General features: G+C 33.0%; 1 protein-coding gene, 3 long non-coding RNA genes, 1 other non-coding gene and 1 pseudogene across 8 annotated transcripts; 1 reads left to right on the top strand and 5 right to left on the bottom strand.

The window, feature by feature from the left end:
- Window positions 1–26488: 26488 nt before the first annotated feature.
- Window positions 26489–34418, bottom strand: LOC105327251 (uncharacterized; annotated as a pseudogene).
- Window positions 34419–35787: 1369 nt separating this feature from the next.
- Window positions 35788–55257, bottom strand: LOC105327250 (uncharacterized). The gene is made up of 5 exons (XR_010714807.1): window positions 55064–55257; window positions 47514–48913; window positions 47207–47393; window positions 41244–41392; window positions 35788–40713 (listed from the first exon to the last, which is right to left on the bottom strand). It is a non-coding gene; the product is annotated as an uncharacterized protein (transcript).
- A 10891-nt stretch (window positions 55258–66148) lies between these two features.
- LOC117689278 (uncharacterized) lies at window positions 66149–82472 on the bottom strand. The gene is made up of 5 exons (XR_010714759.1): window positions 82256–82472; window positions 80580–81982; window positions 80295–80481; window positions 71612–71760; window positions 66149–70382 (listed from the first exon to the last, which is right to left on the bottom strand). It is a non-coding gene; the product is annotated as an uncharacterized lncRNA (long non-coding RNA).
- Window positions 82473–100413: 17941 nt separating this feature from the next.
- On the bottom strand, window positions 100414–105437 carry LOC136276284 (uncharacterized). The gene is made up of 4 exons (XR_010714758.1): window positions 105121–105437; window positions 102733–103787; window positions 102090–102288; window positions 100414–101610 (listed from the first exon to the last, which is right to left on the bottom strand). It is a non-coding gene; the product is annotated as an uncharacterized lncRNA (long non-coding RNA).
- Window positions 105438–107816: 2379 nt separating this feature from the next.
- On the top strand, window positions 107817–128816 carry LOC105327246 (muscarinic acetylcholine receptor M1). Of its 4 annotated transcripts, none has more exons than XM_011427595.4 (3): window positions 107817–108522; window positions 121176–123365; window positions 128053–128816. In XM_011427595.4, the coding sequence occupies exons 2-3, from the start codon at window positions 121508–121510 to the stop codon at window positions 128223–128225; spliced, it is 2031 nt and encodes a 676-aa protein (XP_011425897.3). In that variant the 5' UTR covers window positions 107817–108522; window positions 121176–121507; the 3' UTR covers window positions 128226–128816. The 4 variants fall into 4 exon arrangements, with proteins under 4 accessions (XP_011425897.3, XP_065943609.1, XP_065943610.1 ...); XM_066087537.1 differs by lacking the exon at window positions 107817–108522 and adding an exon at window positions 114429–114581; XM_066087538.1 differs by lacking the exon at window positions 107817–108522 and adding an exon at window positions 117936–118004.
- Window positions 128817–139978: 11162 nt separating this feature from the next.
- LOC136276315 (uncharacterized) lies at window positions 139979–143690 on the bottom strand. Its single transcript, XR_010714809.1, has 3 exons — window positions 143580–143690; window positions 141484–141574; window positions 139979–140419 (listed from the first exon to the last, which is right to left on the bottom strand). It is a non-coding gene; the product is annotated as an uncharacterized lncRNA (long non-coding RNA).
- Between the last annotated feature and the right edge of the window lie 489 nt (window positions 143691–144179).

The following is a 144179-nucleotide window of genomic DNA, read 5'->3' as shown; positions in this document are numbered from 1 at the left end:
TGGCGTTTTGGTTTAGGTAAGGAGGATTTGCATAATATCTAGCCTTAAGAAGCCTAAGTTCCCAGCAATGAGAAAGTGCGTCTATGCTTGATAAAAAAGAAACACTGAGAAACAAAAAATAACTCGGACTAATTGCGACAAACTATTATAAAAATGGATATATGTCTTTGATGTTTTTAAATTCTGAACTATTTATCAATTTTGATTTCTATCGATTGCCTTCTTAATATGACAAAAGAATGGGGATAATTTATTTGCTGAAAAGATGGTACGTGTGTTTATGCAGCACATTTGGGCGATTTTTAATAAAAATACACATACCTCTGAAAGAAGTGCAATTGAAATAGCTGAAAGGTATATTTTCCAAGATAATTTCATTGACACATTATCATCTTTCACTCGGAAAAAATAACAGGAACGAAAACAGATTCCTTACGGAGATTTATGATGGGGAATGTTTACATCTTTTCTCCATTCGGAATACATCGCGCAATTTTTCAACGTTATCATCCGGGCTTGCTGCAATACAAAATCTCCGTAGACATCACATTTTGAAACCTGATAAGCTAACAGGGGCGTTTCGACTGAAAAATCTTGGAAATTTTTCATACTTTTGAATGAACATCGTTTGAACCCTGGGGTATTTATAATTATCAAGCAATTAAGCCAAATGTGAATCCAGGATATAGAGTATAGTACAGATGCGATCATATTTAGAAAAGTTTTGAAAAGTTGGGCTTTTTCATAATGGTTTACCCCTTACACGGTAATTTTGTAACAGAATTTCCGATTCTTGGAAACAAAACAGTACGAAATTCTTTATATAAGCAATTTTAAAAGCATTTATTTGAGATAATTACAGTATTTCTATTATAAGTGGGGGATAATTGCCTTTAAATAGGCATTAAACGTTTTAAAAAAAATCATATGTCCCGGAGAAAGGGGGGGTTCCGACCCCCGGAACCCCCCCTCTGGATCCGCCAATGACTGTGTCACATACTGTGTGATGTGTTTTAGATTTTTTAGGCTTGTGCAGCAATAAGTTTGATTTTTTTTTCTAGCTGGAAAAGAAAAAGTTTCATATAGTAGCCGGTGCATCGTATTCAGTTTATAGCCGGTGCGAACATATCAGTATTTCAAATAGCAACCGTAACTTTAAAAAATCATTTGTTGTCAAATTATTTCGATCAAAATATACTTTCTTGTTTATTTTGTATTACTTAATGAATCAGAATAGATAAATGCTTTTTTTCATAATATAGAACAAACAAACTATGATTTGTAGATGAAATTATCAGCTTAAAACTTGGTTGTAACAGCCTTTTAGCTCGTCACCGACCTAGAAAATTTCTCTATTTCTGGTTATTCATAGGACTATTTTCTAAACTACATTTATAAAATATTATAATAATACCTTACATGTTCCGTGCACACGGATTATTCAAACACTTACATGGTTTGGGTACATTTTTCGTCAATTTAGTGGCTTGATCCATGCGTTTCATGCATGCTTTTTTCAACTAGCAACCGTTCAATTTTCGAATAGAAACACCGAACGCTGTTTTTTACTGATAGCAGCCGTTTAGGTACTACACCGTGATACATGTACCTGTAGCTAATGATAAGTTACATTAACTTCAGTTTCTTTTAAGGTGGTATGAGATACCAGTTGGTATTAAAGAAATTAAGATATTGGAATCGAAATAATTTCACCGGTTTAGAATTTGCAAATATTACAAAAATTTGATCATTATTAACATTTAAAATTATTTTGAACGGTAAAATTTACAAAAACCTCAATGGGATTCGAACTTCTGTCTTACAGATGCGTATGTTCTCTAACTCAGTGCGCTACGCTGTTAGGTAACTAATTATGGAAAGATTAACTTTTTAATTGTTTTTTTTTTCTATAAAAAAAAGTAAGTCACAAAATGAAGGTTTACCATACCACCTTAAATCTATAAAGATACGTGTCCTTAAAAAGACCAGCAGGCATGTTCACGAAACTTTTCTAAGATATGACCTAAGTGTGTTCCTAAGATATGACTTAGGAACAAAGTTAAGAACATCCTAAGATCAACTTGGGACACGTCTTAAGATGTAGCTCGACGGTAACTTAGGAACATCTTAAATTAGGATATCCTAACCTTCGACAACCATTTTTATTTTTCACATTTACCCACACATATCGAATGTGAGAGACTTTTGTGGGGATAAATTATTAAATATTTTGCAAGAGAAAAATGTATGTGTCGGTAGATAACACAATATGCCTAAAACGAGTAAATTTAATGTATACATTTTTAAAAATTTACAAATACTAAATTTAAACAACAGCTGTGCATTCTTCGAGTGTAAATTATGTTTTCCCTAAAATTTAACGTTACATGTAAAAAACACACGTACAAACACAACCAATATTTTCCTTTAATCTGCAAAATATAGAATACACGAACATATTAAATAAGAAATAAGTTGTGATGTATCTTGAAAATACATTAATACAGTTTATTCAACATTACAAAATTTTTAACGATGATTATTTTTAGAATGAAGTGATAAAAATAAGGAATGATCTCGCATGGCTTATATAAACAAATGTAAATTTTCTTTTTAGCAAAGGACATTTGAAAAATTTCCAAAAGTAATCAGAACAAAGAATGTTACTTAATTAGTGTACATAGTAGATATTCAAAAGACGTGGCTAATTTTCATTCGCCAAACAAAGACTGTAATATGTTTCATGTAGCAACGGGGAAAAGGGGGGGGGGGGGGGGTTAGGGTCTCTTTACATATAGTTTTGTTAAAACTAACATACATGATACATACATGATAGAATTAATTACTCTGCCCCCCCCCCCCCTTCTTCTTCCGGAATTGGGAATTTGAGATTTGTCGGAAATGCTGGAACTGTAGAAAATATTGCTTTATTCGACCGGCCATAAGAAAAATCTTCATAACTGCCCCAATATTCCCAAAAGACGTGATTTTACAGCCTTAGGATGGTCTTAGGACAAGGTAAGTGATGTCCTAAATTTTGGGCAAAGTTATGGCGGTTCCTAAAGTTACATGTAGAAGAGCTTCGAGAAACATACGTAAGACTAAGACATGTCCTAAGACGTACTTAGTCTTAATATAGCTTCTAGAATATGCCTGCAGGACGTTTTCGGAAAATGCATTTTGGCCAACGATATGGTTTCAAATAAATGTTTTATTGTTTAAATCTTTAAAACGCAATTTAAAGCACATCTGTCCTTTAAATTTTAAAGTAGTAGAATTTGTTTCAGTTAGTGCATATACAAATATTTGTATGTAGTCGAGATAGGTCTATTTTTAATTATTCTCTATGTGTGATTGATTGAATAAAACAGCAAAACAAAAACGATTAATTCATGTACGTGATATAAGCAGAAACTGATAAGATGTACACTACAAATAGGAATTTTAAAACAATTTTATTTGTACACATTCACAAAAATGTTTAAAGTAATATGTTTATAATTTTGAATGTGCTTGATTTTGAAGTAAGTAATGTCATTTATCCTGCATGCATATCTTAGTTATATATCTAATCTTCTCTGATGAAAATATTAATAATTTTACTGTTCTTTATTGTTTAAGTGCAAATCATTGCACATACGAAGAGCTGATTTGTATATCCCCAATTTGTTAACGTTGTTATGAAAATGATATTCCTAAACATCAAAAGTATCAAAATAGAAATATAAATTTTGCCTGCCTTGATGTAAATGTAGAACACGTCGGAATGCCATGCAAACAAAAAAGAAAATGTTATTAAACTTTTTGAGTACACCATACACGTTTAGACAATAAATAACATCGTAATATGACTCAAAATTGATTTTTGGGAGTTGATTTTAATCAACTCTCCTATGCAGTTACACAGACAAACCGGAAGTGAAACAGTGTTTGGACCTCAGCACAAATCATTGCTGCTGACAAGACTTAGTTCTTATGAATAATTGATAAATTCGATGTAATGTATGCTAAAGCACTGTTTTCAAGGAAACTTATTTCTAAATACCTTGAAAATAGTCAGACTTTAAATGGTGCGAACAATTTAAATATTTTTTGTAGTCGTATGTATTCCTACGCCAGAGTTCAATATAGTCTCGTTCAACTCGACGCTCGGCTGTCTCCATAAATCCTTGTCGGAGATTAACGGTGTCAGCCGAGCGTTTGGTTGAACGAGACTAGAGTTGAATATTGCTTGGATCCATACAATTTTCGAGAAATATTTCTATCACTGATACATAGTTTGATTGAATAAATTTTATCTTTTAATATTATTCAACATGATTCATATGGGGGTTTCTCGACATTCTTGGCGAAAAAGTCCAAAAATTCATATTATAAAAATGTGCGTAATTCATTCAAATTAGAAAATACATGTACTTGTCATGCAAAATAACATATCATTGATTTTAAAATAAATAAACATCGACAATTTAAAATCAACTCCCGTCAGTTCTTCAGTACTTTGATTTTTATTATAATAACGTGTGGCATTCCCTAGTACATAAAACTTTAAAACCATTTAAACAAGAGCTTGGACATTGGATAGTTGTGTCAAACATTAATGTGACCTAGACCTGTCTATTTCATTGCTGGTCACTCAGACACGGCTCTTTGAAATCACCACAATTTGTCTGGCTTTTGAGCTAAGACTACGCAGTCTGCGTACATTTCACTTGAAACCAGCGTCATTTTTGACTTGATTTGACGCAAGAAAAAGATTGTTACATCCTTCCAATAGTCCAAGGTCTTGTTAAAATAGTTCTAAGGTTTGATTTTGATGAGATTTAAGAGTGACAAAAAATGTCTAAGAGGCGTACACCTTAGTAAACTATTGAATTATTATTTAATTGCCTTGTATAAGCCGACGGGGAAAGATTTATTGTGTCACATAATGATGTATACTATACAATTTATACATTATACAAAGAAGTTATCATTTTATTATGATTGTCGATTTTTTTTACAAGACCTCTGAGCTTTACAATGGGTGTACTACAAATAAGTAACACAAGGGAATAACTGATTTTTAAATTAAAATGTACGATTTTAGGATTGATCATGAACGCATATTTCTTTTAATGTAATAAAAATCCAGTGAACGACGAGGTAGAGAGGCATCCGCTTCCGTAGAGTGTGGGTGAGTGCACGGAGCCTATCCGGACAAACACCTTGTCTCTCTTCCATGATCACCGTCTTTATAACATAATGATACATTGCAAAAAAAATAGTCAATAAATCAAGATAACAGCGGAGGTTACGAAGATATCCGCTGAATAAAGGTCACGGTATACAATCTATGCAATGCTGACATATTAATATTAGATGATTTCTTTAGTGGTTCATATGTGATGTTTCGAAACATCTGTTTATTTTTATATAAGATATCTGAATTTAAAGATGCAAAGTATTTAAGTTTTTATCAAAATTGAAAACACTTAAACGTTACCAATTTGTCATGCACATTTTCTCCATTTCTGTTTTCTATATAAATATCATTCTGTGTTTTTATGCGTTTTCTGAAAACGTACTAATATCTACTTAAAGACATTATAAAATTTTGTAATTCTTTTTACTATAAATTTTTGATGAATTTTTAATTACCATTAATAAAATGTATTTAATTTAATTTTATGTGATAATCAACTTTTTTTAATTTCAGAGTTAGACTTCTTAGTTTTTAAGGGTTTATTTAGTGGATTTGCTTAGGATAAAATATATATATAGTGAGTATTAAAAATATTTTCAAGTGTTAAAAGTATTCGTCGATAACTTCATGCCCCAGGATTATGAAGCAATTTAAGAATTAAGTCCAAAATTGTACACTGTCATATTGTCTTGTACATAATTAAATGCATAAAAAATGAAGTGCTTTTAAAATGTCTTTATATTATGTTGGTGATTACAAATTTTAACTTAATGGCAAATTATAATGTAATCATGATTGAAATTTGGACTTAAGTCCAAAGATGCTTCAAAATCCCAATCAGAAATGAACAAATCTTAAATTATAAAGTTTTGGATAAAATTCAATTCTTACCGACAAAGTGTTCAGAGTATATTGTTTAATAACTTTTTTTGAATTCTAACGCTAGGACTGATACATTTATGTTCATTTAAGAAAAAATTTACAAATGTACCACACCTTTTGCATCCTCTGTTTCGAACCCGCTACATGTGCCAATGATCAACAATATTACGTCCCAATAGTCATATTGAATGATCTTTTGCAATTGCATGTAAAAATAATATGAATTTGATAATACTTTTTAAGAATACATTTTCAACTCATATTTTATTTTAATTGTGAAATGATATTAGTTGAATTTCTTCAGATTCCCGTTTCCAGCAGTAATAACCAGTTTGATCCAAACAAAGAAAGAATAAGGGTCCTATTTTCATTTGAAGATTGCAAACATCACTAAATTAAGGATCGAATCGTCAACAACTAACAAACTGGTACTAAAGTCATTTATTTCATTTTGAAACATTAACAAAATTTTGATCTCAATTTATCTTATTCTAGATGTATACATTATGCATTATCTAAAATGAAACCGGTATTTTAAGTGAAAATAAAGTTTTATAATAAGTTGGTACAATTATCTGCTATTCACTTTGCTGATTGTGATTCTACTAGGTTCAAGCTTAGATTTTAATCAGTTACAGTTAAATGGAAAAAAGAATTCTGTTCAAGATAATTTTCCAGTGCGATATTGGCTTGTGTTTCACATGACAGTTAAATAATTTACTTTTTAAACAATCATAGAAATAATAATAATTGCTATTAAAAGGTTTTTACTTATCTGTCAGAAGATCTAAGAGTACTATATAAACACCACATAAACATTATCTAGATCATATCGGTCAGAAGTATTTTCTGTCGAAATAGTATTTGGCGAGGTAAATTTCCTAAAGGATATTAAATTTGAAGACCAGATATTAAAATCCTTGAGTCAAAACTTAATTTTCTATAGCAAATGGATTTCCTTAAGGGATTCGCCTAAATTACATAAAATAAATGATTCTCCCTAGTAGACAACTTACCTGTCAATGGGTATTATGAACACTTTAAAAACAAAGTCGATTTATAATTGAATATGTATATCTATTGCGCACAAAAGATTGCGCAGGGGTTTATTAAGGGGCATATTAACCTTATTTATGAGAATAAATACCAAAACGTTTCTGAGACATTTTAATTTATATATCATTACTTTTCTTGACTGAATATTTTTAAAAATCCTCATCAATCATGTAAAGTGAAATGGAGTGGTTTGTTTACAAGTAAAAATGGCAATTCTTAATCTTTTTTTATATAAATCCCTGTCCGAGGTCGGTTAGGGTGTTAAGGAAATCTTTTGAGGCAAGTTAAGTTGTGAATCATAAGTAAAATCTTTTTAGGAATCTTTTAGGATGAAAATATTAACAGAATATATTCTTAAATTACATTATTATGTCCAAAACCCTGCTCAACATATATATGCAGGTTTGGTAAAGATATAATTGTAATTCTACAGTCTGACAAATTTCCCTTAAAGATAGAGTTCTGCAGCTATAAAATGAATATAGCTATAAATGATCTGTCAATTTTTTTTATCATCAATTAATCGAGATTATAATAATGATAAATACAGCAAAGATGATGACACAACATTGAGGTGGTATGATATATTTGGTATGATATATTAAGAAATGCCAAATGTTGGAATGCCTTAGTACAACATTAGCAAACACTGTTGCAGCATCATCTTTAAACCAATACACTATCCCAGACGTGTACATTCCCACTCTTTTGAAAAATGGAGACATTGGCAAAGCATTGTCTTTGCTAGAAAAAAATGTTGATTGCTATAATTCGAGCAAATATATTGATGTGTTTGAGACAACACTGCAAAATATATATGGGTGTGCTAAGGAAGCATATCTGAAAAGTAATGCACATGGTTTCTTGTTTTCCAAAGTCAAGGTTAACATTTGCAAGGTCTGTACAAATAAAGTGATTACAATGGAAAACAAATATTGTACCATACAACGTTTAAACCTATCGCTATCTGAAAATTCCCATTGCTTCACTGCATCTAGTAATATGTGTAGAAATTGCCAAGGGCTAGACCTAATCTCAAGTGACTATTTTTGTAGTCTACCAAAAACAATAATTCTGTGTCCCAAGGAATCGTTGGTAGAAAACACAATGCCCCCTTCAGAATTCAATCTTGAAATGTGCGTACAGACTGCTTTTCCCCTGGTAAGTAAAGAGTACCGACTTGAAGTCCTACTGGTTCAAGACAAAAAAGGGAATGTAAGAATGGTAAGAAATGAGGAGAAAGATGGCCCAGACGTTGGATGCACAACATCCACTTTAGGGAATTTCAGTAATGTTACGATCATGGCTGCAATTTACAACATCAAACGGAAATCCGCCTCAATTACAATAATGCAAAAAAACAAACTTAACGGTCATCACTTAACACCTTTACGCATTCCAAACAAGTCGTTCAAAGATTCTTTGGACAACAAAAAATTTGGTCATGAAGGATTGATACCTTTGGAGATGGCCATGTCCATTGCAAAAGAATCATATTGGTTGTCCAGTGACGATATCAACAATTACATGAGAATGGTATGTTTGTTGGCACCAGACGACGTCCATTATGTGGACGCCGGATGGTTCAGTCATAAAGTTCTTAGAGAAGAGGCATTACTTTCATCAGTCTTTAGTTTAGAAAACAGCAGGTATAGTTGGTTTACCAAATCAAAAGTAATCATACCTGTGAAATGTGCATTGGGTGTTAATTGTTATTGACATAAAAGGGAAAGTCTTATATTTCTGTGACTCAAAGGGAGGATCACCTGGAATGATATTATTGCAAATATCTCGATATCTTTCTTTTGAGTACCTTATGAGGTACGGTAGGAAACTAGATCTGTCAGTTTGGAAATATGTCGAATACTGCAAGGAACTTGATTTTCCTTTGCAGATTGACGATAGCAGTTGCGGAATTTACATATGCGGGATGGCAAAATCGATCATCTATAGGAAAAGGATATATCGTCATTACAAATTATCGACACACATGAGAGCCCAAGTGGTCAGGGAAATATTCTCCGGTTCTGTAGAATTTTAGGAATTTTCCATCGTTAAGTAAAAGAAAGAGAAAGAGCAAATAAAAAACGTATCTAATGATTCATAAGTGGGTGACTCACTTTTTGATGTGATTGGTTGAGTTTGAAGTTTACTGCTCTATTTAGAAAACTTTTAAAGCTCACTGGCTAGTTTATTACGGATTAGAAAAAATATTGATGTACTTTTAATAAAAAAAAAATCGTATGTGACTGGTCACCTCACTTCAGAAGCAGAACAATTTGAGTGAGTAAAATTAGTTTTTGTTGTCCATCCATCATATAGTTGGTGATACAAGATATCGTTATTTCCTTTCCTCGCACCATTAACATTAACAAGCAACGATACTACCAAAACTAAATGTAGAAATCTTCCCGTATATTTGGTAAAAATACACATAACAAAGCTACAAAAGAAGCTATCAGAGGAAGTATTCCTTACTTTTCCAAGAATTAAACAAATCGGAAGGGAAAAAGAGGAAAACCTATCTTTTTTAACAAACATTAAAAGATTGCTTAACCAAGGGTTAGTTTTGTTCCTGTTATATTCAGGTCTGATTTTTCATGATAGACTTTATAGTTAGTTTACAATTGTATTTTTGGGGGGTTTGCCCTTATTCTTTTCTTTTGATGTTGTCCAAGAGATGGAGATAAAATGATGAAAACACCAGGGTATTATTATCACTGTTTATACCAAAAAAAAACCAAACAAAGAAAAAACCCCCCCCAAAAAAAACCCAACAACAACAAACAAACCCACACACAAAGATCAAACAAACATACAAAAACCCCAACAATTACCAAGATGAATGCTTTCAACGATCCTCCATAACAATAGCTTTGTTTTAATGTAAAGGGCTTAAAATTAATGATTAGGTCTATTGAGTGATAGGTGACCTATTGCAGTTAGATTTCGTGCGTTATGTGGTAATAATTTAGTTTCTTAGGTATCTTTACAGTAAGGAAAGAATAATTTTTAAATTTTAGAGGCAGGACAAAAATGGTAAAAACTTGACAATTTTTTATTAAAAAAAAATAATCTCCTCTACTTCCACCCATTTGTATGGAAAAACTGAAGTCACATTTTTTTTTACTAGGAAGCCCTCTACCAAAATTGTACATTTAATATCTCCGGGGTAGGGGATGTTAATCAAGGGCGGCTCAAAGTGGTCATACAATGTCAATGCTTATAATGCTTTAAAAAATCCTCTCTACCACCATTTGTAAGAAAAACTGAATACATAATAGTAAAGACCAGCTAGTCCTCTACCAAGATTTTAAATTAAATTTCATATCCTTCAGGGGAAATATTTTGACTTTATAGCCAAGCTGATTATATAGTGTTATTGGATTTAATTGGGTGGGGTTGCTGTATATTATATCTAAGAATAGATTATGTTTTCCTACTCTTGAGTTTACATGAAATGAGTACATATTTAGAAAAGATCTATCAAAGTTACATATGATGAAAGCCTTTGTCCAGAGTTTGAGGTGGGGTCGTAACAGTTAATGAATTTATCTTCCCTTGCTTGTTCATATTCAATAATAAATCATTGTAAATAATCTAACGAAGAAGTTGAATGATTAAAAGAATTATAAAAGTCTTCTTGGTATGTAAAACTAAAAAACCAAAACAGTTGTTGAAGTTTCTAAAAGCAAAATGACGTGTCAATAGTAAGGTAAATATTGACTAGCCAAAGATACTGATGTGTGATATTTGTACAATATGTACAATGGCTTTTGGATAAAATGCCAGAAGCTTTCTTTGTGTAGAAGGAATAAAACTGTATAGGTAAAACTAGAGAAGTGAGGATAAAAAAAATAGGAAAGAAACTACAGAGAACAGGCTGCGGCGAATATATCTGAACACAAATACACACAATGTTCTTAGAGATATAGTATAAAATTGGTCATGAGTAAGAGAACTTGAAAAGAAAAATTGTACTTTTTAATAGTTTGTGTTCAGATGTTTTTCTTCCTGTTTCTTTAAGGGCCGAACATTCTAAAACATAATGAAATTCTTCACCAATGAGACCTTTGTTACACAATTAACGAAGTCTCTCATTTAAAGAGGTTATATCATCTGCCTGTCTCTACAGGGTGACGATGGTTTGATGTTCGAAATTTTATGAATTTAGTTTTTATTTTAAGGTGGCCCTATAGACCACTTTTTGATGACGCAGTACGCAAAAAAGTAAATCTGGAAGCATGCAATTCCGGTGTTGGCTGATTTAAACTGAGGCGAATTATATGGGGACTGCTCTATTAAAAAAAATGTGAAATGCATAGTCTTAGATTTAATTTGTCAATTGGAAAAATCACTACTTACAAGTAATGTGACACCTTCACGTTGTGTCGTATTATTTATCGTTAAAAAAAGGCAATAAAATAAAGTATAATTTTTTTAAATAGTTTCTTTCCGATTATAGATATGAGTTAGTGGGTTCACTTCAAACCTGTAGGTCTTGAGTTTGAATTCCGTTGAGGACAATGAAATTTTTAATACTTTCCAAAATTTTATAAAACATATTTTTTGGTTGAATACTGTGAAGGAAAATTCTAAACCGGTGAAAGTATTTTATAATTATAATAAACTTTAATCCACATTAATATTGACAGATGTTCCTAACCATCATAAGGGGATGGGAGAGTGGCTTTGAATTTCTCTCAGGTTGGGATATATAAATCCTATTAGTTAATTTTCCCCTTTATTTATTTGACTTAGTTTTGCATTAAAGCGAATAAATTCACTTATATAGGCCTATAATGAGATACGTATGTATATCTCATTCCATCGTGATATTTAGAAAATTTTCTTTTTAACTCAGAAATGAAAAGTCTCCAAGATGTTTGGGACTTAGGAACGATAACTCTTACCTGAGGAACTTTCATACCAAATAAACTGTAAAATATTTTTTGTGTTTATTTGCAATGATTTTTATTCAAATTGTTAATGTCACAGTTATTTCTTATAACTTCAAGCAGCTTTTTCAGACGATTTGTCAACAGAGTAAGAAAATATGAAAAATTATGTTTTGGGGAAATACTAAAAATAATTGCAATAATAAAATTTTTGAATGTTAAGAAGTATAATATTTATTTTTAGGTGTCCGAAAGAAATATCCATCATATTCTCTCAATTTCTTAATAGTTAACTTTTTAAAAATTATTTTACAAAAAAACACGAAAAATCATTTGAAAATTGAAAATTCTTTAAAAATACCTATAGTATCCCTATCATTATTCTAATATTTGGTAAGTATATGTTTTGTGGTCTTCTATTGAAAATTGGAATAAACTGGGGGTGTATAGAGCCACCTTAATTAACAGATAAAATATCGAGATACTTCTCAGAGCCAAAATTTGGTTTCATAATAAACAATTGGTCTTTAAATCTCTGATTTAAAGTAGCAGTTAACCATTTTATACTGACAAAATTATGGTTGGGCTAGACATATTGAAGCCCGCATATGTTCAAATTCTTTAAATACAATCTATCATTTGGCTTTCACAATTGTTATTAAAATGATATGAAAAAAAATATCTCTACACTGTATCTTGTCAAAAATGGGTATCAAAGGGAAAACTTCTACATGCTATAAAAGGGTTATATACGAAAGCCGAGAAGGATCATTCAAGATTCGAGATTCAAAATACGAGATTCGAAATACGAGATTCAAGATTCGAAATTCGAGATTCAGTATCTAAATTAACCAATCAAATCATGGATCTGAAACCTGTATCCTAGCAACATCAAACTGTTCTAGATCTAAATAAAGATCATTCGTACGTACATGCTCTTTCCTACAAATAAATGTCTTAATAGCTCTCATGTAATGGTTATAAAATGGTTAAATTAACATTGATGAATTAACCCCACACAATATAAACAATTAAATTAGTGATAACACTGTTGGCTTTGCGAATCTATGTGATTTTGTTTGTCCTGTATGTATTTTCCCCCCCGAACCATTTTAACCCGTAGTGTATTCGCCCCAACTGTGTAAAAATCGGCTCGCGAAAAAAAATCTGTTTTATCTAAAGAATTAAAACTGAGTGTGTGGTTTTAGCTATGAAACGAAATTCAATGAAATAATCGACATGTCAAATTATAGGTTATGATAAAGTTTTAAACAATAGAAGATATAATGATTTACAACCTCAACGACAACAATCCAGATAGGAATAGTGTATTGTAGGGTATCAATGTCATTGTTGACATGAGAGAGAGAGAGAGAGAGAGAGACACAGAGAGAGAGAGTTTTGTAGTGTAATATTCAATTTTGATTTAGAATTTGAAATTGTTTGATTTGATACAAGCATATACAGACAATTAAGCCTCTCAAAGGAGAAAAGAGAGGAGGTAGCTAGGGTAGGACAGACCAACTAGCAAGCTTTAATTTGAACGGTGTTAGCGAACGTGTGATTTACATCGACTCTCTTTCTCTCTCTCTCTCTCTCTCCTCTCTCTCTCTCTCATCACCTAGCATTTCCTTTTTCGTGGAGGGGTTTGGGGTAATTGTGATCTCTTACATTAGCTAGCAAAAATGATAAATAAAACCATGAAATTTTCTTTAAATTGTGTGCGGATGTTTTAATCAATAATCTGTTTTCAGTATATAAATTTCGGGGGGGGGGGGGGGGGGGGAGGGGCTATATAGTCCTAATTTAATTTGTCATTTATTCTGTCCCCACTTCGTTCTCTCTTCATTTTCCAGGCTTTTTTTTTTGATTTGGCTCGGCAAATTAATTTCAAACTTTCTGTGTAGCTCCATAACGATGCACTATAGAAAAATTATGAGTAGTTTTACTTTTGATAAACAGGTTTATATATATATATATATATATATATATATATATATATATATATATATATATATATATATATATATATATATATATATATATATATATATATATATCAGATCCATATTAGGACCTAATTTTTCCAATCTTGAATATCCTTCATGTGTTTGATACTTTGATATTAAACTAAAGCATTTTAGAGTTGAAAAAGGTTTACAGAGAGAAATTTTCATGAATATTAATAAATAAGCAGTAATTAATTAATGAAGGTTGCATTATGGTCGATGGGGACAAGCACATTTTTTAAAATAAAAAGTAAATACTAGGAATATCAATAAATGCTTTGGTGGAAAGGTGTATTTTATAATAAGAAATGCAAAAACTATTGAAAATAATTTTTATACTCTACAGATTTTTTTTAAATTAATTTTTATAGAATTAAAGCAAAGGGGCGCAACTCTTCAAGGCCATTAATATAATATGCACCCAAATTTATTTATTACGTCTAGGTGCAGTGAGGTACCTTAAAGCATGTGCGACTTTTGATGGAATTTTGAATAATATTTTCAACAACAATCTTGGTTAATTAAATGCAAGGAGACGTACTTTCACCCATTCAATTTGTATGTGAATGATTTTGAAACCAATTATTAATTCATGATGTGTACTATTTGAAGTTCAATCACTTAATCTTTTCCTTCTTATGTACTCTGATGACATTGGGATATTTTAAAGACAATAGCTGGTCTTCAATCTCTTTTGGATCAATTAATGTAATGTTGCACATGAAAATTACACATAATGTTGACAAGTCAAAGATTGTTGTTTTTGAACATGGCGAAGGATAAAAGAATGTAAAAAATGATATATTTATGAAACTTGAAATTATGAATCCGTTTGCATTAATTGTAACTACATTAAAAAATTCTATACAGATGAGAAACAACTTGTTGAGCAAGGTAGAGAGGTATTACATGTATTTATTTTGAAGAAAAAAAATTTAGGAACATGTTTTTTAATCATAATACTTTGCTATCATTGTTTGATTATTTTGTTAGCAGTGTCATTGACTATGCCTCAGTTATTAATAAACTGATTAGCAAGGAACAATCCGCGGATATAAATGAGTGTTTCATAGGCATAAATGCAGGCACGTAGCATCGTTTTTGAAAGTGGGGGGGGGGGGGCAGACTTATCCAAAAAATCTTGACAAACACAAAAAAAAGAAAGGAAAAATGTACTTTCCAAAATCCTGAAAATCCTAAACCGTGGGGGTGAGGGGGGGGGGGGGGGTTAATTTTAACTTCTGTGTACTTTTTTTCATGTCAAATTTTAACATGGTACAATAAAAGTAGGGGGGGGGGGGCAACTCCATCTTAATTTAATTTTTTGTATGTAAATTAAAAAAAAATCTTTCCTCCCCCAAAAAGAAGGGGGGGGGGCAGGCCCCCCTTGCCCCCTGATGTTACGTGCCTGAAATGCAAGATTGAGTTTACACATCTATGAATATTGCATGGCAAATAAATTTCACTGAATGAAATTGTTTAAACAAAATTGCATTTTCACAGAAACTAGAAAACGACTACATTTTGTGGCGGAAGGTTTTCAAGAAGGAAATGAACAATTTTATAACTTAGCACTATTACTCTAGCTTCCTAATTTGCACCGCAGACCAAACTTCTGTGTATTATATTCTATTCATGATATTCTACAAAACATTTAAAAAATATCTTGATATTTTATCGATATCTTTTCGGCATATTTAGCTTATATTTCATAAAAGTTAGGGAAAAAACCTTAATTTTTGGCCTAAAATTAGCATATCTTTTTTTTACTTTTAAATGTATGTCTATTGTATGCAGACCTTTGGGAAGATGACATTACTAATACTTTTGGGATTTGCGTTATAATTTGATTACTCCTAAATGTTGCTGCGTTCATTATGTACTGGCATTTGAAGCCACCAGTAAAGCAAGAATTTTTAAAACATGACTTAGAAATTACTTTTATAGTCAATACATATGTTCAACTTCATACTGCATTAAAATCAAAATCAAACAAGGGCACGGCTAAGCGTAGCATCCCCTTGCGAAATAAAAATATTATGCGGGGAAATGCATTATTTAGGAATAAACATGTAACTGAAGAGACCAAGAGTTTAACTTGTTATAAACCAATTTGAATTAAGATATTTCGTTTAATTCTATCCCTATGTACGCACGCAGGTGTATCCATGTAGGTTGGGTGCATTACGTGGTTGTACAATTCCTCTCATTACTAGCGAAAGCACACCACAAACGTTTGTAGAAAAACATATAAAATTTGAACATTTTTCATGGAATTCTCATCGGTCCACATGTACCCGAGTGAGTTTGAATTTCATTTTAATTAAACGCACACATCACACTTGTAGGTCTTACTAATTTAGCAAAGTTAAAAGGAGACTAGAAACCAGAATATATAAGATATCCACTAAATATGATTAAAGGCTTACTTTTTCACGAAAACAAGAAATCATATGTAGGGCGACATGTCTTTTTGTGAATAAAAAAGCTACTAATCATCCATTTACAAAAAAAGATCAATTTTTTTTTTTTTTTTTTTTTTCACACATTTATTCAATCATATATATGTAACAAAACAGAAGGTAGTGGGCCTGCGCAGAGGCTTAGTACAACATACATTTTGAAATGTTTTTGTATTACAATTTTGCACGAAAAAAAGGAGGAAAATATTCATTTACAAGTAAATTTCCGCACATGAAATGTTTCATGCTAAGTATGTCATTAATACAGCAAAGATAAAAGGAAAAAAAATAACCAAGTTGTTACATGAAAAATATATAGATATCAAACATATATTTAGATTTGTACATAAGTAATTAGCAGGTTTATGTAACAGTATATTTCTCTGTTAGATGCGTAGGGGGGGATAACAGTATTAGTGTCCAGAAAATCCCCCTACCAGTTTTATAATCTAAAGGTCTGGTCACCTTTAGAGTTATATTTTTCACAATGGCATTCATTTACAAGTAAATTTTCAACTATAAGCATAATATTTCGATTTGTACATAGATATAGCTAATACATGTAACAGCAAAGTATTTTTCTGGTAGATATGTGTAGGGGAAATCAGTATAAAAAAGATCAATTTTAAATATCAGTGATGGTTGTTTTCAAATATGTGTAAGAAATGACTCAAGGAAATCGCCACAAGTTTCATAATATTAGGTTAAAGTGTCCAATCAAAAGATAGGGGGAGCGTATACATGTAAAGGTATTTCTAAGTGATGTGATGCTTTTATCATGATAATATCAAGTATATGTATGTAGTATTGAATAAGGTTTCTTATTTAAGGAGGTTGAACAACAGTTGATCTCTAAAAGATTAGGTAAAGATTCTTTATTCATGGAATGCCCTATGAATCTGTGTTAAATAGAGGACAGTGGAAATGTTGGTTCACTTAATAAGCTTTTTAATTTTAAGACAAGATGATATGTTAGTGTATGTTAAATCTAGCAAGGAACAGTTTCGGATAAAGTACCCGTCAATATTTTTGTAAGTTCTAAATAATGACACTGTTTGCATGTCTTGATATGTATGCGCCTGTTTGAGTCAACATATTCCAAGTATTGACAATACTTATAGGTTACAAATCAATGATATGTTAAATATTAATATATTGTTTTAAATATGTTTTTTTTTAATATAAGATTTATTGATATTTTAATTTATCAGTAGCTTGTCCGACCGTGTATGGGCATTTTACAAGCCTTATCCACCCATCTTCTTTAGCAAAAATTTCAGGAAAATTATCATTTCTGTTTTGAGCCCTATATTTCCAAACCATGGTATATGACATGGGTCATAAATAAAATTAATAAACATTTTAGGTCTTTTGGATGATTGATGATTGGCATTTCTAGCATTTCTGGTGACAACCTCCTTAAATGTTGCAATAAAGACTGTTGAAGAGTTCTATCAACACGCTGGATCAAAAGTAAATATCAATATATATTTGGATATTTACATTGGATATAAAAAAATCAATTCTATGAACACAGTTCAAGTTTCAACGATCATAAAAAAAGAAACATTGCCATTACTAAATTGTCTGATATAAATTTTGCTAAACAACCAATTTGGAACGAAAATTTGTTTCAGTTTGATAATAAAACAATTTGTCATAAAAGTTGGATTCAAAGTGGCATATTGTATGTAAAATAATTTTTTATTGCTGATTGCCAATTCAAAACACCTCAAGAATTGTCATCTACTCAGAAACAAAAAGCTATTTGGATGTGTGATTATAGAATAGTTAGAAATGCAATATATGAAAATCACTAAAATTTAAAATGTACTGTTGTCAATATATACAAAATGTATCCACATGTGATTTTATCAATGGTTTACATTATATGGAAGACAAGAAATGTATACATTTTCTACGAAAAATTTTTGTTTTCAGTGGAAAAAGGATATTGGAATGACATATACAAAAACAAAGTAAAAGATATATATGACAAACGAATATGTGAATTTAATTACAAATTGCTGAACAATACAGTGTACTGTAACAGCTTTCTTTTTAAATACAAATATAGGTCTTCTGCTTCTTGTTATATGTGAGGCGAAATTGAAGATGTAAAACATTTGATTTTCTTAGTGTGAACATTTTAAGATGATATGGTCAACTTTAAGCTTAGTTATAGGATTTGATATACAGTGGAGACATGTTATTTTGGGTTTTTACTTTGAACGAAATGCAAACAATACGAATTTTACTACTATTGTGTCTTACACAGCCTACAAATATTTAAAAATAAAATGTGTTGTAAATCTCAAAACAGAAACATATAATGGATTGGTTTTACATTTGAAAAACAATATAAGATACAATATTGATGTACTTGTAAATATTTCAAAAATACATATGTGTAGAATTAATATTGTGTAATTAAATTACATATATGCTGTAATTGTTATAATACATGTCATATTACTCTATTACTAACTATCTTGACCCGAGATAGTTGGATTTTGTTAATGGATGTTTTGTAATGTGAAATAAATAAAAAAAATATGCCTCTGGTTATGGGGTTCACTCATAGCACCCTATATTGAGAAACTTCATTTTGAATTCTGTAAACATATCTTGGGGGTTAAAAAGTCAACCTGTAATGTAACAGTATACTCTGAATTATGACACTCTACCCTGCTGCGTCAAAGAATGTTTAACAGAGATAAGGGGGGGGGGGTATCGTACTTCAACATTGCTTTTATGTATTAATTTTTTATGAAACCACAAATATTGGACCAAGCTCACAGAACATTTTCTCAACTAGTGCCAAATCCTCCAAGGTACACCCGTCTTCCGAGGAATCCGGGCTCACCTAATGAGCACAAGTCCTAGTTTTGGCGCATGGCGCCCAGTTTAAATCCCTACATAACAGAAATAATTTGTTTATTTAGGGTCTACTAAGCGCACTGGCGCCAAGAAACGGTGTCACTAGTTCCTGATTTGAGGCTTAAATCTTCGAGGGAACACCCCACCCCCAGGAATCCGGGCTCAACTAATGAGCACAAGTCCTAGTTTGGGCGCAGGGCGCCTTGTTTACATCCCTACATAACAGTAATAATTTGTTCACGTAGGGTCTACTAAGCGTCTACACCCGTCTTCCGAGGAATCCGGGCTCACCTAATGAGCACAAGTCCTAGTTTTGGCGCATGACGCCTAGTTTAAATCCCTACATAACAGAAATAATTTGTTTATTTAGGGTCTACTAAGCGCACTGGCGCCAAGAAACGGTGTCACTAGTGCCTGATTTGAGGCTTAAATCTTCGAGGGAACACCCCATCCCGAAGGAATCAGGGCTCATCTAATGAGCACAAGTCCTAGTTTGGGCGCAGGGCGCCCAGTTTAGATCCCTACATAACAGAAACAATTTGTTTACTTAAGGTCTACTCAGCGCACTGGCGCCAAGAAACGGTGTCACTAGTGCCTGATTTGAGGCTTTAATCTTCGAGGGAACACCCCACCCCCAGGAATCCGGGCTCACCTTATGAGCACAAGTCCTAGTTTGGGCGCAGGGCGCCTTGTTTAGATCCCTACATAACAGAAATAATTTGTTCACTTAAGGTCTACTCAGCGCACTAGCGCCAAGAAACGGTGTCACTAGTGCCTGATTTGAGGCTTTAATCTTATAGGGAACACCCTGCCCTCCAGGAATCTGGGCTCACCTAATGAGCACAAGTCCTTGTTTGGGCGCAGGGCGCCTTGTTTAGATCCATACATAACAGTAATAATTTGTTCACTTAAGGTCTACTCAGCGCACTGGCGCCAAGAAACGGTGTCACTAGTGCCTGATTTGAGGCTTTAATCTTCGAGGGAACACCCCACCCCCGAAGGAATCCGGGCTCACCTAATGAGCACAAGTCCTAGTTTTGGCGCAGGGCGCCTAGTTTAAATCCTTACAGAAATAATTTGTTCACTTAAGGTCTACTCAGCGCACTGGCGCCAAGAAACGGTGTCACTAGTGCCTGATTTGAGGCTTTAATCTTCGAGGGAACATCCCACCCCCCAGGAATCCGGGCACACCTAATGAGCACAAGTCCTAGTTTGGGCGCAGGGCGCCCAGATTAAATTCCTACATAACAGTAATAATTTGTTTACTTAAGGTCTACTTAACGCACTGTCGCCAAGAAACGATGTCACTAGTGCCTGATTTGAGGCTTTAATCTTCGAGGGAACACCCCACCCCCAAGGAATCCGGGCTCACCTAATGAGCACAAGTCCTAGTTTGGGCGCAGGGCGCCTTGTTTAGATCCCTACATAACAGTAATAATTTGTTTAATTAAGGTCTACTCAGCGCACTGGCGCCAAAAAACAGTGTCACAAGTGCCTGATTTGAGGCTTTAATCTTATAGGGAACACCATGCCCTCCAGGAATCCGGGCTCACCTAATGAGCACAAGTCCTAGTTTTGGCGCAGGGCGCCCAGTTTAAATCCTTACATAACAGAAATAATTTGTTCACTTAAGGTCTACTCAGCGCACTGGCGCCAAGAAACAGTGTCACTTGTGCCTGATTTGAGGCTTTAATCTTCGAAGGAACAGCCCATCCCCCAGGAATCCGGACTCACCTAATGAGCACAAGTCCTTGTTTGGGCGCAGGGCGCCTTGTTTAAATCCCTACATAACAGTAATAATTTGTTTACTTAGGGTCTACTCAGCGCACTGGCGCTAAGAAACGGTGTCATTAGAACCTGATTTGAGGCTTAAATCTTCGAGGGAACACCCCACCCCAAGGAATCCGGGCTCACCTAATGAGCACAAGTCCTAGTTTGGGCACAGGGCGCCCAGTTTAAATCCCTACATAACAGAAATAATTTGTTTACTTAGGGTCTACTCAGCGCACTGGCGCCAAGAAACGGTGTCACTAGTGCCTGGTTTGAGGCTTAAATCTTCGAGGAAACACCCCATCCCCAAAGAATCCGGGCTAACCTAAGGAGCACAAGTCCTAGTTTTGGCGCAGGGTGATCTGTTAAGTTCAGTTTTTTTAATCGGAAAACGCTTTAGAAATAGCCGATAATTTTAATTAAATTTTTGTTAGTGCGTTGGAGTTAGTGTTTGCTAGCTTGACTCTGGTGCCAACAAGCCGGTGTTCAAAAGGGGGAAGTAATCAACGTGGTCACATACCACTATTTTTACCCCAGTAGTTCCATTCTAAAAATGTATGTATTATTTTAAAAATTCCTAGGTGTACTAAATGGTCGAATTTGGTTCCTTTTATGGCATGGATGGAAAGAAGAAGGTTTGAAAAAAAATACAGGCAGGAAAAAATTGAGAAAAATTATCTTTACAGGCGCAATAGAAAGGGTGTAAAGAGGCCAATGTTTACACAAATTCCAAAGTGAAAGTGAATTTTTCATGGTAGGGGTTATTTTAGGGGCCATATCTCAGTCCCCTCTCGATTGATTTTCCTGTAGTTTGGATATGTTGTTGGACTAGTGTCATTCTATAGGTATGCCGTATTTGAACTCATTTGAGCCGGTGGAATTTTTTATATGATTTATTTTTGTATAAAGGAATAAGAGGGAAAAATAATTGTGGTCTGTGTCCTATCAGGTCAAAGGTCAAAATCCACGTTTATCAACTTAAGTCTAATTTTTCGTTATTTTTCAAACAATTAGGATAAATAATGACATTTTGTGGGGTTCTTTTTCAATTTTGGCAGATAATATGAAAAAATAACGGTAAAAAGTGTGTGAAATGGATTTGAACGGGGTGTGAACAGCATGGTGTCATCAATGAGTCAAACAGGGGACGTAAGTACTTGCAAAATGTCTAAAAACACTTTCTAATGTTACCTTTACTTATCACCCAAATCATAAAAGAATTGGTCGATTTGTCATTAAGTTATAAGCCTTAAATATACTCCCCCCCCCTCTCTCTCTCTCTCTCTCTCTCTCTCTCTCTCTCTCTCTCTCTCTCTCTCTCTCTCTCTCTCTCTCTCTCTCTCTCTCTCTCTCTCTCTCTCTCTCTCTCTCATATAAATCATATTACATGTAAAAGTATATATATATTTCCTTTAATATTATTTTGATTAAATTATAAGGAGGAAAGTAGGGCTTATGTTAATTTATGATTCCTATGAATGATGACATATTTCACTGCCTAGCAGATTGCATGACAGGACATATAAGCTGGTAAAGGGGCACCTGCTGAGTATGAGTTTGGTTGCTGGCATTGAACAGTGGTTGCCCAAGATATATGAGGTCTGCTAGAAGCTTTACTATTTGTAATACTGTAGTAATATCTTTTTGGCACTCTCATCATTAATTTGAGTCTTGGTCATCATTGTTCATGGTAACATACCAGACATTTTCACCTCTAAATGCACAATGTATGTAGAAACCCATGACTTTGAATGGTGAATCCTCGCTACAAAAGGTATATGATCTCCTCAAGATTAATCACACCAGATAATGCTGAAAGAAGGTGATGGACTTGTAATTTCTAAAATAGTTTCTCGTTAATGTTTGTAAAAAATCCCTACTTTGGATTTTAATGTGTAGAGTTATCTCCCTTTGTTTTAAGAGTACAGTTTTCATGAACCTAGGCTCCTTATGAATTAGGGTACATTTAAATAATTTATTCAGTGTATATGTAATGAATGGACAAATAGAATTCATTCTAAGTTCTTCTAAATTGTTAGATTTGTTTCAAAAGGCATTTTATGCCTATCCATATCAGCCCTGTGTACTCTGAGTTAATCTACTTTGGTCAGCAAGTGCCATTTCCTGAAAATGTGTGAATGGTTCTATGTGATTATCTGCTTAATGTAAACGGATTAGCCACTGTATATTTATCAAAATACCTGATTTCTATAGCAAACTTGATGCAGAATTTTTTAAATATTTTTTCAAGCTCATAGCGTGTGATTAAATGTTTCATTTTTGGCATTATCTTAAAAATTTAGCCATATTTGGGGTATTTTTTTCAAAAATTTCCAAAAAATAGTTCCAGGTGTAAAAGAATTAAATCATCATTAGCATCATCATGTAGACATGTTAGGTTAATAAATGTAATAGATTAATGAAACTTTTGACAAGTAATTAATGTTAAATGTAGCTCTTGAAATTTGAATATTGTGTGTAACGTGCTAGATTTTGCATGTTATTTCAGCCTTCCTGGACCAGATTTCAAAGGCCTATAACTCTGATGCAGAATACACAATTCCCGCCAAATTTCACAGGAAGGTGTATTATGGGTAAAAGTGTCTACCTACCAAGTTTCATCAAAATCAAAGAAGAATTGTGTAATTATTTGGTCACATACCACTATTTTTACCCCGTGCTCATTGACCACGCAAGTAGTTCCATTCTAAAAATGTATGTATTATTTCAAAAATTCCTAGGGGTACTAAATGGTCGAATTTGGTTCCTTTTATGGCATGGATGGAAAGAAGAAGGTTTGAAAAAAAATACAGGCAGGAAAAAATTGAGAAAAATTATCTTTACAGGCGCAATAGAAAGGGTGTAAAGAGGCCAATGTTTACACAAATTCCAAAGTGAAAGTGAATTTTTCATGGTAGGGGTTATTTTAGGGGCCATATCTCAGTCCCCTCTCGATTGATTTTCCTGTAGTTTGGATATGTTGTTGGACTAGTGTCATTCTATAGGTATGCCGTATTTGAACTCATTTGAGCCGGTGGAATTTTTTATATGATTTATTTTTGTATAAAGGAATAAGAGGGAAAAATAATTGTGGTCTGTGTCCACGTGGCGATCAAAAAGAATTTTTGAGAACGCCGATCCCGACCCATCTAGCGGATCATCACCCTCCGTCAGAGCCGTAACTACGTGCAAGTTACATGTACATATAGGCAAACGAGGCAAATGCATCACACCGAATTTTAACCCCCCCCCACAAAAAAAAACAAAAAAAAAAACAAAAACAAACCCCACATATAATTACAAAGAAAATCTATATACTAAATATATTTGTATATTGTATGTCACGGAATGACTTGCGCAACATGTGGTTTTTGTCAATAATTAGTAAATTGAATTGAATTGAAAAATCTCTTTTTTCAAAGTTACCAATGTTATAAAATACAGTTAAAATTGATCGGATCTAGACTTGAAAATGGTTGGATCTGTGTAAAAAATTATTTGCAAGTTACAACAATTAGAATTGTGAACAGTTTTTAGTAAACTTATGAAGAGATTACTTAAAAAAGGACCTTAATGTTTTATGTATACACACATATTATATACATGTAACTCAATTTCTGTAATTTATTCCGATCAACATCTATCTCTAAGGTTCATATTTATTCCAAATGTCAGTCAAATGATAGATCTATCGGATAAAGTATTCGAGTGTCCTTCAGTTTTCTGGAATGCAATAGACACGTGTGTGAGAATAATACTATTGCTTGAAGACATTGCTGTTGGTTTCCATTCATGAGGTATGCTGACGCGATAATTTACAATCTTGATCGGAATATGTTTTAAACTATTTGTAAATTCAGGCTTTCAATTCTGTTCTTTTTCCGCTTTGAACTAAAAAGAGAAGCAATTTTCGATATTGGTTTAATGCCATTTCTTTTCACAATCTTACTACATGTATATTCATCCATAATATTAAAATTTTAGCAAATTGCAATGGAAAGATAAAGATGGAAAAATTTTGGCATTGTCTTTATAGAGTAACAAAACACGCAATTTTTATCCCTCACTTACTAACCGTCCCAGTCAAAGGCACTTCTCTTCGAATTTCAAAATCGTATAGTGCCAAATAGAATGTGACAAATCATGCCTTTTGGTAGAAAACATATATACATATGGGTATTTTTTAAATTCATTCAATGAGAGAGAGCGAGAGAGAGAGAGAGAGAGAGAGAGAGAGAGAGAGTAATACATATATTCTTAAAATATGCAGGATAATTATTGATTCAGCTGGCATTGGATTAAATAATTAAACACTTTAACACTTTATTTAATTATTTGCGAATATTTATATATACTAAGAGTTAGATCAATAAGTTCAACTATCAAATATTAAGTCATATTAACTGAAGGAAAAAACCAATTAATATTTACAAGTAAAAATTAATATTCCGAAATTTTACGATTATACTGTTCTACGTATAAATGTACGGAGGGGGGGGGGGTACATTTATATGTATAACAGAATTACCCCCTCCCACCCCCCCCCCCCCAAAAAAAAATAACAAAAAAAATTTTTTTAGAAAAAACAAAAACAAAACACCCCCTCAAAAAAAAAAAACAAAAAAAACCAAAGAAAATAAAATAAATAAATAACTAAATAAATAAAATAAAATAAAAATACAAAAACCCATCTTCGCTAGCCAAGGGTTTTTGGTCCACTTTGCTCTCCCAATAAACGGGAGCAAAGTGGATCGAAATCACTTGGCTAGCGAAGATGACAAAAACCCAACAACAACACAACAGCAAAACACCACAAAACCCCTCAATCTAATAATTCATAATTTGCATTGTTTATACAGTTACCTTTTAGTTTAGAAAAATTAATCAACAGGCCATGTTCATAATGCGTCTATAGTTTGATGGTAAAAAATCATCGTCTCATAAACTACACGTAATCTGATAAACGATATTCTCTCTTGAAACAATCTACACCCGAAAGAATAAAAAAAAATTATACAAAATTATACAGCAAAATTGATCGTACGAAAAATTTCAAAACGTGAATTATCCAAGGAGAAAAAATCCAATTTATACATCTAAGAAATTGAAAGTAAGTTATGTTTCGTTGTTAAGTAATACTATATACTATATTCGCCCGTTTTCTTTTTGCCCGTTTCGCCCTCGTTGTCAGTAGACGATTTTAAACTGGAAATTTGACTGTCTCAAACGGTCTCCTCTTTAATACAATTGTGTCTGGACGAATTTAAGACGGGGCAAAAAATTTTTCACGTGAAGAAAGACGAAAATGACCCTGCATACAGTCATGTAATAATCTTTTCACACAAATAAACCTGCTTGTCTTTATTTGCACACAATTGATATACTGATACATGATATTCCACATTATTGAATTAACTACCGGTATAACGTTTAATAAATTAAGTACAATGTATAATTTTATACGGAAGATTCATGACAAAATTCATCTGGTAAAGAATGCATAATCTAGCCTCTGAATCAGAAAACAAACATGCATCTTTACCATATAATAGTAATGGCATTTGAAGTTAGTAAATTGGGAAAATTCCTTCAGATTGATTAATTAATTGGTGTTAATTTATTTGAGCAGTTATCATTCTGAATAATTGTTGACATATAACTGAATGCATGTGCAATATTTTTCATCCATTTACGCCCTCCAACAACTTTGCATCAACCACGCTGCAGCGTAAATAAAGAAAATAGCATGTCAACGATGTGTGAAATTTTCCATCTTGAAAACGCTTCGAATATCGTTTAATGCTCAAGGACAGAGAGGCCTATAGTTCGTGATCAATGTATTTATTAAGTTTTTTAATGCTTCAATTTAAACAACGTGACATGAAATACACACAAATGCCCCGGAATTGGAGACGACCCGGAATTGGCGACTTCACTGTACATGTGTGTTAATTAAGAAACAATTTCAGTCAAATTGGCTACCAAGAAACAATGCAAGATTCCAGGTTCTTCTTGCGTATTTGATCAAATCTTTATCGCTAGAATTTAGATCAGGAAACTTTGGCATCATAGTGACTTCTGTCCGACAAACAATGTCTGAAAACCTGCCCGTGATGCGATTGTATTCAGAATGTTCTTTTACCGTTGCCACATCAATTTTCATATCGTGCCATACACTGCCTTCGTCGGAAGAATCTGTGCAGGGATATGAATACGAATTCACTTGTTTTTCACGCACAAGTGTAACCCTGTCTTTGAAATGGGGCGAAATGCAAAGAATATCGCCTCGTTTTTCCATCAGATGACAGCTGTCGTCAAGAATTCCTTTCAAGTCACTCATTTGCCGTATACTTTCGATGTCAAGGATTCTTCTGGACTGTAGTTTGCAACGGACATCCAAAGGTATCTTTTTTTCATTGGACTTCAGTCGTATAACGTCTCCGGCTAGCCATTTTAAATCTGCAAGACGGAACTCGATGAAATTCATGTCTTTATCTAGAACACATGAACCTGTGTGAGGTTTACCGAAGTCAGCTTCACCAGTATAGAGGCTGACGTAGTACTTATTTTCCATGCCGTCTTCCTGAAATCCAAATTTTTCCAAGAACTCCTTTACCCTTTCTGGGTTACATTCGGATGGTATGAATGAGCTACTGATTCTTCGCCCCCTCGAACCTACACTGAGATTATTACGAAGACTAGTGTAACTTCCACCTCTCTGACGTCTCACTCCGTTTCCTCGTGATGTTTTATTTAGTGAGTGGTATTCTTTTCTTTCAATAAACTGTTTGCGATGCAATTTTTCTTGCATATCTTTTATAGGCATACTGGGTTTATCGACGTCAACAATATACACATTGCCAAACGTCATCACAAAGCGGAGAATGCCGTGAAATGTATAATCATAGTTTTCTCTAACAACGTTAATCTGTTGTAGGAAAACGTTTTGAAATATCTGACAGTCGGGGTCATTGTCGTCCACATGTTCTATGGACGGCTCAAACTTTCGAACGACGCATTGCAAGTATGGAAGATGTACAGCTTCTCGGTGCTTATGCTGCTCTTGAATCAATCCAGTATAAGGTTTAAAATCCAGCATATCATCTGTCGATCTAGAACGTTCAAATATTGTCACAAAAGCTCTTTCAACGAACGCCTTGTCTCTGGAATAGGTTGTTACGAACTTGGATGATTTGTCTCCAAGGTCTTGTAACGATTTGTTGACCTTCCAGAGCTGCTCAGAATTACCCCAAGCTTCTAATATCACCCCCTTAGTTTCTCTAAAGTTGGCTCTCCGGATTCTAACTATTGCACCCGTTTCCTTAGAAAGTCTTCTTTCAGTGTATGCTTCTGCAAACAGAACAGAATCCCAAGTATCAAGTGGAAGGTTTAAAACGAGATGATTCTCAACAAGATCAACATCTCCAAAGAAGTTATCAATCGTATTTCTCTCAGCTATTTCTTGATAACCACAAAGCATCTCATTTAGTAGCGCCGTTGTATTACTTTGACTCAATGAGTTTTTGAGAATGTTAACATTTGGATCTTTATGAGATGGATCAGAAATAAATTTGATCATTCCTCCACTTGCTTCGTTAGCTAGAGTTGCTCTGTACTCTCTGAAAAAATACATCACTACTTTTGCCAAAATCTTTTGATTGCTTCTTGAAATATCATCAATTTCTACCATTTCCACGAGGTCTAATCCAGAAGAATTTGCTAGCAGTGTTTCAGGAAATGAACACTTTAAATCTTTCTTGAGATCCTCCATGCTCAGTATACATTCAATAATGACCATTGAAAAAGTTATTTCATCAAAAATTTGTCTTGATCCCAAAGTAATAGATGTTCGCCTTGCCCAGTCTAAAAGGAACATAATTACCGGAGCAATCGCTTTGTTTTCTCGCACAAAGTTTGAGAAAAAAAAATGAATGACGTAAAATGTTAACGTCCTTTAAAAATCTGACATAAAATTTGGTGTCATTGATAGAAATTCTATATTTGTGATTAAAGCCCCTCTCAACATGGAAACCACTTTTAAAAAACAACTTCTGAATGTTTTTTAAAGTAGTTGCATACTTGCTTTTGTGCGTACTAATATAAATATCTAAAGTGTTTTCATCGTCTCTCAACCCTGTCACAAATAGTCCAATTGGAAAAAAAGATGCTCCCTTGACAGGTTCAAGAATACGAAAAACAGTATTCCCAAAATTTTTCAGTCTTTGCAAAGTTTCATGCCTTTGATACTTAGTAGAGAAATATCGACGTACTATTGACGATCCTATTTCAAATAAATTGTCAAAGTCGGTTTCATCTTCGTCTGTTAGGTCCTGTGGCAGCAATTGTTCCCTCTTTTCACTTTTATCCTGTTTCAGCAAACCTATCACATCAGAGATAACCCAAGGAAAGCTTAACAATGGTTCAGGGTTATCGAAGTCTCGACGATAAGTCACAGCATACCATGCTGAAGCCTTCCTTAGTATTTCACTCTCACAACGGTGAAAATCAATGTTTGATTCACCTCCAAATTCGTAAAAAAAGCGTTCTCTTGTATGTTTACACACAACAGACATTTTCATTTTTATTATTTTTTCTATTTCATATTTTTCATCTTTCAGGCATCCTCGCTGAGGATTAAGTCTTCGAATTATTCCAGAAATAGCTTCAGTTTCATTTTCTATTCCATACAGAAGCAAAAGTTGTCGAACCTTTTCATTGTAAGTATTTCTCGCAACAACGGCATCGTCTTCATACTTTTGCCAGTCAATCAAAAGCAGATCTTTATCTGGAACAATACTTCTAATTATTTTGGTGTGGTCTTTCTGTCTAGTTTGTGCTTGTTCAAGGGCTCTGCACTGCCTGAACAATTTCCCAAGAACCTTTTTCGACAAATACTGTGGTTTATCTGTTTTCTGCATAAAATCTGGATATTTATCTACTTTTAGGTCTCTAAACATTTTTGCTGGTTGTCCAGTTTTAGGAAAATCAACTGCATCAGAATGCATTTTCGCTAGCTGCTTGCAGGCATCCGTAAAAATGCTTTTCATATCAGCATGCACAACATGTGCGTTGGCAATAATACCTAAGTTGTCATTTTTTATATATTCTCCAACAAAGTCAATTATGTCATTGACATTGACCCTACAATGCAAGTCTTTTTTATTTGCTTTTGGGAAATCCATAGGTTCTTGATTTTTAATAACATTGTAAAACTGGTCGTCCCAGCTTACAAAATACATGTCACCATCAAGATCCGATCCCGACATTTCATTGGGATGAGGTCGTTTCCCTTTTTGAGGAAATACAATGCAATCAAACATGTGATGTAAGGCAGAAACATCTACAGCGACATATTTGCGCAAATCCCCGGGATGAAAACAGGGGTTTTTCGTAGCTACAACCGGTCCCTCAAGAACAATTTTGTCTTCCTGTTCCTTCCCTGGTTTTTGTGAATACTGTACAAAGACCTGGCCGTATTCTAATGTTCCTGTATCATCTAATGTTCCCATCATAATGCGCCCTTTTTCCCATGATAATTGGATCCGTGCACGTCGCATCAAATCCCGAATTTTGCACTTATAGATTGTTATTAACATGGATCTAAAGAATGGCTCTTTAACAAACACAATTCCACTTTTTTGAAGTTGTTTAAACCGGATATGAATTGACAACTGTAAAGAAGTAATATTCATTATGATAAAACATGAATGAAAACATTTCAAAATGAATTTTCAAATAACCAACTGAATTAAGATTACATATAGATACGAATACACACCGCAGATAGAACTTTAATAGCCTCCTTGTCATAGAGCATCGTGTCTGCCAAACTAAACAACATCTTTTCTTGAAGGGATAAGAATACTTTATCGGCGACACCAAGTCCAGATAAAAGTGTGATTGCTTGTCGGTTTAAGTGAAGTCTCCCTAATGAATGGTACAATTCGTATTTACATTACACATTTTAAATTAGTATAATTTGTTTAGATAATACATAATGCTTCAGAACCTATTCTGAAATGTTCATACCTGGTTTTGTTACTTCAAGAATCTCGAGATTTTTCGACTCCGAATTGAATTTATTCATGCTCTTACGAATTACAAGGACGTCTTTCTCCTCACCAAGTTCTGGATCTTGTGAAATAACCCCTTTGCACCCTCCATATCGAATTTGAAATGCAGAGGGCTTCACTTTGTAACCAAGAGTTTTAGTAACCTATTTCAACGATTTACATTTATAATACCGTAACTTATCAAATCAAAACTGAAAATCTAAATTATTGACATTGATTACACGTAACAATGTATCTGCAATTAATGTTTGTCAAATATTAAAGCATTTGCAGTGACGTGTCTACTTTTAATTAATATCAATATCGATTTATTTCTATCAAAGATTAAATTATATCATTATTTCAACAATAAATATTTAAACAAATACCTTATTAGCCAGACAAGGGGATATTTTACCAATACCATCGGAAAAGCAGTAGTTATTTCTATCGATGTCTTCTTCATGTACTAATTCTCCGTCCTGCATACCAACATCGACCGTGTCACGTGATGCAGAAAAACAAAGACCAAAGCGTGAAACGTACGATGCAACACAAGTCTCCCGTGAAATGTCACCACAGTTATCACGAATCATCTGTGCGTTTGTATCATCGTTTGGACAAAAAAACCAAAAACCATGTTCTCGAAGTTGGCTGTTAGAACATCCTAAAAATTCATAATGACGCGTTAGGATTCGAAATCCAGCGCACAAAAATTGTTTCATTGCGTCTATAACTGAATCGAGGGAGTTAGGTGCAATTGCACTCACTTTTTCATAATCCTCATCGCGGAAAACTATTCTAATAAAATATTCTTCTGCATATTGTCGAATAATACGATTTTGAACAATTGGTTCTTTTGGATAAAATACATGCTTTGTTGGTGTCAAGACCATTCGACGAATATTTGAGTAGCCAGGAGGCATGTCATCTGCCTCTTTTATGATAATTTCGTTTTTTTCGATCTGTTTAGAAATGAGACTGGCAAAGTGAATAAAAGGACGGTCATTTGTCTTTAAGGTCATATGATGTAACATATCTGGAGTCAGCTTCCCCTTGATACTTCTTAGAAATGACACATTCTCCCCGTTTAAGTGATCGGTGACTTTGAACCCGCGAGAACAAAGGCAATTCCAGGCATATTCCGTGTCAAAATCTTCAAATGAAAATGTCATTGCCCTCTTTAAATAAGGTATCACGGTAACATCAGCATAGACGACGTTGAAACCCAGCCGTTTAAATCGGGAAATAACCTCCAATCCTACTGGATTTTTCGATTTATTTTTCAAATCATGGAATATATTACTTGGCCATGTGATATAAAAACTATTGGATCTACCGAACTCTTCTCGGGTTGTACCAGAAATGCTCACATTTCTCACCTCTTCTGTTTTATTTTCATTTATTTTCTTCCTATTGAAGATCTTTGGATTGGATTTTACATTGATAATTAAGATAGTGGATTGATTATCTGGATATACAACGATTGTTTCATGCATGGAGTTGTAGGAAATTTCCACGGCTTCTTGATTCTCCTTGCCATGGACCACGCTCTGAATCGTCAAAACTCCTTTATCATTTTCAAAAACGGCTTCGAATTCCATTTCGCTTGCTGTCATGGACCAATGCTCTGAAAATGTTACTGGTGATAACAGGGCACCGCCGTAGAATTTGACATCTTGTATTGTTGAAACAGGTTTTCTTGAGTCATTTCGACGCGTATCTTTATTCCTAATATCAATGTAGCAATAATTTTCGTTTTCCGGTCTTTTTGACAACCAAAGATTATACATAAAAGACTCAAATTGTCTGCTCTTCATTTGTTCCTCGGACACAATTTTCACTCTGTAAATTTTAGAGTACTCTGCATATGAATGTTCGCTGTCATTTTCTAAAAAAATAAGAAGAAATTAAGATTCCATTTATAACATTGCTGCATGAGGTATAAGGAGCACCATATAACAAGCTTTGAAATAAGTTATTTTACATGTCAGCGATTGATATAATATTACATATAATGAATTTGCCAGATCGTTCTGATAACTTAAAGTTAATGTTCGCCCAGTGTATTTGATACTTTATTCTTTTGAGGAAATATTACATTGTATTGTTTTCAGCTGTTATATATATTTTATAAGTCGAGCTCATTGCGTACTCAATGGCCAGGCTATCTCTACGGTGCACTAAAATGGATGTTGACTTAGAAACCGATGAAACAATTCGCACAAAAATGAAGTTCCACGTTAAAAGAGAACGTAGAATGTATAGCATGTCAGTTGGTCATCGTAAGTTTAAATCTGATACCGGTATATTAAAAGATTACATGGAAATCTTACTCTTTGTAACACTCCAAATACTGAGTACTTCGATTTCGGTGTAAGGTTACTGAGCGGTGGAATACAATGTTTACCCTAATAGCCTGGGTCATTCCCAGATTACTAAAGATCCCGTTAACAAATTGTTGCGGAAATTGATTTAAAAACGTATACTATTTACTAGATTATTATAAATATGCATCAATACGCTTATAAATACGGTTAAATTCAATATTAATGCCTCAGTGTATTTATTTAGTCTGTAATTATAACATTTTCTGAAAACGTGTTCATACACATTAAATATTAGGCCCGGATATCTGTACCTTGTCTTTACATGTACGTTGAGTAACTTTGATAATTTGTTTGAAATGTTACATTTACATTACCTATTCTCTCTTCATTTACTATCTTAATGCCAGCCGGGATGTTTGTCATCAATACATCACGGGCCGAATCCACATTCTGTAGGTAGAAGAAAGTGATGGTGTATTCTTCCTTTTTCTTTCGCGATTGTTTTTGTTTTGAATCCTTTCCACCTGCTTTTGATTCAGTGGTTCCTCTTCCGTCCATTGTACCAGCGTCATGATTTTGTTTGTCATTATCCACTGCCGCTGAATCAGCTGTTCGGTTTTCATCGTTTGTTTGATTTTCGTCTCTGCTTACTGAATTTGATGTACTGTTCTCCGACCTTGGTTTCCTTTCCTCATTTTCCGAAGGGCACGCATGCTCTTCTCTATGATACAGGATTTCACTATTATGTAAATCCGTACCTGTCGCCATTTTTTATTTCAATTAAGTCAAAACATATATTTGACAAACATTGTATGTATACCCGTTGTCAAAGTGCACGATTTTTAAAAAATGTATGCTATACTTAGAAAGTATAACAAAACCGAAAGTAGAACAGACGTAGATTGGGGTTTTCCGGTTTGCTTTGAGAGCAATGCATTGTGTTTGAACCGTCCGGTCATGTTTCAGGGTATATCAATAAATCGCAATCGTGTTTAATCAGGTTTATAATCTGAACAAACTAAGTTTCATTGAAAGTGTCACTCTGCCTTTATAGTTAGTAAATTGTAGCGGTTGCCCTACAATGTATATTTGTCCGTCATTTAAATATAGGTGTTTTCGTGTATCTGTATTAAATTCATAGAACAATCACTGTGTATTCAATTTTTAAAATCATTTTATATTCATCAGGTAGTGTTTAAATAAACAATTAATCAAAGCATTTAAAACATACATAAAAAATCACCGGATCATTTGACTATAGTGGGTGGTGACACATATACCATAGGTTCTTCTTTATATGGATTGCTATAAAAAATTAGATGTTATACACTTCAAGATATTATGAAATTAAGTTATTCTTTTTACGATGAAATTTAATGAATTTTTAAATATCGTTAATAACGATGTATTGAATTTGACTTTTTGTGATATTTAATCCTTTTTTTTAAATTGTAAAATTTGACTATACAAGAACTTTTCAGTGGATTTTCTTTGGATGAAATAAAAAATATAGTGAGTATAAACAAATTGGTTCAGGTGTTAAAAGTATTTGTAGATGACATCACGCCCAAGGATTATGAAGCACTCTTGGACTTAATTTAAACTTTGTACACTGTCCTATTGTCTGGTAATCATATGATTAAAAATGAAATGCTTTTAAATTGTCTCTACATTATGTTGATGATAACAAATTTTAAGCGTAACTTTATGGCAATTATAATTTAATAATCAATTGAAATTTTGACTTAAGTCTAAATTTGTTTCAAAATCCCAATGCCACATCTGAACAAATCTTAAATTATAAAGTTTTTCATAAAATTTCATTTTTACCGACAAAGTGCAGTAAACAGAGTGTTCAGAGTATTTTGTTCAATAACTTTTTTTGAATTCTAACTCTAGGACTGATACATTTATGTTCATTTAAGAGAAAATTACGAATGTATCACACCATTTGTATCCTTTGTTTCGAACCCGCGCGCCTACATGTGCCGATGATCAACAATATTACGTCCCAATAGTCATATAGAATAATCTTTTGCAATTGCATGTAAAGAATAATATGTACTTGATAATACTTTTTAAGAATAAATTTTCATCCTATATTTTATCTCAATTGTAAAATGATATTAGATGAAATTCTTCAGATTCCCGTTTCCAGTAGTAATAACCGGTTTGATCCAAACAAAGAAAGATTGAGGGTCCTATTTTCATTTGAAGATTGCAAACATCACTTAATTAAGGATCGAATCGTCAACAACTAACAAACTGGTACTAAAGTCATTTATTTCATTTTGAAACATTAACAAAATTTTGATCTCAATTTATCTTATTTCTACATGTATACATTATCTAAAATGAAAGCGGTATTTTAAGTGAAAATAAAGTTTTATAATCAGTTGAATCTTGTACAATTATCTGCTATTCACTTTGTTGATTGTGATTCTACTAGATTCAAGCTTAGATTTTAATCAGTTACAGTTAAATGGAAAAAAGAATACTGTTCCATATTATTTTCCATTGCGATATTGGCACATATTGGTCATATTTCACATGACAGTTAAATAATTTACTTTTTAAACAATCATATAAATAATAATAATTGCTATGGAAGTAAAAGGTTTTAACTTATCTGTTAGAAGATCTAAGAGTACTATATAAACACCACACAAACATTATCTAGATCCTATCGGTCAAAAGTATTTTCTGTCGAAATAGTATTTGGCGAGGTAAATTTCCTAAAGGATATTAAATTTGAAGACCATATATTAAAATCCTTGAGTTAAAACTTAATTTTCTATAGCAAATGGATTTTCTTAAGGGATTCGCCTAAATTACGTAAAATAAATGTTTCTCCCTAGTAGATAACTTACCTGTCAATGGGTATTATAAACACTTTAATATACATTAAAAACAAAGTCGATTTATAATTGAATCTGTATATCTATTGCGCACAAAAGATTTTGCAGGGGTTTATTAAGGGACTTATTAACCTTATTTAGGAATATATTGATTAAGAAAATAAATACCAAAACGTTTCTGAGACATTTGACTTTATATGTCATTACTTTTCTTGACTTAATATTTTTAATATCAATCATGTAAAGGTTAAATGGAATGGTTTGTATCCAGGTAAAAATGGCGATTCTTAATTCTGACATGAATTTGAGGCAAGTTAAGTTGTGAATCATTAGTAAAATCTTTTAGGAATCTTTTAGATGAAAATATTAACAGAATATATTCTTTAATTACTTTATCATGTCAAAACACCCTGCTCAACATAAATACACAGGTTTTGTATATAATTGTAATTCTACAGTCTGACAAATTTCCCGTAAAGATAGAGTTCTGCAGATATAAAATGAATATAGCTATAAATGATCTGTCATTTTTTTTTATCATCAATTAATCAAGATAATAATAATGATAAATACAGCAAAGATGATAACACAATATTGAGGTGGTATGATATATTTAGAAATGTCAAAGGTTGAGAGTATATCTTACTAAATAATCATATAGTAACCGTTTTGTATAATGGATAATTTTATCAATTTTGATTCAAGAATGTACTTTGAAAAATCATTATTTTGTAAACTATTTAACAGCACTATCTTCTTTGATAATGTTTTGAAATACGTTAATTGCAGATCAATAGCTAGGGCTTTAAAATGAATGAAAAATTATTTAATTTGTGTCAATTTTATTGTTTATTTTTGACTTAATATTAATATTATTACCTCCTCAATACCATAAACCAAATTAAGAATGTATTTCTAATAAACAATCTATTTCATGTCACTTAAATGTTCTTTAAACGAAAATTGCTCATTTCTTTACATGATAGGTAAACCTAACTATCCATAACATTTCCAAAGTACAAAGCAACATCCCAAAGACAGTCTACATAATTTCTGATCTCGTCTTCTGATGATTTGGTGTCAGGGGTTGGTGGTATGATCACTAATTCAGTTCTTTCAGAGATACATTTTGCAACCTGACGGTCAAGATAACCTACCTCATATTCACGAATTTTTGACACTTCTACCCTAACTGACCGCCATGCTTCGTTTTCAGTATGTAAATTTAAATTGGAATAAACTGTTGTTTCCTTTTCTCGAATGTATTTGACAATTTCATTTCTGATAATATACACATTGTCTTTTTTTTCACAGAGAGACCCATTAAATATGTGATCCACTAAGAGTTCATACTCTTTCATGCTTTGTAATGCCCTTTCTTTTAAATTTCTGAACGACTGCATTTTACATCTGACGCTCGTTCTGTTTTCACATTTGCAAATTATTTGACCAAGAAACCATTTTATTTCGGGTGCATTCCATCGTAAAAAACTTAGATTTTCATCCAGGTCACACATTCCCATATTTCCAAGTCGGACTTTTACTCTTTTCTCCGTTTGTATTTCCACGAAATGTTCAGAAAGGATTTTTTCAATGTTTTCTAAATTGCTGTTTATCGGTAAAAAGGAAAAGGAATACGGTACTTTAGATCTTGAGCGTTGATTTTCTAATCGTTCTTGATACGAACTCAAATATTGGTTTAAGTCAGAAATTGACAGGGTGGAATGCTGGATATCCATGACATAAAAATATCCTAAAGCAAGAACAATGCATAAATCACCATGAAAAATGGAATCATATTCACTCTGGACTATTCGCCACTGCGACATAAACATTTCATGAAAGGCATCTCTACCATATGAGGCATTGCATTTGGTATTCAAAAGTTGTGGAATATATTTTGCAACTTTTCTGTGTTTTCCTTGACACAGACCATCGTATTTTACTAACTTTAAAATGTCCACGTTATCTGAAGCTCCTTCAAATAAAACGGAAAATGTTCCATTCATTGATACATAACCATTTCTTGCCGATTGCAAGCTTTTTGATTTTTCTGATAATTCATACACAATGTTGCTGAGACAACTTAGTTGGGGCACTGTTCCGACTGCCTCCATTTGTAAACTCTCTTGTTTTCTAAACGATACGCTATGTAAATAAACATCAGCGCCAGAAATTTCCATCATTTTGAAACGGGCATAAGTTTGAGCATACTCAATTGTGCTCCAAGACTCGGTTGGGAGAAGTACAGATTCGGATGTTTCATGCTCAAAACCTCGTCCATGACTTCGAGAAACGATATTTAAAGACTCGGCGATTTCTATGTATTTTTGCAAACACATATGTACTATATTCTTTTTATTTCTTACTAACCATTGTTTAAAGGGAGTGGGTAGGCATGACGAATGTACACAATTTTCGACAAATCCTCTTGCATTTCTTAAACAACGTAACAACAGTTCTGAAAAAATACTCGAACTTAACTTGTTCCGGTCTACATACTGATTTGCTGATTCTTCTAATAGCATCAGTGGAAAGACACATTCATAAATATCTATTGGTCCTCCATCGTAATTACTTTCTCGTATGTTCTCGAGAAGGATTTGCGCAATATAACTTAATTCATGGGACTTTTGAATGAAGTTATTCAGTCTTCCACACAATTGTTTTATATTTTCATCTGTAACTAAAGTCACGAATCCCTTTTCATTTGAAGATATTTTGATAGGAAAGCATATAAACCCTTTTTGAAATATGTCATGTTCAGAATAAAATGAATGATCTTGATGACGTTCCATATATCTTAAAAATATCTTGAGATCTTTTTTTTCTATTCCGAGAAATTCATTGCAGCAATTGGCTGAAAACAGTTCATGTTCAAATAAAAATTTAGTATGTATTTTCCGAGGGATGTTAGTCTGAATCACAGGACGTAGTTTGTTAATACCGGTAGTTCTATTTTGATCTAATTCAAAAGACTTTATCTTCGTTTGAATACTTCGTTCTATTTTGTCAACAGCATTGTTTCGCAGTATTTTCAGTTTTATTTGACATATAACATCAGCTACTACCCAAGGAAAACTTGTTAATTGATTGGGTGTTCTGAAACGATCCTCATAAGTTACTGTATACCATGCCAACGCTTTTCTAGAAATTATCATACTCTTTAATTCAGATAACTTTTTTTCTCCGCCAAAGTCTCTGAAAAACTCTGTTCTAGTTCGTTCAAATAAAACGGATATTTGAGACCGAAGGGCCTTTTCAACGTTATATGTTTCGCCTTTTAAGCAACCTCTTCTGCTCTTTGGTGACTCGACTAATCCGGTACACGCTTCCGCCTCATTTTCAATGCCATAAGCATTCATTATTTGTAGGATACTCTCGTTGTAAACATTCCTTTGTAAAATAGCATTTTCAATATCTATTTGTGACAAAGGAAGATCAGTTATATCACTCACGCCAATACCATCGAAAAAGGCTTGAAAATGAGTTTTTGAAAGTAAAAATCGGCACTGTCGAAAAAGTTTTCCGATTATTTTTAAAGACGTGTATTGTAGCTTATCTCTTTTCATCATAAAATCTGGATACTCTTTTGGAGACTCAAAATTTTGTAATGACGGTGCATTGCCAGTCTTCGGGAAGTCCACAGCATCAGAATGCATTTTTGCTAATTGAAGACATGAACTTGAAAATATTCCGTCCCTTTCATAGTCCGCAAAGACCAGATGAGTATTTGCGATGATTCCTAAGTTGTCATTTTGTATGTAATTTGCAATAAACTCAACGATGTCTGGTACCGTTATATCTGATTCAAGACGTTTCTTTTTAGCTTTTGGAAAATCCATTGGAATTTGGTTTTTAATCGAGTGAAGTCGCTCATCCCAGCAAACAAAATATTCATCTCCATCAAGATCAGAACCGGACATTTCATTTGGATGTGGCCGAGAACCACGCTGAGGGAAAACAATACAGTCAACCATATGTCGAAGTCCGGGGATATCCACTGCTTCAAGTATACGAAGATCTCCTGGATGAAAACAAGGATTTTTTGTGACTACTACTTTACCCAGAACAGTTTTTACGTTTATCATAGGATGGTGCGGTTCTGTAGAATACTGTATAAACACTTGTCCGTATGCCAGTGTCTTAGTTTCATCTGAAGTGCCCATCATAAATCGACCTTTATTAAGAGGAATTTTAATTCTTGTTCTGTTTTTCAAATCTTTAAGCTTCCGATGAAAAATACACAAAAGAAGAGACCTGTAAAAAGGCTCGCAAACAAAACTAATTCCTTCTCGGTGCAGATTTTCAAAATCAATGCCGATTGAAAGCTGAAATTAAGCAAAATATATGGAAATATATAAAAGAGATAATCACTATTCATTGCAGATTTGCCAAATAATAAATGGCATTGTGTTCCAATCATATAACTATTTAATCTTATTAAACAAAACCTACAGAATTGTGAACCTTTTTGTTTCAACATGCATTATTAACCGTCGTAAAGAGACTATACTAAATATACAAAGAATACTTTTATCATCACTATTCCAGGTAATTTCTAAAATAGTTAGCAGACAGGCAAAATGTTTTCAGAATTGCAATTAGATAGTCTGATTTATTATATTCTATTTGATGAGAGAAGATAACAAAGATCGATATATCAAATTTTCCGTGAAAGGATCAAATCATCCTTTGGAATCCAGTTGTATGCCTTATACATGTATATACAATGTATGACAAACCAGGCAAAGACAAACTAGGTGACAAAAAGGCAAAAACGCTATGAACTTAATTGTTGGAGTATTTTGTTACCGAATGTATTATTTTTAGATAGACAGATAGATAGGATCAAACTAACCTCTCTAAGATTTACAAATGCCGCATCATTATCAAAAAGCATTTTTGACAATTCATATAACATTGTCTCTTGGAGATCTTGAAAATAATTGTTGCAAATTCCTAGTCCTGAGAGGAGCGTTATGACTTGTCGGTTAAGGTGAAGTGGAGCTGCAATAAAGAAAACATATATATATCTTTCAAACGACAGTGATATTTGAATTTAATATGTATACACTTGAAAAGTTTTAATTTAAAAAAATAATTGATTCCAAATTTGCCAGTTTTCATATTCTTTATATTAGTAAACTAAGATGCATTCCAAAAAGAATTTATCCATTCGCTTCTAAGTCTCTTTCTTTTTGTGATCCATGAGATATGTCAGTTTTTTTTTATTACTTTTTTGATTTATATTATCAACATTTTTTAAAAATCATCTGTACATATATATATATATATCGCTTAAAAATATAATAAAGCCCATTAAAAATAAATTATTTGCCATAATCTAGCCCTCTTTGATTTTTTTCATCTGATGTTTATGAAGAGGAATACCATTCCATAGGATCTCCGAAATGGTGCAAAACTTATTTATTAAACCGGCTGACTTTGGTCTAAACATGGAGACATGGAGATCTTTGTTACATGTTTGTATTTTACACTTCCATGATCTATTTATGGAGAAAAATGAAATAAAATACACCAGCATTTTAGCTAATTGTCTTTTTCAGCAGCCATGATAGTTCTCGCGTGATTGCATGTGGTATACGCTTCGGGTTTAGATGGGCTAGATAACGTGGATAACGCAATTATCAGTGTAAATAAGCGGTATTACATCGTTCTATCACTAAAATATCATTGGCTGTTCCAATATTAAACCGATCACGGTCAGTAAACACGGTGGACATATTCAAGTTGATATGTTGACTAACACTAAAAATAACCGATACATGGTCTATATCTAATATTTTGTGGTTAATTGATATCCTACACAACTACACTGTTTGAGTTCTGATAAAAAAAATGCAAATGGTATGTCATTAATTTATATTTTGAGCCAAAATCGTTGCGGGAGTAAATCACCCCCGCACTTGCACCATGGAATTGTATCTCTGCCCCCTCTGCAGAGAGTTGCAGTATGCAGCTTACAATAAATAATTTCCTTTCTAGATACTGAGTGGGACGTTACATGTAAATATGACCATAAAAATCTCAAATTAAAAAGTCAACTACAAGCTTTGTTCTAGCAATTTGTTACTTCATACAACCTCTTAAAACTAAATCAATAATTGTCACTAAATATTAATTTCAAAGTTCTCCCCTGTCTAAAAAACCCACTTGCAAGCCATCTTATTTTGTGGAGAGAAAAAAATCCTTTAAACATTATTTATACATAACTAAGAAGAAATTAAGTTTTCAATAAAAATGTTATATTATTGAAATTCATGTTCTTGTGAAAAGATGACTTTGATTATTTTCCTCGTACTAATATAGTGAACCAAGAATGATTTTAATATATTTTCACTAAATAATTTACACATAATTGATACTCATATATTTCTGTTGGTAGATTACCCCAAATATATTTCAGATAACGGATATCAATAATCCATATTCAGTATACCTAAAGGAGACTCTTTTTTTTAAAACCAATATGTCTATTAACATTATATGTATTGTAATTCATATACAGTCTTTAAGGATATGTGAACCTGACAAAAACAAGTTCATTGCGCAACGCGAACTGTCGTCTGGCGATGAGCTGTCGTATTTCCACATCTACGGTATATTTGCTTAATTTAAGCTTTAAAACAGTGATATAAAATGTGTAAGTTTATGAATTTGCATAAAATATCATTTATATCAACATTTACATCAAAAGGTTTTACTTTTTTAATCATTTACAAACTTAAAGTTTACGACATACTTGCGCCGATTTCCGGTAATTTCCCAAATCTCGATGTAAACAACAAGTCGGAATGACAAAAACTGATGGATATTATTAGTGTTTGACGAATATTGCGAACACAAACTGATGTCGGGTGTCATAAAAAGGGAATGGAAAAAAGGACGAGACCATACACTAGTTCCCTGTGATCTAAACCTGCCATTTGCAAGCAGTAAGCATGGTAGGTGTCTTATCATGACATGTGCTATTGTATTATGTTCACATTACAGATTATTATGCTCGTATATTATCCACGTGAAAACAATATCGCCTAGCCTATATGCAGAATAGCTACACAATAATCCTAATTTGTTCAAATATAAAAATTATTCATTGTTAATTCAGTCAGTGTTTGTAATTAAAATAATCACAATTTCAGTTCGAATTTTCTTAATTGAAATTAACCATCTGATGATAAATGGTAAGGTTAACCGCATAGATGATAGAGGGCCCTGAGTTTACTCTAGCATATGACAAGCTTATTTACCAGCATTTACTCACAAAATATTTTTAGTGTAACACTTTCATGCACATTAGCTTGAACAGTATATTTGTAAGGAATAGGTTATATGTTTGTATTGATGATTTTTTTTAGCACATATAGTTCATAACATGAAGAATTAATCTTTTATTCACTATCAATAACTGATAATGTTGATTCTCTGTACTGTTAAAATATTTGAACAGCTGACTGATATTCACCTTTATTGAACTGGAAAAATCAAAGTACAGTTGAAAGAAAAATTAGTATATCATGGTTTATCGGTTGATAGAATTGCTCACATCATATTTAGATTTCATGTGCTGGGTTCATTATTGTTACAAATTCTTATTTTTTTCCCATTATTTTCAAATCATTAAAACGCAAGATTTCTAAATACACACAGTTATATAAGATATGAAATTGTCAAGTTAAGTAACATTAATTTAAATTTTCAAGATTAGAATAAAATGTTGACAAGTTTCACCTGATATCAAATTGTTGTATAGAATAATCCATTTATATAAGGTTCTGTCTTTCTATGTTGCATACACTTTCATAATATGCCTATATGAATTTTATTTTTCTACATGTAGCTTCTTAAAATCATCCTTTCATATAAGTCCTTCTTATATGTTATAAGTAATAGTACCAGTAATATCAGTTGTTTTTTTTTTAATACAGACTTTTCAAACCTCCAAGAGATAAAGAACATCACTGGTATGTGTTAACGAGGTCATTCCTAATACAAGACACAATGCGGAAAAATATAAGACTAATGTAAAGAACTGAAACCATGAGTGATGAAGAGAAGAGCTGATAATCAGATTATTGTCTCTGTTATGTTCATCCTGATAAAGCCTTTCCCGATTGATGCCCTGGATCATTTATTTGGTAATTTAAGGATGACAATATTTATTTCAACATTTATGATATAATATTAAGACAATTAATAAGCAGCACAACATATCCTGAAATATGAAACTGGACCAAACCAGTGATAATCTACCATTTATGATTTATTACATTTACTTGGATTTGAAAACCATTTCTGAAACTCCAAAAGTCATGAATAATTTGGACATATAATGCATACAATTAAGAATTAGTATTGTAAAAGAATATATATTATGATAATGCATATGCTATAAGAAATACAATTGATAGATATCAAAAGGTGTTTATACTGACCAAGTGCAGTAATGAAGTTTGTAATGGCTATATACTGTTCATGTGGAGAAACTGGTTTTTAAAATATATGTCTTATGTTTATAATTATGTTTAATTTGATGATTGCATAGTATATCAAATCATCATTTCTGTCTATTAGTGTCTGTCTGTCCATCCATTTATCTGTCTGAAGTCTGTTTTATTTTATAACCCTGATAAGGTTACTGATGTAGATCAAGTTGAGATCATCATTAATTATGACACTTATATACAACAAGCCTCACAGAAAATATCAATCCTCTTAAATTACAGAGTTTTTGAATGAGTTATGAATGTATGGTTGAGTAAATTGTTTATTTTAAATATTTTTTGAAATGATTTTTGTGAATAAGAATATTTTTGTTATAACTTATCCTTATCTATATTTTTATCATTTTTGCCTGAAAAAAAATATACATATCCTAGTTAGGCCACACCAATATAATTTCTTGCTTGTCGGACATTAAGTGGAAAAGGGTACAAGCGGGCTAGCGATAAAATATTAAGATTATTGTTTTTTGTAGCCGAAATTTTTAGGCGGTCCATAATGATATGATTTGTAAAGTTTTATTTAAACACGAGCATGCAGGATCCGATGAAAAAGAAATTTAATTGGTGTGGCCTTCCACATTTTCTATATTTTAGTTCAAATTGAGGCTGAACCATTGTAATATATTACCCTGCAAAATCATTCTGATAAAGTCTAAATCATACATTATAAATAGCATCAAGACCAATATGGGGACCAAGGAAGGGTTCAAAGTTCAAAGGATTTATAGGATTGCATACAATCATGTATATACATAAGGACAAATCATTTCAGAATCTGCAGTGTTGTTTAGTTCAATCAGATAATATGATTTAAAGAATTATCATGATTAAGTATCAAATTTCATTTTATACCTGTAATCATTTGAAAGATTCTCCTATTTTCCGACACCCATTTTAATGCAATACCTTGCAAATCAGACAAAACTTTTAAAGATTGATAGAGGAAATTCAAATTAATTACAATCAGTATAGGATTTTTATGAAACCTGTGATTTATTTGGTTTGATTGTATTTTAAATCTTTCAACAAAGGCTTAATAAAGATTGTGTGTATTAAAGTTTTCATGCATGTTTTTCTTTTTTGTGTACAGAGACTAGAGTTTCTTGATTATATCAGATGCACAACTATGACACTCTGTTAATTACCATTAAAATAAACTCTTTAGGAAGTGAAAAAATTGTTAAATTAAAGAATCATTTTCTCTTTATATGATTGGTTTTTAGAAATACAACCATTTATGGCAGTGTTGACTTTCATGAAGCGCGCAGAGTGATTTTTTGTAAAAGTCAGATCAGAGGAAATTCGGATTTTCAGCCTTTTTAATTCAATTAGTTGTAGTATTTACAACACAACTCCATTAATTTTGTTCTACAAGAACTTATGCAGGTTCACAGTATAACTAGTTGAAAGAAATTGCCATTCAAAACTGAATTATACGTCTTTTTTTAACAGCATGTAGGGTTTGTAGCATCTATTTCAATAGAGGTCAGAGGAAATTCAGACGTTATTATCTTTTTTTCTAATTCACCAACATGCCAATTATTGATTACTAATTTTTTGCTATTTATCATTTCTTCAAAATTACATTAAAAAAATTATAGTGTAATTATAGGAAATAGTATTTTTTGCAATTTTTCTAGCTCTGGTCACGTCAAAAAATGTCACTTTTTTAGTGGTCAGAGGAAATTCAAACTAAAATAGCGGATTTAAGAAAAGGAATTCTTATAATCCATTTTCAAATAAATAGAGTATTTTATTAACCTTTTTAATATTTTGGTGAGAAAATTTTTCTAGTTAATTGTAAATATGTCTTTTATGACATTTTTAAATTGCATTTAAGTTTTTTTTTCTCGTTCTAATTTTTTGAACATGGGTAAGTTTGAAGGTCGTTGCCATGGAAACGAACTCACGAACATATGCTTAAAATGTCTTTTTTGACCAAAACAAATCGATTAGAGTCTGTTTAAACAATTTTTTCAATTATTCAATTAGTTTCATGTCAGGTTCACATGTCCTTAATATTTGCTACGTTTATAGTGATATAGTTACACATGTAGCTTCTTGTGCCAAACCAGAACAACTCGGAAATATTCTTTCAGTTTCCCTCACAGATTATTGTTTATTAAATTGAAAAAAAATAATTAGATGTATACAAGTTTAAAAAACAAAATTTCTGTATAATATTAATTTAAGAAATTGAGGTGGCCTTAAGGGAATGTAATTCTCATAGGAAATTTAGGTAAAAAAGCATCATTTACAAACCAAAATACAGCTGTAGGAAATACAAATTATTTACCTGGACGTGAAACCTGCAATACCTCCAGACTTTTTGAGTTTGATTCAAACTTTTTCATACTTTCCCGTATAACAACTATTTCTCTATTTTCTCCCAATGATGGATCTATAGCAATAACTCCTTTACATCCACCGTAACGTATTTGGAAAGCCGAGGGAACAATATTCAAATCCATACTTTTGGCAACCTAAAATAAGAATTAATAAAAACAACAAGGGCTTCCGTTGGAAACGGAAGACCTTAATTATTATACAATAATACGGATTTTGAATGTTATCTTTAAAAAAAAAACTTTAAAATATTCAACCTTTGCTGCAAGCCTTTTCGAAATTTTTCCAATACCGTCTGTGAAACAATATCCGTTTCTTGTTACGTCTTTTTCAAAACGAACTTCTTCATGTTCTTCAATAGTTAGTGTATTCCAAGACGACGAAAAGCAAAGACCAAATCGAGACACGTAAGATGCAACACACCGTTCCTTGGCTAGATCACCAGAGCTTTGTCTGATGAATTCGGCTGTGATTCCATCGTACGAGCTGAAAAACCAAAAGCTGTGTTCTCGAAGTTGGCTGTTGGAACATCCAAGAAACTCGTAATGACGGTCATAAATAGTAAAGCCATTAATAAAATGTTGTTTCATGTCCTCTAACAAATGCTGAGGTCCTCTGTATTTCATTCCGCTTATTTTCTCAAAGTCTTCGTCCCGATAAACCAGTCGTATGAAATAATCAGCATTGTACTGGCGTAAAATTCTATTGAAATATACTGGTTCTTTGGACAACAAAATAAATCTGGACGGTGTAAGCACAGCTCTTCGAACCATTGTGTAGTTTTTAGGTACTTTATTGTCAAATCCATAGCTTTCTGTCAGTTTGATTGCATCTTGCATTTCTTCTTTTAAATGAAAGAATGGTTTTCCGGCAAGATGGTCGGCCAGTGTTGTAAACACGTCGGAATATTTACATTCCTCTGATAAAATTTCTTCCAAACCGAGTGTCCTTAATTGGTTGGTTACCTTATATCCCTGACAGCAGAGAGATCTCCAGGCATAGGCATTATCAAAATTTTTAATTTCCAGATTCATTTCCTGGACTTGATCACTAACGCTCAATTGAGTATGAACAATGGCAAAGTCTACATATCTTAGGTACCACGACAATCTGGATGTTATAGGACTTTCATTTTTAAACTGTACACAGAAACTCGTTAACAGACCAAATTCCGGATACCTGGTTCCTCTGCAAGAAATCCTTTGTTTTCTGTTGTATGGATCTTTAAATAATTTTGGACAAAATTTCACGTTAAAACAAAAGATAGTCTTGTCATTCTGTAACTGCATGATACTATGTTGATGAAGAATGTAATGCGATAACTTGATCTCGATCGCAATGCCAGCAGAGATTGTTAAGACTAACACGGACGAGTCTTGTTGAAACTCAGCAACTGCTACCTCTTCCCAGTGTTTGACGAATTCAACAGGAGAAGTCATACTTCCACCCATAACTTTGACATTACATTCTACTATGGTTTCTGGAGCTCGGAAGGAACGTCTTTTCAGAGGCAAAGTTTGCAGCCATGACATTTTTTCTCTTGACGGCTTATGCTCAACCCAATGATTGAAAATGTTTGTAGAGAAGGCGTTCCCCAAAGATGTTTCAATGATCCAAGAACAGCTCCTCGTGTATTTTGAATATTTTGGAAGATTGCCTAAAAACAAAATGTTACAAAACTTTCATTTCTAAATTATATAATATCATAATGGCGGAAGCTTTTTAGAACTTATCACATGCATGCAAGTCACGTGTGTACGATTTTCCGTGCGATTCTTAAAGCCCTAGGCACAACTAGACGTGCTTGTTTGGTGATCGTGCGTGTGCATGTGCCACGGATTTTACCAATCTTGGCTGCCGTAACTGACCGTAGGGCGAGAAAAACTGCAACGTTATACAAACAAACGTGTGACGTGCCAGTCATAGGTGTCACGTACAATTTTATTTCAAGACAGTATGCTACCCTCAACGTGCTATGCCCCGAGGAACTATAGTCTTACAATTATTGATCGTGCAACAGACGTACGTTCGCCTTGCGAACATTTTAACCGAAATACTATCTAATCTTGCAAGTCAATCGCGTACCGACATCTGACTTTGGAATTGCCTCATAATAGTTGCACAAACAAATATCAGTTTTTCCAAAGAATGTTTTTTCTTAAGACATGTACTGAAATAAAATTTTATTTCTCAATATGCATTAACAAAGTAAAGATTGAAATGTCGAAAAGAATTCGAAGAGAAAGACGGCTGTTAAACTGTAATTTCTGCTGTGATGAATTGCTATTTTCCCAATGAAAATTTTTTCCATTGTTATTAATTTGGGGGAAGTGTAATGAGCACGCACTATGAGCAATTGGTGTTACGCATGGTGTCAGTATAACTTACTGTGCGTTCAAATTAAACATTGATGATGAGCACAAGCGACTTGTGGTCATCGTACATTTAAGGGTCAGAGTGCGCGGGTTGCGATAAGTGAGACATCCTTGCATTATTCGTGCCTGTGAACGATTATTAAACGGGTTTCTTTAGTCAAGCGCAACTGCCACGTGCATGTGCACTTTCAGGTATTGCAAAGAAATCATGGTGATTGATGTGCATGTCAAACAGCGACGGTAGGTGCTCATGAACATGAGCCCACAGAGCATCTATATACGTATGTACGACCAGTATTGATGAGGCTTAAATGTCTTGGAAATAAAAGCGTTTTAAAACGTTATGATTGCATCATAAAGAAACATTGTGCATTTTTTTTTTATATTTGATTTTAATTTTGTTTTTTGATATTGAAATAAAATTTCTTTTTAAAGAACTGTGCGGACATTTTTGGTAATTTAAATCAAGTTTTGCGCTTACTTTCCGATAAGCGTAAATTCCCCGAAATAATGGTGAGGAGGTCGACCTCGAGCAAAAAATAGTATGAAATGCCGCATGGGCTACATACGAAAGCCGAGAAGGATCATTCGAGATTCGAGATTCGAAATACGAGATTCGAAATACGAGATTCGAGATTCGAAATTCGAGATTCAATATCTAAATTAACCAATCAAATCATGGATCTGAAACCTGTATCCTAGCAACATCAAACTGTTCTAAATAAAGATCATTCGTACATGCTCTTTCCTACAAATAAATGTCTTAATAGCTCTTAAATAGTGGTTATAAAATGGTTAAATTAACATTGATGAATTAACCCCACACAGTATAAACAATTAAATTAGAAATAACACTGTTGGCTTTGCGAATCTAAGTGGTTTTGTTTGCCCTGTATGTATTCCCCCCCCCCCCCCCCCCCCCCGAACAATTTTAACCCGAAGTGTATTCGCCCCAACTGTGTAAAAATCGGCTCGCGAAGAAAGATCTGTTTAATCTAAATGTTTTAGCTATCATTTAATATTTATTCGTTTGATGAGATATCGGCGCTTCTGATTGGTTGAAAAATTTCTTTGATACCTGCATCAATAAAATTTTCGCCGGATCTACTTTTCTCAAATGTTCTGATTTAACACTATTTATAGAATGGGAATTTCCTAGATAAACACTGTCAACAAAATGTAAAGTTGTGTCTGTTTTATTGTCAGCAAACAAAATGCAACCTTGTGAATATAAAAACTTGAAAGTTTAACCTTCAAAATTAAACAAAACACATTGTTTGATTCACGAAATAGAAAATTAAGCGTCTTCTCACGATTTCGTCTGCTTGAGATCAATCAACATTTACAGCGAGGCTGGCTGTTCCTTTTCCAGGAATATTATAACGGACAAATAGGCCTTTAAACTTTCACGGTAACACTGCTGTTCAAATTTGGTAACGATAATTTTTTTTAATTTACACACGTAGATGATCGGTCATCAGAATAAGCGTCGTAAAGAAAAGCTATGAGTACTCAGTAACTAATGCATCAACTCCTTCGGTGCATTCCAAGCAGCAGATATACCATTTAAGTACATCACTGGCTATCTAGTTACCACAACGTTTACAAAAGTCGCTTATACATACTATTCTTTGTCGATATATCACTTATTTTCGTCCACGATCGCCTTTCCTTGGATGGTTATGCCCAGTTGCATATTCCAGCGATCTCACATGAAAACTAGTTTTATTACGAGTTTTTGTGCACAGTGAATAATATCACAAGCTATCGCATGTATTTTCCTTTCGTTTTCAATTTAGCCGGTTCAGATTTTAACTCACTTTTTGTGTTAAATCCATTAAATTCAGCACAATAGCTCTGCATCAGCTGAAGGCGCATCCATTTGAATATTGTTGCTGTTGTTGTTTTGTATTCATACGCGCCGCTTCATTTACATCATTTACATTTCTGATCAATGACACTTCACATTTTTTTATTTGAAAATGTTTAATTAAATGATAAGAAATGAAGATAATAATTTTTCTATTGATCGACGTATCAAAGAAAAAATTGACCGGAAAACTTTTTCATCAATGCGCTACGATGAAGTTTTCCGGTCAATTTTTTCTTTGATACGTCGATCAATAGAAAAATTATTATCTTCATTTCTTAAATGAAACGAAACTCAAATAAATAATCGACATGTCAAAATATAGGTTATGATAAAGTTTTAAACCATAGAAGATATAATGATTTACAACCTCAAAGACAAAAATCCATATAAGAATAGTGTATTGTAGGGTATGGCAATGCCATTGTCGATATGAGAGAGAGAGAGAGAGAGAGAGAGAGAGAGACAGACAGACAGACAGACAGACAGACACAGAGAGAGTTTTGTAGTGTCAAATTCAGTTTGATTTAGAATTTGAAATTGATTTGATTTGTTACAAGCATATATAGACAATAATTAAGCCTCTAAAACGAGAAAAGAGAGGAGGTAGCTAGGGTAGGGCAGACCAACTAGCAAGCTTTAATTTTAACGGTGTTAGCGCACCTGTGATTTACATCTCTCTCTCTCTCTCTCTCTCTCTCTCTCTCTCTCTCTCTCATCACCTAGCATTTCCTTTTCCGTGAGGGGGCTTGGGGTATTTGTGATGTCTTACATTAGCTAGCGATAATGATAAAAAAAACATGAAATTTTCTTTAAATTGTGTGCGGATCTTATACGCCAATAATCTGTTTTCAGTATATACATTTCAAGAGGGGGGGGGGGGGGGGGCGGCTATATAGTCCTAATTAATTTGTCAGTTATTCTGTCCCCACTTTGTTTTCTCTTCGTTTTCCAGGTTTATTTCATTTGGCTCGGCAAATTAATATAAAACTTTCTGTGTAGCTCCATAACGATGCACTGTAGATAAATTATGAGTAGTTTTACTTTTGATAAACAGGTACATATCCGTACTTGATTTTTAATTTGACTCTTATAATCGGATTTAATATTCCAATAATTATAGGGGAGGAAAGAGTAGACGGGACTTTTTTGCGCATATCCTACTGTACCATTCATTCAACACAGGTATTAGCACTCATCGAGTTCGACTTGCTTTCCTTTTCTTTCATCCACTGGATTTAAAGCTATTAATTTTTGAAAATATTTTGAATTTATGGCCTGATTATATATAAATTAGAGCTGCGCTGGTGCATATATTTACCCAAATGGACCAAAATATAACCAAATGAATCTAAAAGTTTTGACAAAATTAGTTTTAAACGTACGACTCTTTTTTTCAATTCTAATCGGGTATGTCCTTTAGAAAAATCTTGAACCACACACATTTTAGCAAATAAAACGACAATTGTTTCATTTTTTTTATGGGGAGGGAGGTGGTGCCGGTAAGTAAAGGACATGTATTGCTTGTGGCAGTTGTGCTATACTCTCATTTGTTATAATAGGTAATACTACATATTGATATAAAATGAAAGTTTCCAATTACACTGTACATAGCTTCTATCACGCATTTTGACCCGTGCGATAGTTTAAAACAATTTTCAAAGCATTTAATATAATTCAACCGATCATTTTTGAAATTGAATTTTCTGGATCCCCGCCTGATACGTCCGCCTTCATGTATATTAGAATTACATGTACCATGACCATATGTACACATTAACTTAATCGGCTATGTTATGGGACGATAACAATTTTTATCAATGTTTTTGCAGGATATGTGACAAATAACAGCCTATTTGTGGGTTTTTGCACTGATTATTTGAGATAATTTGCCGCCATCTTTTATGCATTCCACATACCACTCACAGTTTCTTTATTTGGTGTTCTGTGTGTATGGCGACAAATTGGTAAATTTGCACCACTCACCCCTTGTAGCTTCATCCTGATTACATTTTATCTGGCAAAGTGTAATGTAGTAGTATATTAAATACACACATCTTTGTTTGCAGTGCTTATTTACATCTTTAGAGATTTACTTACAAAAAAAGTAAACATTTGTATGACTTATATGTAATTATTGTCAATTTTGGTGCGGTGGGGGATAGGGGGGTAGGAAACTACAGAGAAACTTAACTTGGCTGTGAAACATATGCTTTTATTCTTTCTTGTTGATGTATCAATGAATGAATTATAACAAAATATATGTACAACAATTAATTTTGAAATATTCATGCACAATCAAATAAAGGGTTTTACTGTTCTCTGCACAAGAAATCGGCAATGTGAACAAATTGGCGCCTTATCATCCCTACCTTTAATTGTAGAGAGTAGGTATCCTTCTATATTGAAAACAATTCCAAAAGTAAGACTCATAATAAGTTGCTTACTGAGGAAAAGGAAATAAATTGTATTTATTAATAATTCCGTATGCATATGATGTGATAATATCTCAATGATTTGTTTATAATCATAGTACTAGTGTATCACTGTATGCATACATAAAAACGATAAGTAATGCTTATATTTATTAGTGAAACAGGACAGATTATTTATATTTAGATTATTTAGATACATGTACTAATCTTCATGCGGGGATCTAGAAAGGAGGGGGTCAGGGGATCTGGACCCCCTCCTCGGGAAAATTGGAGCTTATTAAATTTACAGAGTAAAATTTTTAAAAATTGGCCTAGGAGTCCCTACAGAAAAATTAGCTACGCTTATGAAGTTCTCTACCATAACCGCATTTTTACACAAAAGAGTGAATAAACCCGGGTTTTAAACTATTACTGGTGGTGAAATACCTTAGGGTTCAAACGCATCAGGTGGAAATGCACCAGGGCAAACAAAATCACTTAGATCCGCGAAGCACACTGCATTATTACTAGTCTACTTAGATATTCTGTGTAAAAGTAAATACAAATAATTATTTAGTTAGGTAGGGAGAAGTGAACATAGCATTTATTTGTATATAAGAGCATGTACGTATGATTTTTATTTAGAACAGTTTGATGTCGCTAGGATACATATTTTCAGATCCTTGATTTGATTGGTTAATTTAGATATTGAATCTCGAATTTCGAATCTCGAATCTCGTATTTCGAATCTTGTATTTCGAATCTCGAATCTCGAATGATCCTTCTCGGCTTTCGTGGCTACATGCTTACGATTCGTTAAACTGTATAACTTTTATCTAACTAAACTCGTTGGTGCCACGTTTTAGTTCCATAAGTATAGCTCAGATCCACCATGCCGCACAGCAAGATATACTTAGTATATGGTCCGAGAATAAGTATCGCAGGCCAAATTTTAACATGGCTTCATCATGGGTATACATATTATGTTTTAAAAATAACTCCGACACATTCAAGAAAAAACATACTTAATTTTAAACTATCTGAAAAAAAAGCTATTTAACTTAAGAAATCTAGTTAGTTTTCCAGACACACTAAAAATTAACAATATAAAGGTAGCATTGAAATATTAAAGCACGTACAAGACTTACCTAATTTGGTGTCAATTTCTTCTTTTATTACCATGGTACTTGGAAGTTTATTCAAAAATTCTTGTATAGATTCTTCTTTCTCAAGATAAAATATATGAAGCTCATAGAGTTCCATCTCCCTTTCATTAGGTGTCTTGTCTTTTTTCTCTGCAGCCATTTCAAATGATTTTCTAAGGACTGAACATTGATGTTGTAATTTGATAATTTATACCTGTGGATATTTCCAAGTATTTAAAAGGAAACTTACTTTAAAAAAGGGAAGTTACTCGTGATATGCGCCGATATCCGATAACCCTTTGCATTACACCTATAAAAAGTTGAAAAAACAGGTTAACATCAAGAATCATTTTTATTTTCTGAAAATATTATATGACGTTATGTAAACATCAACAACATGTTACAGATACACGTGCCTTTACAAATACCTTAGCTTTTATCAGTACAAATAATATCAAATTCAAATAAAATATACCTAGGTAGACAACAATGTCCGATACCTATAAAATGTTATCCTTAAATAAGCAATCTTTATCACACAATACACATGGTCACTATAATATAATGAAAATTGTCATCATATGGTTAATATGGGCTAAGGCTATTTTAAGATCCTCGTATTTGCGTCCTGGTAAAAGAGATAATGAACTACTTTCCTATAAATTTACAGGCAACGTTTGTTTACTGTCAAATGAGTCAGATATAATGCTTTACAACCGGAAAAGATTGTGCAAAATTAAAAAAATATCTACGATTTATATTGTAAATTATAAATTTAATATTTAAGTATTGTTTGCACATTCATGCATACACTGTTTTATTTATATCAAACAATTATCACAGATGTGATTACATTGCAGGAAAATTAAAATAGAGATTTGTAAACTGTTGTACACATTTAACACAATAACGTTTTTACTCCAATACCGGCAGAACTCCTCGAAAACAAATAAAACAAGTTTCTATGAAATTTATTTCTAAATACTGAAGTTAATTTTTATGAGTAATTTTATAATGGTATCTAAGAATGTGCTTTCATATTTTAACTGGAGAAAAAATTCTGCATAATTTGGATGACTAAAACTATGCTTAGGTACTACAGAAAAATGTACGTAGTATTACAGCAATAAATAACAAAATCATCATCCATGTTAGCCAAAAATATTTTTTTTAAAAAGAGCATGAATATACTTTATTGTGGTCCTAAATGCATAGAAATGATCATTTCACAATAACTCAGTGGTTTCTACTTCTTTAAAAGTAAATTAATTGAGGTCCAGATTTTTTCCCTTTAATATTATAGATTGGGTGTAGGTTGTTTATTCATAGCCAGATTGGAAAAAAATAAGTAATTTACATATCCTTACACAGAAAATTACAGTGAGATCACTCTGACAAACAAACGTTCAAATGTATACAGGTACATGTACATGTATGTACGTTTAATTTAGATTTTGAACATCAGATCAGATTTTATTTGAATAAACCGGCATATATACAATATATAATTCGTACTTGTGTTTGACCTACTCTTTATTGCTTTTTACATTCTGATAAATAATCTCCACGAGAGAGAGAGAGAGAGAGAGAGAGAGAGAGAGAGAGAGAGAGAGAGAGAGAGAGAGAGAGAGAGAGAGAGAGAGAGAAAACTCCATATACAGAGAACAGTATAAATCTCACAAATCAAATCCCTCTTTATCTTTTCAAATCACAAGGTGTTTACACTGTATAATGTCCGTAAAGCAAAACATTGTAAACAATATGTATCAGGTTTATTGTGTTAGCCTTGTAGGACCTTGATTAATGATAAAAATAATATTTCTGTCGTTATGCTTATTCAATACGACTGTAAATTAAGAAAATGAATTTGTTGCAAGTCATTTTTTTTTAAATGTAACCAAACCTGTACAACTGTACAAGAAATATTATAATCAATCCTAAAGGCTGTAACGTGTAGAACGAAAACCACGAAAAATGAAAAAGCATCAACGATGAAGCGATGTGAAACGATATGAATGACTGTTTTTCTTTAAAGTTTAATAAAAACCTATACCTTCAAAGCCACCAACCAAACTTAAGTTTCAATTAATGGCTGTTTAAAAATTGCTTATCATTAAATCAGGTAACAAAATAAATCCTGAAAATTACTCATGCTTTAACTATCATAATATGTTCATAGGCTGTCTATTAGTAACAATCATTCCTGGTGTGAGGGACCTTAAATAAAATTATATTAAAATGAATATATTATATTGGTCTTTAATCAATGTCAAGATACTGTGGTTTCATCAATATTCGTTGAATATCAATTTTCGTGGATTTCGTTTTTAAGTTGATCCACAAAATTAAATGTTCATTGAAATGCAATTTCATTTTAACATTTTGTATTGATTGAGTCATTGGCCACGAATTTACATATCCATGAAACTGTGATTTTCACTTTATCCCCGCAAATTGATATCCTTGAATATTAATGAAACCAGAGTATTCAATTTGTCAATAAATTGATGTAGCAGCAAGACACGTGCACTTACATTATTATTGGTCATGACAAAAACAAGCATCACATGTTGAATCAACGTCTTGACCCTCGAAATACTTTAGAAATACGTCATGACATAAAGAAGTTCGTGTATCGGGGAATATATTATTACTGGGTTGTTTACGTTTAGTTATTATTGTTAAATAATGCTGAGTATTGCTATACTTACTTCAAGGAAGTACGCATTGCTCAATCTCTTAGCAATTTTGGTTCCAGCAATTCAAGTCTTTTTTGGGAGTTGATTTTAATCAACTCTTCTATGCAGTTACTCTGGCCAAACGGAAGTGAAACAGTGTTTTCAATTGGACCTAGCACAATCATGATAGGAAAACCGCTCACGGGACTTTGTATTTGGAAATAATTGATAAATTCGATGTATATATTAATAATATATTCAGAAGCATATTTTTAAGAAGACTTATTTATAATTAACTTGAAAATAGTCAGATTTTAAATGGCACAAACAATTTAAATATTTTTTGTATTCGTATATGTTTGTATTCCTATGCCAGAGTTAAAAAAACTAGTTCGCTGTCATTGACTACCAAAGCGAAATTTTTACAACGGTACCGTTTGGAATCAAGGCTATGGAATCAAGACTATCCAATCTAAATTAAAAACTAGTACGGGCGTAGACTAGACTTTATCATTATTATTATTATTATCATCAATTTGTCAATAATTTGTTTGGATTTAAGAAATATTAACTGATACATAATACATCGTAAAGTTTAATGCCGTTAATTCTATTTTTAAATACATGTACAACACAACATGATTCCCATTGGGTTTTCCATGTAATAATCAGTTAAATAAAACTCCTGTCAGTATTTCAGTACTTCGATTTTATATGATGTTGATTTTTCGACAGCTTCCGCTTCATTCCCTCCAATAAAAACGGACAAAATCTAGCATCACACGAGAACCGCAATTGGCACTAAAGCTAAAGATTCTAGAGTATGTTTACAACGCTGGAACAAAGGACTATATTTGATATTGTCCTAAAATGGCCCCCTTAAATGAACATCATCAATTAGCTGTAATTCTTTTTTTTCTTCGTACAAATATATGTATATACGTGATTTTTTTCCCATAATTTTCATTTTGATTCAAGTCCCACTATTTAGAAATTTTACATAATAAAGATAACCTTTTCCCGCCATTTTTGCATTTCTAGCATAAAACGGCTTCTTTTCAAGCAGTTTTTCTTTCAGAAAACATAGAGCGCGTGCTTGAACAAACAAAATACTTAAATCAGAGATCTATCTAGGCAAGACGCATAAGTGACAAAAAATTTCCCTTGTTCAAAGCGTCGCTCTTTATTTGCCATTCGTTAAAAGATAAGAAAAATGTAAAATATTGATTTATTTTAATTGGATTATAATGTAAAAATAGAGTCCCTTCTGACGTCATATACTGCCAGTGCAAATAAATTAAATAAAAGGAGAAAAATATATTTTATAACAACTCTTTTAAAAAATAACATAACAATTTATTGTACCCGAAACACTTTTAAAAATGGCGAATTATGGGGGGGGGGGGGCATATTTGACCCTTATCATAAATAGTTCTTTCATACCTATTTCCATGATGACTTGTAACCTAGACAGTAGATTGCTATAGAAAAGGGGTCTTCTCTACTTTAATATTTATTTTAAATGCACAATTATATCCATTTTATCATTTCCTACTAGCCAAAAAGATGATGTATTGTTACATTCCTATTTCAGATTAACTCAAAACGTGATTGTCTTGCAAAGCAAAATGATGCATTACAATTTATGAGCCTACAATTGATAAATTGTCAATTTTATAAAGAAAAAGAAGAATTTTTCATAGCTAAAAAACCAATAAAACTTGTTAATAACATTCTGAGGGGAAAAAACCTTTCAAACAAAGGTGGGCTGATAAAACACTTTTCCCATTTTTTCTAAAGTCGAAACGACATGTTCTATTTTATTTTATTACAGCTGAAGAGAATGAGAGCCAGCATTGGCATTCTGAATTCAAAATATGTTAATAAATCCTGAAAAACCATTTATCGTCCATACCAATTCCATTGTTGCACATATTAGGTAAGATTTATATGTGATCTAAATTCACTGTTGTTGTAAAATAGTATTTCGAAATTTCAAAATTCTTTACTCAAATCTTCAATTAATGTATCCGAGTGGAACTGCTTGTTTTTGTTTGTATAATTCTACATAATTCTATTCTGTGAATATAGCATAATTGTATACAAGACTGTATGGTTTAAATTTGATGACCTCACCATTACAGCTGATTGAAAAATGTTTAAGATTAAAAAATTTGGTACACTACTAACATAACTACTGACTAAAGTGTTTAGTTTTGTTTGCTAAAAACCGATAATAGTAGACTTTCATTGTCATATATATATATATAATTCATAAATAACAAATGTACTTGTATTATCTTAAAATGATTTTAAATTTTATTAATCCTTTGGGCCTCACAAATAGATAACACAAGGGGACGATCGATTTTTGAATTAGTCTAGTGGCTATGCACTTTGAATTTAATGAAACAAACGTCCCGTGAACGACGAGGTACAGCGGCCCCCAGTTCCCTAGAGGATGGGTGTGTGCACGGAGCCGGTCCGGACAAATATCTTGTCCCCGATATTGAGTTGTGTGACAGCGGTTACTAAAGTTATCGTTGGTTCTTCAAATATTTACGGTGCAGCCTACCTAATGTCCAGGAAAATGCGTATAGACCTGGTACCGGGGCATTGAACCCATCATACACCGAAAAGTATGTATTTCCTTCGTTAAGGTGAATGTGATTGAACACCATATCATAAAAATTTTACATCTGTGTTATTTTTCTTGAGTCTAGGTAAGGGATATAAATCTTCAACAACTAAAGAGATAGAGGGAGTATGAGGACAAGGTTTTAAGAATTTGGTGACAATACAAATTGATTTCATCGATTTCATCGAATTGTTCCCCCTATTGGGTCACATAGTGAAAACAGTTAACGATGTGATACCTTTCAGTCTCACTGGACTATGTAACAGTTGGAAGCAAAAAAGTGGTCTGATTTGGTTCGTAATTTTAAGAGTAGAAACTTTATGCGAATTTAGCATTTTCTGCTTTACCTTGCTTGAAATAAAAGATACCACAGATTCTAAGTCTTCTATGTCACATTTCGATACTTTACTAGAAAAAGACGTTAAAATAAAACTAAATAATAAACATGATAATTTGAAATAACTTCCCATACATATGTAGCAATATACCATCATCACCTGCTTACGGGGTTTATGTTTCTCAGCTTATTCATTATGCAAAAACATGCTCTACATACGAACAATTTCTTAAACGAGGCAAGCTACAAATGTACTAAAACAAGTTTTTGGAACAAGAATATCAAGAACCCCGAATATTTACAGTTTCAACTGTTTTTGTCTGTGATAACATTACGAATCAATTTTGAACAATAAAACCCCAAAACTTATGAGTGATATAAAACCCAATAACTTCATGAATTATGAGTGACACAAAATGTATATTATAGCAAAACCGAGAAACGGTATTGACTGCGCCGCGTAGTAATACAAAGCATGTGCTGTATAAGAAAATAGTGGTTTTAAAATAATATTGTTTTTAAGTTTACAAATTGGAAATAATATAAATATAAAATAAGGAATCATTCTTTAAATATTATGAGGTGATAATTTCTGTCAGAGTTTGGTCAAATATATCATCGACTTTATTATATTTGACAACGCCCCGACCGAAATTATCACTTCATACTACTCAAAGAATGATTCCTTATTTCTTAATTAAAACATCTTTACGCAAGCACTATGGTCGATACAATGGCCTTGTAAGCAAGTACACTGTTCATTAAGACGCATTCTGACTGACGGTTTTCTTCATACGTGTAGACCATGATTATTTATACACCGGACTGACTACAGTTTCTTCCGTTTTTATCATCTTGACAATGAGCGCATAGCGGGTGCAACCGGTCGGTAGAGGATGCTCCTAGGCACCTGATCCCACCTCCTATGTATATACGTACTGAAGGTTCGTTTTGGCTCAAGGTTTGTATTTTGACCATCATTAGCAAACCAAATCATCAACGTTTTGTTTTTTTCCTATTATGACACTTTCCCGATTTTGACATTTACCTCGATTATGACATGCCAATTGTGACATGGAGCACACGGAAGTGCGACCAGTAAACAGGGGATGCTTATACTTTCTGGGCACATGGTTCCGCCTCAATTTTATTTTGGAGATCCGTTGTTATATAGTGCCTTTTCCCCCTAGCCATCTTTCCCCCCGGAAAAATGGCTATATAGCAATTCTTCCCCCCGGAAAAATGGCTATATAGCAGTTTTTCCCCCAGGGAAAGCTGACTATATAGTGGGCTTTCCCCCTTTTTATAGCCAGATTACCCCCACGGAAAACCTACTATATAGTGGATTTTCCCCCTTTTTTACATTCCGGCCAGGTATATAGTGGACCATTCGTGGCAATAATTTGCAATAATTGATATGATATTAATTTCTTATAAAAAAGGATAAATATCGCATTTATTAATACATAGAATAAAATAGTATTTCATGGTTTCTTAACCCCAAATATGAAGTAAGGCACGCGCCTCCATAACATTCATGTGTCATCATCGTTTATTTCACCTGTTTTTACACCTTTTTGGAACACCTTTTACACGGATTTCGGAATACCTCGAATCTTTTTCATTTAATCGATGCTTATCTACAGGTTCGACTTCGACGTTAAGAACACGTGAGAACACATTTGAGTAAAAATGCGCTGGTTTGGAACTTTAATTTTCCAATGTATTACCATCTCTGTATAAGCTTCTCTGAGGGAACTAACTGTACAATCTTGACTTAATTTTGTAGAGGAAGGGAATAAAAAGTGGAAATGTATTACTCCCTTCGTCCAAAAGGCTATCAATTTTAAATTAATACCGTTCGAATTGACGATCTTTAAAACAATTATATATTTCTTCTTCTAAATATCAAACGGGAGACAGGGTGCAATGATATGATGAGAACTGAAATGTTTTAGTTTTATTTTGATTGATGGGGTTCTAAATCATGGGTAAGGGGTATTTTAATTGATTATATATTAAAAGCATGTGAAAAATGAGTGTGTACAATTTTGTTTTAAAGTTACGCATATTCATATTTTTAGCACATTTTTTACGAAACGCGAGATTTTATGATGTAAACATTTTGTTTCAAAAAGTGAAATGTCTTCACAACCAGAACAATGTCGGTATCTTTGCTGGTTACTTTGGAAAATGTGAAATGGAGCCTGAACTAACCTTATGTATATATTTACACTCACTATTTGCTAATTATCCACTTTTAAGTTTGCAACGTGATTTGTAAATATACAATTTTGAAAATGATGCCATATAAATCAATTTTTACGATTCACTTACCTAAACATCGTATATTACTATTTGTTTCATATTTTTGCAATGAAGATTTTACTTGTCTACCATATTATTTTTTCGAACAATGAAACAAGGGTAATTAAAAAAAAACCCAAACCTCCAAAAAACAAACACATCTATTGTGATGAGCTGACTTACTTTTTTTTTTAAATATAAGCTTGGTCTTCTAATCAACTAACAAGTTAAAAAAGTCGTATAAATGTATGCGCTTAGGTTGGTTATTTATTTTTGATTTTCGGTTGCTCCTTTTATGAATAAAAGTTTATTGATTTATTTATCTAGTTATTTATTATATCATTAGTCATCTTATGAATTGATTAAATGTTTTGAAGAATAATGAATTTACCTGCGTACCTTTTTAAAAAAAATTGTTCGTAAACTTTGGACTATATATGATATGGGCGCCTTAGAAGGCCCCCTAAAATGAACATCGTCGTATTACTTCAATTCTTTATTTTTCTTTGTACAGATATATATGTGATGTTTAAACACAATGTTCATTTTGATTCAAGTGCTCACATTTAAGAAATATGACATCGTAAAGACAACCTTTTCCCGCCATTTTTGCACTTTTAGCATAAAACAGCTTGTGTTCAAGCAGTTTTTCTTTCAGAAAACATAGAGCGCATGCTTGAACAAACAAAATATTTTAATCAGATATATATATATATATATATATATATATATATATATATATATATATATATATATATATATATATATATATATATATAGCATGCGCTCCATATTTCCCATTCGTAAACGGATAAGAAAAATTTCAATTTTTGACCGATTTTGATTGAATTGTAGTAATTTTTATAGCGTTTCTTCTGACGTTATATACTGCAAGTGAGTGCAAATAAATCAAATGAATAGGTAAAAAATATATTTTAAATCAACTCTTCTAAAAAATAACATAACATTTTACTGTACCCGAAACACTTTAAAAAATTGCGAATTATGGGGGCCAAATTTAAATCATATTATATATAGTTCTTAAAAAAGAAAAGCAGAATCGTAATTTTCAATCATTTTGATAAGGAAATATATGAGCGATTGTGTATTTTTAAATGATGTTTTTACTTTTAAATGACCGTAAAAATAGGTTCATGTGGTCATCTTTAGTTTTTGAGATATGGGGCCCTAAAAAATACATGTTCTTTATAATTGGATTTCAAACATCGGGCTCGATAACAACAAAGGCCCCTACCCTGCATGGGGGCTAAAATTTTCAGTGTCATCTACTAGTGGTATAACACTATCACTGTGAAAATATGGTTAAGTGGTCATCTCTAGAATATGAGATTCGGATCCCCACTTATAGAACACTATTCAATCATTAAAATGGGGTTTTAAACATCGGGCCCTGAAACATCAATGGCCCCTACCCTGAGGGCTGAAATTTTCAGAGTCATCTACAAGTGGTAAACCACTGCCACTATGAAAATATGGTGATATGGTCATCTCTAGTTTATGAGACATTGGACCCTTGAGAATATGCACTATAATCATAAAATAGGATTTTAGAAATCGGGCTCTGAAACATTGGAAACACAATTTCTTTAAAACAGAGGTTTAGCCTGGATGAAATTTTCAAAAACAGACAGACATCTGATAGATTTATCAAAAAATTCTTAAAACATTCTCGCTTAGTACAATTTCAGAACACAGAATTATGCATATAAGTGTATAACTTGTAAAACCAAGTATTTTTTTTTCAATTAATTACCTAAATTAAGTTTTATGTGTAACTCCATTACACACATGTTCAATTTTCAGCATAGTCTATAAAAATAATAAATCGGCAAAACGAAACTTAGCCTTTATAGATAAATGCAGTTATACATGTATGCAACCTGGGAGTGTAGAAACATTAATTTTAATCCTTACTGGATTTCCATCAATATTTTTTATAAAATCTGAACCAAAAACGCGAGGGAGAAACCCTACTATGGGGGAAAAGCTACTATATAGTAGCTTTTCCCCCCAGGGGGAAAGGCTACTATTTAGTAGGTTTTCCGGGGGGAGAAGCTACTATGGGGGAAAAACTGCTATACAACACCGTATTGCTTTGCTTTGAATTTGTATTTTACTATATGGAAATTTTGGATGGTTGAGAGTTTGTTATTCTCATTTTTTTAAATTTTACCATCTAATATTTGTGTACTGTATTTTTCTTCATCTTATTTTATTACACGCTAGAATCCATAAGTGCCTTGGGCATTCGCCCCATGGGCCCTACCAAGGCTTTGCCCTAGACCCTAGGCCTCAGTTCCTGCTTTCTTATTCCGCTACGCTGTTAGGTACCACTTGTTGAAAAAATAAAAAATAAAATTATACTTGATTTTATTGTTTATGGAAGGAAGGACGTCATGATATGGAGATATGAAGATATATTTAAAAAATTGAAAAAACCCCTGATTATTAAGGTGTAATGAAATACATATACAATTGACGAAAACAAAACATGCATCCTCTCCAAAAATAAAAAAAAATTAATTATTTTTTTAATTTAAGATATAATAATGAATTATGACATTTTTGTGAACGGTATCAATAACAAGAGGGCAATGGGCCACACCACTCACCTGAATCATTCTTCTTCGAAATGTTTATTAAAAGTATTGTAAAACTTTCATATATTTTCATATTTGACAATGCATTAAACAATACATAAAACAAGCCTTCATTTTTTACATAATATCGTAAGATTTAAGATACATCAATAGACCAATCCTAGGCCTCAACGTATTAAAGATAAGAAAATTGTAAAATGAACTATAAATAATTATAAAAGGCGAAAGAAGGTCACTGTGACCTTGATATGAGGATATGAAGATATGATGATGCTTACATAGTAAAATAAGTAAACGTAGCTTTTATTTCTTGAAATTTTTTTTAACATTTTTTCTAAATACTTTTATAATGATTTTAAGCCATCTCCGTGCATCATAATTGGTCGGGGGGGGGGGGGGTCAGGGTTTAACAATTTTGAATCTACACTATTTGAGGATGCTTGCATATTAAAATAAAAAATCCTAGCATTGTAAAATTTGCGAAAAATATTTTGAAACATTGTCCCATATATATTTCTTTGTTAAACTTTGAATCCCTCTTGGGGCCCCAGTATTACTCAGGGGTCACAGATTTAACAATTTATAATCTACGTTATTCGATGATGCTTGCATCGTAATATCACAGCTCTAGCATTGTAGTTCGATGTATACAATCATTCATTTCTGGTATATCGAAGATACATATCGTATGTTCATCGGTTTGTAATTATCTCTCTGTTTTTAAATATGTTTGCCCTTTTTAAATTAAGAATCCCCCTTACAATAAGATGCTTTATATCAATTTTGGTTTAATTTGGTCCAGTGTTTCTAGTGTCAAAATATGAAAAGTTAACAGACAGACAGACAGACGGACGGACGGACGGACGGACGAATAAAAGCTGTGTAGGAAAGCTCACTTAAAGCTGGTTTAAGTAAGCTAAAATATAATATATGAATTCATGAGTATCAATCGATATTAGATTCGCGCTATTGATTATTTATATATTGTTGATATTGTTTAAACATACTTTGATAATTTACTATTACATAAATGTAAATGGTCCAGTGGTTCTAGTGTCAAAATATGAAAAGTTTACAGACAGACAGACAAACGGACGGACAGACAAATATCAGATGATTTAAAAAGCTTACTTAAATCTGGTTTAAGTAGGCGAAAATGTAAGATATGAATTCATGAGTATCAATCGGTTTTAGATTCGCACTATTGATTATCTATGTATTGTTGATATTTTTTAACCATACTTTGATCATTTACTATTCCATAAATGTTTTGTACATGTTAACATGCCGTAAATATTCACACTGTCTTGAGGCGAGAAAGTATGTATGAAAACTAATAATATTAAGGTTAAAAATCAATTATAAAAGCAATTCTCAATCTTATTTAGAAATTGTCAATAACGTTTCCAAAATACAGAACGATATCCCACAGATCATCAACGTAATTCTTGATTTCGTCATCAGTCGCTTTAGTGTCAGGGATGGGTGGTATGATTGCTATTTCAGTTCTTTCTGGAAGCTTTGTACAATTAGTACTATAAGGGCCCACTTCATATTCACTGATCTTTGACATTTCTATTTGAAGAGACCGCCATACTTTATTTTCAATTCTTAAGGACCTGTTTGAGTATATTTCTGTTTCTTTTTCTCGAATATACTGGATTTTTTCACTTTTGACGATATACATTCCAGTCGTAATATTTCTATGGAAAAGCTTTCCACTAGAAATTTCGTCCATTATATCTTCGTTTCCTTCTATACTTTTTATTCTATTTCGGTTTAAGTTTCTGTAAGATTGCATTTTGCACCTGACACTGACTTTATTTCTACGTGATTGGTCTGGTTTGCGAATTATTTGTCCGACGAACCATCTTATTTCAGGTAAATGAAACTGTAAGACATTTTGATGGTAATCCAGATCGCACATCCCATAATCACTGACACGGACTTTCACTATTTTTTCTGTTTTTGTTTTCAAAAAATGTGCCAAAAGAAGATTTTCAAATTTTTCCAAATGGCTGTTCATCGGTAAAAAAGAAAAGGAATATTCAACGCGACTCCTATAGCGAAATTTATTGGCAAAAAAAGCAGCAAGTCTCTCTGGAAATGATCCCATGTATTCTTTTAACTCGGAAATTAAGAGGCTAGGTTCTTTGACATCAAACATGTAAAAATTTCCAAATGCAAGAACAATAGACAAATCACCGTGTAAAATAGTACTATATTTATTTCTAACGTTTTGCCACTGCGAAAGAAACATCCTTTGGAACGTATCTCTATCCCGAGAAGCATCTGGAGTAAAATGCAAAAGACGCGGAATATGTTTATCGATGTTTTCATGACCTTTTTGACACGGGCCCTGGTACATCTCAAATTGTATGAATTCGTGATCATCCGCAGCCCCCTCAAACAATATGGAAATGTTTTCTCCAACAGATAAACGACCATTTCTTGACGATTGCAAGGTTTTCGACTTTACTGCCAAAACGTAAAGAATCTCATACAGCTGGACTATTTCAGAATCCGTTCCAATTGCTTTAAATTGTATACCATCGATGTCACTAATTGACACGCAAGAGGAGTAAATATCGGCTCCAGAAATTTCCGTTAATTTAGAAGACGCATACGTTCTAGCGTAAACATTCGTGCCCCAAGATTCGACTGGAAGAAAAAAAGTTTCAGACAAGGGGCATGTATCACCCCCTTCTGTATGACAATCTACATTTAAACACAAGGCAATTTCCATGTAGATGTTCAGACACATTTGCAGAATGGTCTCCCTATTTTTCGCAAGCCACTGAAGCGATATTATGGGCAATTCCCGGGAAATTAATAATTTTTGGATAAAGTATCTTGCGTTTTTACAACAACATAGCAAAAGGTAAGAAATTGTACTTGGTCTTAGGTTGTGTATATCTACGCTTTCTTTTGATGACTCTTGTAAGAGCATGATAGGAATCATCCATGCAATGACGACATCATTTGGTTTAACAGCATCAACTTGCTCTAGTAGATTTTCTAAAATATACTGTGCAATATGTCTTAGACTTGGATACTGACAAAGAAATTTATTCATATTTCTACTCATTTCAATTATCTTTTCATCTGTAACTAAAGTCATAAATCCCTCTAAAGATTTATTATTTTTGACTTGAATAGAAAAAGGAGCTTCTCTTGGAAAATCAGCTTTGAATGAAATGTCCTCAATGTTTTCCAAACAACTGATGCATTTTCCTAGATCTTCATTTTTTATTTCTAAAAACTCGATAAAGCATTTGGGCAAGATGATTCCGTGTTCGTGGCAAGTAATCCATTTTAAAGGAATATCATGAGGTATATTAGTCTGCACCGTTTGACGAAGGTGTTGAAGAAAAATGGAAGTCTGCTTTCGGTCCGATTCGTAAAACCTTATTTTAGTTTCAAGACTTCGGTCAATTTTTTCAAAGGCATCATCTCGCAAACCTTTCAGTTTCATCTGACATAAAATATCACCCACAGTCCATGGAAAACTCAATATCTGATTAGTTTGACTGTCTTTTTCTTCAAATGTTACTTTATACCATGCCAAAGCTTTCCTCAAAATCAACATACTTGTTAATACAGAGATGTTGTTAATTCCTCCGAATTCTTCGAAAAACTTTTTTCTCGTCCTTTCAAATAATAATGCAATTTGTGCACAACCTGTGCTTTCAACCTGATGGCCTTCATTTTGAAAGCAACTTCTGCTTTGTAGTGATTTGATTAATCCAGTAAACGCTTCATTCTCAGTTTCAATGCCATATACATTCATTATTTGAAGGAAATTCGTGTTGTATTTATTTCTTTGTGAAATGGCATGTTGAATGTCGCTTTCTGACAAAGGTTCAAATGTAAGTTCATACTCATCAGTTCTTGCAAAAGAATTTTGAAAGTAAGCTTTTGGATGAAATAACCGGCAACGGCTATGAAGCTTTCCCAATACTTTTGAAAATATGAACCGGGGGGTACCACCCTTTCTCATAAAATATGGATACTTTTCTAAAGACCTGTATTTTTGAAATGAAGGTATATTGCCAAATTTTAAGAAGTTAACTGCTTCAGAGTACATATTGGCTAATTCAATACATGAGCTAGAAAATATTCCGTAGGTTTCTAGGTCTGCCATGACTAAATATGAATTTGCAATAGCATCTAAATTGTCAATCTGTATGTAGTTTGCCAAAAACTCAATGATATCTTGGACAGTCATATTATGGTTTAGATAACTTTTTTCTAGTCTAGAATAGTTTTCCTGTGTTTCATTTTTAATTGAGTGAAGACGTTCATCCCAGCAAACAAAATATCCATCTCCATTAGAATCGCATTGATGTGGTTTTTGACCATGTTGGGAAAACACAATACAATCTACCATGTGTCCAAGACAAGGAATATCCACTGCCTCATATACTTTAAGATCTTCTGGGTGAAAGCTTTTGCTTTTCATGACGACAACTTTACCCAATACAGTCCTCAAGTTTTTCATAAGATGGGATGGTTCTAAAGAATACTGTATAAATACTTGTCCAGATTCCAGTTTTTTAGTTTCGTCTACGCTGCCCATCATTAGTCGACCTTTATTAAGCGGTATTTGAATGCGTGACTCATCTTGAACACACTTGATCTTTCGATGAAAAATATTCATAAGAAGAGATCTAAAGAAGGGTTCGCAAACAAAACTAATCCCTTTTTGAAAAAGATTTTCAAAATCTATCTCGATTGATAGCTGAAAACAAAAACAGTCTATAGTGAATATCAAATATATCTATACTACTATACAAAAAAAAGACTAGAATTTCTGGCTTTTAATACGGATAAATTGGAAGAGTACTGTCTTTTGTTTTATATATTTTAAACATTATTGGTACTTAAAGATTACCAATTTGTTTTAAATTTTTTTCAATCAAGCTTTGCTAATTAATAATAAACGAAAAATCTCACAACACTCCTGATATTATCTGGATTTTTTTGTTTTTACAATCTTGCGCATGCGCATTAAATTCACGCTAAATATCACATTTGCATGGATAAACTCAGAAACGATACTACAAATATATTTAATTTTTCATTGGAAAAATATATATTCTGTTCATCAAAGAAAATACTGGAGATAACTCTAACACAGTGCATTTACAATGAAAATTTCTGAGAGTTTCAAATGTCAACTCGGTGTGTAAATCTGAAGCGAGTAAAAAACGTTGGTGAGAAAGTGTTGAATTCTTCAATAATATGAATATTAAATAAATTTAAGATGAAAGGTGTTTACAGCCTCAAAATGGTTTGTTATGAATAATTTGACTCTTGTTTTCAATGCAGCTTCATTAATTTTCTCCAAAATCGTTGCGGAGCGATTCTGCAATTTTCTGCTACATTACAGGTATATGGGAGGCATTTTAACTGTGTAGAAGGCCTGTCCCGACACACAATAAATTATTCTAACTAAGCAGAGTGTAGTGAAATTAATCGCATTGTTGTAGGCTTGAAGCTTGGTTATGTAAATGCCAACAATACGGTGTGCTGATGTATCTATTTCTTAAATGTCCGATATCATATGCAATGTCAACCCATGTTGTCTAGTATATATATATATATGTATATATATATATATATATATATATATATATATATATATATATATATATATATATATATATATATATATAATCAGTTTTTCCCGAACTATAACGTTTTATATTGTATTACGACGTCATGGATTTATTCCTTCCCTGAAAAGACTCTCATTACATCCTGATGTCATAGTTAACGTTTCTAAGGAAAACAATTTCATAACTGATGTACGTTCAACTGAAGAAGGATGTAAATCCAGAAAGTGCTAGTGAATAGAAACTTAGGAACTTTTCATTTTCTTTTTTTGATTTTATATAGATATAGATATATAGATATATATACTCTGCGCGGTTTTACATAAAAATCCTCCGATATTTTAAAAGTTACCTTTTTGAGAGTTCTAAGGGCTACTTCATTGTCAAGAAGCATGTCTGACAAATCAAATAACATAGTCTGTTGGAGATCCTGAAAAAAATCGTCTTGAATCCCCAGTCCCGAAAGCAGAGTTATGACTTGACGGTTTAGATGAAGTCTCACTACAACAAGAAAATCTCATTTAAATTTGAATGACCTCCACAACATTATTATACAACTAGGTTTAAAGTATTGATTCAACTTAAATACAATGTATGTGATGTTTTACTTCACCAAATAACAATTGAAATGATGTTGTATCATACAATATAATGTCATAAAACATTTTATCATATCATTTTATATAATATAATATTATATGATAAAATATCATATCCCTAGCAATTTCATTTGATACAATATCATACAATACAAAGATTTTTTGATTATATGAAATGACTTGCAGGCGGAAAAAACGAACAAGAAGCCCGTATGGTCGCATCGCTCACCTGAGCAACAATGACTTTATATGGGCGTTTAAAAGATATTGTACCATATGGCCCCTCGGTAGAATAACAAAAAATAAATATTGTAAAGTATTCGAATTTTACACTTATATATTCATACACTCAATCTTTGACATTGTACCTTTATGGAATACCATTTTTACAGAAAATAAGAAAATTCTAGACCTATGCAAGATATACAACTAAACATTTGGTATGGGAACTCTGTTAACTTCCAATTCCCTAATTTTCGATCTGTTACATTTCTTCTTGAATAAGTCTACAAACTTGGAAAATGTCGACCCGGGTTTGCCTATCCATTTTACCAAGTTGGAATTCAAAAATCGTCAATAAATTCCAAAATACGCATCGTTATGCAGCAAATATTTGCAGCGAATACAGGTATACCGGTGTTGTATAGCAGTTTTCCCCCATAGAAGCTTTTTCCCCCGGAAAACCTACTATATAGTAGCCTTTCCCCCCGGGGGAAAACTACTATATAGTAGCTTTTCCCCCTTAGTAGGGTTTCTCCCTCACGTTTTTGGTTCAGATTTTATAAAAAATAATTATGGAAATCCAGCAAGAATTAAAATCAATGTTTCTACACTCCCATGTTGCATATATCTGCATTCATTTGTACAGGTTAAGTTTCGTCTTACCGATTTATTATTTTTATAGACAATGCTGAAAATTGAACATGTGTGTAATAGAAATACACATATGACTTTATTTAGGTAAATAGGTTAATAAAGTACTTGGTTTTACAAGATATACAATTATATGCATAATTCTCTGTTCTGAAATTGATAGTGAAAATGTTTTAAGAATTTTTTGATAAATCTATCAGTCTGTCTGTCTGTTTGGGCAAATTTTATCCAGGCTAAACAACTGTTTTAGAGAAATTTTGTTTCCGATGTTTCAGAGCCCGATGTTTAAAATCCTATTATAATGATTATAGTTCATATTCTTCAGGGTCCAATATCCCATAAAATAGAGATGAACATATGATGTATGCTCACAGTGGCAGTGGTTTACCATTTGTAGATGACTCTGAAAATTTCAGCCCTCACGGTAGGGGCCCTCGGTGTCTCAGGACCCGATGTTTAAAACCCCATTATAATGATTGAATAGTGTTCTAAAAGTAGGGAACCGAATCTCAAATTCTAGAGATGACCACTTAGCCATATTTGCACAGTGGTATTGGTATACCACTAGTAGATGACACTGAAAATTTTAGCCCCCATGGTAAGGGCATGTGTTGTTTCCGAACCCGGTCATTTAAAAGTAAAAACATCGTTTAATGGGGAAAATACACACTCACTCAAATATTTCTTTATCAAAATGGTTAAAAATTACTTTGAATTCTGTATTTCTTTTTAAGGTAATTATCCATACGTCACAAAACAACGTCTGACGTAATTCACGCGTTATTACGTCTTGTCCGTGCCCGATCTAATTGAGAGCTAGCGTTAAAAGGTGTAATTTAACGAGGCCGGGTCTAATTTGTTCTGAAATCAAGCTGACCTAGAAATTGATTCAAAACAAAGCTATTCAAAATACTGACAACTGCAATCAATTAGGCCTATTAATCAGCGAAATGAAAACTTGACTGGGTTGTGTCGATTGCGTACTCGTTTTGAAAATATAGACCTCTTACTGTTTTCCTGCATAAACATCAATGCATTATAAGGTTGAATTTAATCCAAATATTTGAACATTAATCCCCGAAAGTCCATAAACACCCAAAATGAAATCCTGACCGAGATCTATTCCAGTGCATAAGGGAGATAAATACACAAGGGGAAATAATTTGACCGATATCATCTTTATCCTTTTCGCTTAGCAACGAGCATATATATATTTTCCACACAAAAAATGTTTTTAGAATTAAAACCATACGCTGAAGAAAAGTTATTTCATTTTAAGAACAGTCTTTAAACCAGTTAAAAAAAGGTTGAATAGAGGTTTGTCTTAAAAGCATATCAGGTAGTTAGCATTATCCACGCGTGTGACTGCAATTTCTAAATACCGATCTCGATCCATTATACTTAAAGATTCCAAAAGAAACCATCTTTTGTGTCAGATTTAAATAATACAGATTAATCAACAGTTTGTTTAAATCATGTTTTCTATTTAACAATAAACTAAACATATTTTTTTAGAGTGATGAAATGATAAACCTATGCACAATTTTATTTTTACGGATCTTTTTTCAAAATATATATTTTAATGTTCTTTACCAAAAATACGCCCATTGTGATCCTGAAAAGGCCGGTCCTTTGGGTAATTTTATTTCCAATTGATTAAGGACGTAAGGGGGTAAATAATATCAATATTTCAGAGAATTCTGTACGTATATAAAATTACAAGAGCTTAAATTCGCTTTGAAAATTTAAATCATTTTATCTCATTTGTTAGCAGATTTATCTATATTTTAATAAATAAGCAAGTGAACAAAAAATTATTTGTTTTGAAATGATAATTCCTTCATTTTACATAGGATACAAGTCAAAAATTGATTTTGTGAAAGTAAAATTTCAGGCTTAGGCTTAGATTCATTATGTATGAAAAAAGCGCCGTTTTCCGCAATCGGTTCTATTTTTAGGCACGGCCATAGCTTTAATGATACCGATGGACCAGCCAACTGAGTAAAATTTGATAAGAACATATGCTCATATACATGTTTGAAAAATATGAAAAAAATCTGTACGCATTTTATTTATCAAGTGGGGTATGGACCTTTACCTTAAATTTACTAACAAAAATTTTTCAAAAGATTCGCGGGTAAAATCAGTATTCTTCAAAACATTTAATCAATTCATAAATTGACTAATGATATAGGAGATAACTAGATAAATAAATCAATAAAATTTTATTCATAAAAGTAGCAACTGAAAAACAAAAATAAATAACCAACCTAAGCGCATTTGATATACGACTTTTTTTACTTGTTAATTGATTAGAAGAACAAGCTTATATTTAAGAAATAAGTCAGCTCATCACAAAAGATGTGGTAGTTTTTTTTTTTGGTTTTTTGATTTTTTAATTACCCTTGTTTCATTGTTCGAAGAAATAATATGGTACACAAATAAATCTTTATTGCAAAAATATGAAATAAATCGTATAAAATTTTTTGGTAAGTGAATCGTATATATTGTTTTATGTCATCGTTTTTAAAATTGTAGATTTATAAATCACTTTGCAAACTAAAAAGCAGAAAAATTAGCAATTAGTGAATGATAATATATACATAAGGCTAGTTCAGGCTCCATTTCGCATTTTCCAAAGTAACCAGCAAAGATACCGACTTTGTTCTGGTTGTGAAGCCATTTCATTTTTTTTTTAGATATTCACATCATAAAACCCCGCGTGTCGTAAAAAAATGTGTTTAAAAATATGAATATGAATATGCATAATTTTAAAACAAAATTATAAATACTAACTTTACACATGCTTTTAATATATAATCAATTATAATTCCCTTTACCCATGATTTAGACCCCATCAATCAATGTGAAACATTTCAGTTTCTCATCATATCATTTAATCCTGTCTCTCGTTTGATACTTAGAAGAAGAAATATATGATTGTATTTAAGACTGTTCATTCTTACGGTATTAATTTAACATTGATAGCCTTTTTGACTAAGGGAGTAAAACATTTCCACCTCTTATTCCCTTCCTCTACAAAATTAAGTCAAGATTAGTCAGTTAGTTTCCTGGGAGGAGCTTATACGTATATGGTAATACATGGGAAAATTAAAGTTCCAAACCTGCGTAATTTTACTCAAATCATCGTCGGAACCCACTGGTTTTCTTTCTTTTCTGGCTTGGTATAAATAAATGTTAAAATACGTGATGTAAGATTTTTTTGCCTTTGCATTACTGAGAAATAACCGTGAAAACTGAGCACGTGAAAAAATTCTTCCCCGCTTATCGTTCTTGATTTTGTGAATTTATGACGTCACACAGACCCACCGATGTAAACAATGCATCAAAACTAGTGTAATTTTTCAGTAGTTTATCGATTAAATTTTAGTAATTTTTGCATATATGAATGTGTCTTTCTTTTCAAATGAGATCATTTGATTTCGTAGTAGCCTACAGATGACTTAGTTTTAATTGGTCGTTAATGAATAAATCTAATATATATCAGCTTCTCACCAAAGTAAAATCATGATGAAGATCCCGTACTGCAGTGGAAATTTAACGAAAGAAATGCTCCAACATTAACAGCTGGTTAATGAATTATCCTTTTGAAAAAGAAACATCATTTACTTCTTCAGTACGTATAATGATTGAGCTACATTTAAAGGGAATTAAAGCATTTTAAATGATTTGATTTATTTTGTCACATAAAAAAGTATAAGGCAGGCCAATGAAAATGTTTGAGGCATTGTGTACATAGTTTGTTTTTAAGAGCTGCTGTAAAATGCCGTAAAATTTTTCTTAAATTTTATTTTGAAATAATATAAATTTCTGACTTAATGATATATACATGTAACAATATCTTTAGAAAATACTTTGTGTACACGTGTATTAAATTTTTATTAAATAAGATCGCGGAAATATGGTATTTAAGGATTTAGAAATGTATCGGTAAAATAAATCGGTTGTTTGATAAAAATAGTTGTGAACGAATGTGAAGATTATCAACAGATTTTATTAAGAACAAGCATCAATAATGATTAAAAAAACGAAAGAAAAAATTGCGGAAGAAACTGAGATAGAAGGGATCTGTGAGTAAACACCGCATATATTCACGTTGTAAAATCAAAACACCGCACATACAATGTACATGTTTCAAAATCAAAACTTTTGAAGAAATTTTTCTTAGACTAAAAATAATTAAATGGTAACATATTTGTGAATTTGAAAGCGAAACAATCAATATAATCGTGAAGCGAATGAGGCACCACGAGGCCTATAAGTTGTTTAGAAAAAAAATCACGTACAAATGGGAAAAAACGATCAGTTATTTTTGAATTAAAAAGATCGAAATAAAACATATATACATGCTTATATTAAAATCATATTATACTTGCATGTGGATCTATGAAGAAAATCATTCATTCTCCGTGCAGTCTCGAAACTGAATATGTACACGCTAAATATAAACGCACACGATTTCATTCCTTGAGAGAAGAAATACTGACGTGGTTGATTATTGTATAATTATACACGTTTTTATATAAAATAGTATTTTTTTCTTTAAAAATGCTGCAAAATGACATGGATATTTGTATTCACAACATAGCTTTATAAGGCTATTGGGTCTTACTGACGTCATAAGCAAGGGAGGTAAGCCGCGTAAGTCAATGTTCCTTTTCCCGATCAAGTGATTTTGATCGACTGTAGCGCTCACATTTTGCATAAAATATTCAAAAAACAATGTCAGTCTTATTAAATAGTCACTTATGAACTCATTCACGTATTATAACTCAATATGGTCAGGATTTCGTTTCATATGACTTTTAAAATGTAAAAAGTTTACAGACGGACGGACAAATTTTGTCAAAGGACATTGTGCGGTATTGTGCATTTTTTCCCGTAAAATTAAAGTTTTATAAAGAGTTTTAAAAATAAGGTGAAAGATAGTTGAAATTAACGAGACCGGGTCTAATTTGTTCTGCCCTAGATTTTTGAATGAAAATTTTTACATGAATTTCTACTGATATAATTATTATTTTAAGATAAAAAACTAAGACATTTACCACACCGTTTGTTTAAGGGGTCATCTCAAAGTTTGTTAATTTTTAACATAGGACCCTATGGGATTTCGCTTGAAATGTATCAATTTTGCACATTTTTTATATTTTTTTTAAACTTCTGCCCTAGGGATTTGTTTTTCTGTTCTACATATTAAAGTTATTGCTAAAAGGCATCAAATGGTCAAATAAAAAAAACCTTTTACCTCCTGGTTTGTTCCAGGGGTCTTATTAAAGTTGTTTTTTGTATGATCAATTTCCCAGATTTATCAACTAATGGCTATTTTTTATTTGATAAAGGCGGAAATGGTGATCTTTATAGTATTATTAAAACATCCAGACATATTTAAGTAATAAATAAATATTTAACATCATTTATTAAGGGTCATTATATAAAATTCATGGTTACTATCTTGAAATATATGAATTAAGCTATATTTAGGCGGGTTAAGAAAACGTGACAGAGGGCCAGGCTTGCTGAACCCTCTTCACGTTTTCGACCCGAGCCCAAATATAGCTTTTACTTCGAGACATTTATGTTTATTCCACAATATGATATCAATTTTACGCATCAAACGAGCTATTTTCAACAAATTTCGCTGAATATCTGCAGTTGAAACTATCACGCCATGGCGTCAATCAAGCAAAAAGATGACGTCACAATACAAATGAAACGCTGCGCGAAAGCGTGCGTACTCGTTCTGTACTCGGCCTCGTTAAATTGAAAATAAGTGTGCAAAAGGTTTTCACCGCAGTGACGTCATAATGTAGAAATGACGTCATGAAGATATTCTTATGTTTTGTAGCAAAATATGGGTGTTTTCCGATATTTTTTCGACTGGGAAACATCGAGCACAGGCTTAGTATGATGTGTATAATAATATGAATAAAAACATATGTTAAATTCGTACTTGAGCAGGCCTGCGCTCTATATTTCCGAATGCAAAATATAAAGAAAAATTGACAAATTTGTTTGCAAATTTGCAGAAATTGGGTCATTCATGTGACGTCAAAGATAAACAGCGAATGAGCAATGGTGACTTAAATCAATATTTAAGTGATAGGCATCACCTGTACTATGATTTATACAGATTTGATTTTTATATGATAGTATTTAAAAATTAATTAAAATTAGGGGCAGATATTTGACCAAACCAAATATAGTCTTTTGACAATAATTTGTAATTGATTAATTATTGTCGCATCTTGGGTTGAACGAATAAACCCCCTCTGATGCCTATTTAAATTTTTCAAGGATCAAATAACAGTATGTTCGCAAAAAGAAAAGAATGGAAATGTTGCTTTAAATAAAATAACAATGAATTATATGATAATGATATTATGCAATGTATCCTGATGTAGATGTATACATTAATGGGCAAATTTATAACCGATTGTTAACTTGACCTTAAACAGAAAACTAAGTAGAAATTGATCCAAAGAACAACAATTATACATAACCTAAAACATATACAGTGCAGAGAATGATATTCACTTCAACTTCAGACCAACTAATCCCAGCCTTCAATAAAGATAAATGCACAATCTAACCTCAACGGTCTTTTAAATTCTTAATAATTATGACATGGAAAAACTTGTTTCCATACTTTTCTCATATATCTTGGAACATATTAAACGATTGTTGAATTTTCCTATCCTGTCCTTAAAGACATATCAACATGAAAATTACCAAATCTTATTAAGGTAATACCCGGTACACTGAACACTACTCACTTCAGTCACCTGTTTTAAATACAAGTAAATTGGCCGGAGGAAATAATAATAAAATCCCTATTACCCCCCAAATAAGCTTTTGAAAAAATGGTCTTTTTTCAGTTGAATTAGATAATATTGTGCTGATATTAAATAACTCAAAAAATTGTAAAATGCAGATATTAATTTTTTTTGCTAAATTATTTCTTCGCCTTTGCTTTGTTCGTCACCAAATCTTATGCTATTCGGATAGAGTTTAACAACATTTACTTATCTCATGGTACATGGTTTGAGTAAAAAAATATTGTATTGTTAGTTGATATAATTGAAACAAACAAGGAAAAAAACCTAACCTAAAAGATACACAAGTATCCGTACTTCAACACTCATCAAATATCAATTTAATTTGATTGATCATTGGAATTACAAAACAATAATCAAATCTGTGGAAAGTGTACTGGAATTGGGAAGAGCAAGTCTTTTTACTTCCAGTATGGAAAAGTTCTTAAAGGGTCAAATCTTAATCGACATTCTGTAAATACAAGAAGGTTTTCTTCATGGGCAATGAAAATATTCAAGTCATAAATTCCTAAAGTAGGATATTAAATACCGGATCTAATTATTCTCTCTCTCTCTCTCTCTCTCTCTCTCTCTCTCTCTCTCTCTCTCTCTCTCTCTCTCTCTCTGAGTATAGCAGTAGCTTCTACTTTAACTCTATTCGGTAGATTTGTTTCACTTGTAGTTTTGATGTTTAAAGTAACAGTTTCGATTCGCCTTGCTGAAAATTTACCTGGACGAGAAACCTGCAGTACTTCTAAACATTTGGAGCTTGATTCGAATTTCTTCATGCTGTGTCGTATAACAAGTATCTCTCTATTCTCTCCCAGTGATGGATCCAGAGCAATCATTCCTTTACATCCACCGTAGCATATTTGAAAAACCGAGGGGACTGTATTTAAATTCATCTTTTTGGCAACCTAAAATGTGTATTTCATTCATGAAATAAACGTAAAAATTCATAAAGATTAAAAAGTATGTGATATTTGTATGTCAGATAAAAAAAAAAAAAAATTACCTTTGCTGCAAGTCTTCTTGAAATTTTCCCTATGCCGTCTGTAAAGCACAAGCCGTTTCTTCTGACATCTTCTTCAAAGCGAACTTCTTGATGTTCTTCCATGGTAAGCGTGGACAAAGACGGAGAAAAGCACAGCCCGATTTTTGACACATAAGATGCCACACATCGTTCCATGGATAGATCACCGCAGTTTTGTCTGATGAATTCAGCGGTGATTCCATCGTACGAACTAAAAAACCAAAAACTGTGATTTCGGAGTTCGCTGTTTGAACACCCCAGAAAATCGTAGTGACGGTCGTGAATTTCAAAACCATTTATAAAAAATCTCTTCATCTCCTGTACCATTTTCACTGATCCATATGGGTGTATCCCGCAAACTTTGTCAAAGTCATCGTCTCGATAATCGAGTAGTATGAAATAATCGTTGTTGTATAGGCGTAATATTCTAGTCAGATGCACGGGTTTATTTGGCAGTAAAATGAATCTGGACGGAGTAAGTACAGCCATTCGAACACTTGTGAAGTTCTTTGGAATTTCATTAGAAAACTCACAATTTTGTGTTAGTAGAACTGCTTCTTGCATTTCCTCCATGAAATGAAAAAATGGTTTTTCACTAACTCTTTCTGTCATTTTTGCAAATACGTCCAAAGACGTGCATTTGGTAATTTTTTCCACAACATCCGAGTTCAAATGGTCGAGAACCTTATAACCTAACGAGCAGAGACATTTCCATGTGTAAACAGAGTCAAACTCATGAATTTCAGGATCCTTATTTTTCAACGCAACTCTGATATTCATTTGAGTATGAACAAGGCAGAAATGAGCCCTACGAAGACACCACTGTAGATCACATATTAGTGGACTCTTGTTTTCAAGACATAGGCAAAAACAAGTCATTAAACCAAAGTGGGGAATTCCAGATTCACTACCTGGAATTCTAACTTTCTTCTTTCTAATAAGTTTTGAAAGTATTGGACTGCATTTTATGTTTAAAAACAAAATCGTCTCGTTGCCCTCTAAGTACACAATGACGTGTTTGTGTATAAGATCATGTGATAACTTGATCTCGATTGCAATGTCAGATATTGTTAAGACCAACAATGACAATTCTTCCTGAACTTTCACATTTGCATCAGCTTCCCAATGGTTAAGAAATTCAATGGGAGAAATCATACTTCCTCCCAAAACTTTGCAAGTGTGTTCGCCAGTTTCAAGTGAATCAGTTTTTGAAGTTTGTAAGGTATGAGTTTCAAGGGGCATTATCTGCAGCCAAGACATTTGTTCTATGGGTGGCTTAAAGGCCAACCAATGATTATAAATTGTTGCCAAGAATGCGTCATCCATTGATGTGGCAATGGTCCAAGAGCAGTCCCTCGTATATTTAGAATATTTTGGGAATTTTCCTTAAAATGAAAGTGGACTAATGTAAATGAACTTTGATTTCAAATTAATTTGTTATATTTCTAATCATATAAATAAGTTTAATCAGAATAAATAAGAGTAATCAGGTTAAAGTTTAACATTTCCAAACATTTAATAATAAGCTGATTTAAAAATTATTGAAGAATGATTTCAATTCATCGAATCTATTCCTAACATCTGCATTTGTAGTTTAGATCGAGTCAACTTTTTAGGAAAAAACCCTCCATTAATAGAGTACTAATTTAGATTCTTACCTTTTTTAGTCTTTATTTTGTCTTTTATTACTATTGTACTTGGAAGCCTGTTTAAAAATTCATGTACAGATTCTTCTTTCTCGAGATAAAATATATCTAGCTGATAAACGTTCATCTTCTTATCATATGATAGTTTGTCTTTTCTTGCTGTCGCCATTTCGAGTGATATCTTGAAACTCAGCTTTTGAATAAGGAAGTTCTGTAGTAGTTATATATACCTGCAGAAATTTCGAAGAATTTAAAACGCAACCTTAAAATTTAGATCCAAGTATTTATTGGTGTCTGTTATCTTTGGACTTCAACTGAATTTAAATCTCCAGGTGATGTTTTAAAGCATTTTCAGAAAATAAGATATTGCGTTATAAAGTACGCACATATACTTGAATTATATATATATATATATATATATATATATATATATATATATATATATATATATATATATATATATATATATATATATAAACACACACAAACAACATGGCAATATATAATTGTCCCTATATGGAGTTATGAACGTTTATAAGATACAAGCTTTCGAAATGTCCTACTGAATCTCTAAAATTTCTCCAAAGCAAAAATTATAAGGATTTGATAAATCAGTTCAAAATTACTACAAGTACATATGTATTTCCTTTATCAGAATTTTGTTCGTTTTAGAAAAGAAAGAAACCAAAATATAGTTATGGACAGTGATAAATTTAGTAGTAATCTCAGCAATCGACCTTCGAATTCATTGCTGTTGTGTATTTCCAATGTCTTTTAAAGGTATTTAATCGTGGACATTCATTGTTTCAAAATGGCAATTAGGTTATTTTAATTAAGCGATATCTCTTACATCTGCCAACGTTTTTAAACATTACCCCACAAGGCCATTCACAAATAGTCGGTTTAGAGGTTAGAATGACACTAATAGTGTATACCTGCGTATTTTTAATTTTTAAAATATCAATATAATAATTCTACATATCATTGCTTAAATGAAACTAGTTATTTAAAAACATGATTGAGTTGCTTAGAGGTACGAACGTGTCTATAGTTCTTACATGAAATAGCAACACACAACTAGAACAACAGCAAAAAGAAAAGAATTATAGTATACGTGTCTTCAGTAAAAAGATAATTGATATAATATAAATTTTGAAATATACTACATGTATGTATGTTATCTGGTTTCGTCTACAACCATGTGAAATAAAATTTGTTGGCTGGTGGTTATAATTGATGGATTAGATTTTTTTAAATACATAGATGTATTTGTTATTTGTTCCTCTTGTTTGGCTGTACAACTGTTTAAGATTAAAATGAATGAACAGAAAAGTTTAGATCGTAAAACAACAAATAATGATGTTTTGCAGTTTCATACACTTTGGGTAAAACTCCGTTTATATAAATATTTTATAGACAATGCATGTTTTCAGGAATTAACAGGTTTATATTTAAGGAACAAATGCGCCCTTTTTCAAGAAGGGGTGGTGGGTGTGTTGACAATACATAATTGAAACCGTGCGTTGCAGTTATTAAGTCATAACAACGCCCATTTCCCTTCCAATAAAAAAATCTGACACTTGTTCATTTTACTTTTATTGTTTGACATGATTCATTGTATGTTTGAAAATACTTGTGTGTTCACAGAATTCTTTGTATAGAAGTATACTCAGTTTTTGCTGGTGTCCATTCAAAATCAGGAATTGAACTAGACACGATCTCGTTGCGAGCAACGAGGAGGTCTTCCGTCCGATTATCAGAAAGTGATGTGACATCAACGACTTTGATTTTCGATAACAAAACATGATTTGGAAAAGTGGAGTGAAGTACTGGTGCTTTTCTATATCGCTTTTTTATAAGTTCTCTTACTTTGCTTTTTAAAATACTTGCATTTCTTCCAATCAGATAGAAAAGATTAAACTTTATTACCTCTAGCCCCTAAAAATCCTAAAAACCCTTATAAGGTAAATGCATGAGAAAATAATTACATTGTTAGTATATATAAACGTATTATACCAAATATTTCTTTTATAACTTTCACAAAATATGCTACAAACTAAAGACTTTAGAACCCTCTAGTCCCCTTATTTTAGAGGTCAGTCCCTTTTTCTTAACATCAAATGAAAGGTCATATAATTTTAAACACATTCTGTTCAACAAGTGTTTAGAAATTCGTTACCGCTCTTGAGATATATGGGACAGAACGTTTTAGGGGCCCATCCCTTATCTCCTAATAGAGGCCGTTCAGCGAAATTTTGAAGACTGCATATCATTTAGTACATCATTTTGAGCATCTTTTCTTCTATACAGCATTTCAAAATATTTTTCCTTTCTGAGATATGGGTGATCAAAATTTTGGATTTTAGGTCCCAAAAGCCCTAATTACGTAACACGTGATAAAATCAATACATTGTTTGGATGCATAACTGTAAGATAAACATATTTGCTTCTATAATGTTTCATAAATATCCCTCAGTAAAGGGCTACAAATGAAGGACTTTAGAGCCCTTTGGTCCGCTAATTTGAGGGGCCACCCCTTTTTCTTGATATCAAATGAAAGGTCTTGTAAATATAAACCTGTTTTACATTACATGTCCTAACAAAATATTTGTCAGAAAAAAGAGATAAACAAAGAAAACCAGAAAAATTAACGACGTTTGTTTAATCTCAATTTTCGGGTCCAGGCGAGCTTCAGCGCCTTTTGACTCAGACAAAAATGAATGCCTAAAGACACATCTACTATATTTCGACTACAATCCCTGAAAGTTTCAACTCAATATCTTTAATCGTTAAGGAGAAGATTTCAGGACAAACCGACCCTCTAAAAATCGCTAATACGTCAATATCTCAAAAATGGATATGACATCATCAAAATAAAAAAATACGTATAAAGCTTAGATCAATATCTATCATATCTGAAGTTTAGTGAAAATCGATTGAGTCGTTTTTAAGAAATTGTGTGCACAAAATTTGTTGGAAAAAAAAGAAAAATAGGGAAGAAAAAGAAACAGAACGAAAACAAGTTGGAAACGGAAGACCTTAATTATCATTTAAATTGGTCCAGTAGAACATAACGCAAATTTTATACGTGTTAGATATGTTTGTATTAATCCCAGTGCTCCTGTAAATCAACCGCCTCGGACTTCACTCACTTCAACAAATCCCCACAACTATTAAGTGTTAGTCAGGAATTATCTCTCACCGTATTCGTTTTTTGAATATACTGAAAAAAATCTTTTATTTATGATAGTAGGAACAAACAGTTATTACGTCAAGTCTGAAATAAGTGCTACGGTAATGTTTACAGGTAATTTATTTAGGTTTTTTGACCTTCTGTCGACAATACATACACCTTCTGTTTAACTACTTCGCCAAATCCCCACAACTAAGTATTAGTCAGGAAAAATCTTACACCGTGTTTATTTTCACAAGACACCGAAACACAACATTTACGACAGTGATTAACTTAAAAACAATCAGTACTTACATGTAACCTGAAATAAGTGCTACGTTAAATGTTTATTGGTGCCTAGGAAATTATTAAGGCAATTTTACCTCGGTCGAAAATAGCTTTTGTTAATCATTATTCTTGACAATGTTTTGTCATCGAGTTTTTGAAAACGGAGGGATGTTATTTAATTGAAACGATGAAGATTTAGAATAGTTCTATCACAGCACGCGTATTCAATGTTTCGGACATTCGGTTTCTTTATTTTCGGTCTAAAAAAGAAAACTATTAGAAATTAAAAAAAAACCATTTAAATCCATTTTAATATTAAAGACATAGATTTATCTTGTCGAGTTGTACATACACATAGCCTGTGATATTATTTTTCGTTTTCAAGGAAAAAGGGGAATTAAGGTGGAATATCCCTCTGAAAAGAGAGATAACTTCAGTAGAAAATCTCACTTTGTTTCTGTTAACTCACAATTATTAAGGCATGTAGCAATAAGGGAGGCACTGCTGGGCCCCAATTTATGTTGGAAGGCAACATTTATTTAATATTCAATTATAAAAAAAAAAAAAAGAAGATTTGAACGAAACGAACTGAATCCAAACTTTTGGCAGGGGAAAAGAAGTAAAGAAAACTTTTACAAAAAAAGTGCAAGGAGCGAATCATATTTATCAAAATTTTAATGAGGAAATAAATGTATCTACATGTATATCCCGTCTCCTCCCCCCAGTGGATTACTAGTATTTTTTTTTTTAATATTACTAAATTTTATGTACTAGTTCAGTACATGAACAGTACGTGTTTGATGTTTTAGGTCAGAGAATTTTGGATGAAATTTTGCTCTCTCTCTCTATTTATAACGCGTTCACAAAGGCGAATGAATTATAATTGATAAAAACGTGACCAAGACAATTGCAAACTCTAGACTTAGTTATCGTCTTTTGAAACTTATAACATTTCAAATGCTTAAAATTGAATAAGGGTTTTCTTATCTGAAAGAGGAGATCTATATAGGACAGCAAGATTAAAAGATAAAAATATAACATTTTGTTCAAGACAATATACATGTATCCCTATATTGAGATAATACCAATTACCGGAAGATCATTCATTTGAGACCCTTTTTGTGTTATAACAAAATGCTCTCATGACTGGTTTACATTATTAGCATTTTTAAAAAAATATGGATCCATTTACATGTACTACTGCAGTATTATCTTATTCAAATTTGAAAACAGAAAACCTTTCTGATTAATAAGAAACTGTGGCAGTTTATAATGAACTGTATGTAAAACACGTATGTAAAACCTTCAATAGTCTATGATAAAGAAAGATAACTCTTGCTAATTGAAGCGATTTTTGTTACAAACCTATACAACAAAGTGCTATTCTGAACTAAAAAGCAGCGCTTCATTATGTTTTGTAATATGAATTGGCAATGTATATAACTCTATATTATTTTCATATACAGATAATATTTTTAATTTTATGCTGCGATGGTAAAATTTTGCTTTTTCTATTCACTATGTCTAGTTTTCTTCATATCATGATTAGACACATTATCAAATTATGAAAAATCTAGCAGCGCTTCATTACTTTAACTGTGTTTCATTTGAATCTATTGATATTGACCTTCATGAAAATCAATGTGAATTTTTTTTAAAAATATATGGTAAAATTAATAGCAGAGGGATATTACACCTTAAATAAAAAAAATTCAATTAACGTTAATAATAATATTTAAAGACGCATATACTCTGGTTAGCTTGAATTTAATTAATTAATCAGGTTTTTTGTGCAGTTACATGTATATCTTACGGCATTTCTTAAGTTAAATAGGGATATTACATGTATATCGATGCTTTAGCGCTTGAGATAAAATATGAATTACATGAGAAGTCATTCGATAAATGCTCATCATTGCTATCCAACAAAGCCTTTATCTTCAAATACGTTTATTATCTTTGCTTATTTTAGGATTGTTCTCCAAGTTTTAAGATATGGCGTATCTTTTAAATGATCGTGTGTTTTTTATTACGTTTTGAGAGGATTTTCTAGGATATCAAAAATGTTGTTACTACTAAAATACTTTAGAACAATTGAAAATAAATTTAGAACAAGAATTTGTAGTTATTCATAATAAAATTGAAAGCTATCTTTTATTGTAATATTTTCCGTAGAATCTACATTCCATATAACAGACGCGAAAGCACCATCAAAAACTTTCGATAAAAGGATACAACTTGCTGTATCCTTCGTCTGCAGTAAATTAAATGTAGTCAGCAATATTTCGTTTCTGCGGGTATTATAACGAGATACAGATTCTTGACAATTAAATGAGAAGGTTATTATAACAAGAAAAACTATATTTATTTACCATATCAAAATTTAGCTTATCTGGGATTTGACCATTACTGCAGAGTCACAAATACAGATGTTTGATTTTCAAATTCAGCCAAAATGTTAGAAATCCATACCGAGAGTAAATCAGACAGTTTAAGGAAAGATTAAGCAGTATTTATAATTTAATGAAGCAAAAATCCAGTGAACGACGGGGTAGAAAGGCCTCCGCCTCCGTAGAGTGTGGGTGAGTGTACGGAGCCTGTCCGAACAAACACCTTGTCCCCGGTATTGAGGCGGGTGACGGCGGTTCCTGAAGAGATTGCGTAGTCGTCGTGGTTACACGCGTCGGCGATCAGGTGACCAAACACTTCCTGGTTTTTCATTAGTTGGCTCTCCATACATTTACGGTCCGGACTACTTAATGTCCAGGAAAATACGTAGAGACCTGGTACAGGGGCAATGAATTCACCGTCCACCGAAGAATAGGCGTTTCCTTCATTAATGTGGATATGGTTGAACACTATTGGATGGTGATGTCCAAGGTTTGGTATATTTTGGGTTAGGTAAGCATAGAAAGCAACTTGCTGTGGAGAAGGATGTGCAGTTGGAAGGCTAAGTAAACGTTTCCCCCCTGAAAATATGAAACAGCTGAAAAGTGACCCATTTAAAATTTTTGAAACATTAAAATATGATGACAACTGCTTATCTTTTATCAATACGAATTAATTCTCTATAGAAAATTATTGATAGAAGAATTCTATCTTAAAATGATTTATAAAAAAATACTGTTCTCGTCTTCCTTGGAAGATGAATGGCATCCACATTTTTCTACAGTTTCCGCCAAAAGTGCAACTTGTTGTTTTAAGACTTGGATTTCCTCCCCCTGTTGTCTTAGCCGTTCATCGTAACGCTCGTGGGTCCCCTCAGAATTAAGTCCAAGAACGTTAGAACCACTGCATGCAACCAATACAGAGAAGAAAAATACTTTTGCGTTATCCATGATATATTATAAGCTATTGACACTATAAGGTATATGTACAAAGAATTAATTGACACTATCTAAGTGGAACAGAAAGATAAGAATTGTTTTAATATAAAGGCCAGGCAAACTCTGTTTAATAAATAATTGCGCGAAAAACAATCCTTTTACATTTTACTTTCTAAAAAACAATTCATTATCCCGCACAAAAATATAGATTCCAAATTAAGGTAAACCACACACGGTTTTATGTTTAGCTATATTGACTTGTTCCTCTGTTTAAAAATTGGATGTTCATGCAGGTTTATGTTAATGAAATCAATTTCAATTCGTACATGTATCTGGTTGTTTCTTCCATGATCATCGTCTTTCAAATCGATAACATTGGAAAATTCATAATATAATGATATATTGCCAAATTGTCATTTAGTCAACGAATCAAGATAACGGCAGAGGTTAAGAAGATATCCGCTGAATAAAGGTCACAGTATACAATCTATGAAATGCTGACATATTAATATTAGATGATTTCTTTATTGGTTTATATGTGATGTTTTGAAACATCTGTTTATTTATGTATAAGTTATCTGAATTTAAAGATACAAAGTACTTAATTTGAGGTTTTTCTCAAAATTGAACACTTAAACGTTACCAAATTGTCATGCATATTTTTTCCATTTATGTTTTCTTTATAAATATCTGTTTTTTTTATGCGTTTTCTGAAAACTTACTTATTTAAATATATTTTGCATTTATCAATCCTAAACCACGTGAATCCAAAAGGGGTCCAAAGTAATAGTATTCTTCTTATGTAGGCAAAAAAATTTCAGATTTCTATTGATTAAATTACCTCAATATTCGATCATAAAGTACTTTGTATTTTGTTAAAGAATATTCAGTTATGTTCCATTCAAATCATCATAAACTTGTGTTATTTCATTGATTCAATATAACAAGGACTTTTTAAGCCAGATATTTTTGAAATTTGCATTTTGTAAAGGTACATGTATTTAACTAAATGTTGTGTAAAATATTGAAAGTTTCTGATGTTTTATGTTGCGCTAAGTTGTAAAAGAAAGTGTACTGTACCTCTTTTAGTTTTTTTTTATTTGGTGAATTAAAAACAGACAAACTTGCTTTCTTTTTTACTAATGATTATTAGTATTTCGAAAATAATCGGTTTGATAGAACAAAGAGCAAGACTAATTCAGTCCTTTGCGTTTATTTCTTTCCTTTTCTCACACACGGTTGAGCCGAGTTATTCTTCTTTTCTCTTTGCCTTCATCGAGATGCGCTGAACAGTACATCGGTAGTTGTTTGTGTCCACGATATCTGGTCACATGGGGGATGCATCCTCCACACGCCAAGGGTATTGTACCCCTTGGTTCCATGGTCATAAGAATAAATAAAAAGATACACTCCATGCACGTGCGCGCGCGGGCAAGAGAGAGAGAGAGAGAGAGAGAGAGAGAGAGAGAGAGAAATAATAAAAAGATGGATTTGTAAAAACTTTTACAAAGCCCAAAACTCCGTGCAGAAAATATGTTGCTTCTTACATAAAGGAATTAGTTTAAACTTTCGTGATATTACATTTGTATGTAAGATATAATCAAATTACTTGATTGTAAATGCATACAATATTATATATCATTATTTACATGTATATTGTACACATATATCACTACCATTACATATAAATTAAACGACCACTTTGCAAGAAATAAAAATCTATTAACGATTACAGCAATGAACCGATGAACTATCCGTGGTGACATTTATGACCAAATATTGACAAGTACTGGTGAAAATTCATTTGTGATGAAACTTATAAGCATGCCTTTGTTTTGAATGCGTTAATTGTACTATTGTATAGCTGTTTGGACGTGTGGGAGACGGATCAATATCTTCACTTCACCCTTATTGTAGTTCACCCTCTAACAATCCCCCTTCCTGTTCTCTCTTTGTCATTATCACCATGTTTTTTGTTTGTGTTTTTGACGAGGAGGTGGCTTGGCCGATGCGGACACAATATTGTTTTGTTTGTGATACGGTGGGGGAGTGTTACACGTATGTTCACAATTATTTTGTTTGTGATCACAGTTCTTATATAAGTCTGTGAAAATTGTATTTATGCGTTTGTATTGTGTTCATATTTATGATAGAAGTAAGACCTGTAGAACCATGCACTCTTTATATATGTTTTATGTACACTGATATCTCGAATAAAATGGATATGTCGAAATGATTTAAAATTTGTTAGTCCCAACTACTTTTTTAGGTATTTTATCCTCGATATCTCGAATATTAGATATCTCGAAATTTTTAAACAGTCCTATCTAATTTTCAAGAGATAACGAAGTTTGACTGTATATGCTATTTTAATAAAGAAACTTGATTAAATAGAAAAAATATTTTTATTTTTTGCTCTTACGATTGCTATCAGCCATGTAGCATAATGAAATAAAACGTGTGGATTTCAACAGATTTTTAACCAGTTTTTTCGATATCTGAGCAAATATCATTTGATAAACAATCACAGTGCATGTGACCCACACATGCGGCTGAATCGTGAAGATTTTCTGTCGGTGTGTTGAACTATTGGCAACCACTTATGCGTACCAATTATTGAAAATATGTGTGACAAAGATGTAAAGAGGTACCAATAATAAGAAAGATATACATGTATACACGTTATAAAGATTATGTGGCTTTATGATACTTGGCTGACCACTAAAATGAGCGATTAATAGTAAAATTCTCAATTATTACAAAAATCGAACATTTTTTACAGTAGTTGCAATTGATACGTAAGAATTTCAATATAGACATACTTTTTACATGATTTTAAAATGAAGCTACATTAAACAGTTCAGTCAACGTTTCGATTTTTTTTATAAACCTAGAAAATATTTTCTGAATCACGTTTTAATTGGTCTTTTCGATTTTCTGAAGGGAAACCCTCCCCCTGAAATCGTCATAGTAAAAATATTTTTATCTCTTCTATATGTTAATAAGTAACTTCACTTTAAAAAAAAAACTAGCATGTAACATAGCATAAACTTAAAAGATAGAGACCATTTTAAAAGTAAACATGGATAAAAGTTTTGTATATTGAAGAAATAGTTAACACGGATAAAGGTACTGAATATTGAAGAAATATTATGAATGGATTAAGGTAATGTATATTGAAGAAATAGTATGCATGGTACTGTATACTGAAGAAATAGTATGCATGGATAAAGGTACTGAACATTGAAGAAATAGTAAACGGATAAAGGTACTGAATATTGAAGAAATAGTATGAATGGATAAAGATACTGAATATTGAAGAAATAGTATGAATGGATAAAGATACTGTATATTGAAGAAATAGTATGCATGGATAAAGGTACTGAACATTGAAGAAATAGTATGAATGGATAAAGGAACTGTATATTGAAGAAATAGTATGCATGGATAAAGGTACTGAATATTGAAGAAATGGTATGAATGGATAAAGGTACTGTATATTGAAGAAATAGCATGCATGGATAAAGGTACTGAATATTGAAGAAATAGTATGAATGGATAAAGGTACTGTATATTGAAGAAATAGCATGCATGGATAAAGGTACTGAATATTGAAGAAATAGTATGCATGGATAAAGGTACTGTATATTGAAGAAATAGTATGCATGTATAAAGGTACTGTATATTAAAGAAATAGTATGCATGGATAAAGGTACTGTATATTGAAGAAATATTATGCATAGATAAAGGTACTGTATATATAATAGTACACTGCCATTACCTCTTTTTTATGATGAATTGAACAAAAATGGTCAACTACTACAACAAACATATGCAAAGACCATATGTAATAGTACAATTTTAAGGTGTTTGTTTTTGTAATATTAAAAGTATGTTTAAATCTTTGTTATATTTGATAAATCGTTGAGTATTCATAAAAGTGCGAATAAAAAAGTGAGTACAATCTTAACAATTATTCATTTAGCATCATGGGATGAAACTGAGTCATTTAGTCAGCAGAAATGTGAGTGAGAGATATCTGAAATGTGACTAAATGGCATAGTTATGTCATTCAGTCACATTCAGAGCTTAATTTATCCTGTGCAATGCAATATAGTACCAGTTCTGGCCGACATGCATTAGTATAAATTAGCCTCTATGGTTAAACATCTGTTTGTAAAATCACCTTTCTGGCATAATAACCAAAGAACATCTGTCTATATGAAACAAAATTCCGATTTTGCAGAGGCAGGATAATTTTCCAACTGTTTGGTGCATGTTGATTACATTAATGATAATCTACGAACGCCATTCACGTAATTATTATTTAACGCTATTCTTTTAAGCTTACTTTCAAAGTTTAGTAAGGAGACATACCTTCAGGAAGAGCGTCATGTGTTTGTATCTATGTAAAATTCAAATCACGTTAATAAATCATCAACATTAAGAATTTTTTGAAAATGTCCCGTTAACATCACTCAAAACCAAATGAAATATTTCCTTTTGGCGAATTATTACCAAAAACATTGTTCTTTTTGGATACATTACAAGCATATGCATTTTCTTTCTAAAAATTGTTCAATAATAAGAAGATATATAAATTGTTTTACAATTAAAGGAACATGACATGAGGGTTTTGTTTCTTTTAGTTTTGTTTTCCTGCAAAAAGTGCTACTATGATATGTCAACAAGCGAGAAGCCCGTCTCGCGAATTTTAAAATCTCGCTTTTCATTTTCGAACATATGTAAACTACATAAAACTATGATAACATTTCGACATTCGCGATTTGATGGAAAATCGTTGAATCGCGAAATTGAGTACTCGCGTAAAATAAGGAATCTACAGTAAAGTATCCCCTTTCGATAAATAATAGTATTACAAATCCTTATATGTTAAAAGAGTACAGATTTCTGTTCTTTGGAAAACACAGCAAACTATTTTAAGTACAGAACAATTATAATGCATTTCTTCCTTCAATGCAATCCTCTGCATAACTTTTCCTACATAAATATAATGAAATAAAAAATGAAATTATTCTGATTGGTACTGGATCTCTACTGAAAACTTCAGATATCGTAGCGATAAATTTACCAAATGGTGTTGATTTATTGATGTGATATGCATGTATACATTTGTAAATTTATGCTCAGATTTAATATAGAACGCTATACGGATTATCAGTTTATGGCAAATGTTGATATTTTTAACTTCGCACCTGTCTATCAAGTCGATTACATATCATTTTACCCAAATTGATTCTCTGTTTAAATAGTACGAATGTATGGAAATTTGTATTTTCACCATTTATAAATAAGGTACACCTACATATCATGGTACATCTGGTTCAATGGGAGAGGAAATACACTGTTATAACTATTAGTTATGGTCAGTGTACTTTTGCTAATTAAACCACATCAGCGGGATAACAAGTCCAATACCTGGTGTATGTTGTCGTTTTATAAAGTCTAAGGCTCTGTAATGCCACATAAGGCACTTTATAGAGCATTATCACCAAAGGTTAACCATGATATGTATGCTTTTGATATTAATCAATGAGCGAATTTGGGAATTTACATGCACACAATACTTTCCAAAAACGGCATCTATAGCTAGTTTAATTCTAAGATGAAGAGGCGAAATATCATACACGTACTTCGGAACCTTTTCTTATTCATCTGTTAATTTTTTTCCAAATCTAAGAAGTCAAGGTTTTAAAATTAAAATTTTTAAGTATTTTAAAAAGAAGTTAAAGCATATTTTATCATACACATTTAAGCCGACTGCTGGACGTCCACAGCTGTTTTGTTTGGTTGACAGACATTAAAAGCATTTGGCATTGAGCAGTGACATTGATTTTTTTTCAGCGATGACATTAATGCCAATTTATGGCAATTTCTAAAACCGACCTAGAATCTAAACAGGTCGCCTGTATGACGTCGGCATTACTTGTCCAGACAGATTTCGGAAGGTTTTTTAAATATCTTTTTTAATTTTTAAGCAGGAGGGGAGTTGTCGGACGATCAATTTTGTTCCATCGATCGAAGTTCTGATTTTTTATTATGTCAATCGTCGTTTTTTTTTTTAAATTGTTGACATAATATTCCCCGAAAAAAACAAGCGTAGAAAGTAGATTTGGTCGACAGTCAGTCGGGGGACTACCGGTTCACAGTCTGCCGATTGTCGACCGACTCAAACATCATCGCTGCAGCCCTTCGATAGTCGTGCAACGACCGATCGACTCTTTACCATTACTTCTTTTTGTCTTTATGGTCTTGTGAAAACACCTTATGTTACTTCTCTATTCCGATAAAAATTTTCGGCCGACAAATTGAAAAAAAAATGTTTAAATTTCACAGAGGTAAAAGACCGTATTTTTTCTAACCGAATGATCGCCAAACGGCGAGTCGCAATCAACGAGCGGGATGACAATTAGATGGTCTTCTGACTGACTGACTGAATATCAAATAACTTCTATGCATTTGCTTTTTTCAGAATATTCCACGCAGTATCAGTCATCTAGAAATCGACGTTTGACGGGATAAAAACTCGACTCGATAAACACATACAGTTAATGTCGCACAAGTAAAGAAAAGCCCAAAAAACTTCAAAATCGGACCATTTCAGATGACTGATGCTCTCGAAGGAGTCGTCAAATAACTCCTCTTTTATTCAAACTCCAGAACTATCCGCCACTGGTCGCTTTTGGGTTCCGAAATATGGCAGATACATTTTACGACGCTACATGCTAATACTAAAGTGCTCTCTGTGTAATCTATATATGCAAAAAAGAGAGATTGTGATATCATTTGTTTGCGTCTGCTTCGGACAAGAATGGCTTTGGTCTAAGCAACAAATCGGCAGTTTTCAAAAAATCCAATTATAAAACAGCATTACTTAACATGTTTGTTCAAAGCTTAGTTGAGCAAATTAGCTGTTTCTTGAATTGAATTGTTCATAAACATGTTATTGATCACTATTTACTGTGTTACATGTGCAAGCTTATACCAAGTCAAGAAAACTATACAAAAAGTAAATGAAATTAGAATATCGTCTTACAAGACGTTATAGTATTAATTAAGGAACATGCACGCAAATCATTAGCTAAAATGACTTGGAGGGCAAAAAACACTTTGTTTTTATTTGTCGTCAATTTGAAGAACTTCGTTAAAGCATTTTATAGAAATTTATTGACATAAACCAACTGTTTTAAAAGACATTATTTTATTTCATTTTGATTAGGGTAATATGTATGTCTTGCATTTAAGCTGCATTAGAAATCTTTCTTATAAAACAGTCTTCTTGAAAAAGTTATCTGGATGAATTATAACATTATGTACATATGGTCACATATTTCTACCCTTACATGCAAGATAAATTATGTTGCATTTTGCATTTATGATGTCAGAATCTGACGATGGTAAAGAAGTTTACCAATATCAAAACATTTTCTGTACGAAGATTAATAACTTGCATGTCAGCATGAATATATGGCGTTAGAACATTATCATCTTGCGTGGAGATCTACTTTCTGATTGCTAATTTAAATATCTTGCATTTAGAAATACCCACCGTGTATATACAGTCATGTACTAGTGTTTTATCTAGTATGTTAATTTAGGTTTTTGTCTTATCCAAGAAAAAAATGATCATAATGATTATTGATAACGAAGGTTGAATATATATTTAGAAGGTCTCTGCAGAGATATTACCTCACAATCAACTGCATTTGTTCCGGAATAAAATTATGGGGGGGGGGGGGGGGGAACTAAGGTTAGTATTTCTAAAAGTAATAACATGGGTCGTTTAGTTCATACTATCCCAGCTTATTGACCACTATTTTCTTTCCGTGGGCGTTTGTTGATCCAGCTGTGTTTGGATCAACAGTAAATCCATAAGTACACAAGTCCTCAGTAGAGAATCACTGAACATCTGCTGTAGTAGAGGGCTCGGTGCATCGCATTATTTAGGAGTCGATGTGACAGGGATTGGCGAAGTCTTCTTATTCATGATATTTTTTTAAATGAAGTAAAATCATTCATTTTGGTATTTCAGGTGAAGTTTATTTAAAATAAATGATGACCAAAAACCTAGAATTATTTTCCAAAATAACCAAGGGATTTCAATTTGACGAAAAAGAGATTAATTAGGAAAAAGTTGGATTTCTTAATGTGTATTTGTCATTGAGAAAAACAGAGTTTTGTGTCACGCAGGTGCAAAAAATCGTGAAAATAACAAAAATATCAAAATAACCTCATTAATGAACAAGAAACCCCATAAACCATGCTTATTATAAGGTCTAATTAAAATCAAAACAAGATAATACTTTGATATGGTTAGAAATCAATAGAAACGTATCCAGTAATGCAAACGGTGAATCAAAAAGTTTCCCTAATTGGCATAGTTAACAAAGAAGCCTATTTCTCTAACGAGTTTTATTCAAGTCCCTATCATTCATATTAAAAACGCGGTCGACTTGGAGACTCCTTATTTTCAAATTATAAAAGTGCTGTTTGTATACCGTGAAGGTATTCCACCTCTTTTCAATAGTAAATTGTTTTTATATCGTATTTCGTTTCTGGCACAGATTCTCTAAGACGCGGTCAGTGAAAATGTATGCCGAGAGATAAACTGCTAATTATATCTTAATAGATATCGCTTATCTTTGATACATGTATGTTGTTAAAATCGACAAAACAGCAGGACTGTGTATATAAAATAGTCAGTGTAACTTGGATAGCAAGGTTCAAATCAAGTTGGGTGAAGTGGCCTTCCAACCGAGTTTTGGCGAAAAGAGTTGGTCTTTTCCTTGTAAGTTCGAATTCCACTGGTTAATTTAAATCCCAGAAGTAACTGAGGTCCTTATAATGTACACATTCGAAGAGTAAATATTCAGCTTTGTTCTACGATCAAAACTTTACCAGGAAATTTCAGGAACTGTTTCTGAATTTTGTGAAACTCAATCACGGTTTTTATTTCTTTTTGTTAATTTAATTTCATAGAACAATCTTTTTTTTCAAATAAAATTTAAAAAATATTAATGCTATTAATACTATTTTCTATGTTTACTAGTATATGTTGAACCACAAATCATGACCCTTGTTGGCCCTAAGCATCAGAGTAATCGTATGAATAAACCTGATATTTATTTTCCCCATTCATTTCCAAATTTTTAATCATTTATCTTAACACGTACTTATTTGATTAGAATCATCCCACTTGTTTTCGGAAAAATGAAAAAAAAGACGGATCAGTCAAGTCTATAAGAATATGTATCTTTTATATGACGTATATTCAATAGGAAGTGCAATTGTTCAAAATATGTCATTATTGTAAAATAACATATGGGAAAGACCGATGCTTATTTGGGTATTTTTAAAAAAAAACTTTAAAATCTCATGCAATTTTTGGTTGGTGCAGATTAAGCACAGTAATTTCTCTTTAATTAATAGGGTAAACAAGATTCTGAAGATGTCGAGAAAATGCAATTAACCGTGTTGTAATTCACGTTTGCTGTGAAATAACCAAGTGCAAATCGACACCTTATTAATTAAGGTGAAGCAATTTGATTTGCTTTTTAACTTATATACATGTATATAGAGGGAACGTTCTATTTTGGTTCCGGTGCCTACAGCGACACATAACAAAATGGTCTCGTTCATTCTTCGCTGCTGAGCTAAATTCTTTCGTTAATCTGCAGTACACATGTTAGCGAGTGTGGAAGATAGATCGGTTTAGAAGTTCTAATCGCCTTTCGAAAATTTGTTGTCAATACTGGTACTCGAACCGACAACCCTCCGCACTAGAAATCAAACTTCACAAACCTTTCTTATTTCATCCATTAGTCTTTATTTGTAAAGACTGTTCAATCAATGCAAACACGTTACTGTGGAATCATTAGATTTCGTGGTGGCTCAATTTTCGTGGAATTCGTGGGTACATATCATCCACGAATTAACATCCTCAACGAATTAATACATTAGGGAAATAAAGTCATATATCTTCTGTAGGTTTAAGAGAATACACGAAATTACGCCCCCATGAACCTGTAAAATTTAAGTAATCCACGAAAATTGGCCCCCATGAAATTTAATGATTCCAAGTTATTTGTTTGTACTCGTCAACGTCAAAACATGGCAGAGAGAAGGATATCACTACAAGGAGGAACGTAAACTCATCTACAAGTGTATCATTTCCTAGAATATCTTGGAATGTGCTTTGATAAACACAATTTGTGTTATTTCAATTCAAACAGTGAGTAGTTTTCACAACTGACGTTTCACCACAATGACAGTGGTTTCTGTCAAATTCCTTTTCTTAAAGTGCATGCTAAAATAAATTCGATTTGCATTTCTTGTGTTTATGCGGGGAAAATAAACTCATATCATTTTTAAATAGAAATAGGGAATTCTATGCCTAAATACACATGAAAACAGTTTTTTTACTCTTCCTCTTTATCACACACAGAATGTTATCTGCATGTACTTTTAAAAAAAAATACGTTAAGAGTTGGAGATGTTTCAAAATATACGACATCGATAATGATGGGCCCTTTTTTACTCCCTCGAAATTTGTTTCCCAATTAATATGGTTGAAGAGTTTATCTTGGCTGGCAAAATGGGAATCTTTGGTTTCTCGCACCTGGGACCGTAAACCTAGTTTCTTAATCAAAATGAATTATCGGACAACGTTTCTATCGCGATATTGTTGATTACCCTCGTAGGCTTATTCTCGCTTCTTTACGGAGCTTTAAAGGGATGAAATAGTCTTGTTCATTGAACTAAGCAGTCTTTTCGTGCATCAACAAGCTTGCTATTGCACCTTAGCATATAACTGATAAAATGTACTTTTCCATACGTGTGAATAGTGTTTGTTTTAAAAATACAATTTATTGTATATTTATCGCTTTGCATTAACAACTCAAAGATAATTTTATCACATAAAATAATTACTAATTTATACAAAAATATTCTGTTTCAACTTGGAAAAAAAATCATGCCAACTGCATGGCATGATCAAGTTTGTTAGAGTTCAAGTGCCTACTGTATCTTCCTATATATATATATATATATATATATATATATATATATATATATATATATATATATATATATATATATATATATATATATATATATGTTATAGAATTTCATCTATTTCATATGCATGAACTGAAGAAAAATAGCAATGTGTAAAATAAAATCCTTTCTTCGTTTGTTCATAGGGCTATGGTTGCAAGCATTGCAGAAAAAAACCTTAAGCTTTCTTTTACACAACCAGCTGAAATATACATGCTCTTTTGCATGGAGAAGGCTTACGTAGGCATTGTTTGCTGCATAATCCAATTATGTAATTTATTTGCATAATAAAATATGTTCAAATCCATTTAATCTACATTTTCTAGCTTTACAGCAAAGTTACGAGCATTATTGATATTTATAAAGAAAATTAATACAAAACAAGTAAGATCACAGTTATATCTGTAATAAGTAATATTTTTCTTATTGCACATGCACCTATAATATCGAAACCTAAAAATAAACAGTGGATATGGCAGAAAACGAGAAAACATTACATTCTTACCATGTAAAAGACAATTTCAATTCAAACTTATTTTTATGCTGAAAAAATACAGTAGAGTAATTTCTTTTACATTAACTACAAATGAACAATTTTGATTAGGATTCCCTTCCTCCAATTTCTTCTTTGCATCATTTTTGGTATTTGTTGGCATACAACTAAAACCTCATCGTTGAAACCTCGGATTCCTATAAATTCCTGGCACCTCAGCTGAGGAAACGATCGAGCCTGGCTTCCTGACGAAGCATTTTGATGCATCGTATAAATTAACTTGCTTAATATTTTTTGTTATATGTTTACTAGGTTTTTCTTATTGTTTTTTTTTCTTGATGCAAAGGCGTTGGATTTTGTGGGTCAGCCTGAAATAATCTTTCTAAAAAATTCAAATTATGTTACATAATTATCAAAGTCAAATAATTTGTATGTAAATAACGCGCTTGTTGCTTTAAGGTTCGTGTAAATACACTGACTGCTAAAACCAGCCATCAGAGATGAGCACAATTAAAAAACATTGTAAATCATGACAACTTGATCTAAAAATACACAGAAACTCACCTAAGCATTAAGTCTCTATTTTTTATTGCATTAGTTTTTTAACATGTGGTCAAGAAGAAATACATGTAGATAGAAGGATTAACTATCTTGAACACGCAGCTGCCTCGAGAGAAATCAGTACTTCCGGATCTTTTACTAAGATTAAGGGCATTTATTTTTTTCAACTGATCAGAAAAGTATTTAATATATCTATATAAAACTTAAACTGAAACTAAAAACATTTTTTTTCATCATCACTTGTTAAAACAAACGATGAATTTCTTAGTATTCCGAATTTCATGAAATGTGTAATTTTAAAACTTAATATATGTTGCCAAGATATATTTTTGTCTATAACTTTTTTTTTTTCAAAACATGGTTGGTGAAGCATGTCTCTACTTGTAAACAAGATATGAAACAAGTTTCTGGTGATAGTTTGCTTTTGAGATTGTTGGAGTTCTAGGTGTATCTGTAAAGAAATAAATGAAACACCTTTGTAAATATTTTGAGAGTATTGATTTGCCCTTATCTGAAGACGTTATAGCTAATAATAGAACGATTCATAAACACATAATCAAGTGTGTATATGAATTTAATGGCTGATTTATGTCCTAAAGATGAACTTTTTTTGCAGCATTCTTGTTATTTGCTTCATTAAACCTTTCAGTGGATAAAACGAAACCTAACCTTCGTGTACTCATCCTAATATCGCTTTGAACAGCGCTGGTCTTTGGACCTACTCATCGGAGCATTCTCATAATACATCACGGAGTTTATTAACATTTCATCAGTTTGGTAAAACATCGCGTGACGATGAAGTTGCATACGTCAACGGAATATATATCTACATGTACATTGCCTCTAAAATTAATGCCAGGCTCTAACCGCGCGATGCAAAATAAAAGTGACTTGTACACAATAGCTTTCAACGCAGAAAGGAAAACACACCTGCCTGAAGCTTGCATCCAGACGGGAAACACCTGTAAATACGGGAGGGGAGTTTATCGGTTTTCGCGGCAGTCCAGCAGGCGTGTCCGTGGCAATGGTTGCCAACACCGACCTATCAACGGCGCAATCTGACAGCATCCCCAAGCGGTCGTCATCGTTAGCTAATCGTAATTACACTTTCCTCGTTGGAAGCGCAATTCTGGAAAACATTTTTTAAGTTCATTAATTTTATTTAATCTAATCGATCTGATAATCGTGTCAGAATAATGGGATTGAAATGAAGAATAATACGCTTTTTTCTGAGAAATTTTCTTTGATGCGTTTTCAGAGGAATGTTAGCTGCTGTTAAATTAACCTGATTTTTCTACAATTGCGATAATTTTCCAATTTTGACCCATGCTCGCATCTGTTTTATTGAAACGTGTTATTTACATCCATGTGTTACGAAGTTTATGTATAACTAAGATGTAAATGAAAATTGTCCAATTCCTTTGAAATTGATTCTACCTTAGTCTGTAAACGCATGAAGGGAAAACAAATTGTCGACAATGGGGGCAAAGATGTTCATTAATAGAGTCATGAATTTGATATATGTGAAATAACACGTTTCGCCCTTCAATCTTGAGAGGCATCAAAACTTTACTTTTCTTTTCATTCCATGTTTATTATTGCTGTGCGCAATACCATGTTTCTCCGGCTTCGGTTTATGATTATTTTGTGAGCAGTTGCCAGCCCTCCCATTCCAGATAATGGCTCTCAATCGGTCCAATATGCTATCATTCTTTATTTTTTCTCCCAGTGCGTGAGTCAACTTTGTCAAATAATCCTTTTTTCAATCTAAATGCAATTCATAAAGTTGTTATAAACACATCAAACTAACGATATAATTAACTTCACTAAAATATTGGCTATATTCGATTACCTACATCCCCAATTAAAATTCAATCTTTAACGAAAGAGAAACTCGTGGACCCGATAAGTCAAACATCGCACTGCGGCTGCAAACTATTAGCACTATGCTAAATATGTATTCATCTGCACTTGTTGCAAGCGGGGTTCGAATTTATCATTCTTAGATGAGCAGCATCTATATTGTAAACGTATGGTACATGTATTTGGCGTGGCTTTTTTCAACAAGTTGGCGAGGATTTTAATTAGCGCATTTCCGATTGTTCCTATACATATATGCATGACATTTAGCAATGAACTTGAATCAGCGAAAGCGGCATTCCGCTAAAAACGCTAAATAGAATACACAGCCAAATGTAATACATTTGGTTTTCGGTTATTATTACCGTCTCTAGTGTTCAGATTCCCTGTAACCATGTAAAAGTCATATAAATTGGGCATTAAACAAAATGAGAACAATCAATCAATCAATCAAAAGCACGGGAGATAAGTTTTTAAGTTTTTTTTAAATACGAATAATTTATATGACATAAAATTAGGTGACGTACATATTGAGTTTATGAAGTTCATTTTCAATCATTTCTGTTACCAACTCTAGCCTGCGTCTCCAAGATGTCTGACACATTTATCTTAAATCCAGTTCCTTTTCTTATTCGTTCATAAGCGTGTTTCGTCTTGCACGTGGCCATCAAGGCAGTTGATGTTGATAGGTCGTTTAGTACATCTGGTTGACAACTGTTTTACTGGTCTCGCCAGTAACCCGATCCCTCGAGACAACAAAACACCTGCCTCAAAGTAAAGATTATACCTGGCTGGTGGGTTTTTGTATCAGATATATCGAAGAGTTCATCAAAATAGTATATATCTAGACAATCCTTCCACCATTCTTGAGTTTCCATTTTTGGACAATGTAAATATGTAATCGTAAAATATAAGATCATCAATTACCATTATACATTTGGTATCATGCAAAATGCACTCTCACACAAATTTGTTGCTTTTAAACTAAAATGTTGAAGATTTGTCCACGTGTCACATTATGAGTTTTATCTATAACTTTGCCTGATATAATTAATCACGTATTTTAACATTAAAAGTACATCATATATTATATCAAATACCAGTACATGGATTCACATCTACTTTACATTATTATTGGAATGAGATATTGGTTTTTTCCCCAAAACGTGCAGAGTTTTCCACCTTTCTGACACCTGAATCCAAAGCAGCGATTGTGGTATTGTTTTCATCTCTGTCATAATTACAGTGAGTAAATTATGTGAGTAAAGAGAGGTGGTTCAAGGTCCCATAATTATCAGTCACTTTTTGATCCACGTGCAGAAAAAAATCGAACTTATGCCATATTTTTCTTACAAACCTCTAAAACATGCCATACTTTTCATTGAAACCTCAAATACTTTATTCTATTATTATTTTTTAATCTTTATTTTAGAGCACTAAACTCCAAGTTGTTTCCCCCTCCTATTACCATCTGTCATTGATTCACGGATTACTTACACTGAGGGGGGGATTCGTTATCAGAAGCTAACTCAATGTTTGTTGTCATATGCACTGATAGACGACGTACAGTCTTCAGTGACAGATTTGAGAAGCGAAACTCCAACAAAAATTGATATAGAACAATGATTTCTTACCATAATCTTCCAAATCGAGACCAACCACATCAGTGATAGCTTAACAGATACGGACCGGCAGCCTAAACACAACAGCAATACATCATAGCCAAAGGCTGACTGCAGATGTTGCACGCGGATTTTTACCGTTTATTTTCACTTATAGACAACCCGGCTGGTTTTAATGTTTCGCTGCCTAGTCATCGATTTCAATATTTGAAATGACCTATATGTATGAAATTGATTTCAACATGAAACATATGCTATGGTATTAGTTTTAGTAAAAATTTTGCAAAGTCTACCATGCATATGTTTCAATTGGTTTTTTTACACGTCCATGCACCTACGAACAAATGGAATCTAATTAAAAATGTTTACATCAATCTGAAAGTGTCACAAATGTTACACCGTGGAAATTTAAGAGCACATGTTGAGTGAATCATTACAGTAACCTTACTTCCATTAGTTAGAAAATCAGAAATAAATACCTTAGAGGATACACCCAGATTCGATCTCATCTAAGACGATCAAGTCGTAGTAACAAATAACATGGGTATCACATGCAAGTGATCCTTTAAGTCAATGTGTGTTGTTTATGTCTCGATCGAGAATATTTCCATCACGTTTATATCTGTTCTTATACTGGGCTTCGTTTTGTACTCAAGGCCATTGGTGAATGTGATTCTTCTGTATAGTAACGTGGGTCCAATACATTCGGGTTCGACTGTTATTTAAAGAACTAGGTGCGCTAAGTATAATTACATATCGGCCCTGTTGAAATATGAAAAATCAAACACATGATATCTTTAATATGTTCGCCGGATTAGTTCATGTAGGACACCTCATGCATGGTTATAACTTTCGTTTGCTAAAATTCACGTGCGATTGGTAATTGTAAACTCCAAAACCTGACCATGTATACGGATTTTGTAAAATACAATGTATATAGGTTTTTGTCAAAAAATCAAATTGTTTTAAAACTGGCTAATTCTCTAAATATTTTAATTAAAATTTCGAAAACACGGCCGATTTTGGTGTTTACGGTACCCAGTTCTTTGGTATAATTGATGAAGGTAGATTATGTTTTGGTCTCTCTGTATGTGTCTATGTACTATGTACATGTATGTCTTGTTCATTAAAAGATTGTCTGTTTTATCATTAGCCCATCAGAGGTCTACGAGGATTCTATATAATTTCTGTGTCTGTTGAAATAAAGAAGACTTCATACTAGTACTTAATAGTCTTAATGATTTTGCTTTCAATTAGTAAGTGGATGCTTGGAGCTATAATTGTACTGATGGACGTTAAAGGTAAGAGTTCATGTAAAAGTTCAAATGATATTTGACAGAGTTAGTATGGTTGATTCGCAATCTTTTGTTACATTTAATTTTCGCAAAAGATTTGCTTGAACTTATTTAGGGAACTCGGCACAAAATTACAATTGTAAACATATTTGTTTTTATTAAAGAATCTGTTATTAATGACATATTTATGACATGTCTTTTTTAACTCCATTTGTCTTTACATGCAAAACAAAGCCTGCAACAGACGAATATCCACGTGTACAAAATATTTAAACAAGTGACTGAAGTTTTTATAATTTAACTTACCATGGTATACAAAACTAAACAGACATTTTCGAGTAAAGTAATATAAAATAGTATATGTAAAAAATGATGTATGTATATATGAAAAGCCATCATATATCGCACTGCCAAGTCTATACAATTGTAAAACAAGAGGAAGCGATAAGTTCCTTGCTTATAATATCCCAACAGTAATGCTCTACATTGTATTTTATTTAAGATTTTTTTGAAAAACTTTCTTAATTGATCTCTGTATTATGCATGAACAATGTCGTCAGAATTCGATAAAGAATCAAGAATAAATGTGAAAAATGATTGAAGACGTTCGTGAAAAACAATAACACCTGCTTTTTATTTTCATAGAATATGCATGTCAAGTTTGCAGCGCCACCAACGACGGGAGCTCTTCACTCAGTTTTGGCGGAGGTGAAAAAACCTTACACATCACGTTAGCAGTTCCGCTTGGTCGCCATCCATAGAGCTGTCTGCGGATGCTGACACGTAGGTTCTGCTTCGAGTGGGTCTGCACGCGACCATGAACAGATAACTCTCTCTGTGGATGAAAATATGGACCCCAGGAAACACGATTTAAAGAGATAAACAAGAAGTTTCGAGAATTATTTCAAAAATGACAAAGAATACTTCCGTGACAGAAATGTCAAATGGAATACGTGTCTATGTTTGATTTTTATTGTATGATTACTCTACTACATGTGATCAATGCCGAATACGATTGAATGTTCAACTTGTTTATGATCATTTTAAGCATTTTCAATTTAGAAATGCAAAGGGGTCAGTTTTATTTGTGTTTGTAGTACAAAAAAACAACGCGTATCTACTTATTGAAAATTAGACTTTAAATTGCGTTTGATCATAGAATGCAATACTTATTGTAAATTATTGTATTCAGGTATGTGTTTTCTTTCAATGAGCATTTGTTTAATTGATGATAAGAATATGGAAGAAATTAGATCAGAATGGTAACAATAGTAAAGATACGCATTTCTCCATTGTACAATTTTTCGCAGTTATTACATAATATAACGTACAGGTAGGGTTTATTTTAGTTACAATTAAGTGTACACAAAATGTTACATCTATCTTTAAACTTGTATTCGAGACTTGCTGTGTGGTGATAAATGGTGTAACACAAACTTGCAAATACTTTTGGATCCCCCACGCTAACATTCTCATGCTGTCTTTAACACAGAATGATACCAGTGTGTTCATTTGATCACATATTTTTACCTAGTTTTTAAAGCTTACCATTCTTCATAAGTGGCTTCATATGTTATTTTGAAAAACTTGTTACCTAGGTATTTCAAGAAGTCAGGACGTTATAGGCGTAAGAAGCCATTTCTGCGTGATGTTGCTTTTTTGGTTGATACCTTTAAGCAGTATCTTCAATTTATAAAGCAAAATGTTTTTACTTATTTCAAAAATGCTCGTATACTTTGCTTAACAATCCGCCATTTATTATTTCTTATGATACCGGATGTGACAAATCATACTTCGGCAAAACACTTGAAATTTACGGGTACTCTTTGTGAAACTTATATAATTTTGTCTCAATTATATGAATCGTTTGAATATAGGTTTCAGCAGTTATAGGGATTGATGCAACCGGGGAAAGAGTTAAACACAGAGCTGTTAACTGTGAGGAACTTGACAATTTGCTAGACACCGTAATAGATATGTATTATTCATATGAATAAGTCTATTATACACATACTCGGTAATATTATATAAAGCTATCAGTTGTGCGCGTGGAGACAAAAAGAAACTGTAAGATTTTATTAGATGTTATAATATTTAGACTTATTTACTGTGTACCGCAACCTCTCATGAATGAAAACAATCTCGATGCCAGTATATGATCACCTATAACGATATGACAGGAGAAAGGCAAAGCAGAGATGCAGAAGAAGATATCTGTCTTGGCTAATTGTATGGTTCTGATGCCATGCCATGGCGTTCCTGCTTCTACCAGAACCATCAATTAATTAGTTTTTAGAACAAACAGTGTGTCGTGTATGCATACAGCTTTTAAGTGTTGTATTGTCCGGACACTCCAAACCATCCAGTAGGGTATACTTTAGGATATCTTGAATGATGTGATTTTTTTCTTTACCTCCAATGGATTCACTTGGTCTGCCTTCAGATGTGTGTATTACTTATGTAATATGAATGTTTGGAATAGGCGGTAGGAAATATCTGTGATATAAACAGTTTACAGGACACGGTGGCTCGTGTGCTGTTTATCTTGAGAAGTGGTTAGCTAGCGCGATGTCTCGTGTGGACAAGGTAAGACTAATATTTACATTACATAGCTTTTTTCATTATAAACCTCCAGTTATTTCGTTGATTGAAAAAGATTAGGTTTTCAAAATATTCATTTCTCACATGACCCTTACTAATTGAATGGGGACCTACAGATGCCATGCGACCGGAAAATGTAAATTCACTTAACTTGAATAGCCTCCTTAATCTTTGCTTAGGATACCTGTAAATAATATTCACGGAGTATCAGTGGGAAGGTCCCCTTTTCAAAAACGGTACCATGTGTATGATATACTCTCGAATATATTTCACTGGACTTCCCTATGTTTTGGAAAATATTTATGAAACAATTGATATGATCATGATAATAGTTATCTGAAATTATTTAGTGTGATATATAGTTATCTGAAAGTTCCAAACGTAGACATTCATCACTTTGGATAATTTTACAATTTTCAAAGTTGCACGTTCCGGCCGCAAATTCGGTTTTCACTAGCTGTAACCATACTCAACACAGTATTGCTAGATGCTTTTTTCACATAATTCATGGGGCTGTTTGAGCAATTAGATACATGATCAAAACAAAAATTTCAAAGAGCCAAATCGCACATTCTCGTCATCACGAGAGTTTCCGCAACGCCGATGGTTCTTTGAGACAGAGAACAAGGAGACTTATAGCATCAGTGAGCAGTACTTATATCGTCACAGCCAATAATAAAACATACACGTGTTGATCCTTATCATTATGTGGGGATATCTATGTGTCGGATCAGTACTACAATAGATGTTATATATTTGACGTACAACATGCTGTAGCCATACTAGACATTACTCCATATGACTTACACAGTCAACACACAATATAACACACAAAAAACACACACCTTCCACCCCCCCCCCCCCCCCAAAAAAAAAATACATAAAAGCAAACAAACAAAACAAAACAAAACCAACAAAAAAAGAACAAAAAATCCCACATCAACAAAAACAACAACTTTAGGTTTAAAACTTGTAATGAATATGAATGAATTAGGTGGTATTGTACGCGAAATAAGACATAAATGCCGTGAATGCGTAGATAGGTCAACGTAGTAGGTTTCTTTTACGTTAAACCCTGGATTATTTACATGTTTCATGGCGAAACAAATACTTTGTAATCTACGTATTCTTAACCAAGAAGTATCTAGAAGCAATCTTTTGATCGGTTTCTTATAATTTATTTAGAGGAAGTTGTTGGGTAGTATAATTTGCGTTGCCTAAATGTGGATATGGTTTTTCACAGTAAAAATCTTTTCTGGTGAATTTTTCTGATTTTAGATTAATATAACGGACTGATTATTTTTTCTCTATATAGCTAAAATTTTTGATTATACTATCCAATTCTCTTATTTATACTGAGATATGGGTAATTCTTTTCAAAAAGTAATAATTGCCGATATGTGTCTTTGTGTGTTCGTGGTGCTAATTAACCTTTAAGTAAAAAAAAATCCTCATTTTCATTTTCTTTGGCGATAGAAAACAAAATTGATGCATAACAAAATTAGAAATCCATTATCATAATGATATTTTATAATAATCTGCCTCTTCAGGGCACAGGGCGAGCACTCGCCCTGTGAATGCCAGAGGGTTCCCGCGCGTTAAATATATTTTTTCTAAGAAATGAATTCCATTCTCGTTTTATGCCCTATGACCACTTATTACCGAATTTTAAGAAAGAGATATTCAATATTTTAATTCTTTTTTTATTTTTTAGCATTCCAATGCAATTGTTGATTGAGATACCGGTATCTTATTCAAATTTCCTACTTGAGTATTAGGTTGAGTGTGTTATAAATAAAATTTGTAAAGGTATTACAATTGGCTGTGTATTCTATAAAGTGTATTTGGCAGAAAGCGGCTTCCATATGAATAGTATTAAATGAATTCAGAAAAGGCTAATATTAATCCACGCTAATAACTTGTTAAAAATCAATATCCGCCAAATATTGTGCACGCTAAATTTTATATACGTTTACAGTATTTTGTCATTATATAGCCGGGAGACTACAAATCGAGATTTGTGAGATTACAAATTGAATGCATAATGAGATATACAGTTGGAAAGTTATCGCAGTATATTTACATTTTCCAGTGTCTTTGCCTGTGATAACACTACGTATCGATTTTGTATTATATAACCCATAATACAAATGACGCCAAATTGAGGCGCCAGCGGGGTTTGCTTATTTATATTTTAAAATATTTAAAGCTATACACGCTATAATTTGCGTCAATTTTGAATGACAGTGAAAACGCATGTGTTTGTCTAGTTATAAAAGTTATCCTTAATCTGTAAATTACAATGGTGAATTCCATCTCGTTACAAAGATATAGATTTTTAATTGTTTATTTTTCTGCTAGGAAAATATACCTTTTCATGAATATTGATGAAGGAAGAGCGAAACCGACCTCATTACGCATGTCCGCGGAGAACTAGGTGGTCGTTATTTTTTGCCAAATTAAATATCCAACTTGATTTTTAATATGCTTAACAGTTGTTAGTTTGAAATACATACATGTATAATGAGTAAAATACGTTTGTCATTCACGATACCCTTACTTCTGCATTAACACTTATAGGATCTATAAATAGCACATAGGGGAAAAACACAGGTGTACGTCATTTTTTTAAAGGAAGTATTCATATCTACTCACAGGCTTGTATTTTTTTCTTTTTTTTGTACTCGTATATCGGAGAAATGTATGCTTTACAGAAAATACCCTTTCCTTTGTGAAACTATCACAATTATGAAGATGTTGACTCTTCACCAGTTGTGGTATGATAGACTAAATTTAGCTGTCGATATCACGTGATAGATTGATATTCACGAGGAGGCATTACTTTCCTGGCAGGAAAATAAATATTTTTTAGTGTTTAATATTTGATATATTTGTTACGTGATCGAAATGAGCATTATAATTAACAGCATAAAGGTAACTTTTATTCGTAATCAAACACATACAGTTTCCCCTTTATTCAAAATTGACGCAAACTATAGCGTGTATAGCTTTAATCGTACGATGGCTTAAAATTATATAAATATAAGTAATAAGGAATCATTCTTTGAATATTATGAGGTGATAATTTCGGCCGGGGCGTGATCAAATCTATCATAAAGCTCTTCGGGCTTTATTGGATTTGATCACTCCCCGACCAAAATTATCACCTCATAATACTATGATATGATACATAATATTATGATACCAAACGACTAATTTAATGCAAAGTATCTCTTTTCTTTGTTAATATGGACGAGCGGTTTCTTTCATTCTGTGGCAGAGAACTGAAAATGTCAAGGCCGTTTTCCGAACTCTTCCGTTGCAAAGAAATGAGAATTCTTAAGTCGTTCCCCGAACCATTCTTTTGCAAAGATGTGAGAACAATGAAGGTTCGCTAGTATTAGTGTTGATAGGAGAAAAAGAAAGGAAGTCTTAGTTTTTGTTGTTCGGGGACAACGATACCTTACAGAGAGAATTTCATTGATTAAAATATTAATACAATGCTACAAATGTTGAGTTATTAAGCGCGGAAAATAGGAAGATCCGTATCGTAGAACAAGAAGAGAAATGATATTCATGAAACAGTTCTTACTGATATGGTTTCGAATTTCAGACATCAAACAGTGGATCTACTTGCCATATCAGGTATCACTAATTGAATCTTGATACGTTTTCTTGTAGATTTTACGCCCTTATACTAGAAAATATATTCGAACCTGATAAATATGGTACATTCGAATACTAGTATTGGTCGTTATAAAGTAATACGAAAAAAGGTCTACATTTTAGAAAATGTATTTAGAAATGTGATCATGTGCGTCGAAAAGGGAGACAGATAATAATATAATATCTTTCTGCATGGTTAGAAACTATTGACGTCAGTCCAGTAATAATGACAACGTTTTTCTGCTGTTTGAGGGAGGTCGCCTCGCTAAGTGTACCTAATAGTGCAATACCGAGTGTTCGTGCTGATAATTAACCATTTTGATACAAACAGTCCAAGTCCTTCTGTTAAACACACCATACTGCAAGTTCTCTGCAATAGATAGCATCGTCTTGTCCAGATAAAGGCTTACGAAAAGAACGAAAAGTAATCCCTGGCAATGAATCTTCCGTCATCACTGCTGATTGGTGGGTTGTTTCACTAGAGACAGTACGTTTCTAAGTCATAAGTCGAAAATCAATCCAGCTTGTTTCTTTGACTTTCCTATACCACGTGTGCTCCATGTCGACCTCTTAAATCTACTTGAACCCAGACTTTCGGCATGTCTTGAATTTGTTTGGCTATGTACCGCGGTCATTAGATGGGAGCAGAGAGCCAAATCGCCGCGTCGCTTTCTTATTCATATGTTGGTCAGTGCATCTGGTAAATAGGTTCGTATGTCAATAAAGCTACATCTGTGCTGCATGAACAAGTCGCAAACCAAAGAAAGCCAAATAAATCTATAAGTTTGCCCCCTATTAACCTCTATCATTCTCTTTTCATTTCGTGGTTAATAATTTTACCAGTTGCAAGTAGGTATAAAACCCCCAAACCTTAGAAAGGTTTCTCATTTGTTTTGGCCAGTAGGTATATGTGTATGTAAAAAACACACTTTTCAAATTATTTTATGACCACTTCATTGTCCCATCAACATAAAATACATTGCCTTGGCCTCTACGCCCGTATCATGCCAATCAAGAATGGAGAAAGCATCACTAGGACGCTAATGAAATTATGTCAATTGCGGGTCATTTGGAGGAAGTTATATTGTATCAAATAAAACCGGAGTGAGTTCTTCAAGTTAATTTTATTAGCTGCCAATGCCCTGTTCGGGCCACTGACTCGGTTTATTTCTGTAAAGGATAGGCTAAAGCTGCTGAGAATGCTCTAAACAAGAAGTTTAGATTAGTCGGTTATACTTGGGAAAAAGATTGAGGAAAATACAACTTGTGAGCTCTCAACCAGAGTTGTTCTTCAACTGAATTGGAAAATGGGGTTCAACTTGACATTTAACCAATCGGATCTTTGGCATCAAGGATAAATCGTTGATTAATTCTTTCATTAATGATGGCATGCCGCACGGCAAATTGTCATGTTGCAAAATCTTTTCGCATTATTTTACCCCAATTGACAAGCGTATCTAGCAATTGTTTGAAGAATTCAATGAATAATTGAAGTCCTTAAATTTTATTTCTTCCAAGGTAACATCACAAAGTCAGATTACCCCGATTGCGTTTTAAGAATTGCGATCCCCGTGACTGAACTCAAATTGATGTTAACCAAGTACAATGATTACAATTATGTTTTCTTCCACAAAGTGCCAACCTTACGAATTACAGATTTGTAATCATCAAAGAATAGTTAACTTATGATATGGAGTCTCATTATTCCTAGACATTCTGACGAGTCTTGGGATCTGTATGCAAAACACTACCGCTTCCTTCAGCTGAGGAGTTCAGCATCATTTTTTTAATTATATGCCACGCAAGCTCTCTATGATACTCTGCAAAGCTTTTTTTTTATATCCAAACCATGACACTCTATTTTCAAGCTTAACGCTTGCTTGCATGAAAAGAGCTGCAAGTTTTTATGTTATCATTCCATCACAAGATTAAATTTTCTACCCCAGTTCAAGTGTGATACTTTTGTAATTTCTATCCGCATCAAGACTATATGCCCTCATTAAACATCAAACATCACTCTATAACGCTAACTGCCCTCTGAAATTTTTCTAAAGAATTATCTTGCAACATCTGGTTTTTCTTGTAAGCATACCGTCATCGCATTATAGAAAGGTGGGACCTGTTTGGATCGCCAGACAGCTTGTATTTGACATGGCTGCACAGGGATGGCGATAAGTAGTAGCCAGGAACTGTTCGGTTTATTCGATTTACTCTCAGGTACTGATCTTAAACTTTAAGACACAATCAATGGGCAAATTCCTTCGATATGACGTTCACTGTCGGTCAAGCTCTGAAACAGGTTTACCTAGGCAACAGGAAACACTTTGACTTTGTTTTTAACTGTGATTTGAAGGAATTCGTTTTTGTAGGGTATTAAGGTAAGTTGTTTCAACTGTTTTACCGAAGTCCGAAATAATTAATTATTTCATATTATTTATTCTGCAACCATTTTTATATAGCGAAAAATCTAAGGCTATCAAGAAAAACTAGCACTACTGGTAGGCATACAGTTTTCAGTAATAATAGTTCCGTTTATTTCTTATTTCTTTCGTTTTCTTGATTTTAAATCTTAAATTTACTCTGAATATTGCTGCTTATACAAAACATTAATGTACGATTAATCAAAGATTTCGGCCTGTTTACATATAGCTGTCGCTGACAAACAGAAATAGATTACGTACATCACGATCATTGGGTGTAAATTGCGATTAGTATTCGATGCTCTATTTTTATTCAAGATGCAAATAACAGTTAATAGTATATTTACATGTACATATATATATATATATCTTCGTTTACTTTTTGTTTTTAAAATGACATATAGGCCAAAAAGCCCGTGTGTCAAATTTATATACTTATTATTGTTGATATACCATCTGAAAATGTATATACAATGAAACACATATGTCACTATAAATAAATAAACTACTACTACTTGTATACATATTAAAACGTTCCCATTAATCAGCAAAAACGAAAGAGAAAAAAAATTGTTTTTTTAATCAGACATTATGTATAAAAACATTGCCATTTTTCTGCGGAACATTGAATCAAAGTTCAGAATATAAATATGTTTGTATATTGACAGTTAAGCAATAATTTTCAGTAATATCTTTATTTTTTGTGTCTTTGTAATCTTAACACGCTCAGTCATTGGGTTTGTGTAATAATAGTACTGCAATTTTAAACGTTGTCATGAAAGTTACGATTTTAAAAAGACATCCCCCCCAAAAAAAAAAAAAAAAAAACAAAACAAAACAAAACAACAACAAAACAAACAAAAAACTATAAACCAAATAATAACAACAAAAACAAAAAACATCAACAAGTAAAATAAACAAAAACAAATGTCATTTAAACTGACTTTTTATAGAAAACGATGCTGCAGTCTCTATATTTACTAAGTTTTTGAACTTGAGTTGAAAAGAAGTGCTTTGTTGATAAGGACAATACCTTCGAGTGTATGCAGAAGGAACGGCTTAAAAAGTTTCGCATTTGATGGAATATATTTAGATTTCAAATTTAAGTTAATGTATACAAGCATTTAAATGGTAATGGGATTCTAGCATTTGGAGTCCTCGATTTGCAGAAGAGAATCCTAACCAATTTGATATTTTCAAGCGTTATAAAAAGCTAAGTACTTTGAATATGTGTGGAGTTTTGCATACGAAAGAAACACTTCACTCTTATTTGAAAATCTTGACTTTTCGGAGTGTTTTAAAAAACAAGTGAATTTCACATATATATGGCGCTTCTAAACATAAACCTAGGCAAACACAAAAGTGATAAACATGTTTTCTTTCTTTTAGAGTGCATTTGTAAAAGTGTTATTAGCAATGATTTACCTGGCACCTGTAAGTAAAATACACAATAAAACGGTTACTCTTTAACACGTATCCGTAAAAGTCAAATTTAAGCGGAGCGGATATGGAATTTTTGGGTTACTTTTACCTGTACTTTGACAATCTTGCTAGTAATACTATCAACTCCACAGGTAGATCTAACTAATAAGGGTCCAATTAGGAGTTGCAGAAAAGGCTGTCTCCACAAATACACGTAGAGAGGGATCAGCCAGCTAATTGGCGATGTTTGTTTAACGAAAATATTCCGAGTTCAGAAAACCATCGAATATTCCTTCTCATTCTGATTCATAGGAAATTATTTTTATATCGAATTAGCTATGAAGGTAAGCATACTGTATAGCTCGAGATTCGTATTTATGTTCTGTGTCTATGAAAACAAGCTTATTGAAAAGGGCTTATTATCTCAATGTAGTTCGTGGTTAAATATTCAATGTATTTTGTCTACCGAAAATTTGTTGAAACCTTCTCGTGAGGTCCTAATTCTGTGGTAATCAAACGATTTTTTATAAAGATGGTTCTTTTAATCATTTTTTCGTTGAGTTTTTTTTGGGGGGGAACGGACAATACGTCATAATTACGTAATATCTATTTAATTCATATCGTTTTAATGCCATATGTTCAGTTGTGCAGGATTACTCCTAAACAAAACCAATGGTAGGTTTCTCCCTTCCAAACGTCTTATGCGCATTTTCAATGAGTTAAAAGTTTTATCGATGTTGTAGGTTGTGATGTGCATGTGAAGTGCACGTGTCACTGCATGATACAGTAGTGTGTTAGGAAACATTGGCATCGTAATAAGATAATTGTGATATTGAAATTGATCCCCTTCTGAGAGGCCGATTCTTTAGGGGTTTCCATGCCTCTGTCATGTTGTAAATTTTGAATTAAATTCAAAATTTACAACATGACGCTTCCATAAAAGGAGAGATATATCTGTAAACAATGAAACTTCGACTAGCAATTGCTCGACGAAACAAACTACTAATGCAATCGAATAGATTAGTTTAATTTAAAAAAAGATTGGTCAACGTTTTCTGGGCCTGCTGTACAAGTATATCTAAAAAAAATTATATAGTTTTTGGGGAAAGAATGTGAACGAATTTTTGTTTAAATTGGTTCATTTGCCAAATGGCAAGGCCTATTGGTATCAATAATGCGTTCGAGAATGAGGAGGAAAAGGAGCAACGTGAAAATTAATCTTTGTAATTTTAATGTGGTTCCGATTCCTGGCAGATTTAATAGCATTGCACGGAAGATAAGTCGTACTTTTTAAGCTGCATTTAATTTTTAATGAAGATATCAAATGAACTGGGTGGAATTTTATTTTTTTTTGCATCATTTTAATTTTGATTTTAATTCAGAATTAACTTTAAAGACTTTATTGAATGGTAAAATGTGACGACACTATTGTAAAGCGTAATCCTTAAAAATATTTCCTTATTTCAAAGAATCATGACCGTTGGCGCATGTACATGTAATTTTGCTATGAGATGAGGTTATTGAACGAAATAAAGAATTGCATATGCCTCCACGTTGCATAAACTATTAACAAACATATTCCATACCTGAAATGCCAAGTCAAATTCATCATGTTTTAATTAATCTAGCGCTGACATTTTGAAATATGAACAAAATATATTTTGTTTAAAATGAACCAGACAATATTTGTGATAAATATGATGAAGATTCTAAAAGTGTTCAGATGTTTTGTTTTTATGAATGATACTGTGAAAACTATCCTAAGATGGCAAACTTTCTTAAATTGATACACATGAACGTACACGTACTGCTCCTATAAGACAAAGTCATTCACATTTGGTGTCAAATTTAGCTAGTAACATGGGATTTAAGTTGTCCTTTTATAATTAGATACGCATAATGGCTGATACCAGGTGACGTCTGCTTCTGTATAGGCACGTGCATATTTTGGACATACAGGTGCGTAACGAATGACAGGTAGGACAGCTGTAGTATACAAAATTTAACGTGCTTCCGCATTTCTTTTTGACATTTTTGTATCATTGTTTTCTTTACTCTATCATCGTATAAAAGTTTTTGCGTTAACTTCATATTTTTAGAAATAAATCATTAAATTCTGCGTGTATCAATATAAGATACAAAAATCGTCTTTAAAATTTTTATGAGTCGTTTAAAGCTTCGCATATGTTGTCATTGGTCGAAACTTTCGACCCTAACCATCGTCAGTACACTGTCTCATTTCGCCGACTGGATCAACCATTTAAATATCCCCGATACGCCAAATGAGTGACGTATTCCACGCAAGTATGTCTGGTCAGAAATTATTTACGAATGTTTCATATCAAAAGCACCATATTGAATATTAGAGTCGGTTTATTGCAGTTTTCATTTCGATCTGATAAAGGCTTGACGGTTTTGGTTCCAGATTTATGATAGTAATCGTTCGTTTGTATTTAGAAAGCTGAAAGGAATGGCTTTGTTATGTATACGCGATAATGAGACTTATAAGAGCGAGTCGCTGCAGCTAGTGCGATCCTTTATTAAAAAATGCTTTATGCAATATCAAATATACACCATTTTTTTAGTACGTCCTTTATATGTACATTGTAGCATCATGGCCTTACATGTCTGATGTGTGTTCATGAGAGTGAAGTGCGAGGGGTTAAATGATCTCTCAATCGGATTTCTAATGAGTCCTTTAACAAGATTAGTCAAGTTGAATGTAGATCATATTCCATATTTACCTATTAATGTCGTCATTTATTTAAGTAGGTCAGGAGATGTACTTTCTCAATACTTTTCTTCAAGATGGCCCCAATGCATTACTTCACAACCACTTTTAGTCAATACAGTTGTGGGACAGTATTAGTGTAGTACCCCCACAAAAAATTGATTGCCATTATTCATAAGATGAAAAATTCATAACCTTGAAACCGATTGTTCAAATAAAAATCCTTAAATAGGTATTGATTTTCGTTAATCACAACCCAGTTTTTTCATACTTCTTGAATTAACAATGTTTTCTGTATTGAATTCACGAAAACCTTTTAAACATTATTTTCTTATCGCCTTAACCTATGGTAAAAATGAAAACCCAGATATCTAGCGAGTACATTGATCAATTTGCACAAGTTAATGCACCATAAATATAAATGGAACATGTTATATGTTCGTTGAAGCTTTTCGGAGTAATGATATATGTAATACTTCCTAGATACTATATCTGAGTGCATATTCTATACAAAATTCATATTTAATTACATAAATACGTAGAACTTTTGGGGAAAAAATGATTTCGATGTGCAGGTATCTTAAAGAAAGAGACATAAATAAAAACTGCTTCTGTATTAAATATTACATGTTTCCTATGCGAGAATACACGCTCTTACGATGTACATATCTAAGCCATTGAATTACCGGCACGTTAGTCTCATCTAGGAAACAGATGCCCGGATTATATCAACCTCAGTAGTTGTCAACGGGTGTAATCAGTCTCGCTGGTAGTCAGTTTCCCCTTTCTCTCTCCACTGTCCAGTTTTTCTCTGATATCGATCGGCGAGAGTCAATCAGGTATCGGTGTTTGCTTTTTAGATAATCCGGGGACTTAGGCGGAATGCGGGAAAACTTTATTTACTAAGGTGCCTGAAGCACATCAGGCCAAAGTGGGAGACGGCCACTTGTTTTAGATCTTTTGTCGGGTTTAATTACGAATTTGTGGTGTAAGAGGTACTGTTTCTGTTTGGAAAGTGGATTTTGAAAGACATTTGCTCAGACATTTAAACCTAACTTCAGTGTTGATCGCTATTTCCCGTGTATTACATGTGAATTCGCTTTATGGTCGTGTATATAAACATGCATTTTTTACATGGGCATGGATAAATATTTTAACACTCTGTGTGTTGAAAATGTACAGGAAAGTTTCGTGAGCTGTTTTTCCTCATGATGAAACGGTATGTATTAATTAATCAGTCGCTCTCACGTCTATCATTAGCATCCTAATCTTCAAAGGCTATAATTAATGGCTCGAATTAATTTGGCACTTAAGGTAATTACATCAAAGGCCACACCAGAGTTGATGACTTTAATAGCAAAAAAATAATCCAGGTATTGCTGTCGTCTCTATAACTAATAAAGAATTTATCGTGTACGGTGGCTCTCGGTCCATGCTGTTTAACCAGTCGTTGGGGATTTCTCGCGTTCTAAACAAATACGAAAGTTTCATTCAGGTCTCGTTGAAAATTAACACAATAATGTAATTATTTTAACAAATTCTCGTCGATATCCTATCAATAAATTTAATCCTATTGGGTTTTAAATTCTCAACTAAAGAATGTTACATGCTCAATCGGTATACCATCTTGTCAAAAGCGCAAAATTGCTTGTTTTTCAAATATTGTTATATCGAATTGCATTTGCACGATCTCATGTTGGAAACATGAACCAAATGGATTAGATTTAATGTTCATGTCCCGTTTTGAAGAGCTTCCTGATCCATGGAAAATGAGGTGGGGGAGGGGGATTTTAATGTTCAGTGTCATGAAGGAAAAAATGGGAAAATGGTCCATTTTAAATGAAGAAAAATTCACCAATATTCAAAATCCCAAACCTAGGAAAGGGGGGGGGGGTGTAGTACCTAATACTTAAACTACTATTATAATACCAGCTTTATTACCATAATACACTGCACTACTTCAAAATTCAATGTTTTCTATACATATGTAATAAGAGAAATGAAAAATGAGAATGGAGGGGGTGGAGGTCACCTTACTATTTTTTGAAACAGACATGATGATACCTGCCTGATTATCGTAATAACATATAAAAAGTGAATCATCAAGCATAAACATTTTTAAAAAGGAGCTGTTTCGAAAACTGGCCGATACTTTAGTGATATGCAAGAGAATCTAAGTTGAAGACTTTATCGGAGTATTTTCCTGGTTGACATACAACAGATAGGCCCCGTTGTATCGTTTGTATAAACCATTCAATGGCTATTGTAATTTCTTTCATGGTCCCAGTCGGACCTCCTATTGATACAATCGTACGCTTGTCTTTGGTGATTTTAATTTATATGCACAGTTCATGGACTGCATGTTCGGATAGCCTAAGATCGATAGTTTTTAATTTCAGACAAAAGATTTCTTTCCATAATGAGGGAGACAAGAGGAGAGTCATCGAGAATTCCAAGACTGCACGTGACCGCACGCCATTTCAGGAAAAACTGACCTCTCGCACACCAAAGCATCAATGATTCAGTGTGTAACAATTATGGCGATCCACTTCTTGAATTCAAAAGAGGATAAAGAAAGGAAAAGTTGTAATGAACGTTGTCTTCTATTTTGGGAATTTACTTGATGAAATCGATGAAGTGTATTTGAATTAAGACGCAAGTACCTGTGTGAATTATGTATCCTTTTGTGCTTTACTCCGTTGTGTGAGGATTAAAGTGATCTACATTTGTAATGGGTGTTGAAAACTCTTCGTCTGATAACCTGTTGGTGTCTGCTGTGGATAGTCTTCTTAGCAATGGAAGTACTCATTTCGGAGGAGGTTTGGAACTTCCTCAGCCCCATTGGAATTGCAGCTTGATGGATGTTTTAAACATATCGGATTGTGTTACTGTGATATTATCTCAAGATTTCCCCAAATCTGTTCCTAATTGTTCACTAGGAGATCATTTACCTTATAATTGTACAACGGACAACATTCCACACGTTTCGGACAAACAAGAAAAATCTCTTGCCAAAATTATCGCAATATCTATTCTGTGTGCAGTCCTTTCCATTCTGACGATTGGTGGTAACCTTCTAGTCATAATAGCTTTCAAAATGGACAAACAGTTGCAGACGATAAGTAACTACTTTTTGCTGAGTTTAGCTGTTGCTGATATGACAATCGGTTTTGTGTCGATGCCATTGTATTCAGTGTATATTATTATGGGAGAATGGCCCCTTGGTTCCATTTTCTGTGATTTCTGGTTATCTCTAGATTACCTAATGAGTAACGCATCCGCCGCTAATTTGATGCTTATAAGTTTTGACCGTTACTTTTCTGTAACTAGACCATTGACCTACCGTGCGAAACGGACGAGTAAAAAAGTTGGAATGATGATAGGTTGTGTATGGCTAATTTCATTGTTACTATGGCCCCCGTGGATTTTTGCGTGGCCGTATATCGAAGGTGTTCGAACCGTTCCAGATAATGAGTGCTATATTCAGTTTTTATACACAAATGTGTATGTAACTATAGGAACCCATGTTCTTGCCTTCTGGCTTCCAGTAGCAATCATGTGTGTTCTTTATTATAAAATATACAGAGAGACTGAAAAAAGACAGAAGAGAATGCCAATGTTGTTGGCAACCAAAGATTTCAAAGGGTTCAAGAAAAACTTCTCCCCGGAACAAAACCTTATGTTTTCACCCAGGTCCTCGTCTTTGGACCTCGACGATGTGTACGATCTTGCTGAGAGTTTGGTTCCAGCTGAGAGGACATGTATGTCGCGTTGGTTTTGCTGCAAAATAGATCGCGATGACGAAGCTGATGAAATAAGTAGCAGCGACCCAGCTTCACCGATGAACCTGCTACAAGAGGAAGAAGAACCACCCGTTAGAACTTCCCACCATTCGAGATCTACCAACGGGTGCCATAGAAATGGCGGACCCGCGCGTTCAAATGGATTCGTCATTCCGCTAATTGCAATGGGTTCGAGTCGCGCATCATCTGTCATCACTTCTCCGGAATCATTAACCAAAACGTCCAGCGCGAACACAGATTTATCGGTAGTGACCAATGAATGTCAAAGTCCACTTCTTGATGATACCGACGAACTTTACACTATCGTCATTAATATCCCCAGGGAGGAATCAATTAATGTAACCCCTAGCCCATCTATTCAAATGATTGCGGACACGCCAGAAGTCAATCAAAAATACAAATCGGGACCAAGTCGGAAATCAGATTATGAACTAGAAAAAATATCAGAGGAAGCCATAGAACGTATCTCTGAAGGACAAGGTTTGGTGTCAAGCAGTGAATCCATACCGTTACCGAAAGGCACACCGGCGCTTGGGCGTCGAACTCGGTCAACCGACGCAAATAGAACTGCTCAGCAAGCGAGAATCGCTCAACAAGCTGCGCTCAAAGTTAAACAACAACAAAGGGCGAGAAAGAAAAGAACTGAGCGAAAGCAAGATAAGAAAGCTGCCAAAACACTGAGCGCCATTTTATTTGCTTTTATAATCACGTGGTTGCCATATCATGTTGCCACTCTCGTTGAAGTCTCGTGTCCGGGTTGCGTTCCACTGACTCTTTACTACTTTGGTGAGTACAATTGTCCAAATTAAGTTAAATCTTATTGCGTTCACCGTGACATGAACATCTCGTTTGTTCCAGCTGGTCTTAAGACGGCACGATGTCGGTTAAAAGGGCTAATTAAAATCGATATAAAAATGAATAAACAACAGTTTCAGATTAAAATGTCTCATTTGCGCAATTTGCACAATAAAAGATTTTTTTCTATTATTGCGGAGAAAAAGGACAAATGTCACTCAGCTATTGAGATTTATTGAGAATAATCCCGATTTAGCCTTATGTGTGTAAATGTATTGAATTTTGATCTGTGTAAATGTATTGAATTTCGATCTGAAGCATTCAATTAATTGCCCCGGATTGATTTCTCCTATTTTATTTTCTATAAAGAACCAAAGTAATTTAGAGTAGTTGCATTCAATTGGTCTTGTCATTGTGCTCATATTTCTCTGTTAGCCGGATTGCACGCAATGGTACCAAAAGCAATAGTTGATTTAGAATATTTCATTTTTGTAAAATGAGACCGATAAAAAAATACAAAAAATAAGAATAATCACATTTCAGATTGTTTAAAGAACTGACATGGTTTGAAAAAAAACTATTGAGTTCCTTTCACTTCCTCTTTTATGGTCATTTATTGGAAACCAATTTTAATCGTGTAGAGTCCTGTAACATATTAATTTAGAAAAAAAAACAAAGCAGAGAATGGACATTACATTCCTCAGTACTGTTGTCAGCATCCTGATAAAGGCACCTCAAGTACTTCATGATGCTAACACTCTTTAAGTCAGATATTTAATAAACATTACTTAATATTTTATTTCAAATGAAATAGGATCGGGATCGGACAGCAGACATAGCCTATTTTTGTCCCCTCCTTACAAACAAGATCAAGATAATATTGTGTAATTAGATTAATAATACAAGTATGGTGCATGAAAATAAATGATGTACAAACAATATTTGCATAGACATCAAGAATTAATGAATATTACTTTTTTTTTTCTTCAAGCAAGTAACCACTGCTTAGCGCAATTAAAAAAGGTTTATTATTTAAAATATGATGGCGAGTGTGTGAGTTGGTGTGTTTGTGTGTGGCTTTTGAGGGTGTAATTGTGTGTATGCTTGTATTTCAAAAAATAAATAAATTATAAAAAAAAAAAAAAAAGAATTAATGAATGAAAAAGGAAATAATGAAGAAACAAAATTGACCAAAAAAATTTAAAATTGCAATACAAGCCACAGTCAGATCAGATACGTTATGGTAGATGATGGCACCGGCGAATATCACTCTATGCGTTTTGTATATAGATGTCCCTGATTCTTGTTATACAGTCAGCAACTTTCTACCCAAGGGATTGTTGGGGGTCTTATTTTAATTTTGAGGATTGCACTTTTATGGCATTTTAATTAAGAATTGTGGTTTGTAGCAGATATTAAGAAATAACCAATTTGTGAGGAGGATTAAATCTTACGCAAGATAAGACTAAATAGCGTCAACGCTGTAAATTGAATGTATCATAGAGTCCATGTACATACAATCCTATTATGTCTCTACACATCCAAAAAAGACATCGTAAAACTTTGTAATAGATAGGAAGCCATTTTATTATGATAATCTTTGTTTTCACTAAAATTTTACCAAAATTTTAAATACTGAGTTTCTAATACAATTTTGTTAAATTTACTCTTTGACACAATATCAGATTTCAAAGAATGTATTCTTTTCGCTTTAAATCAATTTAAACCATGCATACAGATGTAGTTTTATGTTTTTCAGAATGCACTTTTATGAATTGCAGTGATTTGAGTTGATAATGTTGATATTGGCTAATATCGTTTTAATATGGCAGTCCATTATGTCCTAAATTGTCCCAAAGGATTTTATTGAAAAAGCAGAAGCTTTGTGAACAAAGTGATATGACGAAAAAGTTTTATATACTTAGTCTAGTTCATGAAGGAACAGACATGAAATTTTGTAGGTTCTTTTGGCCTGTTTTATTTTTTTTCCTGGATTGATTTGCGAAGGGGTTTCTTTTTTCTGGGAGGCATGAAAGTGTCGCTTGTCCTGCGCCTTAACGCCTGCAGACGTCACGGCCACCGGATGAAATTGACAGTTACCCGCTTTATAGCATAGTCTAATTACTATTACTGCATTATTACTCTTCAAAAAATCCAACATATTGCCGGCAGAATAATTCTCTGAGTAAGTTATTATCCTGAGGAAGCATCATCTTCGTGAATGCAAGACTAAGTTAGGTAATAAAATCGACGCTTTTAGCCGTCTCAAGATCTAATGAAGTAATGGGCACAGAAAGGGGGATTTAATTAATGTGTTAACTTGTATCTGTGTCGGAATGAAATTTGTCCACTTAGGTTGGAAAGTATTTTCTTGAAAGAATATGTACATGACATTACATGTACTCCTTCCCTCGCCTCTCATCGTGTACCGTTTTGTTCTTTTTAAGGACATGGTCGATTTTCCACGCTATAAATATGGTTTCGTCGATTGTGAAGTCCTTGCATACTCGTCGAATGTGAAATCCTTGCATACAGTACTAAATTTTCGTATCCAATTTCGACTATATTTCTCATATTGTGGTTTCATAATATCTAATTACCAGTTACTAGTATATATTTCTATTTACCATACACATAATTATTATCCTTCAGCAACAAACCAAGAATACCAACAACGTATACTCTGCATCCCACATATATACAAATTTAATTTTTTTAAAAACCGAACAATGTTACGCAGCAAATTTGCTACATACATATAGTCATGTTGATGAAACTGTAACAACATTGTGCGGAGTTCGTGTAACTCGATCGACGAGAGAGGACCCTAAATGTACAAGGAGAGAGAGAGAGAGAGAGAGAGAGAGAGAGAGAGAGAGAGAGAGAGAGAGAGAGGCTTGCTATAATGCTTTATTCGAAAACTTTAATTTGATAAGACTGCTTATTAAAAAGTCACAATTGTCGCTATGTACATGTAAAGTCTGTTCTACTGTAAATAATTTCTTCACGATAAGAAAAAAATATACATGTACAAGAAAACAGCAATTAGTATGTAATACAAATGACATGTATAAATGCAAGTATCTCAGATTGTCTTTAAAGATTTGGAATGCTAAATGATATTTCAAAGTTCTTAGGGGTTTGGGTTATTTCGTTTCTAATGTCGGATGCCCCAGTCATTGCATTTTATCGAATTCCGGATAAACGAGACAAATTATTGTGTAAAAATTCCGTTCCCAATAAAAATCGACCGGAAAGTGAAGCGTCCGGATATCTGGCGTCCGGATATCTGAGGCTCCACTGTACATGTATAAATGCAAGTATCTCAGATTGTCTTTAAAGATTTGGAATGCTAAATGATATTTCAAAGTTCTTAGGGGTTTGGGTTATTTCGTTTCTAATGTCGGATGCCCCAGTCATTGCATTTTATCGAATGCACCACTCATACAATTGGAGAGTTATGGGAGTTTTACTACTTGCAAATTGTCATGATAGGTCAAAGTTAAGGTGAAGAAATTGATATAGCCGCTAACGGTAAGGTTAATAGCAATACTAGTGCGTCCTGACATTTAGGTCAAACTCATTAATCGGAGTGAAAAGAGATTTAAAATATCTCTTCTAGTAATTTGTGGAAATACGGTAGACGTAAACTTAAGATATGTTGTGTAATGGACGATATTGGATCTATTGTGAGCATCGCCATCAAAACGGAGTAAATAAGTGAGGAAATCCCTTACACCATAAACCGGTAATGGTATTCCGATAAATCCTTATGTAACATATCGCAGTTTGCTGTAGAAACTTGCATCATCCCCCTTTTAATGAATGCGGGTACATGGCTGCTTACGTCACTGCCAAGAATCCAATGTCGTCAGGATACGTGCGAGCCAATTTTGTCCGATAAAAAAAAATGTGCTTCATACCGGGCTATTGTTTATTTGGACATCGATCAATATGACGTGCTATCTAAATTCTTTTGTTTGTGATATAGTAAGCGTACATCAGAATGTTGATCATTTCTAGGTTTCTCAATATGACGATGTCAATATTAGTTAAACGAATACAAAGGAAGAAATTCGAGTGCATTGATATTCTTGGGCTGCTTGACAATCTGTGATTCTTATTGCAAACGATTGATATATTTTTGGAAACAATTATACTTTCTGTAGATTTTTTTGTTCTATATCAGTCTTCATCTATTTCACTAATATTACGCAAACATTTTTTTTTGACAACTGCCCTCTATCCAAACTAATATGGCTGTGTACGAACAAGTTGATGCAGTGAACCATTTAGTATTTTATTGACATTTTATTTTATATTCAAAAAACAAATTATCCATCATCAGTTTGAATGAAAAAAAACCCGAAAAATAAAATGTCTTTACTGCAAAGAGAAGATATATCATTGATAAAGAATAGCAATTTCCCAGCCCTGTATAAATCGTACAAAGTCTCTTTTTTCCCAGGAAATTTTCGAGACAATCATTATACTGTCCAGCTACTGTATCTTTTTCATCATAAATCTTCGTAATAACATTAGAATATGGTAACATTACATGCAATAAGTTGAGAAAAGATCGTATTCATTATAATATCAAACATGGTACCAACCAAAATGTATATCTAAATAAAGTTGATTTTTTTTTTATATTTAATGACGTTTATTTTTATTTCAGCTTACTGGTTCTGTTACATTAATAGCACAATCAACCCTGTATGTTACGCCCTCTGTAATGCCAACTTTAGAAAGACTTTCTGGAAAATTTTGACTTGTCGTTGCGCACGCAACCGGATGTTGATGCAACGCCGAATGACGTCAACTTACTCATTTGGTGCTGCTAATAGGTGACATCACGGAAAAGCTGTAATTTAATCCAATGTTGTGCAAATAAACGACTTTATCATGACTGTTATACACAAATAGAATGCATGACTAAAAGTTTATTGTAAACGATGTACTTTCGAGAATTTACGTTGTTTGTATTTTAAGAAAACGATTGAGATCAGAATCTAAAAAAACGCACAATACTGAATCCGACCCTGCTTCTGTCTTAAAATAATAAAATGTGTTTTATTTCTTATTCTGTGATACTTTGTGCACAATCATTTTTTTTATTAAGTGCATACTTAATGTTTATAACTTTCGTTATTTTCTTGACATAGGGTGTGAAAGCTACACTATCTAAGGACTTTTTATTGTGTGATAAAGAAATTAAGCTGCACGAACACAATGCACAGATAAATCCAAAAGTTTACCGCATGTTTTGGTAACAACAGTTGCAATGGTCAAAATTTAAAATACATGTTATGATTGTCAAATGAAATAAATACTAGTATTATGAAAATATTTATATACAGGATTTACTACCTTCAACATGTTGAAATGCTGTGTCATACGCAAATTTTATGTGTTCTACGTTTAATAAATGATACAACATTCTATGCTTGAATATATGTTTTTAATAAAACTCTCTCTCTCTCTCTCTCTCTCTCTCTCTCTCTCTCTCTCTCTTTTTCTAAAAGTCAAGAATCAAATGCATGTTATTGACGTTTATTTCCTTAAATTAATTGTAAAATAAATGTTCGTAGCGATCATGATAAAAACGCAGAATAACCTATATTAAACTAATATGCTTTTAAGAATTTCCGGCGAACCGGATTCGGGGACTGTATCTGGTGAGAATTCAATAATCTCAAGCAATGGGATTTATGGCAGTCTTTTGAAACTGGCCAATCGGACGTTGCAAACTCTAGGAGTTTTAATTATCTAGGTTTGCAATATCCTGTGGGTATTTTTCAACGTGAAATAAAAACATTTCTGAAGTGAACAGGTTACATTGCAAAACTAATTAATGATTTAGTCTGTCGTTTTGGCTTCTGGGTGATTTAAACGTGCATTATACATGTAAAAACAGGCGTAAAATTGAAATTCTGTAAATACAGCTTTTTACTTTCTCCGCTTTTTACTCTATTTAATTGTCGACGACAACTTATGTATTTTAACTTTTATCATAAGTTGATATAGAATTACACCTTACATAAAATACTACCAATAATTAAATCATCTACAATTATTCTAAAAGATATAGAAATTTTCTAAATGCCCTATCTCTGGGGGAAAAACCGAATGAAGAAGGTACATGTAAGTATCAAATATACCATGGATTCAACATTTATGTACAAGCAACATAATATTCCTCAGTTGGATTAAACAAAACCACCATGCACGAGCACACACATGCGTATTGTCAGATGCAGACATCGAGCGTGCATCTATCACCGTGAAAAATTCACTGTTCAATTATGACTTTATTTTGGACTTTACTTTTAAAATTTAACATATGTTTTTATTATTTTCTCACAGTCTATTTCTTACAAAGTTACTTATTTAATTAGTGATTAACACTTTTCGGACTCTATGTGATTTCAAAGAGACAGAGTGCCACGTCTCAAGGACTATTAATCTCTTAAAACAACAATGTGAAATTATCAGCTTTACATGTCTTGGACATCAAAGACTCATTGAGTTTATTTAATTATTTTATATCTGTGAACCTTTCACTCAGCTTATGTCATCACCTGTCAATTTATACTTATTGTTCAGATTCTTATAAATAATTATGTACAATTGTCAATGGGCAGTCTGGAATACGGCGGCCAGCCTCGGCCACGTCCGACTCACCCAGAGTCTTGAGTCCGGAGGCCACTACTGGCCATATCCGACTTGTTTGTAAAATGTCTGTCTGTTAAAATGTTTTAATGTTGCCATCGCTGAATCTCGGCCAATAAATACGGAATCCTTCATCACTTGGTTTATTTCTCTGGAACTGTATACTGGTGGACCTATGGGAATACGGCAAACCTACCCTTCGTTATTACCCTACAGCCCACAGCGCGCCTACACCTTATACCCTTTACGCCAACATTCCCTCACCCGGTTCGTACTGCACACGACCGATGCAGATCCAGAAAAATTCCCTAGCACCGTGCAAATCTACGCGGTCACAATTGGTGGATGAATCCTAAGGGTAACAACAACGCCCGGGGCTGCTGCATATATTTTGCAGTAGTCAGATCCTGGACCTCTTCAGCCAGCGAGTAACCCCATTGAACATCAACTCAACGTAACAACGATGGACAACAAAAGCCACAGTCATCATAAACAGCGCAGATCTGATCACCGTGAAGTTCCAACCAACGTTTCAACACCCTTTCAACGCCCAATTACAACTGTCTCAAGATAGTGATATTTCATTCAAAACACGAGGACGTGTTTTCCCCGGAGCGGTGGGAAACTATCACCGTGAAAAATTCACTGTTCAATTATGACTTTATTTTGGACTTTACTTTTAAAATTTAACATATGTTTTTATTATTTTCTCACAGTCTATTTCTTACAAAGTTACTTATTTAATTAGTGATTAACACTTTTCGGACTCTATGTGATTTCAAAGAGACAGAGTGCCACGTCTCAAGGACTATTAATCTCTTAAAACAACAATGTGAAATTATCAGCTTTACATGTCTTGGACATCAAAGACTCATTGAGTTTATTTAATTATTTTATATCTGTGAACCTTTCACTCAGCTTATGTCATCACCTGTCAATTTATACTTATTGTTCAGATTCTTATAAATAATTATGTACAATTGTCAATGGGCAGTCTGGAATACGGCGGCCAGCCTCGGCCACGTCCGACTCACCCAGAGTCTTGAGTCCGGAGGCCACTACTGGCCATATCCGACTTGTTTGTAAAATGTCTGTCTGTTAAAATGTTTTAATGTTGCCATCGCTGAATCTCGGCCAATAAATACGGAATCCTTCATCACTTGGTTTATTTCTCTGGAACTGTATACTGGTGGACCTATGGGAATACGGCAAACCTACCCTTCGTTATTACCCTACAGCCCACAGCGCGCCTACACCTTATACCCTTTACGCCAACATTCCCTCACCCGGTTCGTACTGCACACGACCGATGCAGATCCAGAAAAATTCCCTAGCACCGTGCAAATCTACGCGGCCACACATCCTGCTGATTCGTCGGGTTGTTGCATATTTAGAGTGCGTGTTTTGCCTAAAAGTCAGACTTATTTTGGTTACCAATGTTGGTTTTCCGAAGAGTTTATTTGAAAATAGCCCGAGGAGCTATTGCAAAATACGCTCGGGTTAGACTAAAGTTGATTAACGTAAATGAACTAAACAAGTATTCCACTACTGAACATGTCTGTCGTTATGTGCTGAATGTAGTATGCCTTGTTTCACAACACTTTTGCTTTTATTCGTTATGGACATAAAAGGTTGCGAATCAAAGGAACTTGTGTACATTAACATGTATTAAAATAAATATTTTACATGTTTTTAAAAGAAATTACCAGAGACCAGATCTGATCTAAGTCTATTTGACAAGTCTCGACATTGTTCGGATTTTAAACATTTCTGAAAACATGCATTTCAAACATCGTGTATGGGAGGACTACACTTAGTATTAGCGATAAATTAATGCGAGCTATCACTTTACTACAGTTTCTTTATGACAAATGGAGTCTGAGACACGCAAATGCAGGGTGTCAACGCTGCGTTCGTGCTCATACTGAATGCTTCTTACGACCATTAAGCAGGGACTGATGCGTCAGAATGGACAGTTTCCCATGTGTTTTTAAGTCTACATGAATCGAAGGCTACACGTTTTAGCGAAAATCGGGGCTTTTATAAAAGGCATCCTAAGTTGGTGTACATGGACGAGAGAGAGAAAGCATCATTGTTCGTTACAAATTCATGCGACAGATTAAGCACTGTAAGACATCGGATCGGAACGCGCATCGCTGTTTCATTGATGAAGAAAATCTTGCAATGCAACTAAGATTTAAACATAAAAAGCACTGTAGTTTCATGAACATGTAAAAGGAGAGAAATATGAAACAACCTTAATCGTGTTATATGTCTCAATGGTTTTGTAAACCAAAGAAATGTCCCCGTCCTCTTGATCATATATTCTACCCGGCAATTGCATTTGGACCTAACGGTTAATCACTGATTCAAATGGATTTATTTTAGCACTCAAACTTACAAAATTGTAAATATGAATTCCAAGAGCTCCCATGCGACCCTTTAATGTGAGCTTATTGAAATTAAAATGTGGTACTAAATATGGACAGATCGTTATATTGTGACCGCGTAGATTTGTACGGTGCTAGGGAATTCTTCTGGATCTGCATCCGTCGTGTGCAGTACGAACGGGGTGAGGGAATGTTGGCGTAAAGGGTATAAGGTATAAGGTTGTGGCGCGTTGTTGGCCGTAAGGTAAAAACGAAGGGTAGGTTTGCCGTATTCCCGAAGGTCCACCCATATACAGTTCCAGAGAAATAAACAGGCAATTGATGCAGGATCATTCTGAATTTATTGGGCGCGAATCAACGATGACAACATTATAACAATTTAACAGACAGACATTTTACAAACAAGTCGGAAATGGCCAGTAGTGGCCTCCGGACTCAAGACTCTGGGTGAGTCGGACGTGGCCGAGGCTGGCCGCCGTATTCCAGACTGCCGATTGACAATTGTACATTATTATTAAATTATTTATAAGAATCTGAACAATGAATATAAATTGACAGGTGATGACATAAGTAAGCTGAGTGAAAGGTTCACAGATATAAAATAATTAAATAAACTTAATGAGTCTTTGATGTCCAAGACATGAAAAACAATGTTCTTTTAAGAGATAAGCAAATCTTGAGACATGCCACTGTGTCTCTTTGAAATCACATATAGAGTCCGAAAAGTGTCAATCACTAAATAAACTTGTAACTTTGTAAGAAATAAATTGTGAGAAAATATTACAATATATTATAACAGATTTTGAATTTTAAAAGTAAAGTCCAAAATAAAGTTATAATTAAACAGTGAATTTTGCACGGTGATAATATGATCCACATATATTTTATTATAAAATGAATATTTATATACCAATTCTAAAGAGAGTGAGAGGGATGTTCTATAAACATGATGAAAAATCCACAAATCCTCTCACTAAAATTACGAAATAAATAATAGCTATGAGACCAAAGGAGAATAAAGTAGGGGATGGCCACTTTGGTTATATAAGAGAGCTTCATTTATTCGATGGACGATTTCTTGTAAATGATTCCAACATTTATCAACACATTACTGGAGAATTGACATGGATGTTACACAACGCGGTGGAATCCTCTAAATCGAGTGTATTGATCACAGATACTAATAAAATGAAGTCCAATAAACGCAGCATTCAAAATGCTGGTTTAATACCATCATGGTACAAAAAGTATGTTCAGGGTATATTTAAGTGGCAAATAACGTTCCATTTAAACAGTCTTGAACTTAAGTTTGAACCCAAGCATAGTTTTTATACAATCTTAAATTCCAGTATAAAATTAATAATATGTATGCATGTTTCAACTTATAAAATACTTGTAAACGACGATTTGAAAATTGAATTTAAGATTGTTTCCCCTAACTACAGAAGCATGTCCACGTGTACATATCAGTGACACATTGGCACTTTTTTAACTTTTAATTTTGATGCGATTGGCTAACTGTAATGTGTTGGGGTTTTTTTTGGTATGTCCTGTGACTTTTTTTGCATCGGTGGACTTAATTTCCAAACATAATCGTCACCCCCTTCCCATACTACTGTGGCGGCAATACAATCGGGTAACCAAGTCAACGTGTCACGGTGATTTTTCTCCTTAGTTGTTCCCTAAAGATGTGTCCTCATCGAATTAAATATACGCTTAGAGATTAATATTTTATAAAACAACTGTATCTTTTTATTTCTTAAATGTTTATTACTATATATCTATATTACAATTGTAGTATCAGGATGAGGATTGCACACTTGACATGTAAAAAACATTCGGCCAGTTGAAAATCAATACACGTGCAACAAGTACATGTATCTATATGAGCCAGGACAGAGCTACGCACATTGATATTGCCAACGGAAAAAATACTTAGCGTGATAACCGATATTGATAATTTTCTTCGAGAAAGGACAAAACTTGTGGGTTTGGGGTTCTATATCCATTTTCCCATATTTTATGCCTGATTTACATGTACTTTTATCTATATTAGTTTTTATTGCTGTAAAAATTTTCTTATTTCACTTTTACAATTTTTGGAGAGAGATAACACTCTGATGACTGCTGAATAACGAGATAAATAGAAGCTACGGAACCGTAACTAAACGGAATACTCGGGTTGGCACGCCGTAGAGCTCTACTTCATGTATATCAACCCGAATTCTCCCGTAGAGCTACATGTACATCTAGATCTGCAGCTATCTAAAAACAATATATAAATAGTGCCTGTTTGGGAGGGTAACAGTTGAAATTGACAACCCGAGGAAACCTTTGTCAACCGACGCGATGGTTAAACACAGTTGACAATCCGTTCTATTACCCTCAGCGTTAGCAACACACATAGCAACGGGTAACACAACAAATTGTTACATGCGCGTAAATTATGCGCGTGCGGTTCGGCGTAGAATTCACGTCATTTCTATATGTAGGCAGTAAAAAATTCTCCAATATTAAGACATTCAGTATAATAAAATAAATAGTGCCTTTTTTGGAGGATGACAGTTGAAATTGACACCCCTCGAAAACCATTGTCAACCTCCACATCGCGTCGGTTGACAATGGTTTCCTCGGGTTGTCAATTTCAACTGTTACCCTCCCAAACAGGCACTTTTTATATAATATCATAGGATTCTTTGCAATTCGAAAGACAACATCATGTTGACGTTTCTCTTTTTTGTGACTTACGACAATATTTATCAACAGGATATCGACGTACAAAATGGATATTTCAATCTCGAATGCGCCCATATTCCCACCGAATGCAAACTCGATGCGCGCAGCGTTTCGTAAAATTGAAATTTCGGCTAAGGCTAGCGATATCTAATTTTTGTTCCTTTGTTCTTAAGTTAACCAATAAGCAGACTCTGGATCTTTAACAAGACCAGATCTACCCTGTTTAAATTATGACCATTTGAGTGCAATTTGTCCGCGTATGAACAGAAACCCGAAACACCATTGGACAAAATACACTCTTGATGAGACATTTTCCTATATCTCCTTTTTTAAATTGTGCGCTCTTGCTTATTGTTTATTCAATTAGTATTAATAAAATTTGATGATGTTGTATAACCATTTTATTTTTTAGGTTTACTCTTCGTATATTTCTAAATTGAAATCGTTAAAGCAAAATTGTAAAAAAAAAAATTGTAAACACCAAAACGTACTACATGTAACTGATGAATGATTTTTTCCCTATCCACTTTTGAAACTTTCTGATAGTTAATACAGTTTCTTTTTGATTATAAAAATCTTTAGAAGATATTTTGAAAAGAGACATTATAAACAGTAAAACTGGTTCAAAGGAATATGAAAGTAGCAAATGATGACATCTTTATCCTGCAATGTCAGCCAAAAAGGTATTCGATTGTTTAAGTGACTAAATAAAATCAGCAACATTCTTTTCAATTAATTGTACAATTTAGCTATACACAACCACGTGAATATTTCTCACAAATAGGGTAGTTACTAAATCTATGTAAAGTAAAGCTTGGTCATTTACATGTATTTGAAAAAGGTAATTTATTATTGAATAACATCAGTGTCGTAAAATAATACGAGGTGATCTTAGAATTGTTTGTATTAACTGCATTGGCAATATTACAGTCATTGAAAATGTTGTCAAGATATCAAAACTGATAAGAAATGAAAGGGGTATAATGGAGGTCTTTTAAAAGACCGCTCGACAAACATAGTTTGCTAAAGGAAAAAATGTCAGACAACACTGATATATATAAGTCCGATTAAGTGAGGCAGTGGATGATGATTTTTGCGATATGAATCTGTTGTTAAATGACCGGTCGGCCTTTTGATGTACATCCTGACACTTGGGTCTATAACCAAACACACACATAGTGTTTAAACAGATAATTGGTTTTACAGTACATCTTAAGCAATTCATTAAGGCCTTGTGGCGGGGCAAATATTGAGAGGAATAAACCATGGGAATTTTCGCCTCAAATAAACAGAACGCATTTTTATTCGCTGGTGTAATTAATTATTTTCCGACTCCATCAATATGTCGTCTGCTTATCTCCTGTGAAAATGCTGAAATATTTATGAAATCACTCCCGTAAGAGATTGCTGTGCGTCAAAGAATGAATTATAATTGCATGATGTTAATAACTTGTTATAAAAATCAAGTCTGCACATAGATTATCAATTGGCGGCTGGACATCTTAATTTACACGATAATCGTTACGTCATTAATAAACATATCATGCACATATATGTATCAATGAAAATTAATTAACCCCTGTCTTACAGAGAGGTGTCAATATCTTAATATGTAATGACAATATTCTAAGATCAATAGAAGTGTGAAAGATTGGCGTAATGATATGTCCTGAAATACGACATCAACGACATTGATATTGAAATCGGTGGCAACAGTTGTGTGAATCAACAATCATCGCTAAATGAAAATTGACATTTGGGTAGGTGTGTATATGAAAGGGGGAGGGGGGGGGGTCAATAGAAAGAAAGTGGGCCTTGATATTTGCGTTTTACATCGGTCATGGGTGCTATGAAGTGTCGATTTATTTGTGAAGTATTCTCTTTATGGGCTCAATTTATATTCTTTGTTTGACGTCCCCAAATACTTCATATTCCCGACAGTGTTCCACCCCCCTCAATTTATGACCCACTTAAAGTCACTGGATGAAAGAGGGTGTCCTGTAGGAGACGAGACTTTTGATATTTGTCGACAAAAAGATATCGAATCGTGTGGTTTATGTTTTCAGCATGAAACGATTCAAATATATACATATTATTATTATTTTTTTTTTGGAGGGGGGGGGGGGGTTGGGTTGGGTTGGAGTGATATGGAGGTGGTTTAACTTTTCATACATGTAGAACCTTTAATACACGTTTGTGATATATTCTTTTCTTATGATTGAGAAATTCAATCTTATAGAAGAGAAACAGTTCCTGTATTTTCACAGATACGTATCACATATCACACATATGGCAACAAAAGTTGTCCATGCAGAAAACAACAAGTCGGTCTTGCAAAGGCTTTTTCTACATCAATTTTCTTCCTTAAAAAACCATTAAACGAATTGTTTCTATTCCGCTGTTTATTCAAAACGTAAATACAAGTTGATGTACAGAAAATATGGTCTAATGAATTAAAATGATTTTTCTATTAAATAACTTGTTTTGACGCATTTTTTTAAAAAAAAAGAAGATTCTATCTTACAAAATAGCGGCATTTCTGAATAAAGGAGCCTTAATTTTTCTGATGAAGAGCATTTTTAAAAAATCATATTGCGCAAAAAAGCTTACAATTTATTTTTTGAGAAATAATTGATACGTATTTCACGAACAAGGTCTGACATGCATTAGAAATGAAAATTATTTTTTAATTGGATCATATTGTCGTACTTTTCTACTATATATTCAAATTAAAAAACCCAAAATGGATGTATTGCAAATGACGAGGAAAGAGAAAAAAATAAACATTCTGGCTGTAAAATTGAGGATTTCTCAAGTTATAGCTAGATTAATTACAGTAAATTCTTGGGGGAGAAGAATTCTTTTTGAAGTTTACTCTACTGTCAGATAAACGACATCTTATAGGGCGAACCGTCGAGTCTGTGATAATGGTAATACATGTACCTTTACAAGAAAGCCGAAAAAGACAGGAAAAACATTTTGAGAGGATTCCTGAATCCCCGACCGAGAAAAATAAACTAACCGAAAACAATTCTTCCGTGTCACATTTTTAACAGATAAATTACAAAGTTTAGGGTGCTGAAGAATTTTTTTCTAAATTAATTTCACGCTCTTGTCAAAATAAATCATCGTCGTTCCGACACAACTTTTTGCTGAAACGAATATCTGACTACTGTGTGATTTGGTGCAAGGTTCTTTGCGTAGATATTCGAGATTTAATTTCCTATGACTTCATGAAAAATGGTGATTTTTCGTTCGGAAACAAGGCGAGATGCTCTCTGGTCGCCGTACTGGTCCGAGAATAAATTCATATTAAATCGGATCATTGCGAACGTTTCCGTATGTGGTCTTACCAGCTTTATTTATAATTGCAAGCAATGGAATCGTAGTCAATAAGATAATATCTCCCGCTTCTGTCTCATAAATCTATCATGGCTGCAGAAGCTCCGTTTGGTGGATAATAAATTAGCACGGCGCAAGAATGCAAGCATTAATAAATAAATATAGACCAGATAACGGAAATCTATTGAAATATCCTATCGTCTGTGCATTGTGAATAATGACAAATATTTCCGACCAATTCCAGCATGAAGTATGTTCCCAGAAGTAACTCTCACCAAATAAATAGTTCTAGAACGGTAAGTCTTGATTCTGGACAAATAACGGGATATGTCTCGCGAGTCGCTCAGAATCGCACGACCAATTGCAGTCAGATTTCTATCATCATTTATGGCTCGTTGATATGGAGTAAGGGTTTTTTGATATGGTTTAATAAAACGATAAGATGCCTTGCTTTTTGGAAATCAACACTGCAGACGTCACTACGCAGTGTTGGCTACATTAGTTCTCGGCCATAAAACTTGTCGTTTCATCTCAGTTTCATTTTCCCACTACTTGCACATGTAGCACTATCTTAAACATGAGGCTTATATTAAAAGCGGGCTTTCTACATTTAAGGACCCTTAATTTTTTTCATATCTCTAAGAAAACTTCTCACCCCTAACTCAAAATATACATTATTGCCGCTTCCGCGACAATGACGTCATATGTCTATATGTTCCTCTCCATTCACCGTCTTTCTAGCAGAAATTGTGTAAAGGAAGAATTTATTAAGTATGTTGTCACAAGTACCTGTTTATCGGCATTAGATTTTTTTACTGAATGGAATACATGTATTGTAAGTACATATGTACACGCATGTACAATGTATAGACAACCCTCATGTATACATGTATATTGCACGTCATAATACTTGCATCTAGTAATTGTTGTAAACGTTTTAGTCTAAAACTTTCATTATTTAATTCGCTAAGCATCTGTTACGATTCGTCCATTTATTACCCCATGCATCTGTGTACTTATTTTTACAACAATGAGAGACATTGGACACCGGACTGTTCTGTATTCTGGTTTAGAGAGCGCAATCGCAATCACTCCAGCCTGCTTAGCTCGATCCCCATCTCTACTGTAATGACGTACTTCGATTTAAGCCGTTTGTCTATACATTGCTATCATATTATCATTTTCTTTGATACTGATTTATCATTTATTGATAAAGCAAACAAATCTAGGCCTTTTCTTCTATTGTCCAATTTCTGCATGGATAGGAATGACTATGGAGACTGGATGGTCAACACTACCCATTGGATCTACCTTAAACTTTAAGATATAATTTGTTTAGTTGTAAACTATTATTTACTAAAAAAAGAATCATATTTTACTTTTTGATTTGGATAGTTTTCTTTATTTTTATATGGAGCTCTTTTTCTAAAGAAGACCAATACAGTCTAAAAATGATCATCGAACCCTCTTAAAATGAGTTCATATCTTTTCTTTAACCAACAACTGTTGTTAAGTTAGTACAATAGAATAGCACAACCTTTATTTCTTATATATGTACATGTATATATTTGGATTCCATTGCTTTTAAGAGAACAGTTCCATGCTAATGGATTCCAGATCGTTCCATCAGAATCTTTGATAATTTAGCTTTGACAGAAGATAACAGTAATTATTCATACGAGATATTAGGAGCATTGTGCATTTTTGCAGACTTCTGCATTTGTTTTGAAGATATGAAAATAAGAGAGAGATTTATTATGGGATGTTGATGTATTTTGTCAGGGAATGGAGACATCTTCTAATCGTTTAAACGTCATTTCATGGCCTACTTCAATCCAAATTTGAATATCCGTTTAAAAGCCATGGGAATCTGCTTGCTAAAGGCTCTGACTTTCCAGCTTTCAACTGAAAAAGATAAAATATCGTATCATATGCATGAATTGAAATATTTATTTAATGCTCAATATTTTTCTTTCATGTGTCAGATGTATATAAATTCCATTCGATAAATGAAACTTTTTCCATGATAGTTTTGCAACCATCAGATCAGTTTGGCCTATCTGTTTTATTACGATAAGAACACGTATCTCTCCTTCATGTCACATTACTTTCATCGCAAAAATACGATCTAAAAACTTTTCAACAATTGTGGAGATATATTTGTAAACCGCTTGGTCATTTTGTAAATTGTTCAAGAGTTTTGTTTGGTTTTTTTGGTTTGTTTTTTGTTGTTTTTTTTTGGAAACCTTCTGGGTCTGGTGTATGTTGTATTTTTTTTCTGTAAACAGCTATTTTTGGATTTTGGTCATTGTAAAGTTGAATGTCAACCCAAATAGTTTGAATACAATTTATAAGATTCAATCTGCATATTGGACCCCACACGTCAGCAATATTTTGTTTTTAATTCTTATATGACTTGCGTGCCATCACACATTTTTAATCATTATTGTAAATGCTTACACAATTATCTTGCATGACGACTCAATCCATAGAAAAATTACTAAATATGTCATAATACTTTTATGAACATACACTATTGATTTTTAAAAAAAATATTTCTTTTAATTCAAGGTGAAGTTACGCAAAGCAACTTTCAGTGTACAAAATAAATTAGAGTTTTTTTTGTAAGAACTTCACCACAGAAAATGAAGAACTACCCACAATACCACGTTAGACGATTCCCTATCTTAATTAAAGTATGCAAGAGCGAGAGCTTTTAAATGTTTAATCATCTCAGTTCGCCCACAGAGTTTCATTTGTCGTCGAGAGAGGAGGGATCGTCTGATTGAAGTCGTCTAGAAATTAGTGGAATATGCATACTAGTAAAATTTACGGCCTTTTGTAATGTGGTATTTCGATGATTATGTAATCATTTAATTACCAAAAGCAGTTTACCAAGCACATAACAGATTAAGTCGTGACTGTCGTAATACCACCATTGCGTGAGAGATGGCTATCCATATATATACCTTTTGGTGTAAACGATTGTATTTGATATGCGTCTTGTAATGAAGCCATGATGGCACTGAGGAACCTGGCTTTTTGAATTCGATCAAGCACCTGCAAAATATCAAAATAATTATTATTTCAGTCCAAAGAAAAATTGTCATATACCGCGTAGTTATGATATTATAATGCATGCATAACATGTGTTTATACATGTGCATGATTATCATTTTCATAAAAAAAACCACGGAATTTCGCTCGCCGAATTTATAAAAGCAAATTCATTCTGTCTTCATCTGTTGTTAATTTCGGTATTTATCGACAATCAATAAAGATACGCAAATTATATCTATAATGTTTTAATCTTCGTGTTTGGATTTTTTTCAAAGTGTAGGCCGTACCTGTATATTTTTTAACCAAATATCTAATTATTGTTATAAAAGTATACATATATATGCTGCATTACATAGGATCGACTTTCTATATCATATTTAAGTATATGATTATTACGGTTCTGAATCAAAGAAATATATATCTTTGAATAAACTACATAATTTGTCTGCTAAATCTACTGTAATTATAAACTAAAGAAAGTACAAGTTGATTGAAATTATAGCGGTATACGGTCAATGAACGTTCTCGTGGTTTTCACTGAATTACATGCGGTGCAGACAAGTGTGTTCGTCCTATCCATTAGAGAGGACTACAGGAGAGAATATCGTTTAAATAATAGAGTCCTGTCAAAATATCAAGCATTTTATCGATATCAATGAAGTGCACGTTCTAGCATGGCATTTCAACCCCCGATCGATCGACCTTGGTTAGATTTTTTTCTAATAAAAGAGAAAAGTAACAAAGCATAAAGTTTTACCCTCACCTCCTCGCGGTTGATATGATAGCATTTCCCCCTTCATGTTTTCGGATAGCATCCCCTCCCCTGATATCATTAACTTGATTTACGGAAGTAGTGTCGTGTTTAATGAGTTACAAAACAACAAAATCAACTACATGTACAAATGTATTTGCTCTGAGACTATATGATGGACATTCTTACCCATCCATTGACGGTCTTTGGAAATATTGAAAATACACATTATGGTTTTCAGAACCGTTTTCTTGTGGGGCAGGATATGGGAATTTTGGCTCTGGGTGGTTCTTCCTAAAAGGGATTCTAGATCTAGAGGCTGTGGGGGTGAGGAATGGATGGCAGTCTAACCTAAGACTGTTTTTCCTTGTGAGGTTAGCAAGAGCTTGCAAGGGGGGGGGGGGTCCATGCTGCAAAGCGGTACGAAAGAAATGTTTTCGAATGTAACTCAAACAACAAAATTAATGTCGATCAATCGTGTTGAGAAAGACTATGTAGGCACTTTGGTCAAAAAATAGTTTACCACCTATTATCAAATGGGTGATATTTTTACATTATGTATGCCGCCGAAGACTCGGCGTTGATTAATTGCTTGATAATTCAAGATTATGAAATTATCATGAATCTTTTTTAAAATTAAAAACAGGTGGGAAAACTATTTAGTTATAGACTTAATGCATATGTTTTTTGAAACTTTTTTAAAACGTACACAAACCTCTTAGAATTGATAAATAGAGTCCAATTTGATTACATAATACGTAATATTTAGACCATCAAAATTCAATTTATATCAAAGATGTCAAAATTACTTCCAGGTTTTTGGGTACAAGAAGCAACAATCAGACAATACTTGATCTGAATATGTCTCTCACCATGTGCCCAGATATTGGGCGCAGGTAGATTTACCGTACATACTTCTGAGCAGCACGGAAACTTAGTGTTTTAAAAGTGTTTATGCGGTAAAAATAATTCCAATTCAGTATTGATGTATCTCAAATAAAATCAGAAAGTCTGAAAGGAAACGGAATCAAACTTGACATAAAATAACATTACCCAGTAGATACAGTGCATGTAACTCATGTTGGTATATTTAACAAAACGTTCACGTGAATATAAAATCATTGCCACCCTTGTAATTTAAAAGTTAAATTTACTTGCAGGGACACTTTTTCGAGCGAGCGCAAAGTGGGTTGGAGAGTTTATCAGAATCCGTGATGCATAAGAAATATTTGATAATTGTAATTAAACACTTACCTTACTACCGCTTGCACCATGTTGAATCAAAAGAGAGGCTAAAATGATAGGAATACAAACCGCAAGCAGCATCTTTATATTGGCTACAAGATGTGTGCATAAGCATTCCCTTTATAAGGTTTTCTTTATATAATTAACTGGTAGTTTATTTCAAAAATTTGGCAGGTATTACGACACGAATCCGCAAACAGAAACAACAATGTGGGTCATTACCATAAACAAGTCTTTTTAACGACTTTTATAAAAAAAATTGTTGCAGAAATTAGCTCTCAAATTGATCGTTATATAATATGTTGACATGTTTAAAATAAATATATGCAATATTTCATCAACCTAAACAACTAATGATATTGAGACATTATGAAATTACAACTTTTTGCTGCTCTTTTGCTTAAAAATAAATATTTTATTCTTTGTTAAAAATAGAAACAGTCTTTAAGGTTACTGTTGAGTAAATTACAACATTGGGAACGCTCAACTTGTGAAAGCAAAATAAAGCAAAACTCTTAAAAATTCTTAGTTTTGTTTTAACAAAAGAAGGAAACCAATCACGAGTTAGACTGGTTATTTGAAGAAAGGTGTCATGTGAAAAGGTAAAGC

This window comes from Magallana gigas, chromosome 6 (assembly GCF_963853765.1).
Source record: "Magallana gigas chromosome 6, xbMagGiga1.1, whole genome shotgun sequence".
NCBI lineage: Eukaryota > Metazoa > Mollusca > Bivalvia > Ostreida > Ostreidae > Magallana > Magallana gigas.
The sequence above is the reverse complement of the archived record's forward strand: the minus strand, read 5'-3'. Positions and strand labels throughout refer to the sequence as shown.

Excerpts from the sequence above, each read along its gene's own strand:
- LOC105327246 (XM_011427595.4), top strand. The coding sequence starts at position 121,508 with ATGGGTGTTGAAAACTCTTCGTCTGATAACCTGTTGGTGTCTGCTGTG. Across the intron at positions 123,366-128,052 it reads ACTGACTCTTTACTACTTTG|CTTACTGGTTCTGTTACATT; the intron begins GTGAGTACAATT and ends TTTTTATTTCAG.